General features: G+C 53.4%; 1 protein-coding gene across 3 annotated transcripts; it reads right to left on the bottom strand.

Annotated features, from left to right (window-relative positions):
• Positions 1-52,254: 52,254 nt before the first annotated feature.
• FBLN2 (fibulin 2) lies at positions 52,255-137,127 on the bottom strand. Of its 3 annotated transcripts, none has more exons than XM_047743613.1 (18): positions 137,006-137,127; positions 108,581-109,936; positions 81,300-81,411; positions 79,795-79,924; positions 78,911-79,091; positions 75,906-76,115; positions 75,155-75,268; positions 74,432-74,533; positions 72,073-72,213; positions 67,815-67,949; positions 65,670-65,807; positions 63,714-63,857; positions 63,458-63,586; positions 62,902-63,027; positions 60,625-60,741; positions 60,010-60,138; positions 55,433-55,556; positions 52,255-53,165 (listed from the first exon to the last, which is right to left on the bottom strand). In XM_047743613.1, the coding sequence occupies exons 2-18, from the start codon at positions 109,875-109,877 to the stop codon at positions 52,808-52,810; spliced, it is 3,687 nt and encodes a 1,228-aa protein (XP_047599569.1). In that variant the 5' UTR covers positions 109,878-109,936; positions 137,006-137,127; the 3' UTR covers positions 52,255-52,807. The 3 variants fall into 3 exon arrangements, with proteins under 3 accessions (XP_047599569.1, XP_047599570.1, XP_047599571.1); XM_047743614.1 differs by having other exon boundaries at positions 75,906-76,109; XM_047743615.1 differs by lacking the exon at positions 72,073-72,213.
• Positions 137,128-142,641: the final 5,514 nt, after the last annotated feature.

Here is a 142,641-nt window from a genome sequence, read left to right as displayed (position 1 = left end):
GAGGACAGGAGAGGGCCGGCATGCAGGTCCGGTGGGCTGTGTATGGGTTTGGGGCTGCCCTGTGAGCAATGTCTCCATTCCAGAGTTTTCTACAGGAGGGTAACATGACTTTGACAGATCAGCCTGTTCGGAGGGGACCAAGACAGGTGTGTGTGTTCGTCAGGAGAAATTAATCCTGTAACAAAGAGCCCCTCGTCACTGCAAATTCAACAACTGAGGTTTATTTCTCACTCATGCTGCCTCCAATGCCCAGGGTTCAGCTCCATGCGGTCGTCCATGCATATCTCCACTTCCAACACATGGCCACCGAGGTCACCTTGGCATCACCCATGAAAACAGAGGACACATGGAAGATAACACAGGGTTTGGGGAGCAAAACATCAGGGGTGTTCATCCCTCTGCCCACATTCTTTTGGCCATAATTCAGTTACTTGACCAGCTGACTACAAGGGAATGTGGCCTTGTGGAATGCCCAGAAAGACAGTAGGGGACACAGATGACATGGTACACTTAGTAGCTGCTGCCATAAACCGCCCCGCTGGCCAACACATATCCATGAATGTCCCTCCTTCTGCATGTAGAAAAAACTCATCCTCTCCTCAAGGAGACAGCCCAAGGTCCCATTCGATCACTGCCCATGAACTACAGAGAAAATATATGTGTTGCCCCCTGACACACATACACACATTTTGTGTGTGTGATGATGGAGCAGGGGTAAGACATCCCCAGTGAAAATTCCCATTCAGAAGAGAGAAGAATGGAAGACACCAGAAGCAAGTGGTCCATGGCTGAGTGTAACCCTGGCTTGACACTGCTTATGTTTTCTTTGTCAACTCCTTGTCCGTTTTCCTCCATGTCCCTTGGCTCCACCCTGTAGGGGGTAAGGTAGAGTGCCCTGTTGGTCACAGCAATTTCCTGAGCCCTGCTTCCAATTCATGGAGAGCTGGGGGACCAAAGGGTATATTAAATTTCAAAAACTCTTTTTCACCCAGAATCGTTGCTTCTTGGGTAATGTAATTCCCTCCAATCCTAAATTTCTAACCAACTGCTTCTAATCAATTCTAAGGGCCAGTGATCACACCCAGAGCTCTTTCCTAAGACTTTATTGTCAGGCCCCATTTATTTTTCTCCCTCTTCTTGCCTCTTTCTTCCCACTTAATCATGACAACCTCAAGGCCATTGTCATCGAGTGGCAATGTCCCATCCTTCACCTGGGCTTCACAGTGGCCTGAGGATTTTCTCAGTCTTAACTTCCTAATGTTGTAGATCTAGGCGTGGATGGCCTTTCCAACCCTGAAAAGAAATCCCTCTCTATTTCTATTTTTTCCACCTCAAACCAGCTGTTACTCTCCTGAGCTCACCTCTTCCCTGTAATACCTTGCAAATGCAGCCACTGGGGGCCAAGACGCATGAATCCCCACTGTCCCTAGAGCTCTAACTCAGCAGCTCCGTGCTCTGCCTCCCAAGCTAGCCCAACCAGCAGTCTTCCCAAGGATTTTGCCACCTTATACCATGGACCATCAAAGTTCAAAGACTCTTATTATCAGTTTCCACCCAGTCACTCAATAGCAAAGCCAATGCCATAGATTTGGGTTCCTATGTTAACACTGCATTTCAAATGACTGATTTCTCTATCAGCAAGGGAAGACAGAGAACTGTAACAAACAGCCCCTAAGTCTCAGTGGCTCATCGCCGTAAAGGTCTATTTCTCACTCTTGTCATTGTTCAAGGAGGTTTGGCCAAGGACCTGGGATCCACACAGTCACTCGGGGGCCCCAGGTTCCTTCCATCTTATGTACCAGGCTCTGTGTGGCCAGGAGGTTGCCCTGGCATCGTCCAGCCAGTGAGCCGAGGCAAACCGTGTGAAGGAGGAGGACAGACCTGGAAGTGGCAGGTGTCACTTGTGCCCACTGCCCAGTGTCTGGAACACGGTTGCTAACTGCAAGCTGGCCTAAGAGATGGATGCCCAAGAAGAATGGGAGCATGCTGGATTTCAGATTTGGAGGGTAGAGGGTGCCCACAGTCACCTCCATCTGTGCTCCCTCAGCCTGGATGCCTGTATTCTCTCCAGAACACACTTACACCTCCTCTAAGGTTCTGATTCATGCCCCCTTTGTGAACTTCCCTCCCCCAGGCAGATATGACAAGTCCCTGTGCTGTGCCCGCCCTGTAGTCTATATAGGCCTCTTCCTGACGTTCCTCACTAGGGATGTCAATTGTTCCCAGAATTGTCTCCAAGCTCCCATCATCACCACATGCCCAGCAAGGTACAGAACAGAGCCTAGCGTGGGAGATGCACTGGTCAGCATCTGTCAAAAAAATTAATGTCAGCAGGATTCTGGCTCCCTGAAGCAGGTGGTTCCATTGGTGAGACTGCTTGCCAGCTTGGAAGGTGCATTGAACACCTCTTGTCACCAACTTGTAGAATCGGGCCCCAGGATCCTACACCAGTGATTGGTTCAGTAATGCCCCCTTAGACTGGCTTTCCCCTTACTCAGCCTCACTCACCCCAGTCTTCCATTCCTATTCCCTGTGATCATACCCCAAAATAAATCACCAGGTCCCAAATGCTTGCCTCAGGCTCTGCTTTTGGGGAGAACCCAGGCTAAAGGGTCAAGAGACTTTTCCTGCACTAGAAGACTCAGCAGGCCCTGAAAACCAGTCAGCACAAGGAGGACCCCACATTTGAGCCACGTGCTGCTAATGGAAGGGAGGGTCATTCCCCCAGGCACTCCCAACCCAGTCCAATCCAGCTGGCACCAGCCTGGTTGGCTCCAAATATCTTTTGCATGGTAGTCTCCCCGCTTCAGGGATTGACGCACGGCTCCATCACATGGTAGCTGACCAGACCCTCAGCTTGGCATTCAGAGTTCCCAGAATCAGGCTTTCCCCCACCTCCCCTCTTACTTCCTCATCCCCTCTTCATCATCCCCACTGACATCCACATGGCCATCTCCACTGTTTGGAGTGAGTTGTCTTCCTCCAAAATCCGTATGTTGATATCCTAACTCCCGGTACCTCAGAATGTGACTATCTGTGGCAATAGTCTTAAAAGAGCTGGTAGGGGGCGCCTGGGTGGCTCAGTGGGTTAAAGCCTCTGCCTTGAGCTCAGGTCATGATCCCAGGGTCCTGGGATCAAGCCCCACATCGGGCTCTCTGCTCCACGGGGAGCCTGCTTTCTCCTCTCTCTCTGCCTGCTTGTGATCTCTGTCTGTCAGATAAATAAATAAAATCTTTAAAAGAGCTGGTAAAGGTAAAATGAGGTTATATAGGCAGGTCCTAATCCAACCTGATGGTGTCCTTCTCAGGAGAGGAGATTAGGACCCAGACACAGGTGAAGACCCTGGGAAAATGTGACTGCCTACACACCAGGGAGAGAGCCCTCAGATAAAACCAACCCTGCCGACACTTTGCTCTCTGACTTCCAGCCTCTGGCACCGTGAGACAATAAATCTCTGTTGTGAGTGGTCTGGCCTGTGTCACTTTGCTGTGGCAGGCCTAGCTCGCACACCCACCTCCACACCTCTGTCCCCATGCTGGAACACCCTCTGTGGGCCTCCTGAGCTCCGAGGATCCGAGCCTTCTCCCGGCATCCACACGCCACCACGCCCAGCTGGACTAGGGTGGAGGACTAGGAGCAAGTGACTTCCTCTCTCTAGACCTGCAGAGTCGCAGAACCACACTGGAGAACATGAGGTAACGTGGATAAAGCACCTTGTGGCTCTAAAACAGGCCATGTTTTCAACTACAAAGACAACAGCTCTGCTCAGAGAACTTTCTGGTCGACTCTGAGCATGACTCTTCCTTCCCTGGGCTCTCCCCTCCCCGTTCCCCATTCAGCCCAGTCCCATGCCAGGGCCTCACACCCACCTGCTGTCCCTGTCCTGGGAAAGCCTGACCAGGACACACATTCCACCTCGGGGTGGGGGGGAGGTCCCCGAGGCTGCCTCTTTCTCAGGGCTCAGGGCTGCCTTAGCCCCTCCGTCAACATACAGCACGGTTTTGACACCCTTTGATTCTGTCAAGTTGAGTTCTAAAGACAACACGCTCCCTGTGTTCAGCCCCAGTTTGAGAAGAACCCAGAAAAATGACTGAATATGCAAATGGAATGCAAATGACCTGCTTCAAAGCAGAAAGCGTTCCCTTTGGCATCCTTTCAGGGCCTGCTTTAGTGAGTCGAGGAAAATGCCCGTGAGGGGCACAGCAACGGTTGGCATGGAAACAGGGCTTCTAGGGTGCTCGAGGAGACGTCAGACCAGCCCTGGAATCAACTATGTCAAACATCCCCTCCCCGCAGTCTTGTTCACACTCGAAGTCGGCACTTCACTGGAGAGAGCATTATCTTGGGCCCTGGAGATAAGCTTGGGATTGTGAGGTCCCAGGAGGGACTCAAGAGATTTGCCCCTGAATAGGTTTCTGCTCCCCCAAAATGAACTTTCAAGCTACACAGCCCTGAGTTTGAATCCTAGCCTCCAAATGCCCACCTGTGAGACTTGGGACAGGCTCCCAAATGCCCCGGAGACTTCATTTCCTCATCTGTGAAATGGCTGCATGCAGGGGGCACTGCCCAGCGGGCTCAGAGCCAGGTCTCTCCCACCCCACCTGGTGCTGGACGGAAGCTGCCAAGGCCAGGGACCAGGCCCAGGGTCGGGGGGGGGGGTAGCGGGGGTGTCAGCTCCATGGGCCCAGAGCCAGGCCCGGCACATAGTAAACACTCAGCCAACATTCTGCCCTCCTTCCTTCCTTCCTCCACCATCTGTACATCTCATGGGCTATTTTTATTCATGTTCCGGGTGAAATAAAACAAGTTAAAGCAGAGCATGAAATTCGAGGAGGATTCCACCTTAAGGGAAGAAAAAAAAAATCTGCCTCTGCAATAACAAATAGTTGGAGCTGGTGTATCACTTGGGTGAAATTGTTACCCCTCAAGACAAGTCCAAACTTTTCAGCATTATGAAAACTCAGAGGATTGCTTCGCTACTGAAAATTTATGGCCCCCAAATCATTCCTAAAAGACAGCGCACATTCCCAAGTGAGCATTTCCCTCTGGTACAGTCGGCCTCCCTCTCCACGCGGCTGCGTGCGGAGCTCCCTCCTGCCTCAAGTGTGTGTTCTGGGGGGCCCAGGGGAGGCCCAGCGCATACTACATGCTCAGCAAACATCCTCTCTGTGCGTTTCTGCCTCGGAGCAGCTCCCCGAGACCACTGGGGAGGGTCCCCTTTTCCCGCTCCCCACAACCAGCCCCACAAATGGAATCACAGTTCAAGGCCCACGGTCATCCAGTAGGGGTGAGACCAGTGTCCCCACACCCTTCCTCTACAAAATGCTTTTGCCCTTGAAGAGGAACTGGAACAGGCCTGCACTGAAATGAAACTTCGAAACTTCTAGAGGTGGGTCACCCGTGAGGTTTATGGATGAGGAAACCAAGGCTCAAAGAAGGAAGTGGATGGAATATTCTGCCAGGGCCACAGAGGGATGGGGCTGAGATCTGACTCCCAGTCACTCTCTTGGTCATGTACCCCTGCCCCTTCCCCTCATCTTTAGAAACTCCTGTCCAGATACTCTTCAACTTCCTGACCCCCCAGGAGGCCCCCTTAGGGCCTGGCCCTCACTCTTTTGGGCCCCTAACTTCCCCGTACTCACTGAGCCCCAGCTCTGTGCCAGACACTTTCCCACATGAACCCCCTCACATTCTCACCACCACACTGTTTTGAGGCTTCAAGGGATGAGTAGTCACAGAGGGGCTGACCTGAGAGGTTAAGTAACTTTCCCAAGCTCACATAGCTGGAAAATGCCAGGACAAGGGCTCAACCCCAGGCCCCTCTAACCCCCAAGGGTCCACTGCCTCCCTCTGACATTGTTTCCTGTGTTTTAGTCCATCTCCTGTGGGTACTTTGAGAGTGAGGCCCTGAGCTCTCCAACTCTCCCCGCCCAGCTCAGCTGCCATCAGCTGTGATGTCCCCTAAGCACAGATGAAAATGCTGAGAAGGTCTGAGCCTCAGAGAAGTTAAGTGACTTGCCCAAGGTCACATGGTAGGTTTGAAATGAGGCAGGAATTCCAAAGCAGATCAGTTCAGCCAAGTTAAGGGTCTCAGACTCAGGTGCTTCTGGTGGCCAGGTAGAGCATGTCAGTAAGGGCACAAAGGGTGCAAAGAGGGCATGGGGATAGAGAACGTGTCCTCCGGCTCATGGGGAACCACTCCCGGCTCCAGCTGTTGGTGGCAGTTAGCAGCTAGAATCGCTGGTATGAAAAAAGTTTCCGATTCTCTATGAGAAGGTGGAAATCAAGGTTTTTATGGCAAATGTAGTTTTGAACATTGACCGATACCTGCCCTGAATGTTTTATGTAACTCAGGGCACAACAAAGAAAAGGCCTCCAGGTCTGCCCCAAGTGTGGAGGCTGCTTCTGTGAAGCTTGAGATTCTTTTCACACCAGAGTGCCAGAACCCTAGAGTACAGCCCTGTTTACAGATGGGGAAACTGAGGCCCAGAGACACATGTCACCCTGGGAGAGCCTAGGCCAGCCTATTCCCTCAGCAAAAGGCATGAAAAACAACAAACAAACGTCCGACTCAGCCGCAAGTGCAGAAGCTGAGAGGCAGGCCCGGGGAGAGACCAGGGACTGGGGCCAAGTCCTCCTGTGTGCTCAGGAGGCAGGCCTAATGTCTCTGGGCCTCAGTTTATCCACCTGCACAATGGGGGTAAAATAAGAATGCCTCCTCTTGCTTCTGTCTTTGTGAAGATGGTAAAAGGAGTGATGGGTTAAAAATCCAAAGAATTGATAGGTGCCTTCTCTGTCCTGAACAGAGCTTACAGGACTAAGAAGCTGCTAACAGACTCCGCGTGTCACAGGCCCCCCTTCCTCTCCCTGCCTTTAAAACAAGTGCAGGACTCCATCTTCTGACCTCCTCTCAGGGGTCCAGTGGCCGGCACCACAGTTTTCAGACCAGGAGGCTATGGCTTGGCAAGCTTTGGTGAGTTGCTGGCAGACCCAGGACCGGGAGCCTCTGGGACAGGCCCCCGGGCTCAGCGGGTTCTCACTACTGCCCCAGCTTCCCTCACTGCTCCCTTTGAAGTTCAAAGAATGGGCCTCACCCCTTGGAAGCAGGCAGTAAATCAGGCGAGAGAAAGGAAACTGTCTACCTGGGTTGACTTATGGTAGCCACAGCGAGACAGCCCTCACTCTCTAGGACTGTGGGCCCCAGGCTTACCTGCCCCTCTAGCCCCCCTCTTGCCCTTTACCTGCCTGACCAGCCCCTTCTTCACTCCCAAGACCATCACCCAGCCCAGCTCCTCCATTCACAACCCCCTAGCAATCAGAATCTCTGGACTGAGGTTTCTCTATACCTTCTCCATTAAGGAGTGGCTTAGCCCATGCTTGCACACTTCCTGTGGTGGGAAGCTCACCCCCACACCCCAGCCAGCTTTGACCTAGGCAAAGCTCTCCCTCCCACAGGATTTAGGGTTAGCTTCCCTGTACTCCCTCCCACCTTCACTCTGGGTCATAGGCTCCCTCCTCCCCCACAAGACAGCCCTGCTGAGATGGGGAGGCAACACAGCCTCCTCACATGGTTCTCATTTCTCAGAGCTCCCTGGAGTGGTCATAAGGGACCTGAGAACTCAGGGACAAGGGTGCATGGGGGTGATCTGTACTCAGCACAGTAGCTATGTGGGTAGATGAGTGGCTCAGGGACAGGGGAGTATGTGGTATGTAAGATCCCAGGGCAGCTGTTAGCGTGTGAGAACACGGACATGAGAGAGGGTCTGTCCAGCAATGTGTGCACATGCACCTGAATGCAGGTCAGAGGGTGGGTGCGTGTAATTGCGTGACTGGATAGGGGGTGCACTGGGGGTAGTTTAAGTACTGGGTGTGTCAAGGGGATGAAGCACAGGTGTGGGAGCTTGTGGGCCACTGGGGTATGTGTGAGAGAACGTGCATGTGTCAGTGTGAGCGTGTGTGAGAGTGAATGTGCATGTGTCAGTGTGAGTGCGAATGTGTGAGAGAACATGTGTGTCAGTGAGTGTGTGAATGAACATGCATGTGTCAGTATGAGCATGAGTGTGTGAGCTTGTATCAGTGTGAGCATGACTGTGTGACTGAATTTGTGTGTGTGTCTGTATGAGTGTGAATGTGTGTGTATGTGTGTCAGTGTGAGCATGAGTGTGTGTGAATGAGTAATGAGAGACTGTGTATGTCAGTGTGAGGGTGTGTGCAAATAAGTGTGTGAGAGAATGTGTGTGTTGGTGTGAGGGTGAGTGTGTGTGTGAGAGAGAATGTGTGTGAGAGGGATGTGAGAATGTGTGTGAGAATGTGTCTGTGGAGGTGTGGGGTTACAAGTGTGTGGGAAAGTGTGTGTATGTGTGTGTGTGTGTGTGTGCGCGTATCATAGACAGAGGCTAGGGGTGTCTGACAGGGCGAGTGGGCTATATCCTCTAGCCCCAGGGGACAGTCCTGGGCAGGGTGACATCACTGGGCAGGAATAGCACTTGAGCTCATCTCCTGGATGTGGATCCGAGAAGGTCGCTCCGGAGGAGCCAAGTCTGGGCTGTGAGGAGGACACAGTCTCTTCAGAGCATGCCTCTGCCCATAGAACCCCTGGGACCAGGGGGTAGAAGGAAGGGGACTGACTCATGACACCTCAGGGTCACAAGGCTCTTGGATGGGCGGGTGGGGGGCAGCCTAGAGAGGGTGGTGGTCATGGCTCAGACTTAGGGCAATGGCACGATCTGGGGCAAGCCACGGCACCTGTGCCCACCTCTGACGTCAGGGACTCACACCCTCTTTCAGGGCTTCATGAGGGCTGGTGCCTGGCAGCTCTGGCATGGCTCAGCAAGCACTCTGTTCCCACGGAGGCTGAACATGGCCAGCCAATCCAGGCGACAGTGGGCATGAAGCCCTTCGCTCCAGGACCCTTACCGGCTCGGCGGCAAGTCAGCCAGGGACCCGGCTGACATCTGGAAGCCACACTGACCTGCCCACCCTCTCTGGCCCCAGATGCAACCACAAGACCTCTGGGGTCTCTCTCCTCCCCTTCTCTGCCACCCATCCCTGGCTCTCAGTCACCATGGCAATCGCCTGGGTTCAAGCCACCATTGTCTCCTGACCAGACCAAAACAAAGGCCTACTTCCTGGTCTCCTGCCCCTTCCTTGCCTCACTGACACACTCCAATAGGCCCCTGCATGTGCACACCCTCTGGGCCTTCTACAGGTCACACTCACCCATGTTCCATCCCAACTCCCCTCTAGCCTAGCTCCGGCCAGGTTTCTGAGTCCATCCCCAACCAGCCCCAAGCCAGGGTGGGGAATGGAAGCCCATGCTATTTGGCCCCAGATGGCATGGACCCAGTCCCTGGAGTCGGGGAAGAGTCAGAAGCCCAAGAGCCAACAGAAGGGACAGTACTTGCTAAAGGCCCACATGGCCCCTGTCCTCCCTCCCTGCTGTGTGGGTTCTCCTGAATGTGCTGATGACATGTCCCAGTGAGTGTGGGAGAGGGCTGAGGACAGGGGTGTCTCCAACACAATGGCCCAACCATGCACAGCACTAGGACAGAAATTCAGGGTACTCTCCACCTGCCCTCCCCAGATCCCAGGGAGCACAGGTGTGGACAGGTTGGTGAGGGTGGCGATGCTCTTGGCACCAAGCTCAAGCCACCTTCCCCCACCCTAATGGGTGGGGCGCCCATCCTCCTAGCTCCTGTGAGGGTACCTACTAACAACTTACAGCCATGACTTTACTGAAGAAGTGCCCTCAGCATCTGGAAATAAATGCCAGGAAGGTTTATGCTCCATCCTAAATGAACCCCCAAGAGTAGTCATTGACCAAAGATTGACCATTACAAGGTCCAGTCCGCTTATCCCAAGGAGGGTGGCTCTGTAGTGTCCTTTACTCTCCAGCGCTCCCAGTGGGATCCAGGCTGAGACCAGACTTCTCCTAAAACCACACCTTTGCTTGGTTTCTTCCCCTTTCTGATCCTGCTTCCTTCCCTCTGTTCCAGATTTCCCCTAGAAGTTCCCTCTGTAAATCACAAGCACTGAATCCCTGCCTCAGGCTCTGCCTCTAGAAAGCAGCCTAAGCAGTGAGGGTGGCAGCAGGAAGGCTGGGTGGAGACAAGGCAAAGAGACCCTCAGAGGACAATGGAGGTCCAAGAACAGCTGAAAGCAAGAGGAAGGAGACTGGGGTGTGTAGAGAAGGGAGCTGCTGGGGAGAAGGCTTCCCCTTGGAGCTATGCCTTTCACTCCCCATAGTAGGTGTTGGAAGGCACCAAATGACATTCAGTGTCAACCTGGAGAAAAATAGGGGGGCAGTCATCAATCACCATCTCCCCCTAAGAAAATGCAGAGCCAGTCAATAAAACTAATCACAGTCCTGCAGCATACCAGGCCCTCCTCCAGGTGTGGGGGGCTGCAAGGAACACACACAGTCTGGTGAAGGCCCAAGTCCTTCAGCCCCACCCACCTGCCTTCGCTCCCTCCTTCCTTCTGTCTGTCCTTTCTTTCCAGATCAGCTCTCAGCCTCCACATCCTTCCAGACCCTGTGTGCAGTAGATTTAATAGAACAACTAGGCATTCTTAGAATTCTAAGAGAGGAATAGAAGGCAAAGAGCTCTGGAAAAGCCCAGAAGAGGGAGGTAATGAGTCAGACTACAAGTCTGAGAAGGCTTTGGGGAGGAGACCTCAAAACTGTGCCCTGAGGGAGGAGGGCCACAGGTGTAAAGGGATCTGGATGTGGGTGAGGGAATGGCTGTTATTTTGGGCTGGCAGCATCCAGACTCTCTCGCAGTGCCCCCAGATGTCTTTTAGACCCTCTCCTTACCCAATCCTGGGACCCTCTTGGCAGAAGGAGGTGCCCAACTCCAACCACAGAAGTCTAACCCACCGGCTTCCCCTCTTTCTGCCCTAGGGGAACCCAAGATGGACATACAGATCTGAGCTGGGCTAATCAGATGCTCCAGCCCAGGATTTGGGGTCTTGAGAGGCACCCACAGGCTGAGGAAGGGTACAGGAAGGAGCAGCTGGGAGGCAAGTGACCAGCAGGTGAGCACATGGTCTCTGATGAGTCTCCAGAGAATCCTCCAGATCACCCCGCCGCCCCCTTCTTAATAAACACAATGCAAGATTTGGTGCTTGTCAAACCTACTCCTATTTTTTTGTCCTATAATCTGGAGACACACATCTGTAGATATGAACAGTATTGCTTTGACTGGTTTTGCATCTTATACGTGGTGTCAGCCATAAGTCTCCTTTTTGTACCTTGCTCTCTGACTCAACATTGTATTTTTCGAGATTTATCCATTGACTACTACAGATGGCATGGCAAAAACCCATCTTGTGTGTCTCTTGGTGTCCATGAGTATCAGCAATTATGAGAATTTCCCTCAGCGGTGGTCTCACCATGGACCAGAGTTCACATATCAACCACTTGCCCAGACGTTCTCGCTCACTCTCCAGACCAGGTCCTCCCAACTCTAACGGTTCTGCGAATTCCCACGGTCTCTTCAATAAATTCCCTTTTTCTCAAGTCACTCAGAATTGAGCCTGGCCTGAATGAGAGTCCACTGACCACAGACTCGTAAGTGCTACCAAATGGGTATTGTTTTGAGTCATTTTGGGGGTGGTTTGTTACATGGCAAGCACTGACACAGATAGCTGTCTCAATGTAACCGCCAGCCAAAAGCACCCATCCCGCTCTTTATATAGGAGCCCAATGACAGAGGGAACGTGGAATAACAAAAGAACCACACCAGGACAAGTTAGGTAGAGCATTCTCATGCAAAAAAAAAAAAAAAAAAATTGGCTGTCAGAGCCCTTCAAATAACATCACTAAACTGGGGCTCAGAGTAACTGGCATGTGGTCCCAGCACCCCACCCCCACACACTGGATTATTATGAGATGCAGGGCAGGTCCCTTTCCTTGTCTGAGTCTCAGTATTCCTACCCATAAAATAGGGTACCAGCCCCTAATTCACAGGCATATGTGAGGAGAGAGTGAAATAATGGGCTCCGGCAAGAGCTGGATTTCAGCTCCTCTGCCCCCGGTGGGTTGGCAGAACCAGCCCCCGGTCCTTTCTGGATCTCTTCACCTGTCGTTTGTGAGTCATCCTCACTACTTTGGATTGGTAGAGTAAATGACAGAGTGGATGTCAGATCTCTGCATCAAAAAGGATGCTTTTGGTGGCAAGTAAGAGAAAATGGAATTTTAAGTCAGAACTAAAAGGGCGTGCTGATTAGACATATTAAATCACGTAACAGGAAAGTCTAAGGGTAGATGACTGTAGGCATGTTCGGTCAAGGCTCCAGCTTTTTCTCTGTGGCTCTTCTTCTCTACAGCCCTTTGGGTGTTGGTTTTGCCCTCGGGGTGATCTGTCCCCATGCGCTGGTTGGCTTAGGCACTCATGGACCCAACACTGTGATAAAAGGGATGGGATTATGCCAACTGGCTTGGACCAATCCACATCCATGCTAGAGCTAAAGTGGAGATAGTCACCTCCAGAATCGTATGCCCACTGCTTAGTGGGAAGTGAGGGAGGATTGAAAGTTAGGATTGCCATAACGAGGATGCTGGCAAGTGCCTGGTCCTATGACAGACACATTGCATAAGATGCCACCTCAATGATCACCAGTCCCTGTCTGGGACTTAGTTTCCCTTGTAGTAACACAAGAAGCTGCCTAGATGTTGTCTATAGACCTCCACCACCCCTCACACCCCCAGCAACTCACAGAGCCCAGGCTTCGATGGACCAGTCTGAGTCTTAGGTGGGAGGCTAGAGACCATCACCTGCCATTCATGGGGTGGAGTGAACTCCACGGGCAAATGCTTCTGAGCAGGACAAATGGCTAGAGCATTGTTTCTCTGTCACTGGGTGAATGATTTCCAGGAGCTTATGGGGGTGGGTGAATGATTTCCCAGGCCTGCCAAGCCCTCCCCAAGACTATAATTGTGTTTCTGGTGACAAATTCTTGATCAGAGCCACCCAGCAAGGGCAAGGTTGTGGCCAGCTCCAGTTCACACATTTCTGGGGTCATCTCTCTGCTGTCCAGGCACCTCCTGTCTGCTGCAGAAGAGTCAGGAGTGCCAACCCTGTATCTACATCTCTATCATCTCCTACCATGCAGTTGCTAGCCACGTGTGGATACTTCGATTAAAATCAGTCCTCAGTCACACAAGCCACATTTCGACCACTCAGTGTCCAGATGGTTAGTAGGTACCATTGGACAGTGCAGACATAAAAGCTTCCCACCACTGCAGAAAGTTCTACTGGCCAGCCTACCTCCAGTAGAAATTCAGTGGGAGACATCAGGCCAGTCCCTCTCAGTGTCTATCTGTCCTTTCCAGCTCTGAGCCTCAGTTTCTTCCTCTGTCAAATGGGGATGATGAGACAAGCCTTAGAGGGATAAATTCATGAGACACAAGCTGGGGAATGCTAAGCCAAGGTCCAGGAGCTACTGGAACATGGTCTGGAGCCCTGGCTCTTGCCATTCCAGATGTGTGGCAGAATAAATGCGACAGGGGCGTTTGAGCAGATGTGACGCCACAGATTTGGCTGGGTCTTCACCCAATAACCATTCATTCTTTCTGCTTATTTATAAGACACTCATTTTTCACTGGAGCTAAAATGCGTGGTCTGGGAGAATGAAGGATGATTGGTCCAGCTATACTTGCCGCCCTCATTGTCGTTCTCCAGGGAATGGTCAAGGGGTAATTATGTGATGTCAGGGGGAGCCTGCTGGAAGCTTCTGGGAAAACGTCTCCTGTCTGATAAGAGACATGCACAAGAGAAGGATGTCCCATCGTACCTGGCTCTCACTTCCCACTGTGACTCCATGGCGCTTGGTGCTTTAGCAGCCATTTTGGAGCCACGAAGCACACCCCTGAAGAAAAGTGAACATGCTGACAGGGCCACATGGAGAACTGTGTCCCTGATATGTTTGTTGAGTCCCTGATCCCGCGCTGCTGCCTCACCTTCAGACTTTGAGTAAGGCAAAAATAAATGTCCTTGAGGGGCGTACTTCTTGCAGCCAAAGGCATCCTGAGCGATGCCCATGCAGGAGTGAGTCAGGTTGGCACGACGTACAGGTCTGCTCCCAGCAGAGAGGACAGTATGTGAGAGGGGGCAGAGGTGCGGGAGGGCTGCCACAGCCCCGGGCGTGGAAGACCGCCTGTGGTTGAGGGCTGTAGCTCCTTCCGGACCTGGGCGAGTCCACCGTGGTTGCAGGCTTGTGGGCCGGGGGGACAGTGGAGCATTTTAAGGACCAGCTCCTGAGTTACAGGGTGAGTTATGGGGAGGGGTGGCGCAGACTGGGGGAGCTGTGGGGAGGAGGCCAGGGAGGAAATGGATGGGAAGATAGGGAGGAAGTAAGAGGGAGGGTGGGGAGGAGGTGAGATATTTGGGAGGGGAGGGAGCGAGCAGGTGTTGGTGGCTGAAGGACTGAGGTGAGGTGCTGAAGAGAAGCTGAGGATGCCTCGGGAGGGAGAGAACTGAGGACCTGGCCCCAAGGACAAGGACACCTGACAGAGGGAAGAAGCAGACACAAAGGTCTGAGAAAAGACCAGGTAAATGCAGAAAGGGTTTCTAGCAGGAATGGGCACAGGCAGCCTCCCTTGTTCCATGGCAGGAGGGAGCCTGACAAACCCTAAGCTAGACGGCATTCCTCCTCCAGTCTACACCCTCCCGAGGCTCCCACCTCCCCAAGGGAAGAAAAAGCCAACATCCTTGCAGCCTCCTTCGATGCCCTAAGACCCCCCAGTCCCCACCTCTCCTCTCCAACCCCGTCTTCCACCACTGTCTCCTTGCCATTTCAGCCACACTGGCCTCCTCCCTATTCACGGAACAAGCCAAGCTTATTCCCACCTCCATGACTTGGTGCTTGCTATGCCCACTGCCTGGAACACACTTCCTCTGGATCTTCGCCAGATTCATTCCCTCAGCTCCTCTGGGAGGTCCTCCCTGGCCGCCTGATACAACACGGCCCCCTCTCACAGTGCTCTCTGCCACCCTTACCCTGAGGTATCATTCTCCAGAGGCCGTATCTGTAGTACGCTTTGCATGTATATACAGTTGACCCTGAACTACATTGCGATTAGGGGTGCCGACTCCCCGTGCAGTCAAAAATCCATGTGTAACTTTTGACTGCCCCAGACACTTAACTCCTAAGAGTCAACTGCAGACCAGAAGACTTATGGATAACATAAGCAGCCCATTAACACCTTTTCTGTCTGTTCTATGTATCATATGCTGTATTCCTACGATACAGTAAGCTAGAAAAGAGAAAACGCTACTAAGAGAAAATACATTTATAGTACGGTCCTGTATTTATCAAAAAAGAAAAAAAAAAGATCCACTTACCGTTGGACCCAAGCTGTTCAAACCCATGGTGTTGTTCAGGGTGTTGACTGTACTATGGATTATTTATCATATTTAACAGCTCGAATCAGCTCCTCGGGCGCAGGGCTTCGTGTCTCTTCTGTTGGCGGCTGTACCCCCAGGGCTCAGAAGAAGGCCTGGCCTAGAGGAGCAGTGGAGGAAAATTCATAGAACCAATGAAAGCATGAGGGTCCAGGAGAATAAAGACTACCAACTGTCCTTCTGAGCTTGGCAATGACTCCAGAAAGTGGAAGGTAAGGAAGTGGAGGCAGCAGGTAGGGACAAATCACCAGTGAAGGGAGAAAAGAAGCAGGACCAGGGCATCGTGGAGAAGGAAGTGAGGGAGGCCTTTCTTCTCCAGATACAGGCATTTGGCGCAAGTTTAAATGCTGATGGAAGGAGCCAGGAGAGAAGGGGGGACTCAAGACACAGTGGAGAGGATAACCAATAGAGGCTGGCCAGTGGAGGTGGGTTGGAGAGGGCCCCAGAGCCTTGGACCGCTGTACTGGCAGGAGGGAGAACTAGGGTTGGGTGTAGGAAGTCTGTTTGTTGTGGGGTTTGTTTTTTTTTCCCATCCCTCTGAAAGTGGTCCCCATAATGGGAATAAGCAGGAGAGTTCATAGTAACATGTGGTATTTATCAGGTGCCTACTTGTGGCCAGGCCCTGGGGAAAATCTGCCTGGAGCTACAACTAAATACCAGGAGAATCTGAGTCTCTCTTTGCAACACTCCCTCTTTGGGATAATGAGAATCTTGTCAATGTTGGTGTTTCCTCCTTTACTTGGCTACTAGGAAGCTCAAAGCTGAACCTGAAGGGCAGCTTTTAAAACTAGGTGGAGAATTGTGTGACCCATGTAGCCCCATTCTGACTTCCTTCCCGGGCTTGATGGCTAGTTGGATTTCTATCTTGTCTTGCCTGGAAGTTTTTGCTTGTCACTGCATGTTTGTGGGGGCTGCAATTCATAGGAAATGTAACTAACAGTAGATTAAAACACAATAGTGGTTTGTTTTTCTCTCTCATAACCGGAAGCCAGGAAGTATACAGATCAGGCCTAGATCCACACTCCACACTACCCTCAGGGGCCTGCATACCACCTCACTCTACTCCACATTCCTTCAGGCATGCTCCTTGTCCTCATGCTTACAAGGTAGCTGCAGAGTTCCAGCCTCAAATCCAAATCCCAGGCAGAAGAGAAAACAACATCCAGAGGAAAAACAGTAAAATGAATTGCCTAAAAGCTCCTCCTAACAAGTTCTGCTTAGAATTTGTAGGCTAGAGGACAGGTTCCCATGCCCACTCGTACCTCCAGGGAAGCTGAGAAATGTAGTTCTTTACCCAAGTGTAGTACAGCTCCGGACAAAACCAGAGTTCTATTACTGAGAAAAGGGGGAGATGGATATCGGTTAGGTAGACAGCAGTATCTACCACGGTTACCTCAATTTTTCTCTTCCATCCTTTATAGAAGAAAGAAACATACGAACATTGCAATGGAGCATAAAAGCCCAACCGTTTTTCCAGGTAACCATAAACCCTGTGTCTGTCTAATCCGTGGTTTTGTCTTCAGTCCCTTAAAATAAAAGAACAAAGTGACCAAGACATCTCTCCCATGGACATGTCTTTATTCCCATTTTATAGGAGGGGAAACAGATCTTCTTCAGACCTTGACGAACATCAAACCACGCAGGCATTGGACTTGAGGTTCTTTTTCTGCGGAGGAGGAGATGTGGTCCAGAGATATTAAGTGACTTGCCCAAGATCCTACTTCAAGGTCATGGCAAAGTCTGCAGGCCGGATATGTGGAGATAGGGTTCAGGTGGAAACTGGCCTGGACAGAACTCAGCCCTGAAGGTTGTCTAAGACAAGATTTCTGCATTTCCCCCAAGATACTGAAATTGCATGTTGGGTTAGACATAGGTCCGGTGATCTGGGACCCTGTGAGTCAAACAGCTGCTGTGGGGTCAGGAGAATAAAGAAAATAATTAATAATAACTTTCAGCCCAATTCAGGGTGAAACCAGTAAACAATGAACTTGAGTGGTGGGAAAAAAAATTGTTTTCAACTAAAAGTCCATTTCCTTGGGTCAAAAGCATTTTCAACAGGATGGTTTCGCAGTAGACCATGAAGACCTGAACATACCCAAAATATGTAATCCCTTAATAAGTGCCGGAGAAACCCTATGTTGGCGCCCTGACAAGCCACCACCCGAATCACAATATGGTTTCAGCCCCCAGAGAGGAATCAAAGTCCCCATTATTAAAATGTGTTATTTATGGCTTCCAGAAAGTCTTCCAGACCCCTGACAGCTCAGGAATGAGCTCAGAAATTAACTCTTTGATATTATCAGGGTCAATCCATCTCTCTGGATTCTTTACCCCATGTTCTTCTTTTTTCTTTTTTTTTTTTTTTTTCCATTCTTTTTCCTGAAAGGCACGTACTGAAGAATTTCATTCAAGGCACAAAGGAATGACGAAGCTGGTTGGGGAGCTGCCTGAGTCCCTTCGCTGATCAAACCTCTGATTCATCTGTCCTTTTGGGACAGACAGAAATGACTTCTCACTTAAATTGAAGGTGGCCGTGAGGACAGGAGGACACAGGAGGTGCCCGAGGATGAAGAGTAGGAAGCTGGAGAGCTCTCGGCGACCCCCACATGTCCCACGGAGGCTCTGATGGGGCACAATGCCCAGCTGTGGTCACACAGAAAGACCATGCACCAATACCATGGGAGGTAGAAGAAACCAGAGCCCAGGGGCCAGTGCTTTGGCCTCCTGAAGGTCCTTGGCAAAGTCCCGACTCTACTTGTACCCTCAGTTTTCTCATCTATAAAATGGCCATGGACATGAGCCCAGGGTATTTCAAACATTTTTTTTTAAGTCGTTGAACTCCTATTGATTCTTTAAGCAAAACCATTCAAGGAATCCCCAAAATGTAATTTTTTTTTTTTTTAAGCAGGCTCCCTGCCTAGCAGAGAGCCTGACGCGGGACTCGATTCCAGGACCCCGAGATCACGACCCGAGCCAAAGGCAGAGGCCCAACCCACTGAGCCACCCAGGCAGCCCCCCAAAATGTATTTTTTAAAAATGAAAAATGTAATTGTTTTCCTCCTAGAAAACCTAGATGCCAAAGGACCCCTGGAAGTCTGTGGTTTCCACAAAAGCTTGAATTTCAGGCAGGAGCTGAACACTGAGATACTTCCAACGTGGAATTCTGGGTTCTGCAGTTGAGGGAATCTCTTCTTTCAGCCTCGAACTGAATTTGACCATGTTGGCCCTCAGCAACAGCAGGGCCCTTCCTCCCCTCACTCCAGCTCCATCCACCCCACACAGGGCTCCCCAATGCACAGATGGGCCCTTGCTGCCTGAAGGGACCCTGCTGGGAAGTGACAGAACAAGCCTGCCTTGCCTGATTCTGGGGGCGCTGAGGCCCCACCCAGCTTACCTTTCTCCAGGGGCCATTCTAACCAGGGTAAAGCATGGGAAGTCTTGAGAACCAGAATGCTGGCTGGCAGCCAGGGAGACCTTCGGTTAGGTCCTATGTCTGTTACCAGCTCGCTGGGTGACCATGGGCAAGTCTCATTTCCCTCTCTGGGTCTCAGTTTTCCCTACAGGTGCAACACCAGAGAATATATTGGTCAGAATTATTTTAGATGCAAATATCAACCAACCCAAACTGGCTTCCAAAACTAGAAAAGTGGGAACCCTTGTGCACTGTTGGTGGGAGTGTAAATTGGTACAGTCCTTATGGAAAACAGTATGGAGATTACTGAAAAAAATTTAAAATAGAGCTTTTTAGGATCCAGCCATTCCCCTTCTTTTTTTTTAATTTTGTAAAGATTTTATCTATTTGTTTGAGAGAGAGAACAAGATAGTGAGAAAGAGAGCAAGATAGTGAGAGAGAGAGCACAAACGAGGTAAAAGGCGGAAGGAGAAGCAGAGTCCCTGCTGAGAAGGAAGCCCGATGTGGGTTATTGATCCCAGGACCCTGAGACCATGACCTGAGCCAACTTAACCATGCCATGCTTAACCGACTGAGCCACCTGGCCATCCCACTTCTGGGGACATACCCAAAGGAAATGAAAGCAAGATATTAAAGAGATACCTGCACTCCTATGTTCACTGAAGAATCATTCACAAGAGCCAAGATGGGGAACAGCCTAAGTGCCCATCAGTGGATGACCAGATAAAGAGGTGGTGTATATACACAATGGAATACTATGCAGCCAGGAAAAAGAAGGAAACCGGCTGTTAGCAACAACATGGATGGACCTCAGGGGTGCGATCCTAATAAACCCTACAGAGAAAGACACCTACTTCATGGTATCACTTATCTGTGGAGTCTAAAAAGAAAAAAATTCAAACTTATAGAAACAGAGAGTAGAAAAGTTGTTGCCAGGGGCTGGGGATGGAGAAAATAGGGAGAGGATGGTAAGATGGTGCAAGGTGGGTGAGGCCTGAGGATCTAATGTACAACATGGTGACACAGTTGACAACACTGTATTGTATAAGTGAAATTCACTAAGAGAGTAGAACTGAAATGTTCTCACCACACACACACACACACACACACACAAAAAATATGTGAGGTGGTGAATAATGCTAATCAACTAGAAGAGAAGAACCCTTGCACCATGTACAATCATATCGAGTCATCACATCACACACTCTCGGTACATTGTGTATTGTGTCAATTACACCTCAATAAAGCTGGGAAAAATATAATTTAAAATGCTTTAAAATTACATTAAAAATGCCTGGCACTCCCGGATTGCATTCATGTGGCTCCAAGCTCCTAGAAAGCAAGAAGGCACCCCTCTGAGCAGAATCTCAGGACTGAAGCTAGTTGGCCTAAGGTCATGTGACCCCACACTCACTGTGGTGAAGGCATAGTATTTTGTCTGATTGGCCATGCCTGGGTCATATGCTCCTATCTGAAACCTAGGGTGATAATCCACTCCCCTTCCAACCCATATTATCCCCCAAAAGATAATAATAAATTCCCCCTAAGGAGGCCAACAGAGTGTTAGAAGGCCAAATTCACAAGAGTCTCCAGCTCAAACTAGATCTGTTGCAACACCCACTTCCTAATGCAGAAGAAAGTGCACATTGTTTTGTTGAAGGAATTGGGTCATCCAGAACCCCATTCACACACTGCCTTTCCTCTCTCTGTGGATCCCAGCTGGTATGTTGGAGGACCCATCCAGCTCCCTCGAAGAAATGTTCTGAGGGCCTCTGGAGGCTAGAAATCATGGTCTGTACTGCCAATGACAGCCTGAGATCAGGGATACTGTGCCAAACTGTCCCTTCCTGTTGACAGACCCTGAGGTCATCTTGCCTAAACTCCCATCTGACACCTAAATCCCTCTTCAAAAAGCAATCTCTCGTCCATGTTGCTACAAAACTTGAGTCAATTATCATATGGTTTCACTTATTTGTGGAGCATAACAAATAGCATGGAGGACAAGGGGAGATGGAGAGGAGAAGGGAGTTGAGGGAAATTGGAAGGGGAGGTGAACCATGAGAGACTATGGACTCTGAAAAACGATCTGAGAATTTTGAAGGGGTGGGGGGTGGGAGGTTGGGGGCACCAGGTGGTGAGTATTGTAGAGGGCACGGATTGCATGGAGCACTGGGTGTGGTGCAAAAATAATGAATACTGTTATGCTGAAAAAATAAAAAAATTTAAAAAAATAAAATAAAATAAAATGAAGGGTTAGGCATAAGATTCCAAAAAAAAAAAAAAAAAAAGCAATCTCTCCACCCTCCTTCACACCTCCCTGGTGAGGGCCCTCACTCCCCTGGCACTTATTCCACTAGGTGCTATTGTCTGTTCAGGCTTTACTCCGGCCTGTGAGCTTTGCAAGGGCAGAAGTAGTGTCTTTTTTCGATGTTGTGGCCCCAGCCTAGTGCAAGAAGGCTTGGTAAATACTGAATGGATAACTAGTGGGTGAATGAATAGATGGATGGGTGAATGGATAGATGGACAAATGGATGGATGCATGGATGCATGGATGAGTGGTGAATGGTGGGTGGATGGGTGGACAGATCGGTGGGTAGATGGATAGATGGGTGGATGGATGGACAGATGGACAGATGAGTGGGTGGATGGTGTATGCATGGGTGGATGTATGGGTGGGTAGGTGAGTGGATAGGTGGATGGATGGATGGGTGGGTGGATGGGTAGGTGAGTCAGTGGATGGGTGAGTGTGTGGGTGGTTGGATGGATGGGTGGGTGTGTGGGGGTTGGATGGGTAGATGGGCAGGTGGATGGATACATGGACAGAAGGATGGATGGAATACGTATACTGAGATAACTCATCTCTTTCCAAGAAACTAGGACTAAAGAAAAGCATTCATTCCAACAAAGCCACCAGCTTCTCACAATGCCATGCACATATACAGAGAGTGTCCTGTCCCTTGCCCTCTGATCCACAGACTAGCCTGAACTGTTCCACCCTCGTCATCATTTTAGTACAGCCCTGCAGACACTGAGGGAGGTAGTAACTGGGACTCCTGGGGCTGCCTCTCTAATTCGAGTGGCCCAGCTTCTCTAATTGCTCCCCCTGAGGTGGAGTCTCTAGTGCCTGGTGGCCTGCTCAAAACACACCTCAGCCTATACCTGTTCTTCCCTCAAGGATCTCAGCTATAGCACTTAGGGAATTCTGAAGGATGGACGCAGCAATCACCTTCCTCCTTCTAGGCTCTATGCCTTAAGTAATATGGCCTGGGGCACATTTGCTTGTCTGTACCACAGGGACTGAACTCCTGGCCACCATAGACAGTGCTAAGCCATACCTTCTGGTTCTGGCCACACATAGTTTGCTTCTTGGACCCAAGTCCTGGGATTCATGTTAATTTCTAGTCAGATTCATTTTGCATGAGTCCAGACAGTGTGAAAAGGCCATTCTGATTCCTGAGTCAGTCTACGGCCTGTCCACAGCTTTGGGCCATCTCCATCTTGGCCCAGGTTCCATTCTTTGAGCAGCCATGGGCAGGACATGGTGGCATTTCCTATGAAAAAGCCATGGCAGAGGAGGAGGGGTATTAGTGAAAGGAGAGCAGCACACTGTACTTGCAGTGAGTACCTGAGTCAGACTGACCTTCAACTCTGCTCCAAGCATTTTCTTTTCCATCCTTCACTTTCCCCCTTATCCTGACCTCTGTACTGCAGTCCCCCTCCTGCCAGAAGCTTCCCAAAGACTCAATCCTACTTTCCCCCCAAGAATCACTGACAAATACATGAAACACAAGCATGTTTTTATGGTACAGATGGGGAAACTGAGGCCTTTAGAGAAGATGCACCTTGCCTAAGGTCTCCCAAGGCATCAGGAGCCATATTGGATTCCACCTCTGTTGACGTACTGCCACCACTTCCCGTGCAGGGCTGTGCCGTGGTGGGCAAGGGGACCAGTTTCCAGGGTGGAATCCCAGCTCCAGCCTCCAAAAGCCAGGCGACCTCAGGCAACGACCTCTCTGGGCTCAGTTTACCCAGTTGTAAAGTGGGGATAGTTCAGGACTTACTCCACACTACACAGGTGTTCTGTGGAGTAAATGAGATAGTCTGTGTCAAGTGCTTGACCAGTGCCCCAGGCACAGAAACAGCAAGAACTCTGCATGTTTTCACCATCATGAGCCAGGTGATACATCTTTGCCTTTTTCTTCACAATATACATGCTGCTTATTATTATACACACTATTCCCATTTTACAGCTGGGGAAACCAAGACTTGGAGAGCAAAGGCAAGTCTGCAGCACTGCTTACCCTCAGACTGCCTAGTGCGTGTTCTACTCTTGGGTCACTGCACACTTGCTTCCAAGTTCGTGGTTATTCTAATCCTAATTCCAGGTGTGCCAGACTGGGCCTGAAGGAGACTGCAGGGAATGGCACAGAGGAGGCTCATTTTTTCCCATTGAGAGAGACTGGGGCTGGCCTTCAGCCTGTGTCATTGCTACTTTCCCTTGATACCCCCCACCCCCCTGAAAGAGCTGGACCTTAAGCAAGTAAAAAATATATACAGAACAGACAGATTGCAAAAGTGCCAGTTCTATGGTAAAGACAAGCAGGACAGCGAAGAGATGGGGGTGGGCAGGTATATATGAACAAGGATGACGAGGGGAGACCTCTCAGGAAATAGAGTATGAGTTCTTAAGAAAAAGATAGATCATACCTATCCAAAGGAAGAGATTCCAGAGAGCGGAAACAGCAGGTGCAAAGGCCCTGAGGCAGAGATGTTGGACGTGTTTGAGAAAAGCAAGGTCACCAGCATGGCTAGAAAGCACACAAAGAGGCACAGAGAGGGAGGAGACAAGGCTAATATTAAGGATGCCCAAGAAAGCAGTCTGCCTCTGTGGGTGGTATATCAGCTCTTCCAAAGCATGCTTGAAAAGGAAACAAACATGGCACAGATCATTTTCAAGCCTAGAACACTTTGCACACAAACACACCACTGCTGGGAATATGAACTGGTATCCAGAATCAAACATTAAAAACGCACATCCTTTGGCCAGGCAGTTTCAGCCACAAGAGTGATGGGGCATATTCATCACAGTCAGGAATATCTAGACAACACTTCAATGTCAGTGGAGGGCTGGGCTGTGTGTGTTGTTATATCATGTCAAGGCCTCAAGGTATGATGTGGCCATGACATGATGTAGAGAAACATTCACCAACATGGGAAGATGTGTACTCTGTACCATTAGAGTGAAAAATGGTGTGGTCCCTCCTAAGTATAAATTTGCACAGCCACAGTGAAAGAGGCTGGAAATGCAAACGACCATCTTATGGATCATCTAAATTCTAAAAGGCCAGTTCTGTGGGAGGAAATTGCAGGCAAGTTTTCTCATCTTCCTTCTGTTCATCTGGGTTTTTTCCCCAAGGTGACTTCAAGTTCCCTGAGTTAAAAGGGAAACTTTAAAGTGACTCATGGCTCTGTGGTCCTGTAGCCAAGTTGGCCTCCTGGGCTAGTGGGTGCTGGCCTGTGGCTCTGGGGGAAGTGGAAGATACGGTGGTCACCTCAGCCATCCGCAGCCCTCTGGTGACAGGCTGACCCCCATCTGAGTGCTCTAATAAGCCATTCTCCAGGGCCTGGGGGAGCCCACGCTACCCTGGGCTGAGCCAAGGGGAAGGGTAGGGAGATGCAGGGCAGGAAAAGGACAAAATGCATAGGCAGCCAAAATGCCATACCATCGGGGTCCTGCCCCATACAGCTTTCTTTCCTGTCTCCAGCAACCCACTCTGGGAGATATTGCTGTCCCTGCTTTACAGATGAGGAAACTCAGCGAAGGGGTCCAACCCACCCAAGTTCTCATGGCTAGGCAGTACTAAAGCCAGGACACAAACTCAAGCCAGGAGGACTCCAGGGGACATGGTATGGCCAGGAGTCCACATGCACACACTCAGCATCTCTCAACTCTTACCCTAAGCCAGGCCCTGCACAGGGCAGGTTGGTGCATGCCCTTGCCACAGCCTCATGGTGGGCAACTAGGCACAGAGAGGGTAAGCAGCTTACCTGCAGCCACATATCCTGCAGGTGGCAGAGGCTAGGGCTCCAACTCCCCACTAGACCCTCCAGCTTCCACAAGCAGTAATTTCAGAGAGAGCCAGAAAGAATGCCATCCCCATCCCTAAGGACTAGGTGGGGAAACTGAGCCAGTTGTGGGTGGTTGCTGGGACCTGCTGATGACCCCCTTCCCAGGCACTGCAGCCTTCCTGCCTTACCCTCCAGAAACTAAAGATTTGGGGTGGGGACTGATCAAAGTATTCACAGAGGTGCCCCCAGAGCCGTGGAGTCCCACAAGGAAGCCCAGAGAGGAGTGGTGACTTGCCCAAGGTCACACAGCACAACAGCGAGGCAGGGCCCACAGACTTCCCTTCTCCTGGTACTCCGGGCAAGAGTACAGGGGTTGTCAAGGAGAAGGAAGGAGAGAGCCTGCATCTTCCAGGCAGAGAGAGATTCCTCACGTCTGGCAATCACGTCATCGGCCGGGACGCCGCGGCCCCCGGAGTCACCGTCCCCGTCCTTCATGACCTCATCTCTTGGCTGGGCCCCAGCACAGCGCCTGGTGCCTGGAATCAATACCTCTTGGCAGGGCCCAAGGCCCCTTGTCTTCCTGCCCGCCCCTCCCAGGCAGCCCTGCCCAGCCGCACATCGACCCACTGCCTGCCTCCCACTCCCAGACAAAGTCCAGTCGTAGCTGCCTGTCGCCACTCACCACAGGTTGGAAGTGAGCCCCTGAATCTTCAAGGAGCTCAGGCTGATTCTCTCCTCCAGGCTCACCTGGGCTATGTCACCGCAAGTGGGAAAAGCAGCCTGCATTCAAATCCAAACACCTCCCCAGACTCCCTGCCCCAGGGGGACAGCTGGCAAGGCCTCCTTGAGCTGCAGTTTCTTATTGTGATGAGAGGGTGATGGATCCACTTTACAGAGTGACCTTGGGCTTCCACCAGCAAACACAGTGCCTAGCAGACAGTAGGTGCTTAATAAATGCTAAGTCCCAGGGCACGTGGGTGGCTTAGTCAGCTAAGTGTCTGACTCTTGGTTTGGCTCAGTTCATGACCTCAGGGTCCTGAGATGGAGCCTTGCCTCCCTCCGAGCTCAGCAGTGTTGAGGGGGGAGTCGGCTTGAGTTTCTCTCTTCTCCTCCCTCTGCCCCTCCCCCCAGTTGTGCGCAGGCACGCGCACATGCACTCTCTTTCTCAGATAAATAAATCTTTAAAAAATAAATAAAATAAATGTTAAGTCCCTCCTCCTTTAGTCTGGATACTTACAAACGCACCTTCAGGGCCATTATCATACGTAAGAGCAACCAGGCGCAGAAGGCTGGGGCAGGGCCTAAGGGGCTGGGTAGGGACCTTCCCATCTGTAAAGTGGACATCCGGGGAGGGTCAGGCGGAAACAGGTTTAGAACCCAGCACTGTATAACGTCAAAACGCTGCAGCTCAGGCCCTGGGCTGGAAAGGCCCCTCAGACAACATGTCCCCCAGCCTGCTCTCTGTTCACAGGTGGGAAAACCCACCATGGCCGAGAATAGTGAAGGCAAGCTCAAGTTCATGGACCAAGTCAAAGGCAGAGGCAGATGGGGGCTCGGTGTCCACCCTTCCAGGCCAGTTCGGATGGGATGTCTTCGGGTCCCGGGACTGGAGGGTACCATGACAGGAAGGGCCCTCACGTGTGACCTTCAGCCAGTGCCCACGCTCACTGGGCCCATGGGAAACCCATCTCCCTGCGCCATGCTTTACCAGGAAATGGTGGCTTCTCTGGGGCGGGTCCCTGATGCTGGGCCCTACCAGCTTCGGGGCAGTGGGACAGGGTGAGAGGGGCAGGTAGTAGGAAGGACCTGATGAGACATGGCTACAAAATCAAGGCCCAGGTCCCACAGCAAGAGCAGAGATGAGAGAAACCGTTCCGGCTGGGCAGACTGCAGGGAACGGTGGGGACTTCGGTGAGTGGGACAGCACGTGCCCCATCCAAAGGGAGGTGGACTTCCAGTCATTGCCATGTGGAAATGTGGGTCTTAGGGACTTCTGGGTTGTTGTTAGAGTATTGTCAAGAAAAGCAATAAATACAGATTTTAATTAAGAGCTCCTCCTTGAAACCCTGAAAACATAGTCTCAGACTGAATGCAGGTGCTGACTAACGGAGGGCCCTGCAGAGTGGGCGGGGGGTGGGGTGGGTGGTAAGGGGAAACAGAAGTAAGCATGATGCTCACGAAGGCACCTAGGGAGCAGGGAGCAGCAACGTGGACTGCCCCATTGGGGGAGGCCAGCAGGGAACTGGGGGCCTGTTTAGGTCTCTCCATGGGACCCCAGTCCCAATTTCCCTGGGCGATGGTATACTTGCTTCCCGGGCTCTCCAGAACTCCATGGGACCAGTTTCACCATTGCCTTCCTCTGACTGCTGGAGGGGAGGAGTTCCCCCCCCCCCCGCGAGTGGCCCAGCCTGCACTCTGCAGGATGGCATTTGGGTCAGGAGGCAGCCCTGTGGGAGAGGGAACCTCCCCAGCACCCTGAGATTCAGGAGCCCCCCATAAGCCATGCTAGATATGAGGTGGTGGCTGTGGGTTTGGGATCATTCCTCGTGTCTCTGCTCTCCCAACCGAGAAAGGAGAGAAAGAGGGTCTGCTGAGGGGTGAGAACTGGTACAGCCTGGAATGTGCTCTGCCCTGGGGGTGCGGGCAGTGAAAGCAAACTGTCCCCTCCCTTTTATTCGGGGCACAGCCACTCACGGCTCTGGACTCCACCAGAGGACCCTGGTGAGTGGGGGCTGCCGTATTGGCCGCATGGTAGGCAAATAATGTGCCCCCCAATGTCTCCATCTGAATCCCTGACGCCTCTGACTGTGTTATCTCACACAACTGAAGAGACTTTGCCGATCCGGTAACGAAGGATATGAGGTGGGAGAATGTTCTGCTTCTCCAGGTGGGCCCAACATCATCCTACGGGGCCCTAAAAGTTGGAAGAGGGGAGGCAGAAGGTCTGAGTCACAGAGAAACCCGAGGCTGCTGGCTCTGAAGATGAGGGGTGAGGCCACAAGTCAAGGAAGGCAGGCGGCCAACTGAAGCCAGGAAAGACAAGGAAATGCTTCCTGGCTGGTGTTTCCAGAAGGATCACAGCCCTGTGGACACTTAGGAGTCTCTCCCCATGAGACCCATTTTGGATTTCTGGCCCGCAGAACTATTAAGATAGTGAGTGCGTTAAGCCACAGTGTATGTAGCGAGTGGTCACAGAATAGTAGCAAATGACACAGATGCCATGTCTGCTAGAAGAGGGGAGTGGGACAGCGCTTACAGCCCCAGACCCGGGCATGCATCCCCCTGAACAGCACCCTATCCCCCAGAAAGGCCACACGCCTCTCTTGAGTGCACTCGCAGAGGGTGGCCTTGCCTCTCCCAAGCCAAGCCGGTCTGTGGCTCCTCACCCATGGCTCCTCACCCATCTCACGTTAACCACTGATTCAGATAACCCAGGGCAAGGCCAACGGGAGCACGGTGTCCTCCTCTCTCAGGAGCGGGCGCAGAAATAGCCCAATCCCAGCAAAGGCCAGAACCTCCCCTGCCTCAGCTAGGAATGCCGCGAGTGAGGTCTGGAACTACAACAGCCCCTTTGCCATCTTGAAGGAGTTAAAGCCCAGAGAAGACAAGAAGTAAGAGAATGACCAGTGAGAGCTGAGGCCTGACCCCCAACAATGGCTGTGGAGAAAGCAGAGGGGCCAAACGGAGAAGACGGAAGCTCCGTGTCACTGAGGAAGGGAGGACAGCCTGTGGGGACACTGAGCCACCAGCATCTTATATACATTCCCCCCGAGGCAGCCAGAGGCATCCCATGAAAACCTAGATCAGATCATAAGCCTCCTCTGCTCAGACCTCCTGGGGCTCCCACCCCATCCCCAGCAGGGCCAAGTCCTTCCTATGGCTACTTGGCCACACCAGTCCATGCCTGCCTCAGGGCCTTTGCCCTGCCTCTGCCTGGCTCACCCTCTCTCAGATGCTCACTGGGCTCACTCCTCCCTCTCTTTCAAGTCTCAGCCCAAGTGTCACCCTCCTGGGGAGTCCTTCCTTGACCACCAGGTATCACTTGCCACCGCACTTCCAGCTTAAGTGGCTCCCTAGACCATTTACTCACTAATATCTTTTGTTAATTGACTGTGCCTCCTCCAGGGCAGGGACTCTCCCTAATGCACGCCCAGTGCCTAGAGCACTATCTTACCAGTGTCGCGGAAACACACCTGAATCCCAACCTGGAGGCGGAGGACTGGGAGCCCCAGCGCTCAGACCCCGCCCTCCCATCCCCATCCGGGCCCGGAGCCTGCTCTCCGGCGCCCCCCACTGCCCGAGCCGGTCCTTGGCGCCCCGCCTCTGCAGACATAGATGAGTCGGACTTGAAAAGAGCAGGCATTCCCGGGCGCCCCCCTCCCGCCGCCCCTGGCCCCGGGCCTCCGGCGCACGCAGGCACGTGTGCCGACAGGCCGCCGCGCGAGTGGATTCCAGGAGCCAAGGGAGCAGCCTGCCGGGCCCAGAGAGGCTGTCCACCGTGGGGCACCATCTACCCCTGCCCCTGGAGAGCCCCAGATCTGCTACCTGAGAGGGGTGCCCTGCTTCTTGGCACACAGGCAGGCACACACACGCATGTGCCACTATATTTAGAAATTCTACAATCTCACAATCTTAGATTTTGAAAGCTTGTTTATTCCCATTTAGCCCGCATTGATTCCTTAAAGTCTGGAACACGGCAAATTGTAAATAATCCAGACCCTCAGACCCCTCAGGAATCAAAGCAGAAAGGCCCACAAGATCATTCTAAGGCAGTGTTAGACCCCAGCACCATCCTCCCCTTTTTTCTCTGATTTTCAGCTGGGCTCCCAGAATAAAGACCTCATTCCCAGCCTCTCTCTTATTTAGAACTGGTCATGTAACCAAGCTCTAGCCATTGAGATGCATGAAAGAGTGCCCAGCGTCAACCTCCAGGGGCCGGTTTTAGGAGAAATCTACTACCCATACTTTGTCTCTTTCTTCTTCCATCCTTCCTTTTCTGCTTAGAACTCAGACGTAATGGCTGGAACTCCAGCAGCCATCTTGGACCATGAGAAGCAGATCTCCTTGGTTTGTTAGTATGCCGGTCTCCATATCAGCACTGTACCAACTACCTCTAGGCTTAAATATAAAAAAGATAGAGATTTCTCCCTCATCATCTCCCTCCATCTCCCTCCATCATCACTCTTTGGGGTTTTCATTTACAATCCAACCCCTTGTTGTAGAGATGAGGCAAGTGAGGCCCAAGTCAAGCACAGACAGACCTCTGCAACACCAGACAATGGCTCAGAGCAGGACACCAGCACAGAACTGAGGCACATGCCTTGTCTTCTTGTGATCCCCTGGGTGGGCTCCTCATTTCTGCTTGAATGGGTCACAGAACCCTCTTCGCTCAAGGTCATACAGGCCAGCACCCTGCCTCATTTCCACTTATGCAGCCGTGGGTGGAGGTAATCTGAGGCCTGGGCTCTATCAGAAGCATCTGTGTGAGCTTGAGCTAGGCCCTCCCCCATCTCTGGGCCTTGTGCGTGCTTCATCAGCCCCAGTCACCTTCCTCCATGTCTTCCTTCCCTAGCCTTCCCCAGGACCCAGGATTCTGGGGTTCTGATCTGCCCTTAAATCGACCAGACAGAGGTCTTCATAGTTTCCCCTAGCCCAACCCCTGTCCCTTCCCTGGCTTCCCTGGTAGATGGTCATCCAGGAGCTGCTTGGGCCCCCCAGGTGCCAGCAGGAACACTCTCTCCTGGACCATCCACCCCTGCCCTGCTGAGCTCTGAATGGGACACCCAGGCTCCCAGCCATCAGTCCTGACCCTACCTCCTGAGCTGACCTGGGGTCAAGAGCCAGGGCCCGAGGCTGCTCCTCTCCATGCTCAGAGGCCATCCTCCTGCCCTCTGCATCCTGCCTCCCCAGAAGTTCAGGCAGGAGAATGAAGAGAAGAGAATGCAAACTCACCGGGGTTCTCCTTGAGCACCTGCCGGCTCCTATTTACACACACACACACACTATATATATATATATATATATATATATATATATATATATATATATATATATATACATACATACATGGGGCTGCATGAGCCACCCCAGGCCCCGCATGCCAAGCCCGGGCTGTTCACAGGGGCACTGAGTGCTTCCCCCAGCTGATCTGCTTTGGTTTTCCTAACAGTTCTCTAAGGTGTACCCAATCATGAAGCCCATTTCACAGGTGAGGAAACTGAGGTGCCGAGCACATTGTCCATGGTCGCGACCCTACCAAGTCCAGAGTCAACCCAGGTGTGCTGGCCTACAAGACCTATGCTCCCTCTGGGACCCGCCCCACCTCTCACCCCCGGAGCAGGCCCCAGCCCCCGGGGCCCAGGCACTGGTCCACTGCCTCCAATGCCCCTCCTGGGGCCCTTCCTCGGCCCACGTCAAGACAAGACTCCAACTTGCAGGAGAAATTATGAATAAGGCGAAAGAAAGTTGTCCTGGCCTCTGTGCATGCCTTCAGTATTTAAATTCTTTTTCATAATTATCTCAAATAGTAATTATTGCAGGAGCAGATGTGCTTATCGTAGACAAGAAACCACCTGCCTTCCCATTTTTGTCAAAAGTGGAAACACTGACATTATTTTTGCGATTTGCTTCAATGGCTGTTTTCACTGTAAATACCACCTTAACCACAAGAAAAATACCCTGGGAGACGCTGGAGGTATTCGAGGTTTCAGAGGAATTATTCCAAGAGGGCTGTGGGTGTTTCACGAGGATGCAGAGAGAGAGGGGCACAGAAGCGTATCTTTCCCTCCGCACCAAGGGAACAAGGACACCAGCTGACAAGAGGTTTTTACCCCACCAGGAGGGGGGTCACACAATATTCCCCAACACCTCCACCTCCTCTCCCCCCCAGCTCCCACCCCCACCACCAACTCCAGCTCCCTGCCCTCGGCTGCCCACCCTCCAGAAACATCTCCTGTCCTCCCCGAAGGACATTAAAATCAAGGGGCTCCCTTCCGAGCTCTGTCAGAAACGAGGGGACCCCCATCCAATAGGAAATCTAAGAATTCAAAGACTAAAGGACCAGGTCTCCAAGCATGTAGCATTCCAACATTTGTAGCTCTCTCTTCTCACACACTTGGGCATAGGGCATGTGCCCAAGAAGAAAAGGGGCATTGGGAGCCACAGCCTGGAAAGCTCCCACCCTTGCCACTCCTTCCTCCCTCTGTCTGAGCTGACTTGTCATCAGGGAAGGAGGTCACCTCCTGGGTGGGGGGTGCTGTGCAAATAGGGCCTACATGGTCCAGGAATGCCCAGTGCTGGGTGAGAGGCTGGGACAGGTAAGCTGTGGCCAGGAGGCTGGCATCTCAGATTCTAACCCTATGTCTGCCATAGGGGACCCTGGCCAGGCTGACAACTCTTTCGGGGTTCCCCATCTGGCAAATGGACAGGATATCTTGGGGAGGGGCTCCCAGCCTCATTCCTGGTGGGTTCAAGTTAGGCAAACCCCCCCCCTTCTATGAACAGCCCGTCTCTCTCTCTCAGCTTTATGCCCCCAAGTCATTAATCGTTGTCATTACACATGATCCTCACTGAGCAGTTACTATGTGCCCGGCACTGTGCTGAGTACCTGGCATGCCTTATGTGTTCTATCCATTTCCTTGCATGGGATTCCCACACCCTAGCCCTACCATCATCCCCATATCCCATATGGGGAAACTGAGGCTCAAAATATAAGCAAGTTGCCCAAAGCAAGTTAATCAGCAGAGGCACCTGTGACTGAAAACCACCTTTACTGAGACCTACGATGGGCCCCAGAGAGATGGAGCTGTGAGTGTCCCCAGGCCACAGACGCAAGCATCAGGATTTTAGCAGGCGCTGTTCTGGCGGAAGGAGCCGAGGAAAGCTGCAAGGATGGGTACTGAGGAGCAGAGTGGGAGGGTCCGTCCCCCACCCCCAGCTGTCAGAGAGCCCCAGGGCTCAGGGTCAGCCCTCAACCTCCCCTACTCCCTCCCAGGTGTGTCCTCTGCTGCCCCTGTGTGGCCAAGAGAGCTGATACAGCCTTTTCCAGCTGGGCAACTTGGGGTTCCTGGGAGCGGGCTTGAATGAAGAAGGATTGGCGGGACTGGGAAGAAGGCAAGGGGAGCCTAGGGCAAGGAGCACAGTCATCTTGAGTCTCTCTTGCGCCACTTCAGCCACTCCAGCACATTCGCTCCCTGGCCTTTGCCCCACAGGCCCCTCTGCTGGGGACACTCTTACCCTGCCTTTCAGGGGACAGCCACCTCCGCATCATTCAGGTTTCTGGCCCTGCAATGCTGCCTCTGTCTAACCTGGGCTCCCACTGTGGTTTTGCCCTGACTCTGCTTTACTGTCCATCTTCCCACTTGCTACCCCCCGCCTCACATCCTAAATCTGTTTATCTGTTTCTCCAGCAAAATAATATCAGCTCCAATGTCTGGCACACAGTAGGTGCTCAGTAATGACTTGAACAAATGACTGCATGAACATTCCCATCCAGTGGCCATCCAATAGCCATTCCCACTTGCTCACCCCTAGTACGGGGCAGCTGGGACTAAAATGGGAACACTTACTCACAAGCTTACATCTTCCTAAGGGTCCCAGCCCTGCCCACAAACCTACTGCCCCTTCCCATCCCTCCTGCCCCAGGACAATCATGCAGAAAATTAGGGACAGTAGCTGGAACCCCTGAAGCTGCACTCATCCTGTCTGGGCCACTCCCCACAGGAAGAAGTTTCCAAGGGTCACTGTATATGTCAGTCCCCTGAAGGGTCTGGACCTGAGCACAGGAACCAAGGAGCTCAGAGAAGAGCAAAATTGAGCAGAATATCCCCTCCCTCACTGCAAGCACAGATCTTTGGTAATGTGGCCTGATAGACACGGTTATTCACTCCACAAACATGTCTGCGTGCTGTTCCATGCTGGTACAGAGAGGACTCCTAGAAAATAATCTGGCCTGGATATTGATCATAGAAGAGACATTTAGGCTCAGCCACTTTTGTCCCACCCACCTCTGTCTAGCCATGTGATCTGGGGCAAGCCTCTTGGCCTCTTTGACTTCAGTTTCTCTTAGGTACAGTGAGGGGCTAATGAGAATGGCCACGAAGTTCCCCAGCACCTTGGGAGCCCCCATGTCATTCTGCCAAGCCTGTTGCCTCTCCGCACCTGAAGCAACACGTCTAGTAGGCTTCCTGCTGCTGCGGCTACTGCCAGCCTCCCCCTGCTGCTCAGGGAATGGCAGCCTCAGCAGGGAAGAGGGATGATGTATGGCTGGGAGAGGGGCTGTACCCAGGCTCAAAGGGTCAGCCAGTGGCATTGAGAGCTACCGAGCTAACGTCCACCCACCCAACACCCTTCCAAGATGGCCTGATGGTGGCTGTCACTGCCCCCTCCAGGTGGGGGATGCCCTGTCTCAGGTTCCCCTGTCTACAAGCCTCCCTCATGTGATGAAGCTAGGGGAGGCATCCCATTTTACAGGTGGGGAAACTGGGGCTTGGAGCCTTCAGCCGCTCGCCCATACCACCCACGGTCATGGTCACTACCTAGCACAGATTCTACCCTCTGCGGTTCAACTTGCTGGGGCCTCTCATTTTCCTTTTCTTCCCAGAAAGGAAAGTCTGGGCCCAATATCTCCTGGATGCTCCCAGCCGTGAGGGTTCCCCCAGCTACGTTTCTGCCCTTCCTGGTGCTCTGCTCTACCACTTGTGAATGTCTGGGTTTCTAAGCCCACGAGGCAATGATGAGTAATAATAATGACCACTGCAGAGAGGCAGAACGGCCGCTGCCTCCTTCAGTCCTCACACAACCCCACGAGGCCAGGATGTCATTAACCCCATCTCACCAGCCAGGAAACCGCGGCACAGAGAAGTTAAGGGAACGGCCTGCAAAGAGCTGGTAACTGGCAGTGTCGGGATTGGAACCCAGGACCCAGTGTCAGCGTCCACACGCCACACCTCTCTATGCTGGCTAAGATTCAGAGCACATCCAGGCCAGAATTCAGATGCCGAAAGTTGAAAAGTGCGTTATCAGACACAAGAGAGTATAACCTCCTTAATCCAGGGTCCCCACTGTCTCTGCCTTTGCTCTCTGGAAAAACGGTGGTGTCCAGAAATCTCCGGGTGCCCATGCCCTTCAGAGAAGTGGCCCAAGATGCTCCAAATTCTCTTACCTCTGGGCAGCTGCTTCCTTGACAGGGGGGGACCCAGGGCGGGGTTGGGGCTTGGCCCCACTCCCTCCAGCCCCGCTCACATGGGCCTTACTAAGGGGAAGTATGAGCCAACCCCATGCACTTCTCCAGGGGCAGTGGTGAGTGGTCAGACCAAAGGGAAGGTGGGGCCCCACGTGACCCAGGCGTTGGAGAACTGCTGGGAGACCCTCAGGGCCAGGCTCGCCACTCACTGGCCCTGGGCTGCCAGCACGCGCTTCCCAAAGCGCCGCAGCACCCTCTGGCGGCGTCCTGCTCCGCCGGCGCCCGGCTCTGGCCTTGGGCGCCCGCGCCCTTCCTGCGGAGCGGGAAGCCGGGAGCGGGGATGCCCTGGGGGGTGGCAGGGCAGGGGCACGCCCCAGGAAGGGAAGAGGCGCTCAAGGCCCGGCTGGGAGCCGCTCAGGGCCAGGGCAGCTGGCGGGAGAGAGCGACTCCCTGCAGGGCTGGGCCTCACCACCTGCTGGAGAGGGATGACCCTTCAAGGGAGTCCTGGGCTTCCTGCCCTCTCCCCCTTTCGTACCCCCACCCCCATCAGGCCGGGACAGCAGCCGGGTGGACCGGAAGAGAGCAACCACACCCCTGAGCCCGGAGGTCGCGGACCTTCCGGCTGCAGCTCTGTCCTGGGGAGGCACAGGGAGGGGTTCAACCTCCCTACCACCCATTTGTGCCCAACAGGCAGGCCCTCCCTTCCTGCAGCGCCCAAGGGGACAACGGGAACCCAGGGGATGTCCTCAGTTGCAACGACGCTGACAGCGTCACTGTACCCAGCTGCCCTCCCCAGCGGAACCCACATTATGCCCTAGTGGGTACGGGAGCAGGGAGGTGGGCTCCGCATTGATTTTCTTAAAGCAGAACTGTGTGCAGATGGAAATGCCGGCGCTAGGGACATGGAGAAGGGCAGGGCCATGGGACATCTAGACACAGAGGAGCGCCCAGATACCCTAGGTTCCTGTGCGCTCCATCCTCCACTACTCCGCAGTTAACTCCGTCCTTTACTCGGCCCTTTCAGCATCTGCCTCACTAGTAAGACAAAACATAGGCTCAAGGGTAAGAAGGATGGTCAGACTGTAGGTCCCCAGTCTTGGCCACTGGCCCCTCAAATAGCACAGACCGCAAGCTGTGTTCTCTCCCAAAGCCTGGCAGCAGGTGGGGTGGCCCCCAGAAGGCAGTCCTCCGGGATCTAACAAAGGGAGGTTAACGCTCCCTCTGCTGGAGCCCAGAGCCTCTGTTTCCATGGCAACCTCTCTTCCAGGACAAAGCGAGGACTCAGAATTACCCACATCCCATTAGCAGGCTGCTGAGGAGAGAGAGCCCAAGCCTCCGGGGGACACTGAGGCAGGACCGTGCTCTGAGTCCCCGGCAGACCGCAGTATCTTCCCCATCCCAGGACTCATCACACCACCGTGTCTGTCTACCAGCGAGCCCCAGAGAATAACTGTACAACTAAATATATAAAATAACACCAGTGAACGTGCTTTGAAGGAATTGTAAAAGGATAAGGAGATGGGGAATGATGGGGGGAGCAAGGGCTTATTGTAGATATGAGGTCAGGGAGGAAAAGACCCGATAAAAGGAGGAAAGAAGTCTTATGAATATCCGGGAAACAATGTTCTAGAGAGAGAGGACAGTAAGGGCAAAGGTCCTGAGGTGGGAACATTCCAGGTAAGCCCCAAAACAGTGAGGAGCACCACAGTGGGTGTGGAAAGAGGGATGGAGAGGAGGTCAGAGAGGTGAGCAGAGGCCAGAACTCAGAGGTCTTACAGACCACAGAGAGGAATTGAAGTTTGTAGTGGGTGCAGTAGAAAACCACGGAGGGTAGGAGGAATTGAGAGTGGGCAAGTTTATTTACAATAAATGTTCAGGCAGCTTTGAGGAGAAAGGGCTGTGAGGACAGGAGGGGTGCAGATAAGGGAGGTGGCAACCTCAGAGTTCCCGGTGAGACATGCTGGCAGGAGCCAGGCTGGTAGCAACAAAGCCAGGGGAGGTGGTTGGGTTCTGAAGTGTTCTGAGGGCTGACTATGAACGAATTGCCAATGGCTGGATGTGTGGAGTTAGTGAGAAGTAGAGACTAGAGAAGAGGCTGGGTTCTAGAATGTTCTAAGGGTCCAGGAAGCCAGACTCGCTGGTAGTTTGGATGTGGGAGGGCGGGTGTTGAGAGAGAGGAGTCCGGCCACTCCAGGCTTCTAAAGGAGCAACTAGGTGACCTGTGGTGTCACCTCCCCCACATCTCTTATCCAACTCAGGTTTGTCTGCCCCTCCCCGACCTCCACCCTTCTCGCTATGACTTCTGGACCTCAGTTTGAGACCGGCAAAACCCCTAAAACCACCTGTTCTCTTACTTTTTGCCCATCTGAGCTGTCACTCACTCGTGAGGAGGCTTCATCTGCAACTCCCAGTGCCTGGAGGGACAGGTGGGAAAGTGTGCAGGGAGACAGTCCAGCTAAGACCATGGGGATGGGGGTGGGGAGCTCTCCCAAAGTAAACGGAGTGTCGGGGTGTCTAGTAGGACAAGAAGGGAAGGGCCCACCAGGCAGTCACAACAACTGATGCTCCCTGCAGATGCGCCCAAGATATGCTCTGCCTGAGGGGGCCAGTGGGGGGGCTGCTCCATTACGCCATTCACACTTGAGGAAACAGGCCCATGTGGGCGGGGAAGTCCTAGCCAATGTGCCTCAGCTGGACCAAGGCTGGGCTGGTCTCAGGCCCCAACTGTGGGGTACTTCCCCTTCACCTGGCTGGTGGGTGGGTGTGGCCGGTGAGTTCTCATCCCACAGCAGTGACAGGGTGACTTGTGTTCACTTTGGGACAACAGGGGGGCTGTTGTCTCAGGATGCCTCTGCTCCTCCTGCGCCCCTCTTAAGCAGCGCCTGGTCCTCGGGCCCTCCCTGGTCCCCTGCAGGGGTGGCTCAGCACTGGCCCAAAGGCATCCGCCTCGTGACCAGCTCTCAGGGTGGGAACATCAAGGCATAAATCCTGACACGGCTGACAGCGCCCCGGGGCAGGCTCGGAGACCCACTGTCCTCTTCCTGTCCCCACCCTTCCTGGCGTGTTTCACAGGGTCAGAGTGGCTGGGGTGGGGAGGACGAGCTCATAAACCTTGGCTGGGGTCAGGCCAGAGCAGCCTTGAGCTTCCAACCCGATACATGGACAGAGGAACAGATGAGACCTAGCCCAGCACTGAACTTTGAGGACAGAGAAAGAGAGCCACTGACGGCTGAGCCCCACTGAGGAGCTTTGGGGGCCTACGTGGAAGCAACGGCAAAGCACTCTCTCCCCCAGGTGCATGCAGAGAGGAACCTAAGGCAGACAAACTGGGGGGCAGTGCAGCTCACAGACAAGCCCCAGCCTAGGACTCCCCACCCTGACTGCCACTGTCACCATGTGCTCCTCCCTTCAGCCTGGACCATTGGACAAACTCGGATTACCACCTGAATAGCTGGAAAGGCCCCAATCTTTTTCTCAACCAGCTCATGGTGGTGGTGGGGGCCAGGGGGCTGTGCACAAATAAGTTTTTTTATTCATTCAACGAACATTTATTAGTGCCTACTTTATGCTGCCCCTGGTGCTAAGTGCTGGAGACACAGAGATGATGTTTATCTGCATAAATCCTGAGATTTACAGGCTACCCCACAAGGATGTGTGAAGGCAATGGGGGCCAGAGCAAGGAGATGTCAACTCTGTGTGGGCAATCAGAATGGGGTGCTACCGGATGCATAGGAGTTCACCCGGCATTCCCAGCACAGGAAACAGAATAGCAGAGGCATGGGGTTGTGAAGGCACTTGGAGGGCGTTCAGAAGAGCTAGCAGCTGGGGTATCTGGCGCACAGGGAACAGACAGGGAGTGATAGGCGATAAAGTTGGAGAGGAGAGGGTCCACAATGCAGGACTGGGGAACTTGGACCTGATGCTGTGGGGAATGGAGAGTCATGGTGGGAGTTACACTGGAGAGACCCAGGTTGAGGTTCTCCTCTGCTAGGTCAGCCTCAGGCATCTCATTGTCACCTCCTGACATGGCAGGTGAAAATACTGAGGCTCAGAAAGATGCAGGCATCCTACCCCTCATTCATCTATGGCTGGACAGCCTACATGGCTCTAGGCAAAATATTCGACCTCTCTGGGCCTCAGTTTCTACATCTGTAAAGTGAGAGTGGTCACTGAAAGGAGGATGAGTTTGGGGGGCCAAGAAGGCCACCCTTGTAGCCCACCCTATCTCTCTCAGAGGAGGCAGGGCAAGCCCGCCCCCCCGACCACTGGCTACCCCTGGGAATACCTACGCAATGTCTCCTCTGGGGGCCAGAATGACCAGGCTGAACAAGGGGCTGTAAGTCAGGCTGTAGGTCTGGCAGGCACCAGAGATCAGAATCCCCCATTCACACACTCACACCTCTGCCACCAGCACAGCGGTGCCGCCGCCCCCATCAGATGCACCCCGCCAGGTCTCTGCACACTCACGTTCGCCAGCCCACAGAAACACGAGCACAGACACAACCACGGGTGTCCTGGAGGCCCCAGATGTAGGGTAGTCCTTGAGCCGGTGTGCTTGCAAGAGTCCGTGGACACCTACCATCCCAGCCTACTAGTGGTGTCTTTCTCCTTCAAGTGTACAGATCTAGATGATAAATTGTATGGATAGATGCCTCATACAGGGCTCTCACCACCATCACCTTTCTTCTTCAAAGGGTTTCTCAGCCAAGTGTGTATATACACCAGCCTATTTGCGTACACGTGTGTGTGTACGCATGCGCGTTTGTAGGTGCATGTGTGCACGTGTTTGTGTGCACCTATATGCATGTTTGTGTATGTGCATGCACACATGTGTGTGGGTGTGTGTGTGAGCCACAAACATCTTTGGCAGTCTGGGTGAGTTTTTAAATGCCCATGACTCCAAAATTCTAGTTATCCAAATACTAGAACGAAATCTGTACGATGGCACTCTGTGGGCTTCTGTCTTAACACAATGAAGAACACGGTCTGGAGGCAGTTCTAACCGCCGCGGTCATTTCCAATTTCTACTGATGAGCAGAAATGACGTTTGGAGATAGCCGAAATGTAGTGTGAACACAGCTAAGGCTCCCGTGGTTTGTTGTCTGTGTGAATCATGAAAGGAAACACTGCGGTTCCATTAGAGGTTAGTGACAAGCAAAAAATGTCGTCTTGTGCCTTTCTGCCCTGGGATGCAGAGCCCCACCCGGCCCAGGCGGGCACAGACGCCCCCGGACGGCGCCTGCGTGGCCGCCTGCAGTTCCCCATCCCCACCGCCAGGTGTCACCATAAGCACCTTTAGCGGGCAGTGGACTCCGCGAGCCCAGACCTCGCTTCAACCCTGATGGGATCAAGGCTCCAGGGAGCAGAGCCCAGGGTCCACGGACCAGCCTCTTGCAACTTACCTCTGCTCTTGGGTATGCCCACTGTGCACCTGAGAACTTCCGCTGCTCCCCCAATACCTTGCACTTCGAGGCAAGCTGGTTCCCTCCCTGGAACGTCCGCCTTGCTCCTCTACCTGGGTAACTTGCTGGCGGGGCGGGGGGGTGGGGTGGGGGCGGTTGGTTAAAACCCAGCAGGGGGTCCACAGGAAGCCTTCTCTGGTGCCCTTGTAATAGCCCTTCTAAGAGCCCATAGCCACAAATGTGGCTTCCTCATCATTGCAGTGACTTTCTAAATGGTTGTACCTGTTTCTATGTCCAACTTCTGACCAGACTGTGAGCTTCTGCAGCCTGGGTAGGACAAGGCCATGAGGGTTTTTTTGTTCAGTGTTGTAAGAAATTGCCAAGCTGTCTTCCAAAGCTATACCATTCTGCATTCCCTCCAGCAATGAGTGCAAGTGAAACCATTACTCTGTATCCTCAGCAGCATTTGGAATTGTCAGTGTTCTAGATTCTGGCCACCCTACTCTCTTCATAGACTTGTCATCTGTCTATCTTCCTTGGTGAGGTGTCTGTTGAGGCCCTTTGCCCAGTTTAAAACCAGATTATTCATTTTCTTATTGAGTTTTAAGAGTTCTTTGTATTTTCTGGGTAACAGTCCTTTATCAGTGATGTCTTCTGCGAATGTTTTCTCCGAGCCTGTCACTTGACTCATTCTCCCCAGCCCTGAGCTTTTCCAGTCAGGCACACCTGACTGGGTGTGAATATCTAGGTGACGTTAGGTGAGTCACGTGCTCTAAGCCTCAGTTTCCACTTCTGTGAAACAGGAACAGATACCCGTCCTTCTGGTTGGAGAGAGGCAGAGTGAAATCTTAGCAATGAGCAGCCTGCTGGCACAGAGGCTGAAACCTGGTGGGTACTGCCAGGTGGATGTCAGCGGAAGCAAGTCATGTCGGTTCCCTGGGTGGTGCGCTTGGCGCACAGTTCCACCACCATTAAGACACCTGGCCACAGGGCGCCTGGGTGGCTCAGTGGGTTAAGCCACTGCCCGAAGGTCATGATCTCAGGGTCCTGGGATCGAGTCCCGCATCGGGCTCTCTGCTCAGCGGGGAGCCTGCTTCCCTCTCTCTCTCTCTCTGCCTGCCTCTCTGTCTACTTGTGATCTCTCTCTGTCAAATAAATAAATAAAATCTTAAAAAAAAAAAAAAAAGACACCTGGCCACAAATGGTGGTCACGTGGCAGCACAGGTCAGGCCAGGTCAGTAAGTCCATTTGCCAGATAGATTCTTAGGGATGGGAATTCTTGGTCCCATAGGTGGGGCAATGGAGCAGACCCCAGGGAGACCACAGCCATGGGGAGAGGGATGCACCTGCTGTCAAAGGGAGGGTTGATCACTCGGCCAAAGTCAGGGCACCACCAAGGCCACATCACCTTGAGGACCATCCCTCACTCAGCATCCAATGCTCTTCTCATCTGACGTCCCCCAGATCTCCAGCCTCTGTTCCTGGTATCCCCTTCCCTCCAGCCACAAGGGGCCATAAATAGAGCCTCCAGTGTGCCCCCTGAGGTACCGTGGTCCTCGTTGCCATCAAAAACACCTTTCCCTGGGCACCTCGGTGGCTCAGTCATTAAGCATCTGCCTTCAACTCAGGTCATGATCCCAGGGTCCTGGGATTGAGCCTTGTGTTGGGCTCCCTGCTCAGTGGGAAGCCCGCTTCTCCCTCTCCCGCTCCCCCTGCTTGTGTTCCCTCTCTCACTGAGTCTCTGTCAAATAAATAAATAAGTAATCTTAAAACACACACACACACACACACACACACACACACACACACACACCCCTTTCCCTCAAATACAAATCAAACCACAATGAGATACCACCTCACACCTGCCAGGATGGCCAAAATTAACAACAGGTGTTGTCACTAATGATGTGAACAAGGAGAAAGGGGAACCCCGTTACACGGTTGGTGGGAATGCAAATTGGTGCAGTCACTGTGGAAAACAGTATGGAAATTCCTCAAAAAGTTAAAAGTGCAATCAACCCTATGACCCAGCAATTGCACTACTAGGTATTTACCCAAATGATACAAAAATACGGATTCAAAGGGGCATGTAGCCCTCAGTGTTTATAGCAGCATTATCTACAATAGCCGAGCTATGGAAAGAGTCCAGGTGTCCATCCACTGATGAACAGATAAAGAAGAGGTGGGCTGTGTGTGTGTGTGTGTGTGTGTGTATTTAAAATACTTCCCTGCCATCAAAAAGAATGAAATCTTGCCATTTGCAATGACATCGTTGGAGCTAGAGTGTATTATGCTAAGTGAAATAGAAAGACGAATGACTTCACTCATATGTGGAATTTAAGAAACGGAACAGATGAACATAGGGGACGGAAAAAGAGAGAGAGAGGCAAAGCGTAAGAGACTCTTAATGATAGAGAACCAACTGAAGACAGATGGAGGGGAGATGGGTGGGGGTGAGCTAGATGGGTGATGGGGATTGAGGAGAGCACTTGTGATGAGCACTGGGTGTTACGTGTTCTAAGGGATGAATCGCTAAATTCTACTCCTGAGGCTAATATTACACTATGTGTTAACTAACTAGAATTTAAATAAGAACTTGAAATTAAAACAACAACAACAACACCTTTCCCTCATACCCACCTGTCTAAATCCATCCCTCTCCTTTGGTGGTGGGCCGAGCTTGGGCCGGGGCTGCAGCCACAAGGGGGCACCATTGCCCCACAGAGCTGCCAGAACTCAGCCCCAAAATAAGGAAGGAGTGGCCTCCATCCCACAGGCTGCAGAGCAAGGAAGGGGAGAACATGTGCCTAACAAAACCATGGAATCTGGACAAGACAGAACTTTAAGGGCTCCATCACCATGTCCTGGCCTTCCTGGCCCACCTTGCATCCCTCCTGTGACAGGGCACTTACTTCCTATGGCCGAGCTGCCTGACCCATGGCAGGATGGCTCTTCCTGTGAGAAAAGTCTGTTTTTCAGATGCCATGAGGTCTTAAGGGACCACAGGGGCTACCAAATCAAAATATCTTAAGAGAACCGCTTTTCCATAGGAAACTGTAAGTTGATGTGAAGTGTTGACTCAAAACTTTTCTGAATATTGTGCCAGCCGAGCAATGGAGCATCAGGGTCCTCGGCTCACCGGGTGGGGCCCTGGTTTGTGGTGTAGCTCAGTGACTCAGATAAACCAAGCCTCGGGTACCCAGTGGGGTGTTTAGACCCCCCCCACAACATGCACAGGGGGCAATGACACTACCCGTCCCCGCAGTGTGGCTTGTGTGGGAAAGTGAGGTCATCGTGGGGACAGAAGTTACAGGAGGCTGAAATGCTGCCTTTCTGGAGGGCAGCATTAAAAAAATGTTGTCAAAATCGGGGTACAGTTGCCCCACGACCCGTAGTTTGCTCCTGGTTTCATGTCCAGAGGAGTCCTGAAACAGGCCTCAAAGGCACGAGGATGTGGACATTTCCTTGTGCCAGGGTCTGAGGGGATTGGTACCTGGGGACAACCTGGGAATCATTAGGGGGTAAATCATGGGGGGCGCCCCTAGAGGACTCCACAGCAACAGACCAGACCCACATAGCAACAATGGTAATAGTTTAAAACAGTGTCGAGTGCAAAGCAGTGAAGAAACTGAATGATAACTGTAACACAGGACCGCTGAGGAATTAAAAATAGGAGCACGGGGGCGCCTGGGTGGCTCAGTTGTTAAGTGTCTGCCTTCAGCTCACGTCATGATCCCGGGGTCCGGTGATCGAGCCCCATGTTGGGCTCCCTGCTCAGTGGCAAGCCTGCTTCTCCCTCTCCCCTATGCTTGTGTTCCCTCTCTCGCTGTCTCTGTCAAGCAAATAAATAAAATCTTTTAAAAAATAGCATAAAAGAAGGCAGTAGGGGAAGAGGGGGAAAAGAGTAACGTTACAATCAGAGAAACGTGATGGACACGACCTCAGCCAGGTGGTCAAGGTCAACGCCAACAGTGATCTGTCACACTGACAGCTTGCAGCCTTGATATGGTGTGACATCTCTGGGGTCTTCCTGCCCACAGACCATGATTCCAGTCCAATCATGAGAAAAACACCAGACGAGCTCCGGGGGCGGGGGACTTACCGTGAACCTGAACAACACTCCTCGACCTGTCAACGTCATCACAGATAAGGGATGTCTGACAAGCTATCAAGGTCAAAAGGAGCCATGACTAATGGTAACAGGGTATCCTGGATGTATCCTGGATAAAGTCCCTGGACGAAGAAGGACACAGGTTAAAAACCAAGGCAATCTGAACAGGTGGTGGACTAGTGAATACTAGCGTATCCATATTGGCTCGGTCATTGTGATGAATGCATAGAGTCGTGTAAGGTGCTAACAACAGAGAAAACTGGGGGTGGGGGGGTGCAGTACTCTCTGCACTACCTTGTGCTTTTTCTACAAATCTAAAGCTATTCTAAAATAGAAGGTTTAATTAAAAATTAAATACACGGTGCCTGGGTGGCTCAGTCAGTTAAGAGTCTGCCTTTGGCTCGGATCAAGCCCCACATAGGGCTCCCTGCTCAGTGGGGAGCCTGCTTCTCCCTCTCCCTGCTGCTCTGCCTAGTTATGCTCTCTCTCTCTCTCTGTCAAATAAATAAAATCTTTAAACAAACAAACAAAAAAAAAAACCACTACATACACACCCAGTCACGGTACTCATTTTCTAAAGCTCCTCCTAACACAGAGATACACAACAAGGTGTCTAGTTGGAGGCTGGGGTGGGGGGGTGGGCAGGACAGATGCTGACCCAGACCCCAGGGGGAGTTGTGGGGGTGACTGCCAGCCCTCTATCCCAGGTTCTAAAAATAAATACAACAGAAAGGCTGGCGGCCCCAGGGGCTCCCTGCATAGCCCCCTGGGCACGGACACACTGGCCATCTCTCGCGGGTCCCAGGAAGGAGGCCTGAGTGCTGTGATGGTGAGTATTGGCACAGACAACCCCCTGTCCCCCTGCCAGTGCAGGGGACCCTGTCCCTAGTTGACTCTGCCTAGAGAGGGCAGGCAGGCCCACGAAGCTGAGCCCCAGAGGCACCAGGAAGCCTCTGCAGGGAGACCAGCGGGCAGGCTGGGTCCTGCTGCAAGATGTGGAAATAAGTGTGCACACACATGTGCACGGGTGTGTGCGTGTGTGCATGTGTGTTTGCATAGTGCTTGGGCTCCCCCTCACCCATGTCCATAAACTTCTGCCCATCCCCAGGGTCTGGAGAGCAGAATGCATGCAGAAAGTGCAGAACGCATACACATTAGCATGAATGTCACCAGCGTGGGTTAAGATAGTGCCAGCAGGCTTGTCCAGCCTGATGAGTGAGTCATTGGCTCGTTCCCAATAAGGGGATAAGGGGATAAGGAAGAGAGGGGCCTGGACAGGATGTAGGACTGGAGTGACAAGACCAGGTCCAAGGGCCTTAACCCAGCAAGTTGCTCACACCCTCCAAGGGATCCACTCCTATAGGCACCTGCCTTCACCCCCTGGAATCCATTCTCCAGACTGCAGCCAGAGGGACACTGGTGAAAGGCAGCCTGCCAGGCTTCAGCAGCTCCCCACAAGGATCAGATCAGAGTCCTATCCCAGGCCTCCCTGTCCACCCTCTGGTCACGCCCTGCACTCCTCACTGAGTCTCTGGGCATGTCAGCCTTCATCCCCATCCCAGGAGCTTTGCATGTGCTGTTCCCTTCCCCGGAACACCCTTCCCCACTCTTTACTGCCTCCTATTGGGTTGTTCTGTTGCATTTGACAGAAAACTCAACCAAACTAGCTTACAAAGAAAAGAAAGTAATGACAGAATTCCAAGACCACTGTGACCACAGGCCTGGCAGGGCTTGGGGCCCAAGCGCAGCCTTTGGGGCTGTTGGTTGCCTTTAACAGTACTGGCTTCAGCTTCAGTTTTGCCTACAGCGACATGGGGCCAGCGGCTCCAGACCTGATGGCCCCTCAGGTTCAAGGTCAGCCCAATATTCCCAGCAAGTTCTCAGAGCACCTCATTGCCCCAGACTGCACCAGGGACCCACCCCGGAGCCAAGCACAGGAGAAGGAACACGGGCGCTAATGGGCAGAGGCCCTACACAGATGGACTCCAAGGTGTGGGCAGGGAGCCCCAAATAAATCTGAGGTGCTGTGCGCAAAGCAGGGGGTTTGGTGCCGCACTGGCAAAGGCAGATGTCCCACAAAGCCCACTCCTTTGGCCTCCCAGCTTCCATATGCCTCTTCCTCCCACCGTGAACTCCTAAACACGCTTACACGTCGATCAAAAGCACACAAAGCCAAGCATCGCCCTGCCTAAGACTCAGCTCCCTGGTGGCCGTGAAATATGGGTGTAGCTCCTCACAGGTAAGTCACCCCACAGGGCCAATGTCCACAGTAAAAGCAGGGCAGAGAACAGCCACAATAAACCCCATCGCATCAGTACCCTTGGCTGCTTTCTGAATTGATCAAGTTCAAGTTCAGCTTGTCTCCTTTGTTGTGGGATCACAAGGGCAGGCCAATGCTATCCAACCTCCTTATTTTTCCTCCCAAGACCTTGGATGGTCCAGCAGGTGGACTGACCAGTGCCTTCGTTGCCGCCAGGTAACAAGAAGTACTAACTTCTGGACGAGAGCAGGGTGCTCCTTCTCTCTTCCACTCAGCCACATTTAGGGCTTTCCCTTTCTAACACCCCACTCCAGTTGCCTGTTTCCACATTGGCTGTGGAGTGGAAAGTGAGAGAAACCCCAACCTAAACGGGCTTACACAGAAAGGAGTCCAACATTGCAAGGACAGGAAGACAAAACCACTCAGTGACCATTGGAGGGATGACAAGCAAGGCCACTTCTGTGGCCATTCCTTGGATCCTTCCTTTGGGACACAGCTTCGTATGGGGTCTCGGATTTAATATCCCACAGCTTCACAGGTGGCTCCCCATTGTTCTAGCACGCTTCCCTCCAGTTGTGCCTTTAGAGATCTGTTTCCCTGTTCTGTGAGGCTGGCTGCCTTTGGGTCACATGGTATGGGTTCCTGTGGCCACAGCCCCAGGTCTTGGCTCTCCCCTGCGCAATGAGACCTCAGTCAGAGCCCAGGGTGCGCCAGAGGGCGGACACTCTTAGCCTCCTGACAGTAGTTCTTGGCAAGTAGGCATCTATTCCAGAACCAAAGGAGGCCCATGGAGTCACCTTGCTACCAAGTGGTCCACGGGTCTCCCCAAGGAAGAAAGACATACTAGGATTCAGCGTTCATCCCCATTGCATTCAGAGGCACCATGACCTCCATTCGTGCACTCATCTGGAGTGTCCAGACATGAAGACTGGCTAACATCACCCGTTTGAGCCATTTTATCCCCTTGGTCAGTTATCCTGGCTTCCCTTCCCTGATAGATACTCACTCATTGCCCTTAATGCATCACACAGAAATCTTCACACTCGGACCCATTCCCTCCACCTCTCAGCCCACAGGCCTCTGCCCAGAACCCTTGTCTCTAGCTACCCATTCTTTTCTTTCTAGGCCTCTGGCCAGATGGCCCATCAATGGCCACTCCCCCTACAGTCCCACCTCAAGCCACTTCTCCTTACACACAAAGAGGATGACAGGGACCCACTACCCACAGCACCAGCCACTGTCTTTCAAGGTCATTTCTGGATGTGGCTGTCACACAGGGGCCGTTCCTTTCCAGCCTGCACCTGTCCGGAGCTGACCCTTCATTAACCAAGCTCCAGTATCATCCTCCTCTTTCAGCTGGCTCTTTTGCACCTGGCAAAAGATACAACAGCTCTTACGATGGCCCATGATGGACTCGTCCGACTTCATGGCTTGATGTGTCTGACAGACATAGCTTGTAGTGGGTATCTGCAGGTTCATGGCCATGTGGCCCCTGTGGTCAAGTGTGTGGTCTCCACGAAGGCTCAGGAGCACACCACATGCTGTTTCTCAAGCAGCAGATGGCATGGCCTTGCTCTAGAGTCCCCGGGGCCTGCACTGTGAATCCCCCCTCCCTGGCATTTGCCATGGGTGTATGTGTGTCTGGCCCAAGAGGCAAGGCTGCCCTCATCGCTTACCTACACCTGCTGCGGATCCCTTTCCAGTTCCAGCCCCACTCCAGAAAGTTCCCCCAAGTCAGTGAAGTCATGTTTATCCAGACTCTCATTCTGGCTCAGCTGGGCCAGCACCCTCAAAATCCATCTCAGGGGAGTTCCCCTGGCTCTCGTCATCACCTGCCAGATCATTTCTGGGTGCAGAATCTCTTCCCTTCTTTATCAAGCCCAGCACACTGCTTACCAGGCTGTGCTGGGCTTTAACCCGTTACTGGCCTGGCGGCTCCAGAGGGGCACCTGGGGCCCTGCAGGGTACTGGCAAGCTTCCTCTGCCTCTCCAGATGTTCCCCCTCCATTTTCATGGTCTCAGGTGTCTTCCCCTAGGGCCCTTAAGTTCCCATGACTGACTCTGGCTGAGCAACAAATGTCCCTGGGGCTCCGTGACTTCCACAATCAGGCAGGTCTTCCGACCACCCCCCTCAAGGGGCGTCCGCCCTTACGCTGCAGGAGGTAGGTGTCGCTGTCTTACCCCTGCCACTACCTGTTAATAGGCCCAGAGTTCTCACTGTCCCTCTGCAAACCAGCACAATGTAGCAGTAAGCTTTGTAAGCTTTGGTTGCTTGTGTTTATCAAATGCAGGCATCACCGCCCCTGCTCTAGCATCCCTTCCACTGGGACAGCCCGCTCCAGGTGAAATCCTTGTCCATTCTGCTGCGGCCTCGGGCCAGGGACCGTGCATGCCCCAACCCCCCACCAGCTCCAATACAGACTCTGGACTCCAAAGGCACGGCGAGCCTCCCTGCTGGGTGATTCTCCGTGGGGATTATCACACATCGAGCCTGGGAGGAGGTAACGCCATCCGGGACTCTATGGTGAGAGCATAACCAGAAACCACATCTAGACCCTACATGTTTCTTCCCTTGGCCGACTTTGATTTGTATCCTTTGCTATGATAAAATTGTAAGAATAAGTAAGACACCTGCTTCAGTTGAGTCATTCTAAGAATGACCAGGCACAGTGGCCGAAGCTAACATCCCTTCCAGAGGTGGAAGAAATGGGGCACAGACTGAGAGAACGGGAGCTGTCGCTGAGGGTGAAGGAGTGGCTTATGTAATGAGAACCCGACCAGGTTGAGCGGAAGGTGCAAACCTGGGCCGGCCACTCTGGGAGACATTTAGTCGTCCAAGGGACAGTGGGCTGGCAAAAGGGCTGATGAAAACATGGGACCCAGTCTTCTTCAAGTGACATCCACCTGCTGCCACATTGTGGGCGGCTTTCCACGCTGACACTGATGGCCATGGCCTTGAGTAAGTCACAACACTGAGTTCCAGCCTCCTTAGGAGGCAACGCTGCTGAAAAAGAGCCGGCCTGAGAAAGAACAGGATTTGGCTAAGCACTAGCTCATTTCTACACTCAATAGTTCTGCCCACGTTTATCAGAAAGTTCATAGCCGCAGATCAGGCGGTGGAAGCAAGTGATGTTAAACACAGATGCCCAAACATGATCACTCCACTGTCAGAAGGCCTAGGCCAGGGCCCAGGGGGGCTAGAATTCAGCTTACCTAAAGGCAGAGCTGGCCTTTGCCCTCAGCTTCCAGGAGGTGAGCTCTAGGCCCCTGGGAGGTCCTGACAGGACTGGCTTTGCCTGGGGACATGGGGCAGGGACAATCTTTTAATGTGACTAAGAATGGGGCTTTGGGACATGTCCTATCAAGTCTGACCTCCAGGAGGGACCAGACACCATGGGTCGGCCATACTGCAGTATGAGCAAAGCTGGAATAGAAGTGCTGGGTACCGAAGGCTTTCTGGTTGGCCACACTCTGCGTGGACCGTCATCCATCATGCCAGGAAGGGGACGCATCCTGGGGACATGGATTCCTCCTGCATTCTGCCCTGTGCGTCATGCCCCTTGGATGATTTCAGTTTGTACGTTTCCATCCTAACAAAACTGTCCCCCTCAGTTTGGCGCTCCCCTGGGTTATTCAGGTGAGCTAATGGACCTGAGGGTGCTCGTGGGGGCCCCCGAGTTTGTGTCTGGCATCCGGAGTGAGGGCAGACTTGCAGGGACTAGTCCCTCCAACTGTGGCTTGTCAAACTCTTGTAGACATGGAACTCCAGAATTATGGAAGCTTAGCGCCTCTGAAGTCAGAAAGTTTTCCAAGAGCCACTAAGCTCGATGCTGTTTGTGTGTTGCTCATTCTAGTGGTACAGAGCCCCAGGAGGGAAAAATGGTGGGCACCGCCATCCCCTGATGAGACAAATGAAATCCAGGGAGATGATGTCACTCACTTGAGGTCCCACAGGGAGTAACTCTTGGGTCGGAGGAAGAAGCTGAGCCTGTATAGGCTAGGTGCAGCCCCGTCCCCTGCTGGCATCCCTAACCTGCTCATAGAATGGAGGAGACCCGGTCCCCACTGGTCCCTGCCTGGTGAGCGCCGATGCCAGGCATTGTGGCTAGCTCTGGTTTTCCCAACAACCCGGGAAACAGAAGGAAGAGAGATAGTAAGGCAGCGAGAAGGAAATCCTGGCTCCTGCCACATGGCCTTGGGGTCAGAGCCAGGGAGGGGCAGGGAGGGAAGAAAAGGCCACGAGATGGTGAGCCCTCCATGGCAGGCTTCTGGCAGGAAGCTCGGAGGCTGGCTCATTCCTGACGCTAAGAAGTTTTAAATAATCTCCACATCTTAAAGTGGAATATCTTACATCAAAAGGTAGTCCGGGCGCTTGTCTGGAAGAATGAGAGCATCCCGGCATTGGGAGTGTGGGTTTCCAGAAGGCAACAGGGCTGGAGCTGTGTCCTGCCTCCTCCTCCTCCCAGGGCATCCACTCCTGGTTCACCACCGTCTCCCACCCTGCGCCTCTCCATGTCTCACTGCCACCTGCCAGAGCTGGTGGCACACGGGTATGTACACACTCTGTTGTATCCTGATACACATCTCTCCCCACCCCTCACAGGTGTGCAGTCCAGTGAGAATGTCCATTCTAGCCTGGTTTTCAACGGCCACTGCCACCCACCACATATAGTTCGAGACCCCCGAGGTGGCACCCTGCCTGCATTGGAAATCCACTGGCTTAGCAAAAGAGCCAAGGGGAGTGGCAATGTGCATGTGTGAGGAGACGCAGACCGGGCCCGGACGCCCACGCAAACTTGTCCCTTCCCTTCTCAGCCCTCCTCGTGTGCTGCAGGCTCAAAGCCCTAGAAACCTACACGGGGGAAGGAAAGATGAATTCTCTCAGCCTTCCTCTGTCTGACCTGTTTTCAGGCCCCAGTAACCAGGACCAGTACTGGAGTCTGAGAGTGAGAAATCCACCTCTGAGGAAGGAAGAGGAGGAAGAGGAGTGGTGAAAGAGGAGGAAAGGGTCCTGAAGCACAGTTTACACTGGGATCCCTTCACCCCAAGAGGAGAGTTCCTGGTAGCAGCTAATTCCATGAATTAAGATACCAAGGACAGGAGCGCCTGGGTGGCTCAGTGGGTTAAAGCCTCTGCCTTCGGCTCAGGTCATGATCCCAGGGTCCTGAGATTGAGCCCCGCGTTGGGCTCTCTGCTTGGTGGGGAGCCTGCTTCCTCCTCTCTCTCTGCCTGCCTCTCTGCCTACTTGTGGTCTCTGTCAAAAAAATAAATAAAATCTTAAAAAAAAAAAAAAAGACATCAAGGACAGTCTTGATCTACAAAAGGACGCACTGGTCCAGCCAGGGACCCTGCTGCGACATGCAGAAATCATCGTCAAACACAAACACTTTACAAAATAAGGTTTTTTTTTTTTCTCTTTTCATTTTTTACTTTATAATCCTTTGGTACTATTTGAATATATTTTTTGCAATATGTGCATACTACTTTTATAATTAAACAAAAACACTTAAAATGATTTAAAAAAGAAAAAAGTAAGGAACTAATCACAGTGGAATATGAAGTGGAGTATCAGCTCTGGGGTCAGGTCACTGAGTTAAGTCCAAACACCCCAATGGGGTCGCTGTGTTTCCAGTCTTGGGCCCTCTGACTCCACCCACGGAGCACCTACCATGACCTTGAACTGCCCTCCAAGTTTAGGCACGCTTCCTGTGGCCAAGCTCCCTCCCGCAGGGCGGGACATGGGGGAAGCCCAGGAATCCAGGAGGAATCGGGTCAGCAAAATTAAGTTAATTTACAGAGTTATATAGTAAAAACCGCCACCATAACCTGGCCCCACATATGCAGCGTTCAGCAACCGCAGAACGGTGTACGCTGGTGGGTGGCACAGAGGTTGCCGCCAGGGTCACCGAGGAAGGATCCCAGGGTTCCGCGGCCCCAGCAGGGTGCTCAGGCAGGCGTGGGCGCCTCACAGTGCGAAGGTGGTGAAGAAGATGTGCATCTTGGCCAGGAAGGTGGTAACGGAGCCCTGTCGCCAGAGCTTCATCTCCACGTCCAGGGCGAAGTCCCGGGGCTCGCGTACCAACCGCTGCAGGTACACCACGCCTGTGAAGGCGTTGAGAGGCCGTGTGCCAAAGTAGCCCTCCTCGTTGCCCTTGGTGATGGTCAGGGAGATGGTGTCACCCGCGAAGACGGGCACCGGGCTGATGCGGAAGATGTGTGCTGGCACCAGGAGGCCCGTCTGGAAGTTCAGCTGGTAGTAGGTGATGCGTGCCGGTGAGTTCTGACACTCCATGAAGTCGTGGCACGTGGTGCGCTCACACTTCCTGCGGGAGGCACAGGGAGGGGGGTGGGTTGGTCAGTGGGCCCAGGGGTGCTCCTACCCGACATCCACCCATCCAGGACATGGTGCCAGCCTCAGCGGCCTGGCTCCATTGCCAGCTCTACCCTTAGCAGCTTCTGCTAAGTCACCTATCTTCCCTTGGTCTCAATTTCCTCATCTGTAAGGTGGGATGATGGCCTGTGGTCTCACTGGTGGGATGGGGTTAGTTAACGAGCATGCAGGGCCTCCCATGGGCCTGGGACGGTGCATGAGCAGCCCTGAGTCAGCCACACGTTCCTGTCTTCTTCTTCCCTCCCTTCATTCTGACCTGCCTTCCTCTGTTTGGTTTTCACGTGCACACTTCCCCTCTGCACAGACTCCCTGGGCACGGTGTTTTGATTGTTTTTGTCATTTTCCAAATTCCTTTTCTTCCATAACTGTCTCTCCTTGGGAGCCATCCCCTCTTCTGAGTCGGGATGGCCTGCTCTTTCCCAAGGGAAGCCTCTCTGAGGACCAGGGCCCACCTGGAGCTCCGAGTCACCCACTCCCTAGGAAGCCTCAAGACTCAGCCATTCTCCATGACAAGGACAACAAGGAGGGAATCTCCACCAAACCCCAGAGGGGGTCAAAGGGCTTGACTGCCAAGCATAGCACCAATCTGTCCCATCTTGGCTCTTGGAGCCAAGGTCGCCCCTCCATCATTAAATCACTCTCCACATGCTCACTGCTTCCAAAAGGGGACACTGCTCAGCCACCAGGGCTCCGCAGCTCCCAAGGATGCTCTGAGCAGAGCTCCCCACCTGGCATACCGCAGCACACAGCCACACAGGCACCATGACCACAGCCACGCCACCAGCAACGAGTGGCAATGACGCCGCACTTATGCCACACCACGACCCCTGCCAAGCCCATGGCACCCCTTCACTCCTCTCGTGCTCACACCCGGCCCAAGCTGGACCTGCTCTCACCCCCATGTTCCAGACGAGACGGCTAAGACCCAGAGAAGGGAGGTTACCTGTTCAGGGTCACTCAGACAAACTCCCCTAAAGTTCCCGACACCCATGCACATGGACGTTAGGATGTTTGTGCCAGTGGAACACGGCAAAGGGCCGCGGGGCAGTGGTGTGTGGACGTGCATCCACACTAGGAAACACGGCTAGTGGTGGGCTGTGTGTGCAGACGTGGAGGACAGCTGTGAGGTAGAAGCAGCAAGCCGGGCCCAGGTGCGCACACAAGTGTGACCGCACTTCCCAGGCACTTTGTGGTCAGCGTAAGAAGAGGGAAGGCAGGCGACCTCCACGGCCATGGGATCCAGCTGGGGGCAGGGGAAAGGCTTTTGCTTGACCCACTTCTGTGGTGGAAATACTTTGTAAGCAGGTGTCACATTTGCAATTATAAAAATGTGAGTCTGGAAAATACCTTACACAGTAAGATAAAGTGGGAGATAGCCGAATTATAGGAAACACCAAAGTACTTTATGAAAATGTAGGTTTAGCAAAAAAAAAAAAAAAAAAAAAAAAGGCCAGGAAATAGAGCAAAACGCCAAGATACCTGTGAGAACTGTAAGATAACTGTTAGAAGTGTGGTCACCGGTCTGCACAGTGCTGCTGGGCGTCCCACCTCCCGCGGGCCACATTTTGTGGTATCCTTAGGGTACCCCCACCTCTCACAGTGCTGGACTGTGGGGTCCACGCCACGGTATGTCCCTTCTAGCGTTAGGTCAGGTTACAAAGGACTGTCACCTGCTCTTCTGAGGACTCGTTCTAAGGAAGCCACATCACAAGCTGTCTCAAAGAGAGGGCCCTGCAGTAAGGAGCCTGCTGCCCAGAGTCACAGTGAACGAGTGACAGGGTCCTGCAACCCCACCCGAGCCTTCAGATGACACTCTCCAGGAGACTTGAAGCCAGAACCACCCAGAGAGCTGCTCCCGCTTCCTGAGCCTCCAAACCATGTGAGGTAATAACTGTAACTGTTTGTCATGGAAAGATGCTGTGTGTTGGGATAACCTGTTACACAGTAACCACTAATTAGTACATTGTGTGTGTGTGCACATACACATGTTGGGGGGTTAGAGGATTGAGATTTTCTGAGTTGTCTTCCCTTTGTTCTCTATACTCTGAGCTCTCTACAAGGTGCTTTTATACGTACCCTGTGTGGTCAGTTAGACCACAGACCCAACCATCAGGACCTGTGAAGAGCAGGAGGGGTGAAGGTGGGCAGCCTGAGAGGGGCACAGGGGTCCCCGGCCCAAAGCCAGGCAGGGACACTCACGTTTCGGAGACACGGACGTAGTTCGGAGGGCAGTCGAAGCGCAGGCAGCGGAAGCCACCCCGGATGTTATGGCAGGTCTCGGCCTCAGAGCAGTTGTGAGTGCCCAGCGCACACTCGTCTAGGTCTGGGGGAAGAAGAGGAAGGTGAGGATGGGGACCCCCTGGCTGAGGGCATTCATCCAAACCACTGCGACCCACTCTGGAGGCCTGGGTCTCAGGGCAGCTCGGCAAGCACGCAGCTCCCACACTGCCCTACTCCACACACCCCCACTTTGTCCCCTCTACACACCGCAGCTGAGGGCCTTGTTCTCAAATAAAGCATCTGTGTCCCCTGAGGTCTTTCCATGCTCCCAGAATAAAAAGCGAGTCCCCTCTTATACACCATAGGGCCCTTCTGTGAACTTCTCTCCTTCCACTTGGGGCTGCAGCCTGTTGGACATCTCCATGTTGCTCCAATGCCCTGACGCCTCCCCCACCCCAGGGACTTTGCACATGCTGTTTCTGCTACTGAAACACTTTCCCCACATCTTCCCATCTTTTAGGTCGCAGCTCAGGGTCACCCCCTGCAGGGCACCCTCCCTGATGGCCCTACAGTGGGCCCCCTCCCATTTGATTCTCCTTCTACTGCCCAGCCTGTTCTGTGTCCCCCCCTCCCCTTCCTTAATGTGAGATCCAGGAGGACAGGGGTGTGTGTCTTTCTTGGTCCTGTGGTGTCCCTGGCATCTACCAGAGTGCCTGGAACAGAGCAGGCGCTCCACACATATTGCTGGAGGGAGGGGTCAGACCCACCACTTGTAAATACAGACTCTGAGAGCCACGGCTACAAATGGTCCCCCAACTGCACAGACATGCTCATGCCTCCTGTGCACACTCACACGGACAGGCATGTGTTGAGGCACGCCTGCATGCTCGAGCAGACTCCCCTAGATACACAGTCACAGATACAAACATCCAAGGAGGGCCTTTTCATGATGCTGACACATGCACGCACACACACATGTAGGTAAATATCTGACAAGCACTCAGAGAAGCCGACATGTGTGCCTGCGTGCACACAGGCAACCTGTGAGACAAGAAACATCAAATAAGTGGGTCCTAGAGACCCCTTCCATGAAGACTGGCTCCTAGCTGAGAGAGGGTGGCCTCTGGAGGCCCCAGGGGAGGTCGTTGGGGTTGCGGGGGGACAGAGCCTGTCAAGATCTTCCCAGGGAGGCTTCTGGTTTCTTGCTCCGATCTGCCACACTGATTCAGTTTAGGGATTTCTCCTCACTTGATCCTCATGCCAGGCCTGTAGGGTGAGGGTCACAGGCCTCTCCAGACCGGGGGAGAACAGAGGCTCAGAGAGGGGCATGGGCTCCCTCAAGGTCACACAGCAGGCAGCAGGTAGCTGGAGCTGAAAGCCAGGGATCCAATCACGATGCCACACGGACCATGACAGGAACAACAGGATGGTCGTAACCATAGCAGCCAACTGCATCCTAAGTCTAAGGCCTGGTGTCCATCCGCTACTCAGGGCCCTCTGTGCTCATTAACTCATTTGTCCTCACAAGCCCACAAGGCAGGAACGGTGTCACTTCCCATCCTCACATGCTGACTCCAGGCTTTTGGCCACCACCCTCTGTGGCGACAGACCAGCTGACATCCATTCACCTCTCCAAGCCTCCCTCCCTCTTCTCCTCTGCAAACTGGGTCGTGATCCCAATTTCCCAGGGTGGCACAGAGGCGAGTGGAAGAAAACAGAGCAGGAGCTGGTGGGGCCAGGTTGGGCGCGGTTGTTGTCCTAATGGTTCATTAACTGAATCCACGTGAATGGGGCGGGGGGCCTCCTGCTCTTCCCCGCTCCGGCCCCAGCTATGCTCAGGCTGCCCACACTGGTGAGCACGAAGCCCTGCCCCTGACCCCGGGCAGGGCTGTGGCAGGAATATGGAGGGAGCTGCTTCTTGCTGTCTGCTGGCCCAGTGCTGATGGAGATGACCAGAAGTAGGAGGGAGGAGCGCCAAGGGTCAGCAGCCCTCCAGCCTGGCTTCCCCGTGCTCACAGGAAGCCATCACAGGACTTCCCTAGGACCCCAGCGTCTTTGTCCCTCGTGTCTGCGGGGTCTTCAACCCTGGACCCTCTCTTGGAGAAGGTCAGGCCAAAGGGAGAGCTGGACAAGGCCACATCCTCAGACAGACAAATGCCAGCCGCAGCCCAAATGGGTGGGTGTGGGGGACAAAGTCAGTGCTAAGACTAACAGCATTGCTGAGAGCTAGCCCTTCACAAGCGGCCCGCTGACAAGGGCTTTATATACATTCAAAACAGAACAGAGGCAGAATTCAAGGTTATTCTCAGCACGATCTTAACTAGTCTTGCCTATACACATACGTGCGTGTATATCGGCATAACGAGAAACTGGGAAACATATATCCGAGTATCCACAGAACTTGCTGCTCCGTTCCGTCAAGGGGTTGAACGTTCAATAGGCAGCTGCTACATGCTGGGCACTGCCCTGCGGGCTGGTGACGAGCCTCAGGGCCCTGCCTGCACGGAGTGCGTATTCTAGGCAACACTGCCGAGTCTCAACTCCTTCACATCTTTCTATCCCCACTTGTTTTTTAACCACTGAAGAAGGGCAGGATTTACTGAGATATTAACCGGCATGCTCTGCTCTCCCACGGCTGTCCTCCCATCCTTCCGTTGGAGCCACGCGACCTCCACACTTGGCCTGAGTTAGAACAGGACCACAGAGCACGAAGAGGGCTGCCTCTTCGCTCTGAAGGTCAGCGGCTGCAGAGGTCAGCCCGATGGGTGCCTGAGGAAGTGGACACGACCCGGCAGAACCACCGTCCCACACTCTGGCCTTGTCCACCCTGTGACAGCATGGAGACTTTTCCAGCAAGAAAGATACCTTTCCAGCAAAGGCATCACACATACAGTGGGGCCTCCCTCTCGCCCGACCCGGTGGGGGCTGCAGCAGGACCTGAGGTGGGGGGAACCTGGGCCTTTCCAGGGGGGATGCAGTGACCTGGGATGGGGGCAAACACAACCAGCTGTGGGGACCGGAGCCAGAGATGGGTGCTAGGGGTCAGGTACACCTGTGGCTGGGGCACAGCAGCCGCGTACCCGGGCCCAGGGAGCGAGCCCTCTCTGGTAGCAGCAGACACAGACCAGGCAGCCCAGACCCCAGCAGATGAGGGCCAGGGAGAGGTTTTCAAGAGCAAAGTCAGTGCAAGGGTCTGACTGGACCTCCAAAAAAGGACCCCACCTGTGTTCTGCCATCAGGTGGAACACAGCCTGGTTCTCCAAAATGAAATCCTAGTCTAAGAACATAGAGCCCTGTGTCCCACACAACCCCTCTGATGGGCAAAATCCTTACCTTTAATGGAGCCCATGTTTATTCTATTTTAAACTAAAAAGCAGAGAGACGGCTTTGGGGCCAGGGAGGCCTGGGTCAGCCTCTGTGAGTCTACCAGGCCTCCAAGACTGCGGTTTACCGGCACTCGCTTGGGGTCTTTTCATTTATTTTTTTCTTTGCACTTATTTTTTTCTTTGCATCAGTCTATGGTAAGGAATCCTTTTGCACTGGACTAAGTATACACACATGGGTTATAACAGTCTGTAGAGTCATGGCGCACCCTGGTCTACTCCATGTTCACTGCCACCTACCCCATCCTCTATTTTGTTATTCATTAATTAAAATAAACAAACAAAAACCAGCTAGCTGAGATCCACCAAAATGATCACCGTTCTAACTCTACACCCTGCCGGGCACCGACTCTAACCCCTGGGCCTGCAGGAACGCCAGGGCCTGCCTTGGTGGACCAAAGCTGCAACCCAGGAGACTCTGGGCTCCCAGGCCCACCGTCCGGGGAAGAGTCGGCCACACAGGTAGGTGGAGGGTAGGCAGGCTGGGCTATGAAGCCCTGAGTGGTTGCTTCTTGAGCAGGGGCTGGTGGGGGGATATTCCTGTGTCTCACTCAAGGGGATTCTAGCTCCCCTCCACCTTGCCAGGGTGGCTTGCCAGGCCTAGAATTTGGTGGCCTCAGTAAGTCCCAATGCATCTGAACTTAGGATCATGACTCCCCAACACAGAAGGAAGATTAGATGTCACAGAACCTGGTCTCCATCCAAGGAAGTAGTTGCAAAACTGCAAAAACAGGAGACTGCCCAGTGGTTTGTACATCCTTAGTGATGGGAAGCCCCATGTGGCCCTACCCAGGTCTGCACAGCTCTGGCTGCGACAATGTCCTTCTGCATGCAAGGTTAGCAGATGCAGATGCTTAGGGACAGACGCTGGGACCCCTGAGGCCACTCCCCACTGGAGCTGCTCCCCATTGGAGCTGCTGGACAGGTCTTCTGCCTTTTAGGACCACCCCTTGGGATCCCTGTCCGTTTCCTAGGAGAGGGCTCACGGCTGAGCTAAGTCAAACAGCAGAAACACTGTCTCCTCCCTCAACCCAGGCACAGACCTTGGTTAATACAGCCACCAGTTGCATCGGCCATTCTGTGTTTATGTACTAGGTGTCAGAGCTCCAATCACACAGCAAGCTGCTCAGAGCCTGCCCAAAACTCTGGTGGGGCAGGGACCCCCTTGCTTACCCTTGCAGGACCTCCCATTGGCTGTCATGGTGTAGCCCCGCTCTGGGCACGCACACTGGTAGCTCCCTGGCACGTTGACGCAGCGGAAGGTGCAGAGGATGCCAGCGCCCTGAGCACACTCATCAATGTCTGTCAGAGAAAGTTTTGGCCCCCAGTGAACCCCTTGTACCTGCAGGGGCCAGCCGTGAACAGTTATCCTGGCCCTGCTACAGCCCTGGAGCCTAGGGGCCCATTTTACTGATGAAAACCAAAGGGTTGAGAGAAGGGAAGAGAGTTGCCAATGGACACACAGCACAATAGGACTCCCATTCCAGTGCTCAATCCCTGGGGCTGCTCCATGATTACTACTATCAGTGCAGGGCCAGTGAGGTACTAGACACGGGCCTGGACAAGGTGTGTGATCTCATCCTTCATCCCACTGAGGCCAGGACCATCGCCTCCACTTTACGGAGGAGGAGCCTAAGGTCCTCCTAGCCCAGGAGATCGCGGAGCTGGGAATCCAGCTCTAACTTGACACTGAGACGCCTCTGTGTGTCCCATGTGTCCCCAGCCCAGCCTGGCACACAGGGAGGGGGTGCCTCTCAGGAAGGGTGCCCCTGGGCTGAGGAGAGGTACCTGTGCAGGTGTGCCCGTCCTCTGCCAGCTGGTAGCCTTGGCGACAGTAGCACTGGTAGGAGCCATAGATGTTGGTGCACTCCTGGCTGCAGCGCTGGGCCTCACACTCATTCACATCTGCGGGGAGACTGGCCTGTGGTCAGGGCAGAGTCCCCCCAGCTAGATGGCGAGGGCCGAGGTCTCAGCTTACCTAGAGCCTTATCTTGGCAGACCATTTGTTCCAGCCTCTCTTAAGGGCTGGTGGGGAATTAGAGACCTGGAAAAAGGCAAGGAGCTGGGCCGTGCAGCTGAGGCAGGGGCAGGGCTGGAGCTTGCTGGTGGGGTCTCAGCCTGCTGCCCAGAGGAGGAAGCCACAGATCGGGCTCAGATTTCCCCCATAGGGAGCTAGATGCTGCCCTATTGAGAGTCCGTAACAGCTGGTAGGGATGGCTCTGGAGGCATCACCTAGGTGCTAACAAGGATCCCCTCAACCCTGGGAACTCAGCTTCCTGCCCTGATCCCCAAGCCTGGCTGTGCATGGGGCTGGAGGGCGGCGAGGGGAAGAGCTGCACGTGTGGGCATATGAGCTAACCAGTGTTGGAGTGAGCAAGTGAAAGGTCAGCTCCTGGCTCAGATGGACCAGCCACTGGACTCTGAGCTCCCTGAGGGCAGAGACTTGGCTTTCCCTCATCCATCCAAGAACTGCTGAGCCACTACAATATGCTGTACCAGTGCCGAGTCTGGGGACTCAGCCATGAACAAGACAGACAAAATCTCCACCTCGTGGAGCTGGCGTTCCCACGTGTGCTGGAAAAGTAGGGGGAGGGGCTAACTGAATGAGTCCAGTAACTAGTACATCCAAGGCGCTAGCACTGTGAGGCAAGAGGAGAGAAAGGGACAGGGGACGTGGCTGGGAGGTTGCAGCTCTGCAGCCATGTGGGCCTCCGAGGGAAGTGTTCCGTGCAGAAGGCACAGCAAGAGCAAAGGTGCTGTGGTAAGAGTGTGCCTCGTGCCCTCAAGGGGCAGCAAGGAGGCCGGTGTGTTAAGAGCAGAGGGGGCCAGGAATGAGGAGCAGGGGCAGTCAGTCATACGGGGCCCGGTGGGCGGCCGTCTGACCCACATCCAGATCCTCAGGACGTCCCAACACACACGGTGTCCACAGAGAACAAGCCATCATCTCCTCTCCTGGGCTCCAAGCTTCGGGCGCTAGGGGCCATACTGGTTTCATCTCTGGTCTCTGGCATCCAGGCACAGATGGCCTAGAGAAGCCATGTGAAACAGGGATGGTGGCAGTAAAGGCAGAAGTGCCAAGAAACGAGTGAATGAGCCACGCCACGCGGTAGTGCCTGGGATGCAAGGCCCATGCCTGCTGCTGGCTGCACCCAGCCTGGCCTGGAGTAGGGGCTCACAGGTGATCAAAACACAGACAAAGGAATGAATGTGACCAGGTCTGTTCCAGGGGGCCCTCCAAAAGCCCTTGGAGGCATCCAGGCCTGGTCACACTGCCCCCACCCAAGGCTGGTGCTATCCCACGGAAGGGCCAGTTCAGGGGTCCCCACAGACTCCCCTCCCCAGGAGGGAAGTAAGGAAAGCGCCTCCAGGCCGGGAAGGGTTGGAGACTCACATCCCCTTCCCTCTCTTGACCCCAGATCTGTGGGTAGGGTCCAGCCCGTTTATGTTCTTGGTTTTACTCATACAGCATTTTGTTTGTTTGTTTGTTTGTTTAAGTTTAAATCTATCATAACATATAAAAACCAGCAAATTTTACATAGATAGCTCCATTTCTAGCATCTGGAAAACCAAGAAGATCGGGTCACCCTGGACTGTCACTGTCACTGCTGGGCAGCACCATCTCCAGGGCCGTGTGGCTGCTACCCCCTCCTGATGGCCACTGGGCTCTCCAGCTGCCCAGGAGCCTGATCTCATGTTTCACTCACTTCTGTTCCTTGCCTGGACCCCCAGGCTGAGCAGCCACGACCAGGATCAGAAGCTACTAAGGGACTGAGGTTGGGCTGCCATCGCTGCCAGAAAGGAGATCCTGTCTGAGGTGCAGATGACACAGAGATCCAGCCCTTCTGGCGTGAGATGGCTGGACCCTGGGCCCTCTGGAAGGGCTCCTGGCAGGATATAGCCAGAGCAGCCGAGGCCAGGGAGGGTTTGCCCAGATGGAGAGGTAGAGAAGTGGTGTGAGGTAGGGTGTGAGGTCGGTGAAAGTATGAAGCTAGGGGCTGGCAGGGCTTTGGGCTTTTTACATGGTGAGGACCTCTGTGCAGGGTCAGAGGTCAGGGTCAGTGGTACCTTCACAGCGCTTGCCATCCGCAGCCAGCACGAAGCCAGTGGCACAGGAACAGCGGTAGGAGCCCGGTGTGTTCTCACACGTGTGCTGGCACAGGCGGCCCGGCGAGGTCCAGCACTCGTTCACGTCTGTGGGCGGGCAGCAGGCAGAGGGTGGGTGGCCCATAGGGATGGCAGAAGGGGCCTGGGGGCTAGCTCCCTCCACCCCCAGGTAGAAAAGAGGGGCTGGGTGAGGACAGGGACACACAGACCCAGAAGGAGAGTCAGGGAGGAACCTAGACAGGGAACAGGGGAGGCAACAAGAGCAGGGGCCGGAGAGAAAGGCAGCAAGAGGATCAGAAAGAGGCCGAGGCAGAGACAGAAGGACGGACAGACACAGTAAGAGGCAAGAAAGCATGGTGATGGGACCACGGCCAAGAGAAGCAGAGGAGACCAGAGCAAAGAGGAATAGCAGAGCGAGGCTGAGGGCAGGGCTGGCAGGAAGGAGGAGGAGGCTTGAGGGCTGGCCCGGGACAGGCGGATCCCACAGAGGGGTTCCCGGCCACCAGCGCCCACCTACCGACGCAGGCCCGGCCAAAGGCGTCCCGCTGGAAGCCAGCTTTGCAGTCACAGCGGTAGGAGCCAGGGAGGTTGTGGCACACCTGGCCCTCGCCACACTGGTGCACACCCGTCTCACACTCATTCACATCTGCCAGGGAAGGTAAGCAGGGCACCCTGAGGCCAGGGATCTCCCTCAGCCGGGGCCACCTGTGGGCCAAGGAACCCGGGAAGCCCCAGGCTGGGCAGAAGGTGGGCAGGGAGGTAGTTGGCCTCACCCACACACTTGGTCCCATCCTGGTTGGCGTGGTAGCCGCGCCCACAGAGCAGCGGGTTCCTCTGGCACGTGTAGGAGCCCACAGTGTTGATGCAGCTGAAGCCCGGCCTACACGGCTCAGCCAGTGACGTGCACTCGTTGATGTCTGCAGAAGGGATGGAAGTAACAGGGAGCCTGGCACAACCCCTCCCCGTGTCCTGGTGTCTGAGTCCAGGGCCACACTGGGAGGTGGTAGGTTTGGGGATTCAGACCAGCCTAGGACAGGGCTGCACAATTAGATTGTCCCATCCCTGTGTCCTCTGATCCCAGGGCCTTCTCCTTCAAGAACCTAAGCACCCACAGAGCTCTTCCTACATTCTTCTCACAGCTGCCCTGATGCAGTGGCTGAAGGCAGTGGCTTCCGCAGACCTTACAGCTGAGTTGTAGGTTAACTACAAGAAGTCACACCCCTGCTCTGGCTCTTCCCACCAACCTGTGAAGTTCATCCTCCATCTCTCCCTCACACTTTGCCCCAGCTTCACTGGCCTCCTCATCAACAAGATGCCCCCAGCCCACCACAGGGCCTTGGCACCTGCTGTCCCCCCACTTCTCTCACACACAAACACACTGCCCTCTGATATTTGCATGGCTGGCTCCCTCTCTCGCTCAGGTCCCTGCCCTAATGTCAACTCTTCAGGGAGGCCCCCAACCATTCTAGTGTATAGCCGTCCCCTTTAAGATTTAATCCCCTACTTGTTTTATTATTTATCAAAGCACCTTTGTATAATTGCCACTTCCTTAAATGTGTTTTTATTTAGTCCCTCCTCCTCTAAAACATTTCATTGAAGTGCTATAACTCCCTGACATCTAAACCAGGCACATAGTAGCTGCTCTGAAAACACTGTCCATGAATGACTCACTGAGGAATTGTTGGCAGTCCAGCAGACCACCCCCCCACATTGCCCCGACCCCAGCTGAGGATCGTAGAGACCCTCTCGTGCCCACACCCCTGGGGATCCCTGTGACACTGCCAGAGGCACAGAATAAGGAGCTGTTAAGGGGGTACCCCAGAAACAGCTTCAGCTCCCAGAATGGTAAAGGGACCCCTGCAGTGTCGAGAAAGGCTTCAGATCAAGCCAACACTCCTCTTGTCCCTAAGTGTCTTCCCTGTAAGATGGCAATACCTGTCCTACCAGCTGCCCTCCTCAGGGAAGGGTGTGGGCCGGAAGCTGCACTCTAACACCCGCCCCACCCCCCACCCCCGGGTTCTGTTCACACCTAGCGACTGGCTTTGCACACTCGCCCGCCTTTCTACCTCTCCTTCTGCATCCTTCACTCCCTGCCCGCCCCCCCCACACAGAGTTGAGCACAGCCTTGACCATGCGGGCTGCAGACGCCATCGGTCCTGCCTCTGGGCCCGATGCTGTCAGCAGCCCCGAGGAAGGGGAGGCTGCAGGCCAGCAGCGTGTGGACGGAGGTGAAGAAAGGTGGGGAGAGTGTGAGATCTCAGACCACACGAGGACAACTAGGCCACCATCTGCCAAACGGCAGGTCTTTGCCCCTTGAGTGCAGCATGAGATTGACCCCTAGGTCCCACTAATGTTCTTTTACAAACAGAAATGTCAGCAAGTATCATGTGCAGTAGGATAACGTTTTGTGGACTCTCTGTTCTAGCTGTGTGTGTGTGTGTGTGTGTGTGTGTGTGTGCGCGCGCGCGCGCATGCGCCGGGTCAAAAAAGAAAAATATTCCTTACTGCTAGCTAGTTAAAAACCTCTGATGCACATTCATGTGGTCTGATCCCATGGAAGGGTAAACTGAGGCCACAAGAGCAGGGACTCAGGCAGGGTCAAGCAGCTCAGGAGAGCAAGAGTTCTGTTTCGCAAGTGCCTCCCGGGGTGAGGCCCCGACCAGCCCTCCCCGAGCCCCCCACCACCCTACACCCACGCCCCTGCCACAGCCCCTGCAGAGCCCGCTCACCCACGCAGTTGCCCTCAGGGTCCTGCAGGAAGCCCTCCATGCAGCGCTGGCGTGCCTGGCAGTAGAATGAGCCCTTGGTATTCTGGCACGTGAAGCCCGCCTGGCAGTTGTGCGTGCCCAGCTCACACTCGTCCACATCTGCCACACAGAGACGGGGTGTCAGGGGCCGGTGGGCTCGTCTCCTCCATCATTGGAGGGGGGGGGTGGCAGAGCACATCACGGCTGGGACCTGGGCCAGTAGCAATGATGCCGTTGCCATAGCGCCTGAACCCCTCTGAACCCAGCACTGTCCCCAGCACCCTGACGTGGCTTTCTTTACCTAATGCTCCCAACAACCCCAGGAAGTAGGGACCACGACAAACGCCATCTTAAACTGGGGGGATGGAGGCACGAACATGGTTGACGGCTCAGGGCACAGGCTGGAGCCTTCTCTGGCATCAGGGCTCCCAGGGCAGGTAGAAATGAGGACAAGGGCCCAAGTCCCCAGGGGCCTGTGTCCAGCCTTCTCAGGAGGTGGCACGGAGGGTGGGGGCTGCCGGATCCAGAAGGCACCGCTGTCCCCTACCTGCTCTGTGGCGCAGAGCAAGTCCCTGACGGCCCCTGACCTCTGTGCAGTACCCCACAGTTTACAAAGTGCAGGCCCTGCACCTTCCCTCAGGCTCCTGCAGCCGCACACCTGGCCTTTCCGACAGACAGGGAAACAGAGGCAGGAGGCAGAAAGGTGACACATGGAGAGTCCACGGCAGGGCGGAGACTCGCTCAGTGTCTCTGACTGCCAGACCAAGGCATGTGAGTCTGTCTGCAGTCCTTCCACCTGTCCTTCCCTCCATCCCTCCCCTATCGGTTTCCAAGGCTTCCACCACTGTTTCACAGCAGCCCGGCCTCTGCGAAGCCCTGTGCTGGGTTCCAAGCACCCAAACGTGGACCAGCTGTAGCCCCCCGTCCAGAGACAATGCCTGAGGAGGCAGCCACTCTGGTCTAAGGAGGTGGTGGCCTGCCCCTGATGACAGAGGGGCAGAGGGCGTGGGACATGTCCATAGAGCTGGCGCCCCCCCACCCCTGGCAGGGTCCTCAGGAGGGGGCTGGCCCCAGGTCTGTGTGTGCACACATGTGTGCAAAGGGGACAGGGCTCGCCTCTCCTCCCAGCTCCCTCCATTCCCAGCTCAGGGCCCGAAGTAGGGCTTGCTAATCCACCTCCCTGAGCTCACGCCCAACCTCTGGGCCACTTCTCACCCAGTTTCCAGCACCTCTGTAGAGCTTACCTCTTCAGTGACATTCTTCTGGACGTTTTTAGTTAAGAAAGTGAAGACTCCAAACGTCTTCCCGGATGGGGCCTGCCAACCCTGTGCTCCTCCTTGCACATTCCCAGCCTGCTTATACCTGAGACTTTCTGGTCTTTGACCATGCCAAGATCTCTCTTCTCCCCAGAGGCCCTCCCGCTTGCTGTTCCCTCTGCCTGGAGCCCCTCCCCAGAATTTCTCATCCTGCAGATCTGGATTCCTGGGACGTCACCTCCAAGGAGGGCCTCTTTGGCGCCCCACCTAAAGGAACACCCAGCCCACTGCCACTCCTGCCCTCCAGGTTTGCTTATTCTCCCTCATCAGGAGCTCAAGGACAAGGACACCACACCCCAGCCCATAGCCCACCATCCAGAACACTGCCAGGCACATCAAAAGCAGCCCAGGAAGCATCTGTTGAAATGGTTTCATGAAAATTTTTCCTCTTCTTAGGAGGCTAGAATTTTCCAGTGAAAGGCACATAAATGATTGCTCTGCGGAGCTCCACCGCAGTGTGGAGACAGGGGAACCAAGGCATGGTGAGGGAATAACTTGACCCCCCAGATGCCAGCAAACGTAGCAAAGCCAGAAGCACACTCTGGCCTCCCCCCACCAGTCTCAGATGCACCGCTCTGCCCAAGTGCTTGGCAAGAAACCCAAGTGCTTGGAGCTTGCCAGAAGTAGAAGGCTCTGGGCAGGCAGGGTCGGGTCAAGGGGCGGGGTGGGGCCAGGACAGGATAGGTCACGGTATGATAGTAGGCGGGGCGAGGGAGGGACAGGGGCGGGGAGAGGGAGGGATGGGGCGGGGCAAGAGGCAGGGCCCATCAGGGGCGGGGGCTCCAGCGGGCTGCCTCAGGGCCCTCCTCACCTTCGCACTCTCCATCCTGGAGGGCGTAGCCAGGCTCACAGGTGAGAGCCTTGTAGCAGCGGAAGGAACCTACGGTGTTCACGCAGTGCTCGCCCCGGCTGCACGTGTGCAGGTCCGCCACACACTCGTTGATGTCTGCAGGGAGAGCGCAGCCATCAGGGACTGGGGTGGGGGTGGGGGGGCGGCGGGGCGAGGGGTGCCAGGACCTCAGGGTCCGCACAGCCAGCCCTGCCCTCAAGGCCTCAAGGTCCTTGCCACCCAGAGAGCCACATGCGGTTGCTGACCACCTGTCTATGCAGCCATTCATTCAACAAAGATTTATCAAGCATCTGCCGTGCCCACGAGCATTGTTCTCAGCCCTGGGTACATCTAACAAGACAGATCGCTGCTAGGGGCCCGGCAGATAAATGAACAAGCAACAAGTAGGGAGGGTGGTGGTCATGAGTGAAGTGGAAAAGCCAGAAAGCAGGGTGAAGGGGGTGAGAAGCAGAGGGAGGTAGCAGGGAGGTCGAGGGTGAATCCTCAGGCAGGCCTTTCGAGCCAGCATGTGAAGGGCTGATGGAATGTGTCACGCAGATATCCCAGGCAGAGGGGACAATGGGTGCCAGCGTCCTGAGCGGGGAGCCGGCCAGGCCGACTCAGAACTGGCCAGGAGAAGGTGCGGTTGCAGGGGAGAGAAGAGAAGAGTGTGTTCGTGGATGCAGATGGAGGTAGGAACCATAGAAGCTTCCAGCAGAGGACAGAAGTGGTCGGACTCATCTTGTAACAGGGTCCCCTGGCTGGTGTAATTCTCTAGGAGTTAGCATGGAGGCTGTTAGAACAGGAGATGGATGACAAGGCTCGGACCACCACCCATGTAGGGGAGGAGCAGCAAGCCAGTTCTGGAAATGCTGTGAAAGTAGAGCAGACAGGATCCCCTGAGGGATGAGCCGGAGGTGAACAAGAAAGAGGAGCCAGGAGGTGCACAGAGCTTCCTGGCTGAGTGGCTGGACAGGCAGGGGTGCCAGCCTGGGATGGGGATGGCTGCGAGGATGACGCTGGCTGGGAAACCTGTGGACGCGTGAAGTCTGAGTGTCCAGAGGCAACCAGGCATGCACGGGAGTTCCTGGAAGAGGTCTAGGTGGGAACACTAACTGGGGAGTGTCAGCGGCTGAGGACCCCTGGGGGACAGAGCACAGAGAGAAGAGGCCAAGAGCCAACTTGGGATGAGCAACTGGGAAGGGGAGAACCCCCCAAAAGTGAGAGAAGGGAGGGCAGGAGAACTGGAGAATTCACCAGAGCCCACCCCAGGCCTGGTGCTAAGGACGAGTATGAGCGGATGGCCAGCCCCGTGCTGGCCACTTCCTCACCCCGCCTGGCATCCCTTGGACACACATTCCCCAGCACCCCAAGCAGGGGTGTCGGCCACAGCGCCCACCCTTCGGGAACTGCCCTCCTGGTGTGGGGACAGGACAGGGAAAGTAGAGATGCTGTGGAGAAAAGCTGCAGTCTCGGAGCCCCGGCCCATCAGAGCTGCTTCTCAGGAGCAGTGACCCCGGAGCTGTGCCTACGAGGATGATGGAGACCAGGTGGAGACGTGGGGTACAGGGCTGCGGGGAAGACACCCTCCCGAACTCACAGGTGACCAAACGGCACGCAGGCCAGGCTCACCCTGACTCTGGGGATGGAGGAGTTTGGGAGGTGGGAAAGGGAGAGATTCAGGCCAGCAGTTTCCTGGGAAGATTTGGCTGAGCAACATAAAGACTTCTGATTCCCAGGATGGGGTTACAGGAGAGATGTTCCCACAACCCCAGAAGGGCCACAACTCCACAGCCTCTGCAGCCTGGGAGGACCCACGGTAATAAAGAAGAGCAGCTCACACTGAGGTTTGCTAGGGGTCTGGTGGTTTACAGATGCTGTTTCACAAACAAAGTGACGTGACCGTACCGAAGTCACACAGCCTGCACATGGCAGCAGCAAGAAGGGAACCCAGAGCACCCAGCCCAGAGCTGTGCCCTTTCCACACTGCTGCAGGATGGGCCCTTCCTTCCCATCATCTAGCGGAAAAGCTCACCTGGAACACTTTTCCCAGGGGCCAAGGTGGTCCTCAAAGGGGACGGCACAAAAGACAAACTGCAGAAGTCACTCATCCATTAGAAGTCTTTTGGACTTGGCTCCTCCCTATCCCACTTCAGCTTACATACCTTCAGTGATGGGGAGCTCACTACCTATGCAGGCTGCCTCAGTGTAACCCATTTGTTGAGTCATAACGATGACATCAAGTACTATTCTTTTTTTTTTTTTTTTTCAAATACTAGTCTTTACATGGACTAACTCAATCTCCGTGGTGACAAAGGCGGGTGTGATGTCATTTCACAGACTGGGAAACTGAGGCTGAGAGGTTAATGGACTCGTCTGAGCTCTTTTAAGTAGAAAGCAGCAGAGCCAGGATTTGAACCCAGGCAGTCTGGCCGCAGAGGGCACACTCTTCACCCCGGTGCGATTCTCCCATCACACCAGCCGGGCTTCACGGCCGAGCCTGGAGCTAACAGACGAACCGCAGAAGACATCAGTACTCATCTGAGCATGAAGTAATGGGGAGAACACTTGCAACAGATGCTAAAATGAGCATGTCAATGTTGCTGGAAGAAGGAAGGGGACACTGGGGCGTCAGTGCAGAATGAACAAGGAGGGAGACAGGAAAGAACGAGAATATGAGCTCATAAATTTTGCTGAATGAAATATACCTTTGCTCTTTTAATCCCAGAATCTGTTTTCTGGCACCCCAATGACCCCTTCTAGTACAAGGTCTTCTGTCCAGGCCACTGGGGGAGCCCACACCCCCGGACATGACCAGGGTACCCTGTGAAGGGTGCTTGCAGGCCCCAGGCAGGATCCGCCTTCCCAGACATCCACACAAAGACATGACCCAGACAGGAAGAGATGCCCAGCCACTGAGAAGCAGGTTCGGGAGGGTGCATGTTGTGCCAAAAGCTGGAGGCCAGGGGCAAACATGTCTGCAGCCGCCCCTCAGCCCAGTGCCGTGGGCCCATCTGCCCAGCGGCAGAGGGTGAGGAAGAGAACATGTCCAGGCTGGACATGGTCCCCAAGCACAGAGAAGACAGACGGGGCTCTGATCACGTGCTCTGGACACAATCTGCACTACTTCTATCTCCGTGCTTTTATTCAAGCTGTCCCTTCCACCCTGCATGCTTTTCCCAATTTCCAAGTCCCATCCATCCTCAGAGACCAGTGCAAATGCCACCTTCTACGAGAGTATGTCCCGATGCCACTAGAGGGAGTGACCTCTCCCTTTGCTTGTGTCTCTGCTGGAGCATTTCCAACCATCTGCCCAAGTCCCTACTGCTTTGGGTCTAACTCTGTGTTAAGGGCCATCATGTTTCCTCCATGAAAACATAAGACTCCTGAGCCATGGGAGAGCATCAAGTCCGCTCTCCTCACTGCCCCCAGGGGCACATCTGAAGCCCCAACCCCTGGCCCACACATACACCAAGAGGCAGGAGGGAAGGACCATTTGGACCACCGGCCATATCCACGCTCAGGCCAGGAGCTGGGTACCGATGGGTAACAGCCCTTGCCCCATTCTCTGGCCCCAAAGTTAGAGGCGAGGAAAACAGGATCAGAGAGGGAGCACCTCTGCTCAGTGTCACACAGCAAATGAACACTGAGTTGAGGTGCGATGCTAGGTCTGCCCAACCCCAACTCCATCCATTCACCTCTGGAGGGGATTCTAGTGGCACCTGCCCAAGGGAGCAGCTGATATCATGTGCTCACCGTGCCCCCAGCTCTGTGCTACTCTGTACACATGTCCCATCATCTCCAAAGGAGGATCAATGCCTTCTTTTTTACAGGTAATGCAACTGATGTCTAGACATTTGTCCAAGGCCACAGAGCTCCTGGGGGTCCTGCTTCAGACTCGGGCCTCTCTACCTCCAGACCCCATGGACTCCATCCTGCTGCCTGCACATGGGGTCTCCTCGTTTCAATGACCCAGTCACGTCACACATGAATTTGTTTTCTGACTCTCGGGCAACGCACGTTCCTGGGTAGAGCAGCCTCCCAGTGGCGTCGGTGAAGCAGCGGGACAGGACACCAGGACACGTAGGGCATGACACGGAGCAGGGGAAGGGGGTGCCGGCGGTGCTGAGAGCTCATATGCAAAGGGCAGGCCCTTTAGCATGTGGCCACGGTGTGGCGGCGTGGCGTGGTGCAGAGCAGAGAGCCGTGACAGTGGCGGCAGGCGGGTGCTCTCGCTTACCCACGCATTTCCTGTGCATGTTGAGGATAAAGCCCTCGGCACAGAGCACCGTGTGGCTGACACAGTAGAAGGATCCCAAGGTGTTCACACAGAACTGTCGCAGGCTACAATCATGAGTGCCCATCAGGCACTCGTCTTGGTCTAGTGACGGCCGCAGGAGGAAAAACAGAAGGGCCGTTAGAGGGACATGGCCTGTCACAGAGCTTTCTGTGACAGAGAGGGGAAACTGAGACCCAGACAGGGGCAAGGACGCCCAGGCCTCCTAGCACATCAGTCCTCCCTCTGGGCTTTGGGCCCAAGTCTGAGATTGTACAGTCAAAAAGGCCTTCAAAGCCAGAACCCCAGTGAGGACAGGTTGTAAGGTGAGGCTCAGAGAGGCTAGGCAGCCTGCCCATGAGCACACAGCACTGGTGGGGGGTAGTGGGTAGAGACTGTCTCCCACCCAGCTCTGGAGACTTTCCACCTCCACAGGCAGCCAAGAGAGCCACACAACGGCAGGGGTTTGGAACTTAAGAGCCTAGTAGACCAAGCTGACGACACATATAGGAAAAGGGGTTGGGGGACAGGGGGAGCTCGTTAGGGCACCCTGGGCCCTGTGCTCTGTGTATGGGGAGACCAGGACTGTGAACCCCTTATGGGCAGAAGTTTGAAGAGAAACCTTAAATCTGGTCATTTAAAAAAAAAAAAATTCTTGGGTTTTCATGGTTGGTAACTCTTGATTATTGATTATTTTAAACAGGGTGGAGCCCAGCAGGCTCTCCCCGCCGGGCGGGCTGCCCCCCTAGAATGCCACCCACAACATCTGGCCTTGACCCTGCAGCTTTTACTGCCAGGGGTCCTGCAGAGGCCGGGACAGGCACGGACACTGGCCTGAGGCCTGACAGGGACCAAAGGAGTCCTGACCCAGGAGAGATGCATTCCTCGCGTCTTCAGGACCCTGAGGGATTGGGACGGAAACCCAGAAGCCACCTGAGATCTGCTCCCCACCACCTGGGAGAAAGGTGTGCCAGTCATTGCCAACGCTGTGCACCCTGGACCAGCCTCCTGCCCTCTCTGGGCACATGGATGGTTTTCATCCACATCAGAATAGTCTCAACACCAAAGGGCTAGTTGTGAGGTTTTAGCTTCTGACAGGGACATGGGCACTGGTGGACACCCACCGAAGTCACATCTCCTGAACTTGACCCTGAACTAAAGAAAGCAATTCCTGGACTGTCTCCAAGCTCCCTGCTTGTCCTGCCTCCAGACATGAAGAGGTGTCATCTCGAGGTCTCTTGGGTTACTCTCAAGGTGTCATTCACTGTGGGGAGCATGCCAGCAGGTGCCAGTTCCAATGCCCCCGTTTCACACCAGGAGGTCCTTGTCTTCTGGAGTGCCACTGGTCCTGGTCCTAGCGGGACATGATTTTGGTCTCTCTTTGGCCCTTTTGTGAATGCAGAGTTACCAAGATCCACTGCCCCTTCTTTGGTTTCCATAACAGAACTGAGCACATGCCATCCAACTGGGGCTCCAACTCCCCCTCAGAGACAAGTGGGGAGTGACAACCATCACTTCTGAGTCCTGCATTACAACAATGGGGCACATATTCCCCTCCTTCTCTTTCTCCGCACATGGCTGGAAAAAGCACAAGGCGGTCACAATCCAACCTCCGCGAAGCAGACCCGGCTCATCACAGTGTTGTCCAGTGACCTTGTCCAGAAACACCAACTCCAAGAACCCACCCAGCCCTACGGGGTGACGATCTCTGGGGACTCTGTGTAATTCTCGGGATCTGTGCTGTTACAAGGCCTCCAGGTGACTCTGTGGCATGCTGAAGTTTGAGAAGCACTGCTCTAGAGAATGGCAGAACAAGGTGGAAGAGGCCTGAAGCCCTCACCAGCCAGTGAGCACACCTGGACGGCAGGAACACACCTGTGCCTACACCTGGACGTCAGGTACACACCTATGCATACACCTGGATGGCAGGTGCACACCTGTGCATACACCTGGATGGCAGGTACATACCTGTGCATACGCCTGGATGGCAGGTGCACACCTGTGCATACACCTGGACAGCATGTGTATACCTATGCATACACCTGGATGTCATGTGCACACCTGTGCCTACACCTGGACAGCAGGCACACACCTGTGCCTACACCTGGATGGCATGCACACACCTGGGCATGGTGACAGGAGAGAGAAGAGCTGTTTCAGCTTCTCTATCTGGGGCTCCCGTCAGAGCAGCCAGACCTATTCCCTTACTAAGTCAGTGAGTTTCACCTCCAGAACACCTCCATCTCAAGCCGTTTGCCCTGTCCCCACTCTGGGGTCCCTGCCACAGGCCAGCTCACAGAAGAGTGGCCCTGGGTATACTCACCTTCACAGGACACACCATCCGCCATGATGGCATAGCCAGGAAAGCAGGAGCACATGGCTGTGTCCCCAATGACGCTGCACACCTGCTTACAGGGTCCGTTGTCTAGGGAAAAACCAAACAGATCAGAGACCACCGGGCTTGTCGTCTCCGGCTCAAGGAGGGCCTGGGAACCAGGGAACCCCAACCGTGGTCCTCTCCACGAGGTCCCCTGGTAAATGGGTTCATACACCGGCTGGTATTGGGGACGATGTTTGGGACCTCCCATCGCCACCACCACTCAGATACCAAACCACTCCCTGGAGTCATAATGCTGCCAGAGAGGAGGGGACAGAGAAGATAGGGAAGGAGGGAGAGAAAGGATGTGGAGAGATAGAAGGAACAAGAAGAGGGGAAGAGAGGAAGAACAAAGAGAACTTTCCACACAGTACCACAAGCAGTCTCCAAGACAGTTTCTCAAGCAAGGATTCTATTCTTTCCATATTATAGGACCTGAGGCAAAAAGTCACTAACTGACTTGCTTAGGGTCACATTCTGGCCTGAGGCTCTCCCCCCACACACCCTCACCTCCTCGGCTTCACTCTCAACTCCAGCCTTCAGACAGGCGAGACCAACCAAAGCCCCAAAGCAGAAACCCCCCATTTGGCAAGAGACCATCTTGCACATGCCCAGCACTGGGGAGCTTGCCCCCTGCAGGGCCCGGATCCACTCCATGTCCCAGGTTACCTTTGCAGGTGTTGGGTTGTGGCACTGGTAGCAGGATGGTGTTGGAGGCCAATTGGGAGGAATCTGGTTTCGGTGCAGACTCCTCTGCAGCCTCTGGCTTTGGGGGGTCACCGTCTGTCAGGGGCAAGGTAGACAGGAGGGGGCAGCTCATGCCTTCAGCCTGGCCTCAGGCTCTTCTCACACCCAGGGCACCACACCAGACATTAGACAGAGACTGCCTTGTTTAATCTTCTCCTAGTCATTTCACGGGAGAGGAAACTGAGGCTCAGAAAGCAACGTACACCAGGCAAGATGGATCTCACAGCTATTTGGGGCAGAGGAGGAGAGGAAGGAAGGGAGTGAGTTTCTAGACTAAAAATGTATCTATTCCTGGATAGCCGACAGGCAGAAAGCCCCCCAGACCAGGGACTGAGGCAGGCTTCGAGGCTTCCTGTTGAAGCCTGACCACCTCAGGCCCAGTGCTGGGGACATAGCTTGAGTTGGGTTGGTGGGAGGCTCTGTGTTCTGGGTCCTGGCCCTGCACTAGGATCTAGGGTGGGGCGCTGGGGCCGCCCATGCAAATGGAGCTTCAGATGGAACAGATGGTTTCAACTTGTCCAAGTGGCCTTACAAATCCCCTTGCTAGGGGCCTCCAGTTCCCATGGGTTCTACTGCGTAGGGTGACAGGAGGGGAAGGAGGCTTGTGCCCATCCCAGGAACACCACGTTCCATGGGCAAAGTCAGGCCCTGCCCCAGCCGTCTGGGCCCTTACCTGGGCGACAGGTGCGGCCGTCGTCCTGCAGTGAGAAGCCAGGAAAGCAGGCACAGTGGTAGGAACCCACGGTATTGATGCAGAGATGCTGGCACAGCTCCCCTGGGAGGAGCAGGCACTCATCCTGGTCATCGCCAGGCAGGCTGTTGGGCAGCTCAGTCTCCGTGCCCAGGGACAGGGCCTCCCGGCTCGCCAGCTCTGCTTCTGCAACCAGACTGGGGGTGAGTCCTCGTGATGGAACACAGGTTGGCCCTAGCAGATGGCTGACATTATAGGCCCCCGGGAAATCAGTGTAGGTCCTCCTGAGGATCTTCTGTGTGCCCAGCGCAGATGGACAAAGCATGGATGCATGATGATGATGACAGTTGGTGAAGGAGGGGTGGGTGAATGATGGATGGATGGATGGGCAGTTAGGTAGGCAGGTGGGTGGGTGGGTGGGTGGATGGATGGATGGATGGATGGAAGGATAGATGGACAAAGAAACAGACCTCTAGCAAGAAGAATAAACCCATCAGAGCCACGTCCAAGTCTTTATGGCCTGCAATATGACAGGACCAGGCCCATAACAGTCCCCAGAAAGCTTTGGCTGAAGTGTTGAACTGGATCCAGATCCCTGATCTCAGTGACATCTGGGAGGCCCACCCCTAGCAACAGAAAGGACCCAAACATGTGTTCTGTCATAAATGGGGATCTGAACTCTCACTTAGGCCCTCCGCAGCCATGTCCCCTTGGGCAGCGCTGGGTCTCTCCAGCCCCCTGGGGCTGCAGTGAGGAGCAGGTGGGAGGGGCAGAGAAGGCTCCTGGGGCTGAGCTGCCTTGGAGGCTCTTCATACGCCAGTAGCAGAATAGGGAAGGGAACCCACAGGCCTCCATGTCCCCAATAGGCACGGGCCTTTAGCCTCGCTCCCTGGCCCCAGGCAGCCAAGCCGTCCAAGAAACCAACTGCATGATGTCACATCTAAGAAACGTGTTTCATACTGAGGGTGTTTACACTGTGCTCCAGGCCAATCAGCCCTGGCCCAGTGCATGCAGACAGGGCTGTGGCAGCTGGTGGTCCAGCCCAGAGATCAGGCACTGCAGGTGGGCAGCAGACAGGTCTGGGCTCAGGACTCTGCCAAGCATGCCACAGGCTAGGCAGCATTTCTAGGGTTCACACTCAGCCCGCCCTCACCAGCATGCTCTTCATACAATGCTCCTGGCAGAGGGGAAACTGAGGCTCAGAGGAGCAAAATGATTTGCCCAAGGTCACCAGAGCAGGACGGGAACCCAGGTCAGTTTGACCCTACCATCTGTGTCTCCTGAGACCTAGGTTACCCACCAGTTCTCCACTGGACAAGAGGAACATGCACCTCTGACTCTGGACCCTGCCCGGCCCATTCCCCACCCTGTTACTCTCAAGTCCAAACTTCCTCCCAAACTTGACCTTGAATCCAACTCTTCTGGGTACTAACCAGACCTTCATAGCCCCACTCAACCAGGCCCCTACAGCCAACCCCAGCAAGCAGTATTTCCTAGGACTGGATGCAGATCTGTGTCCACGCTAGCCCGGTAAGGCTGCCCAGTCCCTCTTAGCAGAGTCCTTGTGGGTTCCCTGGGACATCTTTGTCAGGCTCCTGCTGGCCCACAGGCACAAAGAAGGCTAACAGTCACAAGTCCAGTTGACATCCCTGGCTAGGGTGACAGAAGCTGGACATGGCGGCTATAAGAGGGACCATAGCACATGGAAGTCGGAGGAAAGAGGAGACCCCAGGGACATGGAGGGCTGGAAGGTCTGAGGCGGCTCCGGCTCCAGGGTCTGCACTAGCACCCGAGCTCCCATGCACACAGTCAATGGTAGCATGGGGGCAGGCCCTGGGCAGGGGCACAGAGGAAGAGGTCACAGGCCCGAGGAGCCCTCAAAGGGCTCATGGTGGTGAAGGGGAGGCCACCAAACAAACCCATCATTCATCAGTCATTTGCTAGTGACTTTAAAGGGCCAAGCGCTGACGATTCAGGGAGAAGGGCAGTGCTATCCTGGAAGGGGCTGATCAGGTGGGCGGGGCACAGTTTCTTTTTTTTTTTTTTTTAATTTTTTATTTATTTTTTTAAAATATTTTATTTATTTATTTGACAGAGAGAGATCACAAGTAGACAGAGAGGCAGGCAGAGAGAGAGAGAGAGAGGGAAGCAGGCTCCCTGCTGAGCAGAGAGCCCGATGCGGGACTCGATCCCAGGACCCTGAAATCATGACCTGAGCCGAAGGCAGCGGCTTAACCCACTGAGCCACCCAGGCGCCCCCACAGTTTCTGAATGCATTCTCTGCACTGGTTCTGTCCTGTACCCTGAAGACACGGGATGGCATAGCTGACATGGATAGAGGGCAGATGGATGAAGGAAGGTAAATGAAGGAGTGAAAGGTTTCTGCTGGCTGGGTGGGTGAATACATGAGCAGACAGATAAAGGACGGATGGATGGATGGATGGATGGACGGACAGACGGACGGGCAGAAGGGCAAGTGGCTGGGTGAGTGGACAGGTGGATGGATGGGTGGCTGGGTAGATACACGACCAGAAGGAAGGACGTGTGAATGGCCAGATGAGGGGATGGGAATGGACAGTGTAGCAGGATGAATGGGTGGAGAAATGGACCAGGGTAAGGAGGATATGCCAATGAGCATGAAATGGGTAGAAGAGTGGCTGAAAGAGCATGAAATGGGTAGAGGAGGAAAAGAGGAAGACGTGTGGAGGTGCTGGTGGACATGGGAGGGCAGGTGAGTGAGGAGTGGAAGGGTGGCCGGAAGCTGGCGTTTTGGGGGGTGGAGCGGATGGTACGTACTTAGCTGGATGGGACCACCATCTCAGAAATAACAGGGCAGAGGCCACCATCGAAGGCCACAGAAGAACTCTAGCCAGAGCAGAGCCTGGACCTCAGCCGCAGGTGATAGTGGACCCCGGGGTCCCCCAGAAGGCAAGAGGACACCCAGTCTTAGCTGGAAGCCCCAACGGCTGTCTCTGCCCCTCACTCACCTCTCCGTGGAACGGCTTCGGGCTCTGGGGGCCGGCGCACCTCGGGCACAATGAGGGGGTCTTCCCCTTCACAGCAGGAGAGCATGACGTGGTTGCAGGGGTAGCCCAGGTTGGGGTTAGACTCACATGAGTGGCCCTCGGCCCGCACACGGAGTCCTAGGCCACAGCAGTCACAGCATTGCTGGAGAGAGACACGCATCACTGCCCACAGCCCGCCGGCCCCTCGGAGCCCGTCTGCCTTCCCCTGGACTGTAAGCCCGAGGGACTCCCTTGGGGCCCCCAGGAGGCAGCCTGGGGCCGCACGTGAACTCTCCAGAAGAAAGACCACATTCCCCAGCCTCCCTAGAAGCTCAGTGCGGACCCCGGACTAAGTTCTAGCCAGTATGGCAGAAGGGGAGCACTGTCTGTCCTCAGGAGAAAGGCTCTTCTTAGCCCCACAGTCAGGGCAGCATTATTCACAGGAGGCAAGAGGCAGAAGCAACCCAACAGCCGTCAGAGAAACGTGTCACAGCCACGTGATGGATGGTTACCTAGCCTTGAAAGAGAAAGAGCGGCTAACACACGCTACAACGTGGTGACCTTGAGTACGTGAAGCAGAGTGAAATAAGCCGGGTACAAAAAGAAGAAACAGAAAGAGAAAGCCTGTGAGGACAGGCCTTGTCATGGGCTGTTCGTTTCTACATCCTTAATGCCAAACGCGGCCCAGGACAGGCTGGTGTTTGACGAATAGCTCCTGAATGAGCTGGCAGCTGTCAGAGCTGAGGACGGCTTCTCTCCAGATGAAGAGGCCCCCCAAACCTCCTATGGAGGAGTCCCGCAGGGAGCCGAACCCCCAGCCCGCAAGGGCCTCAGGCCCAGGCTACGGATGCACAGGTCGGGCTTGCCTTGTACAAGGAGACAGCACACGTGTCATTGTCCTCAACCCCACAGGCCTCGCCCTCCTTGGCCCCCATGACGCCAGCCATGCAGCTCTTCTCCTTCAAGTAGGACACGCAGCAGTGCTTCTGGGCTATCCTGCAACAGAAGGGTCCCTCAGCTCTGCCCGAGCGCCGGCCCCCATCCTCCCAGTGACCCTTCCAGGAGGAATGACCGGGCCCATTTCCCAGAGAATAAAATGAAGCTCAGAGAAGGCAGCCCCTGCCAGAGGTCCACAGCAAGAGGCCTGTGCTGGTGGCATTTCCCCCCACCCCCACCGAAGAACATGGGTTCTGTGTCTGAGTTCCATCAACAACACTCAGGCCTGGGGCCCAGTGGACTCCACGCTGTCTATCCCTGACCTGTGGGAGGGGTCAGCATTCCATGTCCCCACAGGGCTGAGAAGGATAGGCAGACTCAACCCCAGGAAGCACAGGGCAGCTCAGTCTGGAAGACAGCAGCCTCCAGGTCCCCCGGCCATGACGCCCCATATCTGTAGGGCTGCTCTTGGGAGCCAGCACACAAAGATGGGGGTCACTGGGAGGTGGAGTTTAGTCTCAATTGAGAAAGGGCATGTCCCAGTGGGAGCTATTCAGTGACAGAACTGCCTATCTATGAAGTAGTGAGTTTCCTGTCACAAGAGGGATACAAGCACAAGTCAGGGCCACTAAGCTCCAAATTCTTAGATAAGGCATGCTCTAACTCCTAAGTCGTCCCCAAACTGGTAGGATGACAAAAGGGAAGGGAAAAGGACAAGGTTAGAATTTAAATGTCTCTAAAAGAGGCACAGAGGGCTAGACACTGGGAAAACAGGAGCTCTGACTCTGGCCATGCTCCCAGGGAGCAGTGCGGCTTTGGGTGAATCACATCACCTCTCTGGACCTTATCCTTATCGAGAAAAATAAGTAGGCTGGGAAAGAAGTCCTCCCTGGGAGAAAGGGAGAGGTGAATGGCTGAACGAGACATTTTCCACACTTAGTGCCAAAGGGGCAAAGGTACAAATTATTCCTTTGCGGAGAACACGAGAGTCAGTAAAAACAATCCACACAGCAGAGGACAGTGAGGGGCCAGCCTTCTGGAGACCCCAGGATAGCAGAGTGGGGGAAAAAAAGAGGGCTGAAGGCTCCCGGTTCAAAGCTGAGGAGGAAAATCTCATGGGGTCTGAGCAGTACACAGTGAGTGAGGCCCCTCCCCACTCCCAGGTGGTACTAGTCCTTGAACACAGGCTCCAAAGCATACCCTGTCTTAACCCCACTCGTCAGGCAGGCTACAAATGTGCGTGGCTGGTGTATTCCCGCACCCAGCCTTTAGGCTCTCTTTCCTGGGGTAAGCCTGGCCGGTGGGCTCACAGCAGCCACAACATGCACGTGGAGACTGCACTCTCCTTGTACTGCCAGGGCCCATGGGCCAAAGCAAGCTAGGATCTGGAAAAGGCAAACGGGCAGCTCTGCCTGTTCCAGGGTGCCCACCTTACCTGCAGGCATCACCCTCCGCGCCACTCTCGGGGATTTCCAGGCACTCGTCATTGTCGATGGCCCACTGCTGTCCAGCGGCACAGCATGTCTCAATCAGATCCTTTGTGGACACTGGAGTGGAGGGGCAACACAGGCAAGGTCACCACTCTAGAGGAGGCACCCGGTTCCAAGATGTTCAGAGATGCTGCTGTTGCTGTCTGGACCCCCATTCCCAGGGAAGGTAACTCACTCTGCCCCCCATCCCCCAAGGCTGCTGTGCATGGTAGCCACTAGTAGTTCCCAAGGAGAACCTGCTTCGGAGAGCTGCCTTCAAGGTTAAGCACCCCCCCCACAGGGGAGGAGGTTGGCAGAGCTATGGCTTCCGCTACCATCAGTGACAACTGTCTACTACTGACAAAAACCCAGCCCTGCCTCAAAGGGGACAGTGTTGGGGGCTGCTCACACTCCAGAGCTCCCAAAGGGAAAGGGGGGCATCAGCTAGCTCCTTCCCTGCCCTCTCCCCAGGCCGGTTCTCCAAATGAACCACCACATGCACAAAACCCTCAAATCAGGCTCTGCTTTTTTTTTTTAAGATTTTATTTATTTACTTCTGAGAGACAGAGGGAGAGAGAGAGGGCGCATGAGCAGGGAATAGGGGCAGGGGGAGAAGGAGAAGCAGACCCCTTGCTGAGCAGGGAGCCCAACACAGGGCTCCATCTCAGGACCCCAGAATCATGATCTTCAGCTGAAGGCAGCCGCCTAAATGACTGAGCCACCCAGCCGCCACTCAGGATCTGCTTCTAAGGAACCTGACCTAAGACACCAAGATAGGACAAGGCATAAGAAGAAATAGCAGCAGCGAGGGAAGATCAAAACTCATCTAGGAGGGCCGCCTGGTTGGCCCAGTGGGCTGAGCATCCGACTCTTGAGTTCAGTCAGCTCATGATCTCAAGGTAGTGAGATCCAGCTGAGCAGGGAGTGTGCTCAAGATTCTCTCTCTTCGGGGCGCCTGGGTTGCTCAGTGGGTTAAAGCCTCTGCCTTTGGCTCAGGTCATGGTCCCAGGGTCCTGGGATCGAGCCCCGCATTGGGCTCTCTGCTCAGCGGGGAGCCTGCTTCCTCCTCTCTCTCTGCCTGCCTCTCTGCCTACTTGTGATCTCTTGTCTGTCAAATAAATAAATAAAATCTTAAAAAAAAAAATCCTCTCTCTTCCTCCTTTTGCCCTCCCACCCCACTTGTGCTTGCTCTCTCTCTTAAAAACAAACAAACAAACAAAAAAAAACTCATCTAGGAAAGTTAGTGGAGAAAATATTTGTGTAGCTAGGAGAGCAGGAGGAGGCAGGGGTAGGGAAATGTCTTAAAACTGAAAGGCACAGGGGCACCTGGGTGGCTCAGTCATTAAGCATCTGCCTTCAGCTCAGGTCATGATCCCGGGGTCCTGGGATTGAGTCCTGCATCAGGCTCCTTGCTCAGTGAGAAGCCTGCTTCTCCCTCTCCCTCTGCCTGCTGCTCTGCCTACTTGTGCTCTCTCTATCTCTCTGTCAAATAAATAAATAAAATCTTAAAAAAAAAAAAAACACAACTGGAAAATTAGAAAGCATGCCACATGCCAGGCACAGGTAGGAACCTTCATGCCCAGGCATAGAAGTGGTCCCTGGCACAGCGGATCTGGAAGGAGATAAGGCACCACAGACACAATTAAGTACACACATCGTCCTGGGCCCAGAGGTTCTGTTCTGCTCGTGGCTGTGCACTCCAGGGAAGTCCTCACCCAGACCCAAAATGTGACCACTGCAAGGATGCGAGACATTGGTGTCATTTGTGGAAGTGGGTGTTCATCAGTGGAGGAGTGGCTGGATAGCATTTGGAGATGTCCTCCATGGAGGACCCCACAGCTGTCAGGAATAACAGACTAGATGTACCCACAAAATATGGAGTGGTACCAAAAAAAGCACTGAGGTGGGGGGAAGGAAGAAACCAAGTGAGATCTGTTACACAAATGAAAAATACTGAGAACAAAATTAAAACACACATTTTACACATTAATTAAAAGCACACACACATGCAAATTAAACAGAAGGGACCAGTTGCCTCTGGTGGGGCAGAAGTCAGCAATGGGGAAAAGGGATAAAAGGGAATAAATATATAAATAAAACAAGGAAGAGTCTTACAGAGACAATAATGTGTGAGGTGCCAGAAGATAAGTATAATTAACGCAACCATTAGCTTCTGAGGTCTAAAAATAAATGACGTGCAAAGATAAAGCACATCTAAGCCAAAAGATACATTAAAAAGGTGCTCAACATCACTAATGATGAGGCAAATGCAAATCAAAACCATAATGAGATATCACCTACACCTGTCAGAATGGCCACTATTAAAAAAAAAAAACACAAGAAACAATAAGTTTTGGTGAGGATGTGGCAAAAAGGAAACCCTTGGGCGTGCTGGTGGAAATGTAAACTGGTACAGCCATTGTGGAAAATGGTATGGAGATTCCTCTAAAAATTAAAAATAGAAATACCCCATGATCCAGTAATCCCACTACTGGGTATTTACCCAAAGGAAACAAGACACTAATCTGAAAGATAACTGCACCCCTCTGTTGTTGCAACATTATAACACCCAAGATATAGGGAAGCATCCAAAATGTACATCTGTGGATGAATGGATAAAGAAGATGTGGTACAGATAGACAACGGAACATGACTCAGCCCTAAAAAAGAATGAGATCTTGCCATCTGCAACAACATGGGTGGAGCTAGAGGGTATTATGCTAAATGGAATAAGCCAGACAGAGGAAAACAAATACCATAAGATTTCATTTACATGTGGAATTTAAGAAACAAAGCAAATACGAAATAAAAAGAAAGAAAGAAAGAAAGAAAGAAAGAAAGAAAGAAAGAAAGAAAACAGAATCTTAAATACAGAGAGCAAACTGGTGGTTGCCAGATGGGAGGTGGTGGGGGGATGGGTGAAATGATAAAGAGGATTACGAGACAGAAACGTGTCCAGTTATGAAATAAATGGAGATGAAAAGTACAGCTTAGAGAATACAGTCAATAATGTTGTAATTATCATTATATGATGACTACACTCATTGTGGTGAGCACTGAACAATGTACTGTATTGTTGAATTGATCTCATACACTTGAAACTAATACATTGTATGCTATTATCCTTTTAAAATTTAAAATAAAATTTAAAATAAAAAATTTTAAACCAAAAAAGGTAAAGCTCATCTAGAATACCTATATCCGTGCTAGGGCAACAACAGGGGTGTAACGGAATAACTTTGAGCCTGGGTCCACATCTTAGTGCTACCATGGATAGCTATTTCTTTTCTCTAAAAACTTAGTGTCCTCTTCTACTCTGAGGACCTTTAGCTGCACAAGTGCTAAAGCCTAGAAAGACCTCTAAATATCCCTGAGCAGTTCACGTCATCTAGCAGAGCAGAGGAACAAATGTGCCGGTGGATGTCAGCAGACTGCAAGGTTCCAGGAAAAGAGTGACAGCTCAGTAAGAATCGCCAGCTTCATCTGCGGAGCGGGCATTTCGAGTTATTAAACTTTTCTAGGTTTCAAGGCCCTTCTGTAGAAGAGGGGAAATAAGTTTCAGTAACAACCTGAGATCTGTACCAGGTAGGAATGAAAAGAATTATCTATCAGAAACAAATAGCAAATATCACGCTCAGCGATGAAACATTAGACACCTGTCCCACCGAAGTCAGAAATGTAATAAAAATGCCTACAGACACAAATAAATACTGTGAGGGGATTACTACAGTAATGCGAGGTGATTACTACACCAATGTGAGGGGATTGCTACACTAATGTGAGGGGATACAACCACCATCGCATATAGTTTCCATTTTTTTGTTGTTGTTTGTGGTGAGAACGTGCTAAGATCTAGTCTCACAGCAACTTTCAAGTACACAATACAGTATTGGTAACTAGTCGCCGTCCTGTGCCATAGATCACCAGAATTTAGTCATCTTATAACTGGATGCAAGCTTGTACCCTTTGCCTAACATCTCTCCATCTTCCCAGAACTTCCCCCCAATTCCCTGGCAGCCCCCAAATGACTCTTGTTTCTTTGAATTTGTCTCTTTTTTGATTCCACATGTAAGTGAGATCATACTGTGTTTGTCTTTCTCTGGCTGACTAAGTTCACTTAGCATAATACCTGTTAGATCCATCCATATTCTTGAAAAATGGCAAGATCTCCCTTTTTATGGCTGAGTAATATTCCATTATGTATATACATATGTATGCATATATACATACACACACCTATAGGTACATATACACACATACCTATGTGTACATATATATACATACATATACATATACACACATAGATATACATACACATAAGTCTATGTGTGTGTATACATATATACATATATATATACACACTCATCATAACTGCCTCTTTTTTTCCTTGAATTATTGCATCTGCTAGTATCTCTAGGACAACACTAAAAAGAGCGTCCACAAGTAAAAAAGAAAACCTTAATACAATAAAAGTGTAAAATCCCTATACGGCAAGAGACAGCATATCCAACCAGCCCCAGTTACTGTCATCACATCACTCATTTTTAAGACTCCTCATAGCATTTCTCACTGTGTGAAATCTTGATTATTTATGAACTAACTTCTTCACCCACTTCTTTCTCTACAAAGACACTAGAGTCTCTGTGGCCATTAAAAGTGATGCCACCATTCCATGCTTAATCCTTTCTCATTACACTCTGGGCATGTGGGAGTCATGCCTCACTTGAATACTTCTGGGGATGGGGAGTTCACGCTACCTCATCAGTTTGTCCTTTCTCTGCATTGTTCACATCTTTCTTGTACTGGACTGAACTCTTACTCCATAAGCCTTCTCCGAGACTGCCTTACTGAGTGAGATCAGGAGAATGCAGTGGAACCCTGGGTCTTAGCCAAGTGACTTGAGATAGGTGCCCTATTGAAATAACTGTAACAGCAGAAATGAAGTACAGGCTAGTGCCAGCCTTGGGTCCAAGCACTTTCATCCTTACAGTTATGATGAGTGAGTACTCTTGTCTCCCCACTTCACAGATAAGGTGGTGAGTCAGAAGTCCCAAACCTCAGTTTCCCCTCTTCTCTTCCCCTGTCCAGGCCTCAGCTTTCCCACATCCATGGCATGGATGACTTGATATAGCTGATCCTGAAGGCCCTGTCTGAGAATATGACCAGCATCAGCCTGAGAGAGGGGTTCTGCCTCCCTGTGGATTGAATGGTGTTCTCTTCCTGCCCCCTCCTTGATCAGAAGCCAGGTTTCAGCCTGCGTTTGGCAGACATCCCACCATTCTCCACTGGCCTTTCCCACCCTGGCTTCCCTGTTTCAGACAAAGGAACTCAAGAGGCCATGAACCCATATGCTGGGAGGGCCACCCACTTGGAGCAGGAGGGACTAAGCCTGGCGCTGCTTGGTACTGTCCAAGATGTGGGAGGCAGGGCCAGGCAAAGCCCCATAAATGTGTACCCCCGTCTCTTCATCCAGAAGACACACCTTCCTTCCCCATCCCAGTGCTGGAAGACTCAGCCCAAAGGCCCTCTCTTCCAGGTCTCCTTCCTTGATCAGCCCCTCTGAGGTCCCCAGCCTCTGTCTTTCTCTCTGGTTCTTTTTAAGTTCCCAAGCACCACCATTCAGATGTCCAGTCCTAGGATTCTTCCCTTCTCCATCTCCACCCTGGCCCTGGCTGATCTCATCCAGCACCAAGCTCCAAGTACCTGTTCTACCTCGCCCCTCCCACATATTTGTCTCCAGCTGTAGTTTCGTGCATACACACCACAGCTGGCTCAGGAACCACCAACGGTGCTCCCTAGTGCTCTCACTGCCAGAACTATTCAGCAACTGATTTCCCTCAAACCACCTCTTCCCAAGGTCTCCCCTGCATCAGTGAAGGGCCCCCGGCAAACTCGGAACCCTCCTGCACCCATTCCCCATCTCCCTCCATCACTCAGCAGGCCATCTCCAAAGTGCATCCCAGTCCACCCACCGGGCCCCTCACTCCATCACCACCTCTTGGTCCAACATGGTCCCTGTTCCCTCAGGTGTCCTCTTCCAGGCCCTTTTCCAGAGGGTGTCAGAATGAGTTCACACATAAAAATCAGACTGTGTCTCTCCTGGGCCTACAGGCCCCCAAGAGTTCTCCTTTCTTTACAAAGACCTGTTGACTGCTCCACTTCATCTCCTTTCTCTGATCCTCTTTCCCACACATTCTCTCCACTCCTTGAACTCCCTGGGCTCATTCCTGCCCCAGGTCCTTTCCGTGGACTCTGCTTTCTGCCTGGAATCCTCTGCCTTTTTCCTGTGCCCTTTCCCACCAGCACTGTCTACATGGCTGGCCCTTCTCCTTCAGGGTTCTCACCTCCTCAGAGAGGAGCTCTCTGACTTCTGGATCTAAACTCACCTCTATGCCAACCCTCATCACACCACCCTACTTCCCTGGTCCCGATCAGCTCAGGGAACCGGTGATCCACAAACCCCTACCGGAAGGCCACTGCCCTCCAGGACGAAGCACCCCTCCCTGGTTGGACAGTCACAGCCCAGAGTCACGTCCAGTTCTGACCCTCAATCCTAGCCGTGTATGCTTCTCTTTGCTGCTGTCTCTGCACATGCTGGTCCAGGTAGGGAACGCCTATCTCTGCGTTGTCCCACTCACCATCCCTAACCAGCCAATCCACGTGTGAATCCCTGCCTCTCCATCTGCAGAGCTCCCACCGGCACCCACCTCCAAACTGGGGGGACAAAAAGCCCCCACTTCTGGCTTCATTCACACCAGCACTCGGTACAGGCTTCCACTGTGATGTCCCTGCTGTCAGGTGACATGCTTGTCTCAACCACCAGACTCAGAGGGTCTCAGGAATCAAGAATGGGTCTGGGGCCAAATCAAGCAGCCCAGGCCCTCGGTGTAGACCACCTCACGAAACGCCTACATCAACAACATGAGGTTGGATGATTATTTTGATTTTCCAGATGTGTAGAGTTTAAGATACACAGCCCAGTGCACAGACTTAGAAAATGAGGGGAAAGAATGCAAGTGTGGCCCATCCACCTGGCCCAGACCGCCTCTCTGCCACGGTTTCTAGCAAGGGGGCCAGAGGGGAGCACGGGCTAAGGGGACACAGACACTTCACTCACCCTCTGAGCCTCCATTTCCTTGCTTGTAAAATGGGCAAATGACCTCTCTCTGCCACGCTTCACAAAGCGGGGCAGTGAGACGATCCAGTGCCTGGCAAACAACAGGCGCTTGGGAACAAGTACCTCCCTGGCCCTGGCACACACGTGTTTGGGGACTGCTCACCAGTGAATTAGTCAAGGAACAAAGGAACTGACCAGTAAATGGATGGACAAAACAATAACTCCCTGAGCGCAGGAAGCTGGCGGGGCTCTCGGCAATCCCTTCCCCGGCCTTTTCTGTTTGCCTCTGGGTTTCCGCGGACTCCCCCATTTCTGGCCACTTTGCCACCTGGCCTGAGCCCTGGGCCAGAGGGCATGCAGTGTCCCTCGCCTGCTGGTTATTTGCAAGCACTGTGGGCTGAAGGGAAGGGGCCTCTCCCGCTGTGACAGCTGCAGCCGTGACCCTCTCTCTGGCCTCCAGTGACATGGGACGGCCCCCATCACTCTGGCTTCCGAAGGCTCTGCCAGCCGTCTGCCTCACAGGGTCTGGCAGGAAGCCGCCTCCGACATGCCTGAGCAACAGAGGGAGAACAGACCCACTCGGGAAACCATTAACTTCATCTGGGAAAGTGGACAATACCCAGAGCCAAAGACACTGTGATCTCATTTTCAGGTACACGCCCAGGAGAAACAGGTGTCCGTGGTCTCCACCCGGACCCCCACAAACATAAGCCCCAAACTGCAGAAAACTCAAGGACGCCTCAACAAGGGAAAGGGTGGAATGAGCCCTGGCAGGACCACACGATGTACACAAATTCATTACAACCATAAACAACGACACAGATGAATCACAGACAGGATCTTGGGCGGGGGGAGAAGCAAGTCACAGAAGAAGACCGCAGACTGCCTTTTAGAAGAAGTTCAAAAACAGGGGGAAAAGCAAAACAACTGTACAGCTCTAAAGAAAAGGAAGGAACTCATGTGCATGGAAGTCAGGATGGTCAGAATGATGGAGCAGGAGGGGGGCAGGGCAGGCGGGCCACAGCCTCTATCCCCATGGCTGGTACCTCCAACAGCGGCCCACTTTAAACGTTCCTTAGTAGCATAGAGGTTACCAGAGGCTGTAGGAGGACGGATGAGAAGTCAGCTTGGTTGGGTACAGGATTTCAGTTCAAGAAGATGAAAAAGTTCTGGAGATGGGGCACCTGGGTGGCTCAGTCGGTTAAGCATCTACCTTCGGCTCAGGTCATGATCCCAGGTCTTATGATCAAGCCCAGCATTGCATCAGTCTCCCTGCTCAGTGGGGGGGATCTGCTTCTCCCTCTCCCCCTGCTGCTCCCCCTGCTTGTGTTCTCTTGCTCTCTCCATCAAATAGATAAATAAAAGCTCAAAAATTAAGTTCTGGAGATGGATTAATATACTTGTACAATGTGAACATACCTCACTGACTTAAAACTACTTAACGTGGCCAATATTATGTTATGTGTATATCACTGCAATTTAAAAAAATAACAATAATGCACTGCATTGTAAAAAAAAAAAAAAAAAAAAAATGTGACCCAGCACTTCTCCATCCAGAAATCTAATCTCGCCCACAGACTTAAACATGTTGGACAGGAATGTTTGCTACCCCTGAATTTGTGAGAACAAAGGTAAGGAACAACCAAAATCCCATCAACAGGGCAGTGATTAAATAATTTGATGTATTTCTGTCCACTCTTATGTAGATGTTAAAAAGTATTAGGTAGATCTTCCTGCACTTATATGGTCTGATTTCTGAATGTACCATGAAGAATTGAGAACAGGGGCACCTGGGTGGCTTGGTAAGGTAAGTGTCTGCCTTTGGCTCAGGTCATGATCCCAGGGTCTTGGATCCAGCCCCACGTCAGGTTCCCGAGCAGGGAGCCTGCTTCTCCCTCTGCCTGCCACTCCCCCTGCTTGTGCTTGCTCTTTCTCTCCCTCTCTGACAAAATAAATAAATAAAATCTTAAAAAAAAAAAAAGTTACCCCTTTTCATTTTAAAGGGATACACGGACATACATGGACTATTTCTGGAAGGACAGCCAAGACCCCGGTAACAGTGCTTGGCTCAGGACAGGACCTGACCGTGGGAGGGAGGAAGCCCACTAACATTTCACTGTTGGCCCCTTTTGTATTTTTTATGCGTTTCTTATTGTGTGCAGGTATTGCCCATTCAAGACACATTCTGTTATAAAAAGATTCTGAGAGTCTAGAGATTGTAACCACCTTTGATCACAGAACAATGGGTGCCCTAAACAATCCAGCTCAGAGGTCGCGACCCCTTTGGACAGTCCCCTCTCCCCGGACATCAAAGTCCTAAAGAATGTTGGCTTTGGAAATGCTGTGGAAAAACCCGGGCACCTGGCAGGAGGGTGATGAGCGGGCCATCTCCGCCAGCGCCCTGTTTGGTCAGGATGTTTGAGGGGCCTGAGCAAACAGCCCAGAGCTGCAGCTCTCTGCTCCCGGCAGCCTTGCGTTCTTGGGGGCGGGGAGTGGGTACCTGCAGGCCCTGGGAGCGCCTGGAGTCCTCTTACAGGGACTGCAAAGTGGACAAACAAGAAGGGTTCCCGAGCTTCATCTTCCTGAGCCAGGATCACAGGCACAATGGTGACAACCAACCTGGACTGAGCCCACCCACCACAGCCCCCCAACTCAGCCCTTTCAAGATGCCCTTCTCCTCCCAACCCCAACCGGAAAGGGCAGTCCCCAGCCTCCGTTGCTCTTTCCAGCACCTCCCATCACCTGGTTTCCTCGTGGGGTGGTGTCTACTCCCTGCCCACCGCTGCCCAATTCCAAGGTGCTGGGCTGCTCTTGCTGACGGGCTGGGTCTTTGCCCTGGCCGAGCCCCCTGGGGGACCCCAGCTTGCAGCCACTGCATCTCCCCTCCAGCTCCAGAAAGAGGGTCCCACATGCATCCCCATTTTACAGATGAGCAGGCGGCCGCCCAGAGAGGAGGCCCCACTTGCCCCAGACCACAAGCCCAGCCAGGGGCAGCCACACACTCCAGAGGGCAAGCCCCTGAGCAGGGCACCGAAGCAAGCATAGGAGAGGGTGAGGAGGAGGGAGGCAGGGGGGAATTCAAGTTCCTCTGCAGCAGCTACTCCAGGGGAAGCAGGGCCCCCCCACTCCTAGGGCTCCTTTCCCATCCTCACCATGGGCACAAAAGCCCCTGCTTTCTGACAAAGCCAACAAGGCCATGGGGGGAAAGATGGCTTTTGCAACACCTGGTGCTGGGTGAGCTGAATATGCATTTGAAAAAAAGAATGAATTTTGATTCCTATCCACACTGCCTAAAGAAACAGATCTAAATATGATCGAATGTGAAAAGTGAAACACGTTAAAATAGGAAAATAACTTCATGAGTCTGGAGTAGATGAAAATTTCTATAAAAGGACACAAAATACACTAACATAAAATTAAAGATCAAAACATTATATTTCATTAAAATTAGGGATTTCTGGGGCACCTGGGTGGCTCAGTGGGTTAAAGCCTCTGCCTTTGGCTCAGGACATGATCCCAGGGTCCTGGGATCAAGCCCCACATCAGGCTCTCTGCTCCGCAGGGAGCCTGCTTCCTCCTCTCTCTCTTTGCCTGCCTCTCTGCCTACTTGTGATATCTCTGTCAAATAAATAGATAAAATCTTTAAAAAAAAAATTAGGGATTTCTGTGCTCCTCACAAGAGAGCATTTGCAATGTACTCATCACATATCATCATTAAGAAAGTGGAAGATGGGGTGCCTGGGTGGCTCTGTTGGTTAGGCTTCGGCTCTCGGTTTCAGCTCAGGTCAAGATCTCAGGGTCGTGCATTCGAGCTCTGAGTGGGCCTCTGTGCTCAGAGCAGTCTGCTTAAGATTCTCTTCCCCTTCTTCCCCTGCCCCCCACACCAACTTGCATGTGTTTTCTCTCTCTCTCTCTCTAAAATAAAAAGTTTGCCTGGGTGGCTCAGTTGGTTAAGCATCTGCCTCCGGGCTCAGGTCATGATCCCAGGGTCTTGGTATCGAGGTCCACATCAGGCTCCTTGATCAGCGGGGCATTAGCTTCTCTCTCCACCCTTTCCCTTGCTCACATTCTCTCTCTCAAAAAAGAAATCTTTAAAAAAAATAAAAAATAAAATAATTTGTTTTAAAATGGGAAGAAAAGTTATGCAACAAAACAAGATAATGTGTGATCCAACAAAAGACACACGGAATACATAAAGAACTCCTAGAACCAGTTAGACAAAGAAAGGCAATTTAAAAATGAGCAAATGACAATGGAATGTCCAACAGTAATACAAAAAATGTGCTCAACATCCTAAGTTAAGAGAAAATGCAAATTAAAATCAGAACGAGACACCACTACCTATCCACCAGATTGGCTAAAATGAAAAGGAACGACCACATCCAGTTGGCAAAGATGCGGGGCAACTGGAACGCTCACTCACTGCTGGTGGGGATGCAAACTGGTAGTATACTTTGGAAAAATGGCCAAGTCACGTTCCACTCCCATGTATATACCCAACATGAATGCCTACGTCATCCAAAAGACTCCATTAAGACCGTTCACAGCAACTGTCCTCATCACAGCCAAAAACTGAAAATAGCCCAAGTGTCCACTCATGCTAGAATAGATTAATAAACCATGATTTATTCTGACAATGGAATAACACAGAGCAGTCTTTTTAAATGAACCACTGCAACAACTGTAGGCAACAACATGGGTGTCAAACACATTATCTTGAGCTAAAGAAGTTAAATGCAAAATACCACATGGCTCCCATTTTACAACAAACAAACAAACAAAAAAAACCAAAACAAAACAAAAGCCCTCAAGCTTGGCAAGAAGGAGAAAAAAGTCAGCATCGTGGTTTCCGTGAGGGAGGGAGAGCAGAAATGGCTAAGAAGGGGCACCAGGAAAACTCTGGAATGCTTGAAGTGTTTTAGATCTTGATCTCAGTGGAGCTGCCTAGGCGTCTTCATATGTGAAAATCCACTGAGCTGTTCTATTAAGATCCGTGCGGTTCACATCAATTGACTCCATAAAGAGTATAATAAATAAAAATACAAAAATAAGAAGTTGTCAAGGGAGTACTGTTAGACTAATCAAGATTTAAACGGCATCTACAGCATACGTCAGCACGAAGTTTCACAGAGAAGAAAACTCAGGAGATGTAACAACACAGATAAGCTAGATAGCGTCTAACCGGCTTTGACTAGAGGGGACTTTACGAGACGAGCTCTGCAATGCACTCTGGGGACAGGTGAGGAAATAAACAGGACTATGGTCTGAGAATCGGACAGCATTAGGAGTTACTAACTGTATTAAGGGCAGGATCACAGTATGTACTAATATGGGAGAAGGCCTTTATTTTTTAGAGTTGTACCATATATACATAGCGTCAAGACTGAAAGGTCTCCATCACACATGCACACTCACACCGCATCTCGAATGAGAAAGAAGAGCAAGACCTGAACAATCATGGGGCTGAGACTTCTTCCCTGAGCCCCTGCCCCTTACAGCAGCCCCACCGAGGGTCCATCCCGGCTGCCCGGGGTGTGCTGGGTTCCGGTGGAATCCTGGGGTGTGGGGGTGTTGTGGCTGGTGGAGCCACAGGTATGGGGACTCTCTGGTGGGCTTAGTCGACACAGAGGGGCTATGAGGCCCCATGCACGTGGCTGCAGCATCATCTTTGGGAAGCTCTGGGGGGGGGGGGGGTAGGTGAGCAGCAGGATGACCCATGTAACAGGAGGGCCCTACCATCCCCGGTTTTTCAGGGAGCCAGGGGTTGGATAGGGGGTGTACCTGTCCTCTGTATTTTAACTAGACTTTTCCACTTAGAATTTTCCAGCTGATGACAAGTCGACTCCATGGAAAAAAGGAGAAAAGTAGTTTCACAGAACAGGCTGCCATGATCAAGAACAGCACAAAAACTCTTGACAAGCTCAGTTCTGTTCGGAGGGAGTGTGTGGAACTGGCCTCACTTTTAGAGGAAGCCACCCTAGGGAGAGTCACCAGACATACAGAAACCGGACGCAAACTCTGAAAAACTGAATGGGACCATCCCCGTGTCTGAGATAATAACCTTCCCAGAAAAAGGACAGGACAAAGATCCAAACTCTGGGACCCAAGAGTAGACAGCTCACATTCTAAGAATGAACCAGTCTCTGGAAGATCACTCCAGAGTTAGATCATGGCCAACAGCTTTCTAAAACAGGGCCCATGACCAAGAGCGGATGCCCATTAGGGCCCCTCACCCACAGGTGACCTTCATCTAAAAGGAGGGTTGGGTTGTCCCTCCCTCCACTCGGGCTCACCCCAGGCTACTAGGCACGTCCACCTCCAGCTGAAGGTCATGACGGCACCCAATCTCTGAGCAAGACTCCTCCCTCCCTGTGCTCCGGGAAGGGGCCTCTCCCAGCCCCCAAGCCCAGTGCCGTCTTCCAGTATCACCCAAATCTCAAACCAAAGGCACCGACTATCAGAACTTCATCAAGACACTTCGGGACGTGCTCTGTTCTGCCTCAAAAGAACTGTGAATTGTATCTCCCTCATTATGAGTTGAAGAAACTTGCTGCCACCTACAAGACTGTACTTTTTGCTGAAAGAGAGGTTTGATGGAATTCTGGTTCTCAGGAAAGCATTTTGTTTTATACATGATTCTTATCAGTGACTTCATTCTACTTCCCTGGTCTTTCTGGATAGTTCAATTTAATTACCAGTCCATCGTACATATGTACAGTTTAGTAAGAGAAGATGTTTAACTCTAAGGCAGTTTTAGTTTCCCCAGGCCAGTTTTTTTTCTATAAGAGAAACGTAAACATTTATTTTTCACCTTAATAAAGAGGGATTGGTTAAAGAATTACAGAAATTAAAACATCACATAAAAAATTGGATTTTTTTTTCCTCCTCCTCTTTGAGGCAAACAGGAATAGGGCACCAGCAAGGTTTTCTGCAAAGCCCCAGGTGGTGATGCTGACACAGAGGTCCAGCCTAGGGAAGAGCTGGCAGGGAGTGCCCAGGGATGGGTCACCAGAGGAGGGGGAGGGGCCGGGAATCTGGGACCTCAGGCTCCCAGCGTTCCCAAGGGGAATACCACTGGACCAGGCTGGGGCCCTTCCAGAGCCAAATTCCCAGTGACTTCACCCAGCGACTTTGCATTTCTCTTAAGTGACGTGGGGCTGCAGCCCCATCAGATCCCAACCCCACACAGACCTTTACCACATTTCTCCCCAACCCCCAAGTACCTTGTTCCTTGGTCCCCTGCAGCCTGCACCATAACTCAATATTCAGTGAGCAATGAGCGCATCCCGGGGGGCCCAGGAGAGGTGGGCTGACACCGCCATTCTGCACCAGCCAGAAAACCCCACCCAGAACCCTGCTGTCCTTCCACTGGGCGAGCAACCTCAGGCAAGACCCTTGGCCCATCTGGTCCCACATCCAGGCTTTAGGGGTCATGTGGTGACAGGGAATCATGAGGCCTTCCTTGGGCACCTCCCCACCCACCCACCTGCTGCCCACCTGCTGAGCAGGGCAAACTAATGGGGGAAGAAACAGAAACCCAGCCGTCCTCTGATCAGGTTTCCACCTCTGGCCCAGACCTCTGTCCAGCATGCCAGATGCTCATGATCACTGTCAAGGCTGTATCTCTACCTGAGTATCAGCCACTGGCTCCAAACCCTCCAGAAAAAGACCATGAGTAGCCCTGGCCCACAGACTTGGGGTCACCCCCTCAGGAAGCACAGCCCCCAAACCAAGCCTGGGAGGTGAGGCATCCTGGAGAGATCCTAATCCCTCCCCAGCCACAGTCTACATGGCCATCATCCACCAAACCTGCTCCTGTCCCCATCTGTCCCAGACCTTCATCCCACACTGCTCTCTGCTGGCAGAAGCTGAGTGGGAGGGGCAGCAGCACAGATCCCCAGGCAGGCATGGCCACCTCGACCGAAGTCCACAGCACCGTGAACCTCAGCTCTTGCCAGGCTCCCCTCCAGGCCCGGGAGCAACACCTTCCATGGCTGCCAGCACAAGCGCCACACCAGTCTCTGCGGGTCCCCAGCCCCGCCCACACCTGTGCTTGTGGCCTCTTCACCACTCATTCTTCAGTCGCCCTTTGCAAGGACCACCTGTTCCCAGTGCTTTGACTCCACTGGGCAGGGAGGTCTGGGAGGAAAGCACACTGGGCTGGAGGTCAGGGCTGGGGGCCCACCTTCTGAGCTCACGGGGTTTTTGGCCAGCCCCTTACCCACCTCTGGGCCTCTGGGTCCCAGCTGTGTAATTAGGGGTGGGAAGGAGTAGGGAGACTGAACTGTGGCAGTGAACTGGCACTCCCTGCCTTCTTTACTGGTACTTCGGTGTATTTGAATGAGCTGCCAACATTTACAAATTGGGAGCTTTCATAGAAAATTCCAGATCCCTGGCTTCTTTTAGAAAACCCAAAGTTATAGGCCACACTGGGCCTCCCTGCCCCAGGGCACCAATCAGAGCTGGGGAGCAGCTGCCCCCACATTCCAGGCACCTTCCTGGTCCCACGGTCTGCACAGCCCCTGTGGGTCGCCGTCAGCCGGCGGCTCCTATCCTCCAGCCACCCCACTACCAGCGTCTGACTTTGCTCCCCCATCCTGTGCGTTCCACAGGTCTGCTTGTGACAGCGGGTACACACACCCCAGGCTGGGGGGTGGGGAGTGTTCTCCCTCTGCTTCCTGGTTCTGAGCGTGGGGCCCATAAGCACGTCGGGACTGAGTGGGGCAGATGGGGGTTGCAAGTGAAACAAGACATCTTCTGTCACTCTCCACTCCCTTCCCGCCCCCCTCTCAGGAGCCAGGGGCTCTCTGCCCCCAGGCGGGCAACTCCCTGCAGCCAGATTCCACTCTTCAGCCTCCTCCACCCTCCCCACATGGATCCCATGGAACCCCAGAATCCCAAACTCTGTGCCTGGGGCTGAGGGCACAGGCAGAGCTTGGGGCCTGCAGACCCCACCCTGGGTCCTAGGTGCCCCATGTGGATCTGTGACGCGGGGCAGTGCTGGAGTCCCTGACTGCTGGCCACAGGAGCTACACACTCATGCCAGGCAACTGGGCAGACCCAGCGGGGTGGTCAGAGCAAAAGGCTGAGAGTCAGCAAATGTCTGCTGGCTTCATCAGCGCCCTCAGTGACCCTGGACGAGTCGCTTCACTTCCCTCTGCCTCAGTTACCTCCCTTATAGTGACGGGGGTAGGGGTGTCATGAGGCTTAACACACCAACACAGGTCAAGTGACCAGCACAGCAGCTGCCTTATCATGACCGCTTCCCAACGCAGGTCAGTCCCGTGAGGGTGAAAGACGAGACCATGTGCAGACCCAAGGAGGGCGCCCCCTCCCCGTTTCTGGGATATTGGCCACCCGGTCAGGCTGTGCCCCTAAAGACAAGACCTCAGGATCAGGGCGTCTGCTGACTCAGCTGGCAGGTGTTGGGAGAGAAGTGTGGAGTGGGGAGGGAAGGGCCAGGGAGGACGGACCCCTGTCCTGCCCTGCCCATCTGGAAGCAGCTAAGAGTGACAGCCCGGGGTGGGGCACAGGAAATGAATACCCCCCCAACCCAACTAGGCCTGGTCCCTCGGCTTTTTCACCAGCAGGGACAGCTCCTGGCCACAGAAAAGACACACATCTGTTCACTGAAGCACAAACGCAAGTCCGCAGCCCCAGCCCCCAGGGTGCAGTGGCCCTCTGACATCAGGAAGACAGGAACTCAGTCCCAAGTGGCTGACCTTCCTCGTGCTGCTCCTCTCAGTAATCCTGCGGTGGTAAGGTCACTCTCCCATCTTACAGATGTGGACACTGAGGCTCAGTGAGTCAACCGCCTGAGGTCACGCAGCCATCATGGAGGGGCAGGATTCACACCAAGGATTTTCCCTCTGAGGACCGAGCTGGCTTATCCCCAGTGCCACTAGCCCTGAGCCCATTTTCCCAGTATGGGGACCCAAGGAGGGCCCCATAGAAGAACCTCAGCCCACATAATGCCTCTACAGAAGCCTCCTCCATAAGGCCCCAGATGCTGCGGGACAAAGGACACAGAGGACACAAACTCCTGGCCGGGCTTGGGGGAGTACTGGCAGGCAGACAAGCTGACACTGCTCTCAGGAGAGCCCTGAACACAGACCTCTCAGCTCCAGTTTGCTGAGGCACCAAGGATTCTGGAAGGCTCAGGGTACAGGAGGCCAAAGGGCTTGGTTCGGCCTCAGGCCAGTCGCATCTGCTGTCTTGGGCTCAGTGTATAAACGGGAGGCAGCCCAGAGTGCAAAGGCCATTGCCTTCCTGACAGAGACCCCAGGCCTGGAATCAGCACCCAGGGCACCAGCTGTGAGCAAAGCCTGCTGGGAGACAGACCCCAGCACCTGGTGCCCAACACCAGCCTTCTTCAAACTGAGAACAGAGCTATAGAAGAGAGCCCTCAGAAAGCCCATTTTACAGACAGGAAAACGGAGGCTCAAGCAATAGCGTGATTTGCCTAAGGTTACACAGCTAGCAAGGGGCAGAGCCAGTGCAAACCTGGGAAGCTCTGTACCAGGCCTACCAAAGGAGGCAAGCAAGAAATCCAGACATGCCTTAAGCATCAGTGGACCCGGGTTCAGACCACTTATTTGCTACTGGGCCACGGACCAGGCCAGCATTTCAGCCACCCCCTAACCCCAGTGGGAAGGAACTTACTGTAAAGTCGTGTGGGGCCTAAGTGAAATGAGGTCCATGGAGCACCCAGCCCAGGACCAGAAGCAGACTCAGTCCCAATTCTCTTCCCGTCCTGTACGCACACCCTTCACAACATGACTTCCCAGCAAATCCCAGCAAGAGGAGCCTCTGAACCTGGGCTGGTCTCCCAAATGGCCGGCTACAAAATGGGGCATTAGAAAGGGTGCTAGTTGTTCTGGACCCAGGCCTAAGAACACTGTGTGCTTCTTTTCGTTCACCTAGAGCCCCGTTTCTGGGGTGAGAACAAGCCAGGGCAAACCAGCTTGAAGAGGTCAGAGAGCAGAGAGCAGAGATAAGCCATCCTGGAAGAGGCCGCCCCACACCCACCAACCCCAGCAGAGCTGCCAGCCGACCACAGACACTCACAAGCAAGAGCCCAGCTGCCATCCCCCAATCCCAGCTCGGGACAGCAGAGCCTGGCTGCCCCGTGCACTTGGCAGTGATAATGAGAGTTTACTGTGTGGTGGCTTGCTGCTCACGTTACCATGGCAATAGATCATTCATACCATGACCAAGTTGTGTCCCAAGCACAAGGACTGGCACAGGTTTGGCAAGAGAGCCGAAAGACCAGGTGGCAGCCCCATGTCGTGTTGGTGGGAGCATGGCCAGACTTGCTGGGGAACCCCTGGCCAAAATCGGGGATGGGGAGAATTAAACACACGTGTTAACGAAAACCACTTAGCAGCATCTTCCCCCTCCAAGGCCGGCCACGCTGAGAACATTTTATAGCACCCTGCTTCAATTTCTCCTTAGCGCCCAGCACCTTCTCACGTAGATTTTACACATTCGTGGGACTGACTGCGTGCTTCCTAAGCTTGCCAGAGTGGACACTCCATGAGGGATGGGAATTCCATCGGTTTTGAATACGGTGCTCTGTCCCCAGCACTTGGAATAATGCAATAAATACTTGTTGAATAATGAGGAAAATGCATTCTCACGTATTACGGGTATGAGCCAAAATCTGGCACAGCTTTCAAAGGAGGACAAGCTGATGTCTGCAGAGGGGATAAACCTGCTGAGCACTGAGCACACTGGAGCCAGCGATCATCCAAAGCTTGGTTCTAGCAGGTGCACAGAAACACGCTTCCTGATGGTCCCAGACTGGAAACAACACCAGCACCCCTTCACAGGAGAATGAACAATAAAACTGGGGTCCATCCATATGACGGAGCACCTCTCAGCAATCAAAAGGACCAGCCACAGTGCGGGTAACATGGCCAACCTCAGAAGCCAGATGTGAAAGAGAACAGACTCTCTGGTTCCCTTCAGAAAACTCCAGGAACAGAAAACTAATATCTGCTGTTAGAAGTCAGGGCAGTGGCTCCCCAGGACAGGCACTGAGGGGGTGACCTGTCTTGTGATCCAAGTGCCTGTCCCATGAGTGTGTTCCATTTGTGAAAATGTGTTACTGAGTTGTACACTTCTGGTAAGTTCTATTGATTTTACTTCAATGAGTTCACAAAAAATATATAAAGAAATGCATATGCATACTGACCCAGCACTCTGTACCAGGGCACAGCGTAAAGATATTCACTTAGAACACTGCTTTTTAACAGCAAAAGGCTAGTAACAACTAGAACATCTGTCAGCAGGGACCAAAAAGAAAAGCCGGAACAAGGGGACAGTGACATGCTGGCTGGTAAGGGAACTCTCGGCATAAAGATAAGGAGGAGTCCCAAGATATGTTGTCAGAGAAAAAAAGCACAGGGCAGAATGGTGTGCATAAAATGCTAGTATTTGTGGATTGACCGGTGGTTCTCAAGTGTGGTCCCAGGCCCTGGAGGGTCCCTGAGGTCTTTCCAGGCATCCAGGAGATAAGCACTATTTTCAGAACAACATGACAATAGTTGCCTTCTTCATGCTTTTTCTCCCACGAGCATATGGCAGCGTCTTCCAGAAACAACATGACATTGTGCGATGTCATCACTTTAATGGCTAATGGAATGTGTGCTTGTGTGTTTTGTGTTTTCTAGAATTTTTTAAAGGAAGCTCATGACAGATGATCAACATCACAAGTCAGAAAAATGCAAATCAGAACTGCAGTCGGATACCAACCACTTCGCAGACACGAGAATGGCTATACTCAAAAAGGCTCAGCAGCAAGGGGTGCCTGGGTGGTTCAGTCTGCTAAGCGTCCAACTTGATTTTGGCTCAGGTCATGATCTCAGGGTCATGAGATGGAGCCAGGCATCGGGCTCTGCCCTGGAGGTCTAAGCATGGAGCCTGCTTACGATTCTCTTCCACTCTTGCCCTCTGCCCCTCCCCTCTCCTGGGGGGGAAAAAAGAGATAAAGGCAGACAGTAACAAGTGTTGGCAAGGATGTGGAAAAGTCAGAACCCTCATGCACTGTCGACAGGAGTGCCAAATGGTGCGGCTGCTGGGGAAAACAGTCTGGCAGTTCCTCTGGTGATTAAACATACAGTCACCACGTGACCCAGCAGCTCTACCCCCGGGAATATTACCAAGAGCAACAGAAACCTCTGTCCACACGAAAGCACATACGCAAGTGTCAGTATCAGCAGTCCTCATGATGGCCAGAAGGTGCGAACACTTCAATCATCGGTGGATGAATGGGTGAAAAACAAAGTGCATCCACCACACGGAAAGCTACTCAGTCAGAGAAAGGTGCAAAGTAGTGACACCTGCCACAATGCGGACGAACCTTGGAAGCATTATGCTACGTGACAGAAGACAGTCCCCGAAGACGACCTCTTACATGACTTCGTGTCCAGGAATGTCCAGAATATGTGACTCCACAGAGACAGTGAGGAGCTTGGTGGTGGCTGGGGGCTGGAGAAGGAGGAAAGGGGAAGTGGCTGCTACCAGGCGTGGGGTTTCTTTTGGGAGTGATGACAATGTTCTAAAATTGGGCACCCAGTGATGTCGGTACAACTCTGATAAAAGCTAATGAATTATACACTTTAAGGGGGGGTTTTATGGTACGTGACTGTATCTCAGTAAACCTGTTCTGAAAGAGAATGAGAGGGAGGGAGGGAGGAATGAAGGATGGAAGGAAGGGTAAGGGAAAGGAGGGAGACCACGAGGGAGGGAGGGAGGAGAAAAGAAAAGAAAAAAAAAGAGAAAAGAAGAAAAATAAAAAGATAACATAGTTTTAGAGAAACCTACCACAGGCCTAGCCTTGGCCCCTGCCCCATTTCTTCCAAGTGTTCTATGGTCTGGGGCAGGTAAACACAAGGAGGGCCCAGCTAGGGCCACTCAGACCCACTCATGCCTCCAGGTCCCCTGTGAGAGCCATGAGCCCACCCCTCCACTGGGAGCCTGCATCCCCCTGCCTGGCTTTCCTGTGACCTCCAGCAAAGCCCCCCCACCAGATGCCAGTTTCTCTTCCATAAAATAGAACAACCACATAGACCACAGGGTAAAAACTCTATGCAACGACAGGCACCCCCAGTATAGTACCCAACCCAGCTGCCAACCAGGGCCAGACCTCTGATGAAACCGAGGACAGCCAGCCCCACAGAACACAGAGCACCTACGCAGTCCAAAGGGTGGGGAGCCTCCGCTCAGCAACCCCGATGGCCAGCAGCACATGGGCCAGTTGTGCCCACAACTGCCAATTTTCCAGGAAAGACTGAGAGCTGAAATTTACATGAAATCTTCTAATTTCAAAATAGTCACAGCAAAATTCTACTGCTTACAACACTGCTCTGCAGAAAGAAGCTAGCAGGTGGACGGAGGAGAGCCGCGTGTGCTGTAACAGGACAGCAGGCCCAAGTGCAGGCGACGCTGGCCCATGTCGTCGCTCCATGCAGGCCTCGCTCCTGACATGCTCGTTCTCACTACAGCCTCGGGCACTCGCAACCATGCCATTTCGCCAATAAGGAAATGGGGGCTCAGAGGGGTGACGTCCTGGGCCCCAGATCATACAACGAGCAAGTGGGGGGGCTTCAGACCAGGGTCTTACTGTGGATGTGGGGAGCCAGGGCCCCCGGTTTGCCTGTCTTATTGCTCTCCACAGGGCCCACCCAGCCCGAAACAGAGTCACAGACCCCATTTCCAGGCCCCGTGGTTGGGGTTGAGTGGAGGAAGGGCTGGCCAGGCCCTCCTGTGTGCTCTCCTGCCACAGCCTCCACAGGCTGCCTCCATCCCCTGCCTGCTCCAGGAGCCTGGAGCTCTAGTAGGAGGTGATTCTGTTGCATGGTTTGGGGGCTCAGGTGTCCAGAATCCCAGCCTGGTTCCCTTAGGCCCCACACAAGTTAAAATCTCCCACAGGCCAAGCCTGGAAAAGAGAGGGCAGGATCAGCAAGGATCCTCTAGGGAATGAGAAGAGGAGAATCTGGGCAAGTCCCTCTCTCCTGTGTCCCAGAAGCCACAGCCTGGTGACTCGGGGGGGGGGGGGGGGGGGGGGGGGGGGGCGGTTGGAGGCACTGGGAGTGGTGCTGGAAACCCACAGATGTTGGGGAGGCCCACTGCTAATCCTTTGTTCTCCTGCAGCACTCCTTCTGGGAGTCACCAGATAAGATCATACTGGCCTCCTGCCTTACAACTTCAATGGCTCCCCACTGCTTTTGGGACAAAGACCCAAATCTTCAACACCATTGTGGCCCCTACACCCTCCCCAGCCTCATACCAACCACACAGCCTCCTTTCAATCTAATTTGCCCCCTCCAGCTAGAGGGCCCTTGCATGTGCTGTGTCCTCTGCCTGGAGCACTGTCCCCTCCCTGCTTGCCACCTGCCATAGTCAACAAGACCTCATGCTCAAACATCACCTCCCCCAGGAAGCCTTCCCTGATCCCCAGAAGTCAGATCCCTGAAAGATAGGTTTAGATAGCATACCCACCTCCTTTCTCAGCCCTGGTCACGGCTCAGAACATCACACCCATGTGACTACCAGGCTATCTCCCCCACTAACCCGTGAGCTCCCCGAGGGCAGGGACTGTGCTGGGCTTTGTTCCACACTGCACATTCAGCCACTGTCATAGCCCACACACACCAGGCACTCAGAAATGACAAGGATGAAGACACGAAGAAATACAAGGGAAACCTGGATCCACCACTCCCTGCACACGTGTTCTCAGACAAGGGACCTGATTCCTCTGCTGTAAACCAAGGAGGTGGTGGTGAGGATTAAAAGGGTTAATTATCACAGCATGCTTATAATGGTGCCCGCGCAAGAGGCAAACACGACAATGTCTGCACTTAGTAGAGTTATTTGAGTTTTAAAGTTTCTCTGTTAACCAGAATGACAGAGGATCCAAGGACCCTTGCCCTGCAGAACCTGGTTATGTGAGGGTCCCAAGGAAGGGGGCCCCTTTCCTGCCACATGGTCTGGGGGGCCCACAGAGGTCAGCTGGAGCCTTTCCCAGGAAGGAGAAACTCCACCTTCCTGAGGGCCAACCCTGCCCCAGGGCTCCCTCCCTTGGGGCCCAGCAGTCCCCTGGTTCCCTCTGTCATGCCAGCCCAGTGGCAGAAGGGGAGGACATGCTCACAAAGCCCCCTGAGTGACAACAGACTTCAGACCCCTTCTCCCCAGCCCAGGGAGCCGGGCATGTGGCTTCCATTAGGCCACATCTGGACATGCTCAGAGGCAGCCAGGATCCCTGGCACGGCTCCGGCTCAGAGACAAGACCCCCACCCCAGCCAGTCCTGGGGCAATGGCTGGAAACCTCCTTCTCCAGGCCCCAGGGCTGCCATGGCAACATAGCTGGGGGTCATTTCCGGCTCCACGGCCCTCCTCTCCGCCGGCCTCATTGGCAAGCAGGGCAGAGCTACCTCCCCAGCTCCTCTGCACTGAGGGCCCCTCCATCACTTGGGATGCCCCTGCCCTCCCCCCCGGAAGGTCCCCACTTCCCAAAGGATGCTCCATCAGGCCCCTGGCCCCCACACATCAGGTTTCCCACCACCCACACTTCCTGGGCAGCGTGTACTGCGTTATGGCCATGAAGAAATCTGTACGTGTGTGTGCCTATCCACTGAACACCCTCCTGCCCCCAGGAGACCTCAGGAAGGGAGAGGCTGCGCTGGCCTCATTCACAGGCACAGCCCCCAGTGCAGAGAGGGTAGGCCACAGACATCTGTTGAGGAAATAAATAGGTAGAATGAAGGGTGGAGGGTGACAACCAGTGGCTAACATTTTTAATTACTCAGCAAGGGCTAAGCTCCCTCCCGAGCACTGGACATGAATCAGCTCCTCTCTTCAAGATGTCCCCACGAAGCAGGAGCCTCCCCATTGCTGATGGATGGAGGAAAGGAGGCACAGAACAGTAAGCCACTAGCCTGAGTTGTGCAGGGAGTGGAACAGAGCTCATGAGCTGGCAGGGGATGGCTGGTCCCAGGGTGAGGAGGGGAGGAAAGATGGACGGGGGTGGTCAGTGGCAGGCCAGCCCTTGTTTATCTGGCTAGGGCAAATTCCCCTGCTCCCAACTTCCCACACCTTCCTTTCCTCGCACACCAAAAAATGCAGCTGCCTGTCCATGCCCTGCTAATTATCTCCGGGCTTTGCGTGTGCTGGGCCCTCTGCCAGCACAACCCTTAGATGGGAGAGGGGACACCCCATCAGAGGCCCCTGCCCCAAGGCAGCCCTCATCAAAGGCTACACCCCAAGATCCATTTGAGAAAGCACAGGGCAGAGGAGGGAAAAAAACAAAAACAAAACAGAAAAACCTAGGGCTCCTGAGAACAAAGTAAGTCTCCAAGATTCCAAAGGCCTGGAACCATAGAGAGGCCTCTGGAGCGAGAGGCAGGGGTGGGGAGTGGGGGTTGTGTCTATTTTGGAACCCCTCAGAGGCAGCAACCCAAACACACTACGTGCGCCATACTCCAAAGCCAGGCCTGCAAGCTCTCCCCGGGCACACATGTACTTCATTACAGCTCCCCCCACCCCATGCAGCCTCCCCACATCCTGTAGGCTCAGGGCTGGGTAAGGAGGATCCCACTGAAGCCCACTGCCCTGGATCCAGCCCACCAACTCCCACTGTGTGAAATGAGGACACAAGCCACACCTCTCTGACCTTGATGTGCTCGGTTTTCAAGAAGGACCCCCACCTCCACAGCTTGTAGGAAGGATCAGAAATGGGGTCTGGCACCTAGGAGGTGCTCACTCGGCAAAGGTGAGTTCTGTGCCCCACTCTCCATGATGGGGCTGGAAGGATTAACCATCTGGGCTGGGTCGGGGGAGCTGATCCTCCCACCAGGTCAGAAGGAGCCTGCAGTCTCACCCCTCCCTACATGTGCACAGGCTTTGCACACAGTCCATGCCCAATGAGGGATGGAGTACTTGACTGATGGGAAAAACGGGGCCCAGGACAGTTAAGAGACCTGTCCAAGGCCATAGAGCTGTGGGCAGCAGCAAGGTAGGTATATGGGAATGCTGCAGAAATCCCGGACCCCCTCATAGCCCCCCCACCACCACCCAGACATCCCTCCCTCACAGCCCAGTCTGTAGACATGGGCCACAGGGGTCCAATTCTGCCTCCCCAGGGCCCACTAGGGCCCAGTCACAGTTAGTGCCTAATGAAGGTTTATAGCGAAGGTTTAGGTATTACATTGAACAAGACACAGACTCTCAGCTATGGGGAGGGATGTCTAGACGACCAGACAACTGCTTAGGGTACCTCAGAGGTGAGGCAGGGAGCTGGAGAAGGTTAGTGGTGAGGGCATCAGACAAGGCATAAAGATTCAGGGAAGGCTTCCTAGAGGAGGTGCTGCCTGAGCTGGCTGGGAACAGTGTGAGCAAATAGGTGGAAGAAAAGGGATATGTCGGTGTAAGATGTTCATAGGATGGCAAGGAAGCTAGGATGAGAAAGGATAAGCCCCCATTGATTCACTCGTTTATTTACCTGATATTTACCAAGCACCAACTGTGTTGCTAGGCCCTGCCAGAGGCCCTTAGGTATAGCAGAGAAGATGACAGATGTGGTCCCTCCATTCATGGCACTACCATTCTACTAGGGGTGACAACATTAAACGAATCAACTACGTGCTATCATATGAGGTATTGGTAGCAGGAATTAAAGCAGGGTAAGAGGAAGGTGGAGTGCTCTTTTAACTGGGTGCTCAGAGAAGGCCTCTCTGGGGAGGTGACCTGGAAAAGAGAGTTTATAGAGGGAAAGAATGAGCCACATGGACACCTCAGAGAGCATTTCAAGAGGAGGTGTAAAGTGCAAAGGCCGCAGGGCTTCAGGGTACCTGAAAGCCAGTGCTAAGCATGTCAATAGGGACTGAGTGTTTAGGCCCCACTTCCAACTTTGTATGTTAAAACCCAAATTGGCAGAAGACAGTCAGTTAAGCCTCTGCCTTTGGCTCAGGTCATGATCCCGGGGACCTGGGATGGAACTCCGCACCAGGCTCCCTGCTCAATGGGGACTCTTCTTCTCCCTCTCCTTCTGCCCCTCCCCAGCCCGGCTCATGCGCTCTCTCTCAAATAAATAAATAAAATTAAAAAAAAAAAAACCTGATAGGGATGGTATGTGGAGATGAACCTTTGGGGATATAATTAGGCCATGAGGGTAGATCCCTCATGATGGGATTAGTGCCCTTCCAAGAAAAGACACAAGAAAACTTGCTCCCTCTCAGTGAGATGCACCCTCATCTCTCATGCAAGGACACAATGAGCAGATGGCCATCTGCAAACCAGGAACCAGACACCAGGTCTGCCGGCACCTTGATCTTGGCCTTCCCAGCCACCAGAACTTTAAGAAATAAATGCTTGTGGGGTAAGCCCCCCAGTCTATGGCATTTTTGTAACAGCAGCCAGAACAGACTAAGAAAAGGGTGATGGAGAGGTGGTCCAGGAGGTCACGGGCTGACCGGGACAGAGCCTGTGGTCCTCGAGATAGCTTTGGCTTCTATTCTGAGTAGGTGGGAGCCCCGGCAGGTGCAGCACAGAGCAGGGACAAGAACGACGTGTGTGTTAACGGGAACCCTGGCTGGCGTGCTTGGCAGCCCTGGTCCTAGGCCCTCACAAGGAGCCCCCAGGAGAGACCATGTCCCTTCTGCTATCAGCTCAGAGACCAAGAACACAGCCATGACCCGAGGCTACTGTCAGGAGGGGGTGGATGGAGCTGGACCAGGTCTGTGAAACTTCTCACTTCCTTCCAGGGCACCCATGGACCCCAGTGGGCCCCACCTGCACCCGAGCTGGAACTTTCCTTGAGGAACTCTAGCCCTGAGAAGGTATACCTAAGAGGCTTTCAACCACAGCCCCACCAGGTAGCCCAGCACCTACCACAACAGGGACCTCACCCTTACCTGCCGTTCTGTCCCCAGGAGTGCAGCTGGGGAGAAAGCGCCATCTCAGTGCCCCTGCCTTATAGTGTGGGGGTTGGGCTAACCGTGGGTAGCCTGGCCCCATAGACCCAGCTTCCCTGGCCTCAGGCAACTTTGCAGAGCTGGGGGCCCTGACAAGGCCCTGAGGCTGTCTTTCCCTGGGCTAAGTGCCCCTGGAGGAACTAGAATGGGTTCTTACCTTCATGGTCACCTCTGGAGATAGAATGAACAGAGTTGGGATCTGTGTCCTCCTCTGGCTGAGAATGGGGCAGAACCGGTGGCTGCTTGGGCACTTCCTCTGTGGGTGGGACCCAGGCTGCCTCTTGGGGAGACAGGGTCAGCATGGTGTGGATGCTGGACTTCGTCGTGCCCCCAGGAGAGTTCAGTGTGCCCTGTGATGGGGGGACACTGGCCGTGCTTGACCCCAGAACAGGCACAGCTCCCTCCTGCCCAGCACTGTCAAGGGTGGCCTGGGCTTCCGGGATTAAGTTCTCTTCAGGCCCTGCCCTCGCCTCTGCCTTGTTCTCTTGGACAGGAAGACCAGGCCCAGTTGGGCCTGGAATGGGTGGTTCATCCAGCCCCCTGGGGCCACCTGCTGCTGGCTGCTCCCTGATGACCAATTCCTCGGTCTTCTCTGGCCCTTCGCCATGGCTGTCCTCTGTCACTCTCCTGGCTTGCATGGGGGCCGGAGGACCCAGGGCAGCAGCCGCCGTGGGCCTAGGGAGGGCGGCTGGCCAGGGGGTGGCCTGGAGGGCAGAGGATGGCTGACTGCCACCTCCCAGAGCAGCCGGACCCCCAGCACCTGCCTGGAGCTCGCCCGCCAGGGCTGCTGCAGCTTCTGCCTCGACCACCTCCTGGTCGTAGCTGTAGGGGTCTTCATAGTGTCGCTCGGGGTCCCCCTCCTCCGTGTCGGAGAAGTTTCCCGTGGCAGCCGCAAGCACGTCTCCGGCATCCCCACGGCAGCCAGGGAGCTGGTAGCAGATGAGCTCGCCCCCTGTGTCAGGACAGTGGCAGGCCCGGCAGGGCGGCAGGTGGACAGTGTGGCCGGCGGCATACTTGCGTCCAGCATGGACGCAGCCCACCTGGCCACACTGCGGGCAGCTGTCGGCCGCCACCACAGCTTCGATGCAGTTGGGGGGCAGCTCCGGGCACAGCATGAACTGGCAGCTAATCTTGCCACCGCCCGGTGGGCAGGAGCACTCGGTGCTGCCGAAGTCCACGAAGTAGGACTGGCCGGCGGGCACACGGCCGCGCACGAAGCCGCCCTGCAGGCAGTCGTAGTACTGGTAGCCCTCGCATGCGCAGCCCCGCTGTACGCACACCGCGCAGCAGGCGCCCGGCTCCAGCGCCTCCTCGATGCAGTTCTCCAGCGGCGGGCACTCGACGCCCGTGCAGTCCTGCCTCGGGGCCGCCGCGCCAGCCCTCGGGCCCAGGGCCAGGGCCACGGCCAAGACCACGGCCAGCCAGGCTGCCACAGGCTCCCGGGGCCGCGCCATGCTCCCACAGCCGGCTCAAGGGCTGCCTTGAGTTGAACCACCTCCTCTGCTGTGAGGCCCTGCAGGAACAGGAAAAAACAGCTGTCAACGCCCCTGGGGGGCCCACATGTGCGCACCCGTGCCAGCACACACACGCGGCTGGACAGCCCCCCCAAGTACAGCACACGCACGTGGCGGGACAGCACCCCCCCACACACTGGACGGCATGTGCGCACACTCCTGGGCACGTCCACTCAGACGCACCGCCATCGCTCACATGCCCCAGGTGTTGGCGCACAGTCATTAACATGGCCCCAACTTGGGGATGCTGACCCCTCCCCACCCTCTCCTGCCTTCTGACACAGGCCCTTTGAGTGGGAGCCTCCTGCCCACAGCCCCACAGCACCCCCCAAACACACCCCTGCACCCTCACTCAGTCACACTCATTCAGGGCACATGTCTGGTCTCTCACACCCTTGGTGACAGACACCGTGGTCCCTCACATACACAGCTACACACGCTGTCTCACACACAGGCTCATCCACATGCCAGGACGCCACAGGGAGTCTCACACACACACACAGGACCACCCAAACGATTTCTCTCCCCGCCGAAGTCCCACTCGATCCCCAACCATCCACTGAGAGGCTGGGCTGCCAGCCAGAGGATATGGTCAGGCAGATGATAGGCAGGAACAAACCCCCTCCGAGGCCACGGCGCAGCCAGCCAAGCGCCCCACCGGACCCCTGAGACCGCAAGGCTTAGGAACACCACCCGACAGGAGACGCCCCCTGCCCTTGGACTACAAGTTTAGCCTCAAAGGGACTTCCTGCCAATGTCCTCAGCTCCCTCCATGAACATTACCACCATTCCCAGAATTTTCTAGATACCTGCTGTCCTTAACACCCCACCCCCATGTTCTCTCCACTCTCCCCCAGGAATAGCTCTCCACTCTCTGCCCCTTCTCTTTGTTTCCTTGGGCCACCCCAGACCCAGCCTCACCTCCCATCTGCCCTGGGAGATGCCCTCCCTGCCCTCCACAACCCCACTCAGCTCTTCCTCTGCAAAGTCCATGTGACCTGAGAGCAGCTGACCCCAACACGCCATGGCCCCGAGCCCTGTGGAGGCTTCCCTGCTGCAGCAAGGAAAGGTCCCGGATCCCAGTTGAGAGCTACCCTCACCCTGCCCTCCCTTCCCAGACACTGGCTACTTCTCCACCCACCGCAGTGAGGCTGAGCTATTGTTTGCAGTGGCTTTGCTAAAACTGTCTGGCTTTCTAAAAAAAAAGTGTGGGGGGGAGAAAACAATAAAGTGGCTTCTCTAGCATTTTAAGTGCTTGTCATTTAAAACCTATAAATATAATAATTTCAAATATTTCAACATTCAAACAATGTAACAATAATTTCATAAAGTTTCTGAGAAGAGGAGAGAGGGAGCAGAGAGCAGAGTCACCACTGTGTCAAGAGGAAAGTGGCTTCAGCCTGAAGCATCCACCCCGCCCCAACCCCCTCCCCCAAGCAATGCCCAGAACAGGGCTAGCAGGCAGGACTGGAGTGGAGTGCAAGGGCCTGAGGAGGGCAGTGACAGTGACTCAGCACCCAGCACAGCGAGACAAGGAGGTCGGCCTCTGCCAGCCAGTCAACCAGAACGGACTGAACAGGTCCTATGTGCCATGCACCTCTAGAATTGGGGGGGTTCTCAAAAAATAAGACAGCTCCACAGCCTTTCCACCAGTGCAGAGTCTCTGATGTGGGGAAGCAAGTAATACACCCACAGCAATGCAGCAGATGACGAATACCCGGCAGTAACAAGGACAATGGAGAAATAAATGACAGAAAGCAAGGAAGTGGAATAGGAAGTGACTAGGGCTGAGGGAAAGCCCATTTTAGCCAGGGTGGTCAAGCAAGGCTTCTCTAAGGAACTGCCACTTCATCTGAGACCTGAGTGAATCAAAGGAGACAACCATGTGAATATCTAGAGATAAAGGCCTATCTGTAGGCCACTGAACAGCAAGTGTAAAGGGCCTGAGGCAGGATGAGCAGGTGGGAGATGAGGAACAGCAGAGGGCTACCATAGTCTGGGAGAGCCGAGGGACCTGGAAGGATGGAGCTCTGGCTTCCCAAGGCAGGGAAGGCTGCCAAAGGAAGGCCTGCAGAGGTGATGAAGTTCTAGAACCTAGGTGAGGTTCAGTGGGGTAAGGTCCAGAGCCGATGACCAAGAAAGAATTCTTGAGACATCTTTGGTGCAAAATGGTGGTTTATTAAAGCACGGGGACACGACCCATGGGCAGAAAGAGCTACTGCCCCGGGTTGTGAGGGATGGCAGGTTATGTACCCTGCGGTTGGGGGAAGGTGAGGAAAAAGGGAGGTGTCAACTGAGCTTTCATATGCTAAAGAGGGCCTACAAGGTGCAGGTATACAGGAGGTCTTGCTGCTTGATCAATGTTGTCTTTTGGCCAGCCATTCACATTTCTGCTATCAAATGTCTTTGTTAGTGAGATTTGGGTTTAGAAGAAATTTAACTTTATTTAGGGCTTGAGGAACTGAGTTATTTGCCTCTGGAAATTGTGCTATTGTTACGATAGCTTCTTTGTTGTAAATCTCTAGGACACTGGTAAACCAAGGGAGACTTCTGTCTTGCAGGATTGTGATCTCTGCAAGTTAACTATTTGCTTTTCCTTTAGGGCAGCCAGGGGTGGCTGAGGAATGTCACACATATTACTGAGCAGAGTGAGTGGAGAGTGGGTGCAAGGTGCCAGCTTTTGCTTTGTCCTCAGTCAGCCTCCTGCTCCCTCATCAGAGGGATGTGCAGCCCAGTTTGGGACAGGTCAAATTTGAGAAGCCCAAGGAAAGTCCAAATGAATTTCGTAAAGACGTGGAAGGACATCTTCCCCATCCCCCAGCTGAGAAGCCATCTCAGGAGGTAGGTGGGTGGGCATCTAGGAGAACTGGGGCCTGTGATCCCCCTTGACCAGGTCAATGACCCTCTACTTGGAGATGGTGGGACATGAAGGCCCGAAAGTGGCCCGAGTCCACTCTAAATAGCATCATCTAAGAAAAGAAACCTTTACAAACCAAGAGCCAAACCCTCCTCCCCCCTCCGTCTTGTTCACACAAACAATGCATCCCCAAGACGCAAATATGCCCACCACAGGCTGGCAGCCTTCTCCCAGAGCTTCTCCCAGAGAAACTTTGTTCCCAGCCAGCCCTGCCACACTCCATCCCACCTCACATTCTCCCACAAGTTGGTCCCCTAGTTCCTCTCAGCCCCCTGGGTGCCCTGGCCTTGGACCTGCCCCACCCCAAGCATCACATTCTGCCTGCATCTAGGTGATTCTAGATCTTGGGTTCAGCCATCACCTTAACCCCAGGCCCAGGGGAACATAAAGAATATCAGGCCCTGACTTTGTGAACTCCTCATCTGCTGTGCAATCCTGAACAAGGCTCTTGTCCTCTCTGAGCCTCGTTTCTGCATCTGCATACAATGGAGAGGCTCCAGCACACCTCGATCACAACAGAGGGCCTACGGGTTCTGGAGTTTTAGTCAGCCAACTCGTGTTTTGTTCGTCTCACACAGTGGGTTTTAGTCTTAAATTAGTTAACCAGCCTTTACAAACTGGAAATGTTCACATGAAAATTCAGGTTTCTTTAAAAAAAAAAGAGAAAATTTCTCACTCCTCTTGAAAACCACCAAGCCCTAGCCACACTGAGATAATCACACGGGGTATGGGCTCCTGCTCTCCCAAGAGCCTATGTGGCCTTATCGTTGACTTACACATGGTTGGGTATGCTTGAATTCAGGGTCCCCCCAGGCTCACCACGTGGACTGGGAACCTCATGCTCATTCCCCCTGTGGTCTCCAGCTAGAAGAATGGAAGTCTGGGGTACATGACACACTGCACCAGAGCCTCCTGGTGCTGTCTGAAGGGTGGGACAAACGCAGAGATAGTCAGAGAAGGTGGCCCAATGGGGAGGGTCCCGGGCCCCTGAGGGTGGCTCACCTGGAGAAAAGCAATTCAGAAAGCCCCAGTCCATCTCCACGGCCACTCGGGGCAGGGCAGGACCCACAGGTGTGTATGAAGGGTGGAGGGGAACAGATCTCCACAGAGCTCCATAAGGGCAAAGCTCTCTCCAGGTCAAGCATTAGACCAGGCTGCTAGGGGGAAGAGGTGGGCTCCCTGTCATTGGACATAAGCAAGTGGGGCTGGAAACACACAGGTGAGAAGTTGGAGGGCCCAATCTCTACATCGCTGGTTCTCAGATTCAGACATGTCCCTCCTGGAGACTCCAGCTGCTATTTTCCCATGGCCCCCACAGCAAGCAGCCCCCTTCACATCTGGCTTCTGCAGACAACCCCCACTGCAATCTAAAAAGAGGAGCCACAAGGTAGAGGGGTGAGAAATGGAGGCTGACCTCTCTCCAGAGGGGAACCCCAGCAGCCAGACTGTGGTCACAAACAAAGAGCCTCCTGCCAGGCCGCCCAATGCTGGCAGGCTGGGTCACACACTCCCAAGGTGGGAACTTACAAGCAAACAGGGAAAGGCAGTTAAACCTGCACAGCTTCTGCTTTGCACCCATCCCACTGGCAAGCTAGCTAATAATGTATGCACGTTCACAATAACAAAACTGTGATTATGACAAGGCCGAATGCCCCATGTGACCACGGGAGCGGACACCTTGGAGAAGGCTACCTATGCAGTCAGGTCCACAAGCATATGCCGTGCACACACGCTGCGTCCCCCTGCCCAGTGAGCTATCCAAAGAAATCTGCAGAGATCCACATGCCCACAATGGTCACTGGGTACTCGTCTAGTGGTAGGTGGGGACCCAGCAGGCGCAGACCCTGATGCTGTTCCCTGTCCCTAGATCCACTCCCTGCCCTCCTCCTCCGCCCTGCTCTGCACCTGGGAGGCTGACCTCTCCAGCCTGCATCCCGGAGGCTCCTGCACTCCTCAATGCCAGCCACTGATAGGAGATCAAAGGGTGTGGTATCTATTCCCCCCCTCCCACCCCCCTTCTCCCGAGGGCAGGTGTTGGTGATGGCTGGCCCCTCCAGGGAAGGCTGGGACTCCAGTAGGGTGACCCTACTGGGTTCAGGATTTCATCCCCGCCCCTGCAGGCCCAGGGTGCTAAGGGCTCCCCACCCACAACCATGACTCCAAACATGTCCCCTAGTTCCCCCCAACTCTGCCCATACCTCTGTTCTAGGTCTCTTCATTAACCACTCCTCTCGTCCCCCTTTCCTGCTGGGACCCTGCCAGACACATCCCTGTGAGGACCCCAGAGAATGCTAAGTCCATGATTTGCTGTGCACGGAGCAACACGGATGGACCTTGAAACTAGAACATGAAGTGGAACAGGTAAGAAACAGAACAAGCTAGCCCAATACCATTCATGTGGAGTAAAAATACACATGCCCAAAGTAAAACACACCATTTCAAAACACAGGGAAACAGGTACGCACTGAGCAGAGCTGGAAGTCTGCCATAGTGGGCAAATGGAATGGCATGGAGAGCAGAGATAATGGGAATAAACCGACCAATAAAATAAAAGCAGGACCCCGCAGAGACCAAGATAATAGTGTGTTATTAGCTGAGAAGTATAATTAACTCAACTACGAGTTCCTGAGGTCTAGCTGGAAAAAAAAAAAAAGAATCCCACGTCCTAACAGGGCCCTTCTAGAAGCAGGAACCCCAGCAGCCTGAGGGAGGATTCAGGTGGGGGGGTCTTCCTGCACCCAGCTCCACAGTGAGGGGGGCATGGCCACATGACCACTCCCAGCCCATCCACAAAGCTCATCCCCCCTTCACTGCAATTGGATGAGGGATGGGCCTGGGGAGCCGTGTAACCAGTGAGACTCAGAACTCCCAACTGCTCCAAGTAGGGGAATGTGGCAGTGGGGATACTGAGCTGCCTGTACGAGGTCTGGCAGCTTCCACCTGGGTCTCTGAGGGCACGGAGTCACCAGGAAAGGCATGTGACCACCCTGGTGGTGGGACCACAGGAGCCCAGCATCCATCCCTCCTGGTTGCAGCCCTGGGCCTGTGAGTCCATTCTGGAGGCCCCCAACCGCCCGGAAGGCCAGGTGAACACCACTGAAGGAGCCAAGGCCTGCCTAAATTCCTGACCAAATTACATGACTGTTGCTCTCAGCTGCCAGGGGTCGGGGATGTTGGTCATGCAGCGATAGGTAACCAGAACCACTGGGATCTAAGCAGTGAAATACAGACGATCTGGCTGGGGGACATTCCACAGGACACATGTCGCCCACAGCTTCAGCACATAGGAAAAGCAGACAGAGGAGAGGCTGCTCTAGACCCACACAGGCCTGAGATAGAATAGCCCAATTCGTGCGGGGCTCCTAATCGGCCCCAGTGTGAACAGACCAATAAGCCAGCTGTCTCAGCTCACTGAGGGGTTCCAGGATGGCCTGAGGACCAGCCGATCATTCTGCGAGGTGTGACGGCTACCAAATGCTGGCGTGTTTTCAAGATGAATACTTTCCCATTTTTTTTATTAATCCTTTATTTAGCCATCATGCCTATGAGATGCCCTGACATATTTCAGCATGGATAGCAGTCAAAAGCAAAACGTCCAAATGTTCACAACTGTGGAATCTAGATGATGGCTGTCTGGTGTCCTTTCTGGTCTTCTGGGTTTCCGTCTGCCACTCCTCACAATAAGCAGTCACTATGGGTGTGGAGGTGGGACTGAAGGCCAGGGAGCCACCGACACTCACATCTGGGAGTGCATCCAGCTCCATGGAGTGAGTCCCTGAATTCCAGAACTGGAGATCCTGGAGCAGGCTCCAGGCAGGACCAGCAGGCCGGGTCAAGGTCACGGTCCAGGCTGCTAATAGCTTTGGTCTTTTGTTAATGGGACACCTGCTGTGGGCGGGGGCAGTGGGGATTCTGTGGTAGCCTGGGATCAGGTTCTCATGGGTGGGGGTGGGTGCACACTCAGGAAGGGTCTCTTCCCAGGAAGCATCCTCCCAGAGACAGGGCCTACTCTCCTCCCCACCCCCCACCCCAGGGTGCTGGGTGTGGACCTCGTCAGGGAGGGAGATCTCTGGCATAGCAGAGTCAGAGGTGCCTTGGGGTGCTGCTCGAACCTCAATGACCCTCCCTTGCTCTGGCTACAAGCTCCTCTCTCCGCTGCCCTCAGGACTGCCGCCCCAAAACTCAAACACATATCCCCGCAGGAAGCTGCCACCACCTCCCACAGCTGCCATCCAGAGCAGAGCAGGACGAGAGCTTTCTGGGTTGGCAAGGCCATGCTGCACCCCCTTCCCCACATGGCCCCAGGAGACCCTGATTCATCACCAGTGCTGTTATCGAAAGTGGGGTCTGGCTTCACGTAGCATCAAGCCACAAGATAAGGAAATGCTTCCCTTCCCCAGTCCTCTGATCCTTCTGATCCCGACAAGAACAGGCTTGCCAAAGGGAGGCATTAAAAAGACAAGGCACGCAGTTGTGGGGGAACTTCAGATAAGCAGTGGGGGAACTTCAGATAAGCAATATGCAAACGTTTAGCGTAAGTACATCTTGCACAATACAGGGGATGTACTTATGCATCGTGTATCTGAGATTCCAATTTAACTGGGCATCCCACATTTTTTACAGGGCAACCCCAGACAAGAGGAAAAGCTCAGGTTGATGCTGGTATGGCTTCAATACTTTCTAAATCTTTGCAGGGGATCTCTCTTTTAAACAAGTCCCATCTATAACAAAACACTGGGACTTTCAAGCAGCAGGGGGAGGAAGAAATAAACATACAAGGCACTTGTGGACACACCAGTCACAAACATGTGAGTCATCAGGACCACCTGGGCCCTGCTCCTCCCAGAAGCCTGCCCAGAACAGCTGCCCCTGCTCCCAAGTCCAACCAGAGGCTGCTCACAGGGCACATCTGGGGGTCACGTGTGCTCTTGAAATCAGTTGCTGATATTCTAACCTTCCAAAGTCATTAATGTAGCCTTAGTTTAGTGGTGTAACATTTAAAATCTGAACACTTTGCACTGAATAGACCCCCATCTTCTCCAGGAAAACCAGAGGATAGGGCCTGCCAGCAGGGCCCCTCTGGTCCACGGTGAGTCCACGTTCACTCCCCACTGGCATCACTGGTTCACTGTCTCCTTGGACCCACTTGCGCCTTGGGCTTCTCTTATCTACGCCCAAAGGAGGGAGGCCCAGAGGAGGTGGGAGTTTCTGCTCCCTCCTGCCCGGCGTCCCCTGCTGAATGTCCTATTCTCCTGGGTTTCCTAGGATCCCTCTTCTCTCTAAGTGGCAGACAGTGGGAATTTTGTCCCCTTGCAAGGTGCCTGCTACTACCCAAGTGGCCTAGTAGGCAACAGTGTATCAGTCCTATCCGATTCCAACTGCATCCCACAGTCATACAAGATACACAACACAGGAGAGAATACGGGAGTTACACAATGTCTTAGATGGTGATGCCCAGAGGCAGAACCTGACATGGGTTCTCATATATGTGACTTACTGGGGGACAAAACTTGGCAAAGAGGTGGTATTGGCTAGAGCCCAGCACTGGCCTGATTCCTGGGGAGCCCTGCAGGGTGACCAGTACCCCAGGACTTGTCCCACTTAGGAACCTCCATCAGTCACTGGCCAAGGACCACAGTGGGGTGAAGAGGTAAGGATTACTTCCCAGGCATGTAGTGGGAGGCAATGCCTGTTGGCCAAGGGCAAGCGGCTGCAGAAGGACACAGGTGGGAGCCATTAGCAGCCAACACCTGGAGCATCTGGGGGACAAGAGGGTCCAGATAGGGCACCAGCAGTGGCCACAATGTCTCTCACACACAGGCACACACACACACAGTGCAGAAGCCAATGAAACAGTATAGTCCTAAAAAGTGTCCCCAAACCTACCTTTAATTTATAATTTAGTCTGAGATCACCCCAGGCTCAGAAAGGTAACAAAGTATATACTAAAAATAATATTTGTACAGCCATGCTCATGGCACTATTCTCAACAGCCAAATGGCAGAAACAACCCAGGTGTCCCCCCAGCAATGAGCAGATAAACAAAATACGGTCTATACCTACACTGGAATATTCTTCAGCCTTAGAAAGGAAGTTCTGACACAGGCTACAGCGTGGGCAGATACTGCAAGACAATGTACTAAGTGCAACGAGGCAGGCACCACAGGACGAATCCTGTAGGTCTCACGTGAGGTCCTTGGAGTCATCAAGTTCATAGAGACAAAAAGGAGGGTGGTGGGTGCCAAGGGCTGGGAGGTGGGGAGCTGTTTCCTGGGGACAGAGTTTCAAGTTTGGGAAGATGAGGAAGTACTGGAGATGGGCGGCAGGGCGGATTGTACCACAGTGTGAATGTGCTTAATGGCACCAAACTGTCCACTTAAAAGCGGCCAAGATGGTCCATCTTCTATTTCGTGTATTTTACTACAATAACGAGTAAAAACACATGCACTATGGAGCCGGAAGCAAATACTAGAAGAGCACAGAGAGGGGAGGAAAGAAGGACCCACACTGAAAGCTCCACAGGAAATAAGGGCTGCCCCAGACACCTCCCCCTGGGTCGTAAGCTTTCTGGCAGCCAAAGTCAGAAGGGAAATTAGAGGATGACCCAAAACTCCTTGTCTGATCGGAGGAAGTCATCTAATTCATCGGGAAAAATAAACTTGTTCTTGGCACAAAATGTGAGCAGGGATTTTAGCTGTTAGTTAGGTTCATGTTCAACGATCACTTCCCTGGTGCCAACGGAATGCCAAACACCAGACCTAGGCTTTCCAGGAAGGTTTATTTTCTTTTTACAATTTTATTTATTTGAGAGAGGAAGAGGACAAAAGCAGGGGTGAGCGGCAGAGGCAGAGGGAGAAACAGGCTCCCTACTGAGCAGAGAGCCTGATGTGGGGCTCAAGCCTAAGCCAAAGGCAGACACCTTACCAACTGAGCCACCCAGACACCCCAAGGTTTATTTTATAAACCATGGTCTGCAGATAGGGAACCTCAGGCCCAGACAGAGGGCATATCACCAGTAAAAGGAGGGACGGAGATTTGAACCCAGGTCTGTCTAGCCAAGGGAGTACAGCCAGAGTCCTAAGATCATGACCTAAGCCAAAGGCAGACACCTTACCAACTGAGCCACCCAGACACCCCAAGGTTTATTTTATAAACCATGGCCTGCAGATAGGGAACCTCAGGTCCAGACAGAGGGCATATCACCAGTAAAAGGAGGCATAGAGATTTGAACCCAGGTCTGTCTAGCCAAGGGAGTACAGCCAGAGTCCTTCAGCTTCTAGATATTCATCACACACCTGCTACCTAACACCTCTTTTTATAGGTGCTGGGATGTGGCAGTGAACAAAACCAACAAAGGGGCAATGGGGCCAACACTGGTGGAGGGAAGAGACAGGGAACAAATGAATAAGAAGGTAATACGGGCGTTGTGAATAAGGGGGATTGGAGCACTTCTTTGTCAAGAACGGTCAGAGCAGGGCACCTCGGTGGTGCCGTCAGTGAAGCATCTGACTCTTGGTTTCGGCTCAGGACACAATCTCGGGGTCCTAGGATCGAGCCCTACAGCAGGTTCCATGTTCAGTGCAAGTCTGTTTGAGATTCTCTTTCCTACTTCCTCTGCCCCTCCTGCTCGTGCCCTCTCTCCTTCTAAAATAAATCAATAAATCTTTAAAAAAAAAAAAAAAAAAAAAAAAGGAATTGTCCGAGCAACCACATGGAACAGGTGACAATCTCAGCTGACACTTGCCAGGCAAACATGTGGTGGCCATGCAAAGATTTGGGGAGTGGCATCCAGGCAGCAGTAAGATCATGTGCAAAGGCCCTGAGGCAGGGACCAGCTTTACACATTGTGGCTGGTATGCAGAGAACAAAGCGAGCAGCAGATGGTGAGGTGAGCAGCAAAAGGAGAAAAAATGAAAGAAGAGATGTGAAAATCAAGGAGAGAGAGAAGCTCCAAAGAGGAGGTCCATCAGTCCCCCATGTGCAGTGCCCCAGGGAACTCCACAAAGCATCCAGTACATTTAGCAAAAACTGTTCCAGCAAGGTAGTAGGAGTCGCCACGAGGTCCAGCACACTGGGAATTCAAGAAGGAACTACAAGTGGGGCCCAGGTGGCTCAGTCAGTTAAGATCCAATTCTTGATTTCAGCTCAGGTCATGATCTCAGGGTCCTGGGATCCAGCCCAGCATCTTGAAATTCTCTCTCTTCCACTCCCTCTGCCCCTCCCCCAACTCACACGCTCTCCCCCAACCCCTCTCCAAAAAGAAAAAGAAAAGAAAAAAAGAAGCAACTACAGACATCCTTTCCAAGAAGTCCAAGGAAGATTCCAGTCCATAAAGTCTGAGCCAGGTAAAACCTAAACAACATCATATAGGGATCACAAATGTAGGAGACAGAACTAAAAAGCCAAGCTGGAATGGCCACCATAGAAGTCTGGTGATGAGTACCTGGTGGGTGGAGGGACACAGGGAAGGACGATGGGAGCTCCTGGGTGTGGCCGCTGTCCTCCTGATACCCCCAGGTAGTGGTCACTCAAGGGTATGCTGACGTTTATCTACTTTCTTTTATGTGTGCTTTTTCACAATAAAAGAGATTTTTAAAAAAACAAAAAAAAAAGAAAAGCCAATTATAGTAGTCCAGGAAAAGAAAACAAGAGCAAGAAATGGTGTTGGCAGAAGAAATGGGAAGGAGGGGAGGGATGAGAAAAATAGTCACAAATTACTGAAAGAAAGTGATCACGTTTGGCTTCTGTCTTTAAAGTCTTATTTCCCTTCATTTCCTTGAGGCAAAAGTCTATGTAATCCCTGGCATGGTTTGCAATAAGACAGGGCTGGCCATGAGGAGAAAGGTTAGGAGACGAGGGATGTGTTAGGAGATGGGGTCTGGGTCCTTGGCACTGGGAGAGCCAGGCAAGGCTGAAGGCACAGGTAGATGGCTTGAGACCCCCAAGGAGAGGAGAGAAGCTGGGTCCAAAGTACAGGGGGACACTGGGGCTCTGAGCCAATCCTGGCTGCATTGTGCTAACAAGCATTGGGACCCCAGGTGGGAGACACAGAGGGGCTGGGAGCCTTGTGTCCTCACAGGCTCACTGGCCCCTGGGGACTGCCAAAGGCGTGAGCTCATGAAAACACTTGCAAAATCATTCTTCAAGTAGAACAGCCAGGGTATTTTTCCCCTCCCTGCCCTCTCCTCCCTAAGAAGAAGAAAAAAAAAAAATGAAATGAGTAAAAAGCTCCTTAAAGCTTGGTCAAGAGTTGACCCCATGTATATAACCATTAATCTCATTACCAGCATAAGCAGGTGAAAAATTACAAAGATGAATGTCCATGACTTATAATCAACCTTTAAGCAAAGAAAATGTTGCTTTTGGCACCAGGAGGGAGCTGCTATTTTCCTTCCCCACAAGTCACAACTCTGGAAAGAGGAAACGCTCCCAGGGAGTAGTGATGAGAAACGGGCCTGCCCACAGCCACGCTGAGCTCACTGCTCTCCCCACCTGGAGTCCAGGGGCCTCCACCCGGCCCCAGATGGAGGGGTGGCTGAGCAGCGTCACACCCCTGACCTCTCCCTCTCTCTCTAAAGAGCCAGGCATCTCCATCCAGCCTGCCCTGGTCCCACCCGCAGGAGGTTTTTTGGCTGATCTCTCATCCCTCCTCAAAATCCTGAATGGTGCCTTGGAGAATCTACAAAAAGCTATGGGTAGTATACCCCTCCATCAAAAAAGGGAAAATGCAAGCAAAGCAGGGTAATGGATATGGGGTGGTTTCTGGCCATCTCATTATATATTTACCTGCCTTTCAGAAGCAGCCCGGGAGCTTCCTTCTGAGGTCCACACGACCCGACTGCCCCCCCCAACCATCAGTGTTTCCTATTCCTGGATCCAAAACTGAATTTTGCAATGACACAAACCCACAGTGTGTTAAGCTAACCTGGACCAGATTTTCTGTCACTTGCAATTGAGAATCTTTTTTTTTTTTTCAAGATTTTATTTATTTATTTGACAGAGAGAGATCACAAGTAGACAGAGAGGCAGGCAGAGAGAGAGAGAGAGGGAAGCAGGCTCCCTGCTGAGCAGAGAGCCCGATGCGGGACTCGATCCCAGGACCCTGAGATCATGACCTGAGCCGAAGGCAGCGGCTTAACCCACTGAGCCACCCAGGCGCCCCTGCAATTGAGAATCTTAACAGAGATAAGGGCATACACCAAAATCTGTTGTGTATCACTTTAGGAGTCTCACACACACACCCCTGGTTGAAGACTCCTGGCCCAGGGACATAGTGGAAACTCCAAAAGAGGCATTCAAAGTCTATCACTACCTAACCCCCACCTATCTTCCCAAACGCATTTCTCTCCACTGCCTTCCATTTACCCAATTCCTGATAAACTGGAAGATTCCCAACCCCCATTTTCCTCATATTGCTAGCCCAAACCAGAGTCCTCCCTTCTGAATCTCTGAAGACCCAAATCCCAGCTCCTACTTTAAGGCTAAGCTCCAAGGGTAGATGGATGGGCAAGTGGATGGATGGATGGATGGATGGATTAGTGGCTGATGAGCAGTTAGCAGGTGGAAGATGGATGGACGAGAAGGTAGAAGGTCAATGAGTAAGTGAACTGGTATACAGATGGACAGTTGATGAAGAGAAGGATAGGGGAATAGACATATGGTGAACAAATGATCAATAAATGGGTGAGTGAACAAATGGCAGATAGAGGACAGATGGATGGGAAAGTGGGTCAGTGGATGAAGGAGCAACCAGCATGGGATACCTGTCTAATGGATGGGCAGATGGGTGGGTAGATAAGTGAGAAAGTAGAAGATGGGTGGATGGGAAGACAGGTTAATGGGTGGGCTTATCACCGCAGGAATGAATGGTTGAGGAAAAGTTCAATGACTAGGCAGGAAATGGGTCAGTGGACAAAAGGACGCAGGCATAGCAGGTGGGTACATAGGTACATGAGCAGCAGATGGGCAGGTGGAGCTAGGAAAGTTCTCTTGGTGCTCAATCAGGACTCCTCCCAGACCCCCCTGGAAAGCCCTAGAATAAGGCCAAAGGCTCTCTGATAGGCCAGTATCTCAAACAATTCTTGGCCATGTTGAATAGCTTGGAAGCGTGGCCATCAAGTCACACTGGCCTGCATTCACAGCCCAACAGAGTAGATTCCCACTATTTGACCACAGACCAGGGACTGGCTCTCTGAGCCTCATTTTCCCCATCTGTTAAATGGGAAGCATCACGGTTTCCTCACAAGGTACTGTGGGATGAAATAAAGAATTATTTGCAGAGGCTAGCCCAAGACATGAGACAGTCAGAGCTGACAATAATTTCCATCCTACTAAAAAAAAAAAAAAATTGTTCTGGGGCCTAAAAAAAGAAAAGGGCAGCCACCTCGCATTTTGTAAGACAAGGAAAATCCTGATGCCAAAAGCAGACGTGGATACTCTAAGCAGACAGAAGTATAGGCCAGTTGCATTTACAAATCCTAGCTGCCACTCCTAAATAAAATACCAGAAAATTGAACCCAGCAGCCTGTTAAGGGGATAATATATTGTGTACAACAGCATACTTCAGGAATTCAAGGGTAGTTCAATATTTTAAAAAATCAATGCAATTCACCAAAAGGAAAAATCGAAGGGGTCACCTAGCATCACTACATGCTGGGAAAAAAATCATTCCATAAAATCTGACATCCTGATTAAAATCTCGGAGAGAGGGGCACCTGGGTGGCTCAGTGGGTTAAGCCTCTGTCTTCCACTCAGGTCATGATCCCAGGGTCCTGGGATCAAGCCCCACATTGGGCTCTCTGCTCAGAAGGGAGCCTGCTTCCCCCTTTCTCTCTGCCTGCCTCTCTGCCTACTTGTGATCTCTCTGTCAAATAAATAAATGAAAATCTTTAAAAAATAAAATAAAATAAAATCTCCAAGAGAAGTCAGCTCCTCTTGGTAGAGAGGACCACCTTCCAGGCTTCAATGGAAATGGACTCACCTGAGTGTTCGTGGGAACGGGAGTCGGGTGTATGAATGTGTCCGCGCGTGCACTCTGATGTGAGGGAGAGTGAACACATTCACATGCCTATGAACTCTTAAGGGTGTATAATGTGAGTGGCTCTGGTAGGGGTGTGTGCAAATTTAAGTGTGTATGATTCTGTGTGAGGAGGTGTGAATATGCACATACCTGTGTATGTAAAATACACAAACATGTGTGTGCATGTACACGTGCTAGGCCATCCCCCACTGGTGGGTCCCACCCCTCCTACAGGCCAGCCATTGGGTTACTGCTTGCCAAGTCTCCTGAGCTTTCCCCTCTCTCTACCTGTGTCCCTTCCCCTCTGCCCTGACCACGCTCTCTCCTTGATGCCCCCATGACTGGCTTCCTGCTCCCCGCCTCAGCCCCACCTTGCTCAGAGCTCCAACGGAGGCCATCCCGTCCTGCACCCCACCACTCCAGCCTGTGTCGACAGCCCCGCGGACATCACCACGCTCGGGGCACAGTCAGTGCCCTGGGAGGCTCTTTCTGCCATCAACCACATCTCAGAGATCCCATCCTCTGCCTGGCCAGATGGGATGGCCCTCAGGGACCGGGACAGGCAGGGTCATGTCCTACACTTAGGAGCCAACATCGTACACTGATGTCTCCGCCAGCTTGTCTCCCCAGCTGCACTTGATTCTGAGGCAAGGACCCTGCCCTCCTGCTCAGCCTTGACCTGGGGTCTGGGCCACAGCGGGCACTCAGAATGCTCTGGGTGGGTGGGTGAATGAATTAGTGTGCATAGCCCCAGCAAGTCCTAATACAGGACATGGGATGAATTATAAATATAAGTGCCACCTACACTCATCCCAGAAGGGCCTTTGAGATCAGCAAAAACTTGCCTGAGGTCACCTGGCAAGTCACAGACTGAGCTGGGAGCCCCAAGCACACAGGTGCACAGGAGCCTTTTCTCACGTGTCACCATTTAGCCTCACAGCTCCACATGGGGCAAGGGTGGAGCAGACAGGGACTTTCTCAGGGCTTCCAGTGGGGAGGCCTGTATGCAGCAGACCCTGCCAGGTCTCGCCCCAGCTATGGCATCCCCATTGCCACCTCCCCCCACCCCCTGCCTGGCCATAACCCGCCCCTGCCAAAGCAGAGACAAATAGTAAGCAGGACCAAGCTCTGGACTCCCCAGGCTGCTGGGCCACTCCAGCATATGACACTCTGAGAAGGCCTGTTCCATTGGCTTATGGGCCCAATCAGAGCAGCCTCCCAGCCACACCCAGGTGGGGACTCAAGGAGATGATGCAGAGACCCTAGCATGTCACCTGGCAAACAACAGGCACTCAATACATGTTCAACATTTTAAAAAATTACTGTTCCCAGCTACTCTAAATCTTTCACAGCTCCTTGACTCCACCTGTTCCTTGATTCCCTCTGCCAGGCCCAAGTGGTCTCCCCTTATCAAACTCCTATTCATCCCTCAAAGCCCAGCTCAATATCTCCTACTCTGAGAAACCTTTCTTCAGAGTTCACAGCTGCCTCTCTCGATCTCCCTGCACTCTGTACACAGAGTCCCCAATTCTGCATGGGGTTCGCAGACAAGAAAGATATAAAAGCAAGAGGGTTAGACCAAACCCATAGAGAGTAATAGATTCTGCCCACACCCTCGCCAAGTGGGGCAAGTGTGGTTGGGGTGGAGGTCAAGACCCCAGAGCCCCTACCCCTTCTCTTAACTCAATAGGGAGTCAAGAGAAGGGGTAAGGGCTACCCCAGATGGTGAAGAGCCGCTGTTCCTCATCCTGGAACATGGTGACATTCCCTTTGGGATGGGTTTACCATGTGACCTGGGAACAGGGAAGAAACTGTAGGCCAATTATACAGAGCAACTCAATGATGCTCTGAGGATCTCCACCTCCTTCTCCTAGCAAGAGAAACTCAATCATCCTCTGGGAAGCCACCCTCTCTCGGTTACATGGACCACAAGATGGCCATCCCCCATCCATAGGGACCACCACACGGGCCCACACTGCAGCTTCTGAGCTCAAAGGAGTGAGCCCAGAGCTGCCAGGCCATGTGACCGCCTGATGACGACACAGTCCCAAGGCCATCTTTAGAGCCCCTGGATACAGCCATGCCTGAAACTGCACCCTATACTTTTTCGTTCCATGACTTTTTTGTTGAAGTTACACTTTCTCTCAACCTGTGATCAAAAGAAACCTGACACTTGTGATGAAAGTAAGAGTAGCCAACTGTATTGTGTTGGTTGCTGATTCGACTCTGAGACTGTTGGTCTCTGGAGTTCATAAACTTGGTCCCTGCAGCAGGGACCTCCTGCACCGCTAGTCTGCTTTATGTAGAGCCCATTCTCAGGGACCGGCTGAAGAGAGCCCACAGAACCCCTGTCACTATCACAACCCTGTCCCCAGCCACAGCCCATTGGCCCGGCATGGACATTTCACCCATGATGGGCCAATCAGAGCTCTTTCCCAGGATTCTGCACTGGACCTAAAAGAAAATACAGAGCATCTCCGGGGGGAAGAACTATGAGCCAGGCAGCCTCCAAGCTGAAAGCAGGCACATTTAAGTCATTTTGAGAAAATCGCAGAGCTTGCAGAGAAAACCAGAGACAAAATAAAGACGGGGTGTAAGGCGGTCTTGGCTGCATCAGAAACCCTCACTGTAGATTTCTCTGGGCCAGCAGGGCCTAGTCTCCCCTGACGATGCAGTGGAGCCCCCTGCTTCTCCTGAGTGACCTCCAATGAAGCCCGTGTGAAGGAGAAATGGCTCACCCCACAGTGGACAGGCCCCATCTGAAGCCCAGCACAGGGGAAATCCCTGTGGGACAGAGCCCAGGGCGTGGGTGGGCCACCGTGTCCTATGCTGAGGCCCTACCTCCCCGTGAGACCCCTGAGGTCTGGAGCCAAGAGGGAGGGTCACTAGTCCCACCCCACGCACAGGAAGCCACAGCCATTCCAAGGGGCGTACCTGGCCCAGGCACGTCCTGCCTTGGGGTCACAGTGGGGCATTTCAGGGACAGGCAACTGACGTCACCATATCCTTTCCCCGGCCAGCACTCCATTACATGAGTCTCTCTCACTCGTCAAGGTGCAAGGTCAGCCATTCAGTTCAAGGAAACGAGTTATGAGGGGTGACGGGAGTAGGGCAAACTTTTCCTCACACTGGGGCATGTCGTTAATTAAGGGCCCAAGCAGCCATTATCATGAGTGTGATTGGAATTACCCATGAGACATATCATTAATGACCTCTGCTCACCAGACTTCATAGCTTACACAGCACTCTCCCACCTAGCCAGGCCTAGATTCCCCATGTCATCCAGAGACTGGGCCCAGCCTCACCTCGCCAGCTACCATCAACTTCCTTCCTCAGCGCTAGAGCCCTGGTCCTAAGCCCCTGGCCCATGACCCCCTAGCATGGGTCCCAGGCCACCGGACACCTCAGAGAATGCCTCAAACCCCTGGCCTGAGAACCAGGGTCTTGGCCTCAGAGGAGACATCCCTGCTGGAGGGACTGCAGCCTCCTGTTACATCCCTGCCCAGCAGGAAACACGCCAGTGAGGGCCCAGAAAGATGGAAAGGGGGATTCCCAAGAAGCTGGGAGGTGTGGGATGACCAGCCAGAGGGGTCTGCCCAAGTGGGACTACAGAGGACCGTGCAGGATGAGCTCAGATCTCAGAGACAAGGCAGAAGCAACAGAAGCCCGTGGAGAGTAATTCCCCCCCATCCAGTCTCTTTCCACCACTCACGATCACAGAGAACTCCCTGTGGAAAACTCGTGTGCCTTGCACGTCTCCCTGCTGCTTGCCAACCTTTGTAGCAAAGAGAGAGCAGGTCCCACGGCTCAAGGCTGAGGCAGGGAAAAGAAGTCGTGAGGGTTCAAAGCCCCGCTTGGCTGTTGTTAATCTTTATTTTTTCATGGGTATTGCTGATTTAGGGCAAATCTGATTTTTATCTACAGCTCTGACAGAAGGTCTCCTTTTAAATAAGTACAAGTAAAACAGGGAAGGGATTTTTTTAAATATACTATGTGTCATGTAAAGGCATGGGAGGTCGGGAGGTCTGGCGGAAAATGTGATGGTGTAATGCTAAGCATTACTTTATTAGAAGAGGAAGCCGATACCCTCTGGCTTTTTCCCCAAGAGAGGACACAAGTGCCCCTATGGGGCCTCCCTTCATCAGCCCCACAGGCAGGGACCAGCAGCAGAGACCATGAGGTGTCCATGGTCAGACAACATTTGAATTATTCTGCTTGGAGGACACTCCAGGGGACAGATAATGAACACTGAGATGCTCAATCAGCACCAAACCACCACAAGGACGGCTAATCTCTCAGCTCCCGAGGACAAGGAGGCTGACACGGAAACCACAGGGAAGAGCTATGGCCATGTGTCTCTGTGCATGTGTGTACACACATGCCTGTGAGTGCTGGGAGTCAAGAAGATTACAGTTCTGAACCACCGCCTTTGAGGGGTTGGCATGTGTCAAGACCACCAGGGGCCCAGATCCCCTGAGGTGGCCCTGATCCACAGAGGTCCAGCCCCACTCTGCCTGTCCCACTCATTCCCCAATGGGCTCAGAACCCTTTCCTGGCTCCCTCTGGCTCAGACAAGAGGCCACAGACTTGCTGGGGCTTTGGGAGCTGTTCTCCAGGGTCCTGCCAGTTCTCTACCAGAATGTTTTTAATGTTGTGCTCTCATTGTAAGGAGTCATCGAGAACAGAATTATCTGGATCACTGAATGCTCACTTTGTGACCAAAGACACAGCTGGGAATTCATGGCTAGGATGGGAGACCCAGGCTGAGGAAAGAACAACTCTGGGAGGCTTATCAAGACCCAGTGTGACCTGGGGTGCCTGGGTGGCTCAGTCAATTGATCAGTCATGATCCCAGGGTCCTGGGATCGAGTCCTGCATCGGGGTCCCTGCTCCTCCCTCTACCCGCTGCTCCCCTTGCTTGTGTTCTGCTCTCTCTGCTCTCTCTCTGATAAGTACATAAAAAATCTTTTTAAAAAATGGTGTGTCCTCCCCACAAGGCCAAGGGCTGGCCCCTACGATGGCATCTCAATGATGAGGAGGAGGACAGGAGAGTGGAAAGAACCCAGCTCGTGCAGGTTAGTGAAGTACCATGTAGCTGCCAAAAAATGGTGCTCCAGGCCCCCTGTAGCCTGCACACCAACCCTGCAGGCAGGCCACTACCACCAGGCCCACTTTACAGATGGAGAAGCTGAGGCTGGGACACAAAGCCCTCATTATGCGGGCTCCCAGGACTCAGGCCAGGCAGGCGTGCCAGCGTCCTCCAAGCTTCCCTGGCCTGGCTGGGTCTTCACCCTACTGGCACTCCACAGGCCAGGCCTTCTTCTCACATTTCAGGCCATTCCTGGCCATCAAACCATAGCAGAGCCAGGAGGGCTGTCCCAAGTTTGCAATGAGTTAACTGAAAGATTGAAGCTCTTGCAGGTCAGGGCCTGCCTGCAGCCAAAAAGGCCTCTGGTGATCAAAAGCAGCCATCCCACTCCCCTGGAATGTGGGTGCTCACTGCCCCCCACCCAGGGGGGCAGGCCACGTCTCCCAGCCCGGGGCAGGCAGGCAGCCCCGCTTCCTCACCAGCATGTGACCTGGGCGGGGTCACTCTGGCCTACAATGCAGCATCCCCCCACCAGAAAAGCTAGGCTCCCCACCCTCGAGGAAGGAAATAACCTTTCCCCAAACCAGCACTTTCTTTGCAACAATCTCCATATATGAGAAGACAGAGGCATTTCTGCAATGCTTCCAAGTTCCAATAAACGTGAGGACAATGGTGCAAAATGACGCAGGGCCTGACCTGAGAGAGGCCCTGGGAAGGGACCAGACCGGAGGAGGTAAATTAGCAGGGCATGCGTGCCAGTGGTGCCCATGATCAAGGGGCAGCCCATCCGGAGCAGGACCTGAAGGTGGACAGACCTGGCCCCTGCCCCAGTTCTTCCTCCAGACTTGCCATGTGCCACAGGCAGACATGCCCCTCTCGCAGCCTCAGTTTCCCTGCTCTGTCACTCTTACAAGCCTCCCACCGATCATCTCACCCCCCTCTAGTCCCTCATGCCTGGACTGCTTGCCAGACGGACCCTCCAACCCTCTGGCCATGTCCATCCTCTTCTAAGAAATGCCCCAAGACTGCCCATCTCCAGGTCACAGGCCAGGATTTGAGGTGCTCCATTGTCAGGGTTCAGCCCACCAGCACAACTTTATGGCCCACCTCTCCTCCAACCCACCTCTCCAAGAGAAACTGGGTTTTCTCCTGTTCTTGTGTCTCCCTCACCTTTTTACCTTCACATCACAGTGCCTGTACACCTCCTCTGGGAGGTCTACCCTGACCACCACCAGACTCAGCTAGATGCTTCCTTGGCTATCAGGACCACTGTGCTCTCTCCTTCAGGACAGCCCTGACTGAAGCAGGTCAGAACTGCCTATGTGCCTCCCTGGGGCCCCCGAATTGACATGGAAGGGACAACAGGCCATCCCACACCAGAGGCTACTGTGCGTACCCCAAAACCTTGGGCACACATCCCTGGCATGGATATCCAGGGAGCCACTGTCCAGGAACCCTCACTCTGCAAGCTAGGCTGTTCCCAGCAATGCTCAGCCTCCCATAAGGCCCAGTTCCAGGCTCCTGTGGCTCTCCCCCAGCAGCTCAGGAGTGGGGGTACTTTAAAATCTCAATCAGGGCTGGCCCCTCCCTGAACTGAATCTGTATCCACCCAGAATAAAAATGAAAGCCCTCCTGTGGCGCCAGATGTGGCCCACCCTCCAGTGGCTCTCCTTGCTCATGGGGGTCCTGATTTCCAGCTGCCCCAGGTCATTTGCGCCTGTCATGACCTCTGCCTGAACAGCCCTACTCCACCCAGGCATCTGCTCCACTGATACCTCTCATGCTCAACCTAAATATCCCGACCCAACTCCCAGCCCCAGACCACAGCCTGGTCTTTATCGCAACCACAGCCAGCATAGGACATCACAGTGAGCACCCACACAACTCCTGTGTGTGTGTCTCTCACCAGAAAGCAGGCTCTGTGGGGGCAGAGGATGTTGCCTTGGTCACTGTCCTATGCCCAGCACGCAGAACAGCATCCAGGACCCAATAGGTGCTCAATAAATGGAACGAGTGATCTCATTTCCTCCTTCCGTTAACCCTAACAGAGACAGGACACCCATTTTACAGATAAAGAAACTGAGGCTCAGAGGCGTAAGTCACTGGCCTGATTGGGATCACAGCCTGCGAGTGGCAGAGCTGGGAATCCAAAACTTGTAGGACACATTTTCTACCCCTGGCTTCCCCTGGCTCTGGACCTGCAGCTCATCTCCCAACCAGCTGGCAGGGCTGACTGGGGAAACAATCTCAGGATAAAACCGTAAGTGCTGCGGGTGCCCACGCCAGGAGGAGCCAGCGGTCAAATCACCAGAAGGAAACACACCCACAGGAAAAAGGGGTAAGAAACGGGGTGAGAGAGAGAAAGGGTGGGTTTTTTCTTTTGTCTATTTGCCAAACTTTACAAAAAGTGACTTCGTTACCATCTAATTTAATCTCAGTGGAAACTTTTGTATACCATGCCAGGAAGAAGTTAGTCCGTTCAACAACAAGGTCAGTGGAAGCAGGGAATTTAAAAACCACCCTTAAACACTTCCACTTAAAACTCACAAATGAACGGTCACCCACCAACTGCCCAAATGCTTTTTAATTTAATGTTTTGAACAGGCAATGTGGTCATGTGGTTCAAAAAAGCAGCAAATATTAAAAAAAAAAATTTTTTTTAAGGCACTGGGACATGTCACCTCACCCTTGCACCCTTGTCCCCCGCCTGCCCACCCCAACCCACCCCCAGGTGACCAGAGGTGAACACTGCAACTTGTTCCTTGTGTTTCCTCCCAGGCCTTGTTTATGTTTACACAAGCTAACAGGAAGTTGGATTTCTTATTGGACACAAGAGGCAGCACGGTTTACAAGCCATTCGGCAATGTGGCACCTATTTTCTTCTCTTAATAGATCTTGAAAGGCCTTTCCACAGAGAGTGTCCTCATTTTTTAAAGCTACATAATATTCCATGGTGAGGCCATCCCAGCATCTGTCACCCCGGGTCTCAAATGTCCAGCCACAGACCTATCTCCCTCCTCTGCCTGTAGCTTCTCAAGGGTGAGAACTGCACCCCAGCATGGGGCCTGACACAAGCCTCCCAATCTTACTCAAGAGGGGGTCGTAGAACGGAAATCCGATCTCCTTGCTTCTTCCACCAAAACCTTTCAGTAGCTTTCAAACTCCCTATGCTGACCCTCCTTCACTTCCTCGGCACCTCACACCTCTCCCTGACTCACTCCAGCCTCCTCCTTTTCCATTCCTCACACATACCAAACAGGATCCTACCTCAGGCCCTTTGCACTAGCTGTGCCTCCTGCTTGGCATTCTCACTCACCACTCTGGTCTCAGCTCAGAAGTCACCTCCTCAAAGGGCCCTCCCTGCCCTTTCTGTTTAGCTGTTCTGTTGACTTAAGCTCCTTTACAGCATCTGAAATCAATGTGAATAATTAACATCACTAATTAACATAATTAATTTCTTTGTCCCCTGAATCACCCCACCTCACCTATCTAACTAGAATACAGACTGCATGGGAACAAAGAGAGTGTCTGCATTGCTCACCCTGAGTACCTACCTGGACGGTGCCTCACCTAGGATGTGACTCCCACACTCCAGCCCAGGAAAGCCAAGCTCCCGCAGCAGCTCCCACCTGGTAGAATTATTCCTGGCAGCCCTCACAAAGCTTATGGGACTGTGGGAGCCCAGCACCCAGAATCCTGCCACGAGCTGGAACTGCATCCCAGGCCAAGGTCTTCGGCTAGGGGAGGCCTTTCAGAATTCAAGAAGCCTGGGAGCAGGGCTACACCCAACTGCCTCCCGACAGTGGTCCCAAGGATTCCATCCTCTCCCCCGCCCACCTCAGATCCATGAGCCCTAGAAAGCTCAAGAGCTCAGTACCCATTTCACAGAAGGGAAGACTGAGGACCTGAGAAGGGATGGATGGGCCCTCTGCACCATCTTACACAGCCCAGCACCTTCCTCCCCAGTGGGAAAGAAAACCCCCAGGAAGCTTGAGGAAGAGGTCAGGGCTGCCCACCATCCCCAGTTACTATAGAAGGGCTGGCCCTCATTCAGTCAGTCAACAAACTTCCGGGATGTTGCACATCCCAGGGAGCACTTCACTGACATCAGCCACAGAAGTGTGCTCACAAGAGAGAGCAGAGTCACAGAAGCTGGGGCTTAAAGTAACACAGTAACTGCCCCACCCCATGCCACCCATGGAGAGGCCACCCAAGGGAATGCAAGCTGGGACCTGGGAGCCTGTTCTCCACCTGAGTCCCTCCTTGTAAGGCATCTCGTCCACCAAGGCTGACCAGGGACTTACAGGGAAAGTGCAAGGTCAGCAGGAAACCTGATGTCCAGCAGGGCACACTGTGATGCTCCTGAGGCCAGACAAACTTGAGACTCAGCAGTCTTTATCCTGGTGGTCAAGGGGTCATTGTGGATATGACTGTCAAGACGAGAGCAGAAAACCATGCTGAGGTTTCAGGCTGATGAAAACGGCCTGGCTGGCTCGGCTGGTGGAGCCTGTGACTCTTGATCTCAGGGCTGTGAATTCAAGCCCCATGTTGAGTATAAAGATTACTTAGAAATTTAAAGAAATCTTTAAAAAAAAAAGGAACCTGGGTGGTCATTTAAATCTTCACTTTATTATGAAATCTTCACTTTAGGTCCTGAATTTACTCTGCCCTGACCCCTGTAGAGAATGCAGCTTCGCTTCCCTGGTCATTCCACAAGCATTTATTAAGCACCTACTGTGTGCCAGGTGTGGACCTGGCTCAGGGACTTCACCCAGGTTGATGAGTCCCTCCACTCATGGATTCATTAAAAGAGGGCAAAGGGCTTGGCTTTAGGGCCAACAAAATTTGAAATTTCAGCTCTACCACTTGCTTGCTAGAAAACTCTTTCTAAGCCTCAGTTTCCCCATCTGTCAAATAAGGTAAGAATGTGACCTTGCAGAATCATTGATGGGATCTGGAAAGAAATTTGACCGTCAAAGCCGGCTCTGATTTCATGGCCTTCCTCCCATGGGGCTCCCAGGCCACTGTTCCCCACAGTCCAGCAGAAAGCGCCTGCCATCATCACAAAGATGCCTTGTGGTCCAGGCCTCTGGTGTGCCCCCCAAGTGCTCTGAAGAGGTATAAGGCTCACTCAAGGCTTTCCCAGTCCTGGGTGGGGGGACTAGCCTAGGCCCCTTTGGGGTAGGCAAGGCAGCAAAAAGAGCCCAGTTTATATGGCCGGCACAGCCAACCACAGAGGTCTATGCAGGCCAGGTAGGAGCTGAGTCCCGGGTGGAGACTATAGCCAAATGATGCTCCTGTCCCATTCCCGGGGGGGCAGAGGCAGACAGCACTAGACAGTGGGTACCACAAGGGAAGGTGGACCCTGGACTTTCAGACCTTGTGATTTTTCAGGTAAAAGATGAAAATCTGGACTTTTCTGTGAAACCTGCCAATCTGCAAATGCTGGCAGCTAATTAAATATTTAAAAATAATAACAACATGGTAAGAGCCAAGCAAAACACACAGAGCCAGTCAAAGCCGGGGCTGGCAGGTTTGCATAGCCAGTGTAAGATTCTTTGATATCACCCATCCCCTGCCCACTTCCCCTGTTTCACAGCTCTGGATCCAGGAGGGGAGGGTGTGGAAGTCAAGGAAGCAACAGTTACAGGTCTCTCCCTCCTCCTGGTGGGGATCTTCACCCTCCTTTGCACGTGAGGAAGGTGAGGCTCAAAGCCCCAGTCATTCAGCTACAAACACTAGCCTGGCCAGCTCTTGGGGGCTTGCTCTGAGAGGGGCTATTCAAGGGGCTCTGCGTGATGACCCGCATCCAAATCTTTTTTTTTTTTTTTTCTTTTTCTGGCCTGTTATAGTGACACCTGCTGGCTCACACCAGCTTTGGACCAGTCCAAGTGGAGTCACCTTGTAACAGGGCTGGTCATCAGGCCAAGAAATGGCAACGCTGCTTGAGAGAGTAGAGTGGGAGAAGCGGAGAGGATGCAAACAAGGGGTGATGAGGAGTGGAGAGGCTGGCGGAGTCAGGCCCAGCTCTGAAGGCCCCTCCCTGTGCTCCTACAACCTCCCAGTCCCAATGGTAAGAGAGCCTCAGCCAAGAGGCTTCCCCTGCCACAGCCCTCCTCAGGCTCCCAGCTAACTCAGGATAGCAGGCAGGGCTATGCCCATAGAGATGGAGGGTCGGGGGTGCATGGGACTATGAAGTTGTTGGATGTGACTCTGGGTGAAAGATTCAATGTGTGAGGCACTGTTACTCCAGTTATGCGAGAGACACGTGTGTGACACATGTGAGATAGAGATGCATGTGTGATAGACACACGTGTGGCAGACATGCATGCGTGCCAGAGGCACACGCGTGTACCACAGACACAAGTGTTTGCGAGAGAGGCGTGCCTGTCTGGGACACGCCCATGTGTGAGGCACGTGTGTGCAAAAGGGATCCAGGCATGTGTGTGAGAGATTGGGGGGGGAGCGCTGAGCAAGGAACTTTGCAACTGGGGGGCATGGGGGATGGGGTAACGGGTTGGTGGGTGCGCCCAAGCAGAGAGGGTGCAGGAACTTCTTTTGGCTACTGGTGTGCCTGTGTGGTAGTGTGGCGGGAGGGGAGAACTGAGGATGTGAGCTTGATGGTGGGGAGGGAGCTGAGGGGCAGCGGGAGGGGGGAAGGGGGCGTAGGGAAGGAGTGCAGCAAGGCTTGGGGGGGCGGTGACCGGTTGGATGCAGCGGAGGGACAGGGCGGCAGCACCGGCGATGGGGGGCGCTCGAGCTGGCGGGTGGGGGGAACCCGCCTGCAGACCCCGAGGGCCCCCGCTCCCTCGCGCCGGCTTCAGTGCCCGCATCCGTCCAATGGGACCGGGGCCGGGAGGGCGAGCCCGCAGCTGCGCGGCGGTGTGGGCACCCCGCGGCTTGGGGCGCGCATCCGCGGGGCCGCCGAACCGTCGGGGCGTCCGAGGGCCCCAAGCTGAGCTTAGCGACGGCGGCCCGGGAGAGGCGCGGCGCGGGAGGGGAGATGGGGACCCCGTGAGGGAAGGGGATCGGTGCGCACTCACCGCGGGGCGCTCCTCACGTCCAGCCGCCTGTCGCTCAGTCCGCCGGGCCGTCGCGCGTCGACAGTCGCGAGCCCCGAGCCCCGGCTGTGCGCGGCGCGGCGCGGGGCGGGGCGAAGGCGCGGAGGGGCGGCTCTTAGCCCGCCCCCGGCCCCCTCTCCTAACTCCGCCTCCGGGGCGGGGTCTCGCCGCAGGCGGGGGAGGGGGCCGAGCCCGCGCCTCTAGCCGCAGGCGGAGCTGCGCGAACCGACGCCCAGAGACTGCCGCCAGGCGCGTCCGCGGCGGAGCCCCCAGCACCTAACCGGTCCAGCACCCCTCGTGCCCCGCCCAGCCTAAACTCAGTTCCAGATCCCGCGCTGCTGCCTTCAGCCTCAGGGCCTCTGGGCCTGCCACCTCGGCCAGCCCGGGGCCTCAGTGTCCCCACCTGAAAGTTGGGCTCGACAACCCTGGGCACGGCCTGAGGGGTCTGCATACCGCAGTGCCAAGGGACGGGCGGTGTGACAGGATCAGAGGGCAGACTTCTCCATCCCCCTTGCTTTCTACCCTGGGGGCTCCCACACCCCACCTGACCTCCTGGAGCCCCACAGGGCTACTAACTGGTCCTTGGGTAGACTGATCCCAGCCCCCAGCTTTGGGACAATCTAAGCTTGTCCTTTTCCTCAGCGCATACAGCTAGTTGCCTGTGACCCCTGTATGACCTCACCCAAAACCCTTGAACTCTGTGACTCCAGCCTCCTCGTGTCTTCAATGGATTAACCCCGATGGGTAATGGGAAGCCAAGGAGAATCCGGTGTCCTACCCACAGCACAGGCCCCAAGACGTAGTGAACACTCTGCCAAATGTAAACTAAACTCTTAGTTACTGAGACTGTCATCCCCACAGCTGAGGCAGAATGAGGGTATCCAACTTAGAGTCTATGACTGCTAAGAGACCCTTCTCAGAGCAGGCAGGGGCAAGGGGCTACCTCCCAGGTCCTGGCCAGGGCTCAAAAGCCCCTCCCCGAAACACACAAGCAAATTCTGGCACTGCCAGCCCACTGCAAATCTCTACCTCTGGAGCAGCCCAGGGAAAGGAGGAATGGCCCTAAATCCCCAGGCCCTGCAGGCCTGGGCCTTAGCACAGGGACCCCGAGCCCCCAGTCCCCTCCCCACCACTATCTTAGCATCCCAAAGGCCAGTCAGCCTGTGAGAAAGTCACAGTCCGGGAATTCTGTCCTCCCATCTCTCTCTTTCTCTCTCTCTTTCTCTGCCATCTTCTGTCTCTCTGTTTCTCTTTTTATTGTGGTAAAAGTTACAATAGCATAAAATTCACCATTTCAACCATTTTAAAGTGTCCAATTCAGCAGCATTTAGAATATTCACAACTTTCTCTCTTGTCCTCTCTTGGCCATACCACCTTTGTCTGTCTGTCTGTCTGTCTGTCTGTCTCAGTCTCTCTCTGTTGGAATCCACCTCTATCTGCATCTCTTGCTGTCTCATTTAGGTGGGCTGGTCTCTCTCAGGGTGTCTCTCACTCTTTCCCCACTTTGTCTCTCCCTTTCTGTGTCTCTGTGTCTGTTTTGAGGCCCATCTGTCTCTCTGTCTTATTCTATCTTCCTCGGGCTCTGCATTTCCCTATGATTCTATCCCTTGGTCTCTGTGTGTTTCTCAGTCCTGGGGCGGCATCTCTAGGACCAAAGCCTAGACCAGGACCTCCAGGACCATCTTCCACCGCTGCCCAGAGACATGGAGCTTAACACTTGCTATCTCACATCTGGGCAGCAGCCATGGGCCAAGGACTTCTCCCACCCCCACCCAGAGGCCTCGCCCTAGCCTAGGACAAGGATAAGGCCGCCAAGAGCAAAGGCAGAGAGAAGGGAAGCCACTCGCTCAAGGTCACACAGCTGGAAGGAGGTAAAGCCAGGCACTGTCCAAGGGCTAAGACAGAACTGACCACAGAAGAGCCAGGAGTGAATGGAGGGCCAAAGCCTGAACTGAGAACCTAGGTCCAGCCCTACCCCAGCTTTCTATCTAACCCTGGGCTACCTGGCCCTTATTCCCCCACTGGAGCTTGTTTTTCTTCAAGGGCCTTTGCACACCCCCTAATCTTCATGACTGGCTCATCCTTGCATTGAGATATGGCTGAAATGTCACTACCCCAGAGAATTCCTCCCTAAGACCCCAGCGCGGGTCGCCATTGCCCCTCCTTCCCTGTCTACCCTCTCTACTCTTGAGAGTCCTTGTCACTAGCTGACCTCTTTTCTTCATTTATAAATGACTGCAGGTAGTAGAGCCTGTACTTAGGACTCCCACCACTCCCCAGCTATGTGACTTTGAGCAAGTTACTTCACCTCTCTGGGCCTTGAATTCTTCAACTGTAAAATGATCATAATGATACCACGGAAGATTAAGTAAATCAAAATATAAGTATAAAATATCAAAAGTACTTTGAACAGGGCTTAGCAGGAGAGAGTACTCAGTAAATGTCTGATGAATGAATGAGTGACAGATGGAATCTTTCCTTCTGTTAGCAAGGGAAGAGCCCTGGGGCTTAGAAGGCACTGAGCCTTGCCTCCCTTGTGCCTAGGTAACCCACTGTCCCCTGATGAGGCTCTCCCCACCCCCACCCCCACCCCCACCCCCTGCAAGTCCCAAGCCAGGAGGAGAGGCAGTGAGCCAAGGTTTTGCCTCACCTTTGCAGCCTGGGGGAACCCAAGGCTTGGCCAACTTTCACAAGATAAAGTGGAGACAATTCAGTCGTTCTCTGTTATCTGAGCTGCAGATGTGGCCAAGGCAGCTGACTCCTCCGAGTCCTGCCAGGGCTGTTATCACAGACAGAGCGCACATCACCCACCAGGAATTTGGGGCCCGGGGCCTGGCCAAGACACGGTTGGAGGAAGTTCTGGGCTGATAAGGCACAAACAGTGCTCAGAGTGGGCAGCGGAGTTATTAACATCAGTGACAATCTCAGCAGCACCCCCAGGCACCAAGGTGCCAGGGCTGGCCGGCTCAGAACACACCTGCACCGCCTGGCCAGCCCGGCTGGGGAGGAGGAGACTTACTGGGCTTCCCAAGTCTGCATCCTCCCTCAGTGGCCTCCAGAAGGACCCCACATCTCTCCCGGCATCTGAGAATAACAATAATAACAACACTCCCATACGACAATGGAGTAGGGTCTAGGAGCAGTGCCTTTTTTTGAAGATTTTATTTATTTGAGAGAGAGCGCACGCAAGAGCAGGGAGAGGGAGAAGCAGGTACTCTGCTGAGCAGGGAGCCCGAGGTGGGGCTCCATCCCAGGACCCCGAGATCATGACCTGAGCTGAAGGCAGGCACTTAACCAACTGAGCCACCAGGTGCCCCTGAATGGCCTTGATTTAAAGACACATTCCTCTGGGTGACATTCAGCAAGTGGCTTCAGCTCCCTAGTCTCAGAGGTTTCATCTATAAAACAATTCCTGCCTCATAGGATTGTTTGGAAGTTAAGACGCTTCAAGCGAAGCTTGGCATGTGATAAGCCTTCAATTAAATATTTGTTTTTGTCAATTGCACACAGCCTAAACTAACATGAGCCTGCAACAGTGCCCCAAATCTTCCCACCCTCTTGGGTGCAAACGGCATGGAGCTGCCCCCATTTCCTGAAGGCTGGGCCCAGGACTTGCCACCAGAACTTTTCCTGCTGCTTCTGATGGCTGATGTGACACGCCTTCCTCTGCACTGGGCCCACTTATTCATCGCGCCTTCCTCCCCTTCGGCACCCCCTGCAATCACGATGACTGGGCAGTGTGAGACAGTTGCCTGTGCCTGGCCACCAAGGAGGTTAAGAAAGTGGGTGCTGCGGAAAGAGAGCATCCCACAAATACAGAAAAGATATTCAAAGAGGGTGCAGTGATTTTCAGATAGAGGCTCTCCTCACCTGGGGAAGGCTTTCTCTACCTGCTGACCTGTGGGCCAGCGAAGACCCAGGACCGCAGCGCCCAGACCCGGGCTTTAGAACATAGCAGTCCTCGGGGCACCTGGCTGAAGGAATGGGAGACTCTTGATCTTGGTGTCATGAGTTTGAGTCCCACGTTGGGTGTAGAGATTACTTTTAAACACAGAAAAATAAAAACCAAGGCAGTCCTTTCGAATCACTCAGGGGCTTTTTTTGAAATACCAGTGTCTATGTTCTACTCCAGAACGATTAAAACTGAGTCTCCATAAGGTGCGGGGGGGCCATCGGTTATTTTTCATCCCCAGTCGATTGGAAGTTACTGCCAAGGACTTCCCTCTGGCTCTCTCCTTCCAGCTGTGTCCTTCTGGAGAGGACCAAAGAGAGATCAAGGAGATGTGCCCACCTGGAGCCCATCAGGGTTCACACCAGTCCCTGGGATTCCCCACTCGAGTGGCCCGGAACCCCAGTGTTTGTGCTGGCTTCTTCCACTCATCCCTCCCCCGAGGAGAGGGCCACATCATCAGCAAACGCACTCCAGGCCCAAGGGGTGGCCTAGGGCCACTGCTCCAGATGACATGAATGGAGTGTGCAGTCAGTGGGTACGCGATCAGTCCCTGGAACCCAGGTCAGGCCCAGTCTAGTCTGCACGTCACCTGGTTCTCCAGCCTCATCCCCAACGCACATCACTGTCTTTACTCTTCAACCCAGCAAAAAGCTGATTCTACACCAGGAAACTCCCCACCTCCCCGCCTTTTCATCCACCATGAAGACTGCTCTATCTGGGTACAAGGCACCAGTCACACCCCACCCTTCACGTGAGAAACAAAACCGCAGACATTTTACGCAGACCCAGCCTCCACGGCAGCCAGGTAGGAAGTGTGAGGCCATTGAATGGGAGAAGAAGTGATGTGACCTCCCGCTTCCCTTTCCTCTTCCTGCCGGCTAAGTAAGGACCGAGTGGTGGATAGAGACCTGGAAAAGCTGCCTTGCATGAGGTGGGGCAGGTCACACTTGGGTGGAAGGAGCCCCTGAGCTTCATAGACGGAGCACCATACCTGGCCTGGATTATCCCATGGAAGAGTCAAATATACTGTTTCAAATGTCTCAGCCATAGTTTTTCAGGATCTCTTGGTTATAGCCGCCTAACCTATACCTAACTAGTAACTAGCGCCCCCCTTCAACATCTGGCTCAAACACTCGGAGAGCCAGTTGTGGACATGTTGAGTGCACACCAGCCTTCCCCAGGAGCTCGTGGTCCAGAGGGCCCCTACCCCATTCCCCACCCCTCACCCCCGCCATGAACACTTGGGCCATCTGCCGCTGTCTCAGCAATTTGTACCAGCTATTAGCTACCAGCCTCCTGAACCTCGTGCCCACAAGCCTCTTCTCTCCATTCTGAGTCCATGTGTTTTTTTCAGATGGAGCTGATCCCCCCCTTTCTGGCTGGTAGGGGGGGTGGGCGGTGGTCACCTGGCCCAGGATTACTAAAGTAATCTATTCAGGGAAGGAACTGAAGGGAGGAACCTCTTTCCTTCTTTCTTTTCTTTTTTTTTTTTTTTTTTAAGATTTTATTTATTTATTTGACAGAGAGAGATCACAAGCAGGCAGAGAGGCAGGTAGAGAGAGAGGAGGAAGCAGGCTCCCTGCTGAGCAGAGAGCCCAACGCGGGCCTCGATCCCAGGACCCTGAGATCATGACCTGAGCTGAAGGCAGCGGCTTAACCCACTGAG

Source organism: Lutra lutra, chromosome 1 (genome assembly GCF_902655055.1).
Source record: "Lutra lutra chromosome 1, mLutLut1.2, whole genome shotgun sequence".
NCBI lineage: Eukaryota > Metazoa > Chordata > Mammalia > Carnivora > Mustelidae > Lutra > Lutra lutra.
This window is presented reverse-complemented; position numbering and strand designations above follow the sequence as displayed.

Excerpts from the sequence above, each read along its gene's own strand:
- FBLN2 (XM_047743613.1), bottom strand. The coding sequence starts at position 109,877 with ATGGCGCGGCCCCGGGAGCCTGTGGCAGCCTGGCTGGCCGTGGTCTTG. Across the intron at positions 63,858-65,669 it reads CCCTGAGGGCAACTGCGTGG|ACATCAACGAGTGCACGTCA; the intron begins GTGAGCGGGCTC and ends TCCCTTCTGCAG. Across the intron at positions 63,028-63,457 it reads CTTTGGCCGGGCCTGCGTCG|ACGTGAACGAGTGCTGGACC; the intron begins GTAGGTGGGCGC and ends GCCCGCCCACAG.